At 42.6% G+C, this 108,576-nt stretch overlaps 2 protein-coding genes across 2 annotated transcripts; both read right to left on the bottom strand.

Moving 5' to 3' along the window:
- Positions 1-5,607: 5,607 nt before the first annotated feature.
- Positions 5,608-26,664, bottom strand: HAL (histidine ammonia-lyase; the record flags this gene model as incomplete). Its single annotated transcript, XM_079937061.1, has 20 exons — positions 5,608-5,748; positions 7,981-8,050; positions 8,151-8,259; positions 12,022-12,156; positions 14,676-14,841; positions 14,918-14,983; positions 17,397-17,477; positions 18,345-18,403; positions 18,501-18,596; positions 19,360-19,507; positions 20,159-20,206; positions 22,115-22,254; positions 23,306-23,431; positions 24,270-24,307; positions 24,600-24,666; positions 24,759-24,831; positions 24,924-24,998; positions 25,340-25,367; positions 25,474-25,534; positions 26,418-26,664. 20 exons carry the CDS (start codon positions 26,662-26,664, stop codon positions 5,608-5,610), a joined length of 1,974 nt encoding a protein of 657 aa, XP_079793187.1.
- Positions 26,665-30,775: 4,111 nt separating this feature from the next.
- LTA4H (leukotriene A4 hydrolase) lies at positions 30,776-59,545 on the bottom strand. Its single transcript, XM_079937008.1, has 19 exons — positions 59,334-59,545; positions 54,820-54,950; positions 53,267-53,387; positions 50,895-50,963; positions 48,507-48,611; positions 46,789-46,841; positions 44,036-44,108; positions 43,625-43,765; positions 42,517-42,540; positions 41,952-42,022; positions 41,389-41,500; positions 40,596-40,740; positions 39,532-39,635; positions 39,032-39,102; positions 36,980-37,034; positions 34,852-34,947; positions 32,495-32,577; positions 31,737-31,841; positions 30,776-31,069 (listed from the first exon to the last, which is right to left on the bottom strand). Exons 1-19 carry the CDS (start codon positions 59,490-59,492, stop codon positions 30,952-30,954), a joined length of 1,836 nt encoding a protein of 611 aa, XP_079793134.1. The 5' UTR covers positions 59,493-59,545; the 3' UTR covers positions 30,776-30,951.
- Positions 59,546-108,576: the final 49,031 nt, after the last annotated feature.

Below are 108,576 nucleotides of genomic sequence, written 5' to 3'. Positions count from 1 at the left end.
GGCTAGTAGCGTGGGGTACCTGGAGCTCTGCCCCTCACATGCTTGGTGAAGAAGCCGCGAGGGGGTGTGGGAAGCACGAGTTGCTGTGGGAGACGCCTCCCCTATGACCGGTTTCCTAGTCGATGGTGGGAGTTTGGGATGCAGGAGATACATATAAAGGCCAAAACTAAAGATTAGGTCTGTCCTGGAACTCAAGCCACGTAGAAGTATATCCTTATAACTACGGAATAAAAAGGTGAAGCACTTCCTATTTTCTTTCTAGGAGATATTCACTCTACACAAGGAGTGTTCATGTCTTTTTTGAATGAAAGGAGAAGATACCCACCTGGAACTGCTTTAGTCCTCCCAGGCCAGTGTCCTGTAAGCTCTTGCAACTCATAGGAGCTGGCTGGAAATGCAGAACTTCAGTTCTACTCCAGACCTGCTGAAACAGAATCTGGTCTTGGCAAGCCCACAGGTATTTGTATGCCCGTTCAAGTCTGAGAAGGGCTGTGGTCTAGACCCTAGCCACGTGGACTTTCACACTGTGCCTCAAAATCGCCATTTGTTTTTGCTGCTCCAGGCCTTGCAGCACTGTTCCCTCTGCCTGGCTGGAGTGCTTGCCCTCTCTTCTCTAAGTGGGAAGTCAGAGCTAGCCACTGCCCCCCACACCAAGCTCCCATCCCTCTATGATAGCCTCTATAGCATTGCAGTCAAACTGTCTTTCCCTTTAGATTGTGTGTTAGTAGAGGGCAGGGGCCTGGTCATGTCCCCAGGATCTAGTGTAGTGACTGGTTCATAGTAGGCGATCAGTGAATGAATTAATGAATGGCTGCACAAGCATACAGACAGTCCTAGGGAAAACTGCTTATTAAAACACACTCAGCAGGCCAACCCAGGAATGCAGTGTTAAGGAAAATACTTGTTATGTATATTGGAAAAAGCATATGAATTCCGGAATATAATGGATGATGCTTACGGGGGAGTAAAGTGGAAAAGTGAAACCCAGCGAGAAACAATTCCATGGCTGGGTGGAAAAGGGCATGGCCATCCTCAGCTTGAGAGATTGGAAAGATTTTGATGTGAGGGAAAGGCTCCGGAGATGGAGCATCATGGGGTGTTCAGAAGGGGGGGATGCCTGAGTCTTCCTAGAGTGGAGGGTTCAGTGGGGGCGGGGAAGGTCAGATCGACTCAGGTTGGGTCTTAGTTGCTGCACGCGGGCTTTCTCTAGTTGCGGCGAGCGGGGACTACTCTTTGTTGTGGTGCACGGGCTTCTCATTGCGGTGGCTTCTTTTGTTTCAGAGCACGGGCTGTAGGCACGCGGGCTTCAGTAGTTGTGGCTCGTGGGCTCCAGAGCACAGGCTCAGTAGTTGTGGCGCATGGCCTTAGTTGCTCTGCGGCATGTGGGATCTTCCCAGACCAGGGCTCGAACCCGTGTCCCCCGCGCTGGCAGGCGAATTCTTAACCACTGTGCCACCAGGGAAGTCCTGGAACTTCATTCTTAAAGTCAGGGGAAGCCACTGCAAGTTTCTGAACAGGTTAGGCCCAGTACAAGAGTGTTGTGGCAGAAAGATTAATCTGGTTTTAGTGAACAGAGTACGCACTCAGGTATGTGCTGTGTGAGTGGACTCTGGCAAGACACCTTAACCAAGTCCTTTGGTGGAGACAGTAGGAGGTATCAGGTGCTAGAAATCTGGGTGGAAAGCTCTGGAAATGGCACAGTGAGATGTGAATGCACTGACTAAAATTGGTTTGAAAAATAAGGAAGTTCCTCTATGACATACATCACAGCAAGACCCTTTTTGACCAGCCTCCTAGAGAAATGGAAACAAAAACAAAGACAAACAAATGGGACCTAATGAAACTTAAAAGCTTTTGCACAGCAAAGGAAAACATAAACAAGATGAAAAGACAGCCCTCAAAATCCGAGAAAATATTTGCAAACGAAGCAAGTGACAAAGGATTAGTCTCCAGAATTTACAAGCAGCTCATGCAGCTCAATATCAAAAAAACAAACAACCCAATCCAAAAATGGGCAGAAGACCTAAATAGACATTTCTCCAAAGAAGATATACAGATTGCCAACAAACACATGAAAGGATGCTCAACATCACTAATCATTAGAGAAATGCAAATCAAAACTACAATGAGGTATCACCTCACAGCGGTCAGAATGGCCATCATCAAAAATTCTACAAACAATAAACGCTGGAGAGGGTGTGGAGAAAAGGGAACCCTCTTGCACTGTTGGTGGGAATGTAAATTGATACAGCCACTATGGAGAACAGTATGGAGGTTCCTTAAGAAACTAAACATAAAACTACCATATGACCCAGCAATCCCACTACTGGGCTTACACCCTGAGAAAATCATCATTCAAAAAGAGTCATGTACCACAATGTTCATTGCAGCTCTATTTACAATAGCCAGGACATGGAAGCAACCTAAGTGTCCATTGACAGATGAATGGATAAAGAAGATGTGGCACATATATACAATGGAATATTCCTCAGCCATAAAACGGAACGAAACTGAATTATTTGTAGTGAGGTGGATGGACCTAGAGTCTGTCATACAGAGTGAAGTAAATATTCTCAGAAAGAGAAGAACAAATACCGTATGCTAACGCGTATATATGGAATCTAAAAAAAGAAGATGGTTCTGAAGAACCTAGGGGCAGGACAGGAATAAAGATGCAGACATAGAGAATGGACTTGAGGACATGGGGAGGGGGAAAGGTAAGATGGGACGAAGTGAGAGAGAGGCATGGACATATATACACTACCAAATGTAAACTAGATGGCTAGTGGGAAGCAGCCGCATAGCACAGGGAGATCAGCTCGGTGCTCTGGTGCTTTGTGACCACCTAGAGGGGTGGGATAGGGAGGGTGAGAGGGAGATGCAAGAGGGAGGGGATATGAGGATATATGTATATGTATAGCTGATTCACTTTGTTATACAGCAGAAACTAACACACCATTGTAAAGCAATTATACTCCAATAAAGATGTTAAAAAAAAAAATAAGGAAGCTCATTAGCTCCCCCTCGGAATTTCACAGGAAGGACAGGCTTCAGGAGTGGTTTACCCAGCCGCTCAGTAACCCTGAAGACCCAGATCCCTTCCCTCCCTCTGTTCTGTCCTCCAGTGTTGGCGGCGTCCCCAAGGCCAGGTTCCCCCAGGTGTGGCTGACTCGCAGCAACCAGAGGGGCTTTGTGCTTTCTCACTGGGGTCAAGCAGAAGAGGGAGAAAGCCTGGCTGTCACGGCTCTCAGGAGAGAAAGCGTTTTCTCAAGCCTGCAGTAAAATTCTTCTGTCTCATTGGCCCAAATTGCAACCTCTGCTGTCTCTTGAACTAATCACCCAGTAAAGGGAATGGGACCCCCTTGAGACGAACCAGGCCTGTGCCCTGAGCTGAAATGAATTTCCTCCAACTCTTTTTGTGGTTTTGTTTTTTGGTATAATTTCAGTGTTTCCATTTAATAAGTTAATACCTTCAACCAAAGTAAACCCCCAAATGCAAAATGATCATGCTATTCATGAGATAATTAGAAGGTTTAATAAAAAAACTAATCATCCAGGGACCAGATTCAGAAAGGAGACACAAGTTTAAAGTAGTAATGAGAAGTAGCTTCCCGGGAAGTTTTCAGGTTATGTGTGGAATTTCATGTATGTGGCAGACTGTGACAGTTACAGCCCCCAAACCACACGCCCACGCCCTTGCGTGTTACTCTCCCAAACTCACTTGGGCTTGATGCGTGACTTGCTTTGGGCAACAGGACATTAGCAAATGTGGCACAAAAGAAGCTTGAAAATCCCTTGCGCTTTGGGGTTTGCTCTGTGGCTGCCCCGAGAGAACAGGTGAAGAAGCCCAGGTGAGCTCACGGGGGCAGAAATCGTGATGCCTCCAGCTCTTCTGGGCTGCTCAGTGGGGAAGAGAGAGAATGTATACCGAAGCAATCACATTTTCTAAAGACACTTTGTACCGTGTGAACATTCACTGACGAAATCTTTCAGAAATGTAATTAACTGCAGTTAGAATAACCTTTCCCTGACAAGGTGTTACACTTTGTTATAAAAAAATCTAAGAATATAGCAATGACATAAGACAGTTGAGACTTAGTTTATTCCACATTTACCTGGAAACTCCCTTGATGGCATAGTACAGAGCTGTGTAGAAAACTCAATGACAGAGGGCCCCGGAGGACCGCGCGGGCCTGTGGGAAACCAACCCGCCCCGTACCAGTGACGAACAGCCATCAAACCGCTGGGTTTACTGGCTCCACTGCAGCTCGTGGATAAGAATGAATAAACTTCATTTGTGTGTTTACATTTCAGCAAAGAACAGCATGAAGAACCACCTTTCGGCGAACAGGTTCCTCAGCACATTTTGCTTCACCGAATTTTGGTTTGCACTCCTGTCTCTACCTTTCCTGTGGACAGGCTGCAACCTAAGAGAAGACTCTACCGTGAAAAGGCTGTAATCGGGTAGGCAAGCTGGCAGGTGTGCCTGTCCTTTCCTTGACCAGCTGCCGTTGTTAGAGCCGTGGGGTCACATTCTTGCACTTGGAAACGCCTTGCTTATGTTTGCACAGAAGGGTGCAAAGTCACAGCTTCGGGAAGCCAAGAAGTCATGTGACCCATCCTTCATCGGGACAATCACACTTAAGCCTTTCCAGCAGGTTCTTTATCTTCTTTGCGGGGAGGGGAGGGAACAGATTGGGTAACATCCTAGGGCGCATCTGACCTTTGTCAACGGGGCCTTGTTTTAATGATTACTCTTATAGAGAGGGGATTGGTTAACTTCTGAACATCAGATTCCTTAGCTGTGAAATGAGGAGGCGTCTTAAGCTGGGTTATTACAAGAATGTGAATAGAGTACTAACATGTGGTAAATTTAGTAGCAATAACACTAACCTCCTACTCCAGTTTAAGCATCTGAATCCTTTTTCTGATATGTGCGGTGACATCTGATAAATATGAAATGCACGATTCATTGAGAACCACTCCCACGGCAATCTTTATATTCATTCCTTAACTCCTTTACACAGAATCTCTTGTTGACCTATTGACTATTCTTCAGTATGATTCCATGAATGAAAGAAAAAGCAGCTTAAGAACTAATTATGACTTAAAAAGTGTTGTTTACAAAGACATATTAGGGAACATTCATCATAGCATGGCACAGTACCATCAGCCAAAGTTAACTAGTGGAGAGTTTGACAAAGCACAAAAAAAAAACCTAACAAACCCAAAACAACAAAAAAAAGATTCACAAAAGTCTAACGTTTTTGGAAAACAATGCCATCAATCTGTCTCAAGATTTGAGTTCATCTAATATTGAGTCAAAGGTCCATGCAGTTGTGGTTAGCCTTCTCACCCTTAGAGTGAGCGGCCTGTAGATTTCATTAAGAAACAAGAAAACTCCTGTAATCTGGAAACACCAGCTGCATCTGTAACCAGTGCTAGATTTAGTAAATGCAATACTGTCACCAGCCTAACCAGAGCAGGTATTAGAACCGAACTAGATAATTGATTGATCCACCTGAGAAAGTTCTCAGGTCTCTCCTTCAGCATAATACTGTTTGCTGTTAAACTAGCATCTGATCTGCTAATTCGTGACAAAAAGCATTAAACATCCTCAGACTCTGGGATTTTGGTCGATTTCCTGTGCAGAAATTCCAATGAAAATGCTGTTGGAGAAACAGGTCTTGATTCCGGAATATGCTCCATTCTGTATTTTTCGATGTACGGTGCAGCTACTTCCCAAACCTGAAATGCAAGGACAAAACAAAGTCAAAGTGTTGACAACATTGTTTTCACATGCCATTAAACATCAGCTTCATGTGAAGTCAAAACATTATCTCTGACTAGATAACACAGCAGCTGTTTGCTTGCTTTTATTATAAGCCATTTGACACATGATCTGTCAATGAGCCTTTGGTTGCTTTAACAGCTTTAAAAATACAAAGTCCAAAATGTTTCTAAAGTTACCGTGAAGGTTTTCAGCTGCTTTACTCTTCTAAAGCAAAACAAGCCAGGAAACAAACGAAGCCTAGAGAATTCAGTGTGGATGGAATTAAGGAAAGTCGCTCAAGGATGGGACTGTGTGTTTTCTAAGGCAAGCCTTAAATGATACGAGGCAGTGGATTTTCTCTTTGCTCTCTTTCCATGCCACACGCCCTCTGTTCTTTGGACCCTTGCTACTCAGAACGTGGCCCCTGGACCAGCAGCGTCAGCATCGCTTGGGACAAGTCAGAATGTCAGCCCCACTGCAGACCTACTGAGTCCGAGCCTGCACTTTAACAAGATCCCCTAGAAATTCACATGCACTTTACAGTTTGAAAAGCACAGTTTCACAGCCTTGTTTAGTGTTTACCTCCACCCACGAACCTATTTCCTTTCAAGCATAACATCTTCTCAAACTAAAGTCCGGCTTTTCGTTTATATTATAGCTGCTTTTTATCTGGTTGGCCGCTGACAGGGAAGGAGCATTTCCTATTCTTTTGTATTACCTTAGAAAATGTATTCTTTCAAAAGCTAGCCTCCTTGAAAAGATATCTGCACCCCCAGGTTCACTGCACTATTTACAATAGCCAAGGCACGGAAGAAACCTAAGTGTCCATCAATGGATGAATGATACAGAAATTGTGAGACACACACACACACACACACACACACACACACACACACACACACTGGAATTTTATTCAGCCCTAAAAAAAGAAGGAACTCTTGCCATTTGCAACAACATGGATGGATCTTGAGGGCATCATGTTAGGTGAAATAAGTCAGACAGAGAAAGACAAATATCGTACGATCTCACTTATATGTGGAATCTAAAAAAAAAAAAAAAAAAGAGCTCATAGATGCAGAGAACAGATCGGTGGTTGCCAGAGGCGGGGTTTTGGGGGAGTGGGTGGACGGGGTCAAAAGGTACAAAATTCCACTTATAAAGTAAACAAATACTGGAGTTGTCATGTACAGCTTGGTGACTATAGTTAATAATACTGCACTGTATATTTGAAAGTTGCTAAGAGAATAGATCTTAAAAGTTCTTACCATGAGAAGAAAATGGTAACTATGTGTGGTAGTGCATGGTAACTAGACGTACTGTGGTGACCATTTTGCAATATATGCAAATGTCAAATCATTATATTGCAAACTAATATAATGATATATGTCAATCATATTTCAATTAAAAAAAAGGCTGAGCTCTCACACACCTCTCTTCTAGCACCAAAGTTGGCAGCAAGCAAGGGAATTCCCCTCAAAGGGTACAGGGAACACTTTTTGAAATGACAGGGGTGAAGGTCAAAGGAAAACAATTGTTCCCCAAGAGCAGTGCAGTGGTTCCCGGGGAAAATCAAGCCATTCTAGGGAACATGATACCTACAAATGAAAGGCCTAAAGAACTTTAAAACTACATTTTAAAAATAAGTCTGCATTCTATGCATCTGTCCCTATCAGATGCGTCTGCAGTCAATGTAGCCAGAGGGAAGAAGCAATAAAGAGACCCTGTATCTCACCCAGTGTGATGGGGCAGGACACACCAGTTCACTAGACACATCCAGATCCCTTTGAATAAAAACTCGGGAAATTTGTTTTCTCTTCAGGTCTATGCAGTCACTGAACCAGGTGGTGGTGGTGGCGATAGCATTACAGAAAGAGAATGTATTTTTAATAAGAGAGAACCTTCTTGATGGGGAGGAATCCATGAACCTTTCATCTCATTTTCTCCCCACAAATACTTGTCCCCAAATTCCATTTAAAATTAATTCCAGCTTCTAATCCTTAGATAGTCCATGTTTGGGTGCAACATGGGACACTTAAGAGTGTATCGAATAGTTTCTTAGTGACCTTGAAAGTTGCATGAGTACTTTTGGTTCACTTCCAAGGAACAGCCAGGAAGCAAAAGAATATGAATGTTTTTCCACTCTCCACTCCCACTTTGCTTTCCCATAACGACCCCAAACTAAGAACTAAGCCAAGTAGCCAATTTACCTTCTGCTCTACGAGCAGTCTGTGCGCTGCCTCAATGTCTGGGGCCATGAAGCGATCTTTTATCCAGGGCCTGCAGAGACAGCACATCAAACCGTGAGCCAACGTTAACTGCTGCCAGGGTTCAAAGTTCTAAAACAGTGTCACTTTCCAGGAATCTGTTCTGATTTTACCTTACAACTGAGCGCACCAGGTCATAGACCTTCTCCAGTGGAGTGGTAGTTTTCAAAGGACGTAGAAACTCTATCCCTTGGCAGGCTGCAAGAAGCTCGATGGCCAGCACTGAAACAAGGAAGGACGAGGGGACGGCTGATTAGAGTCTGACTTCATGCTTGAGGGATACAAATCCCATGCAAGCTGACGGCCATCGCCAGCCAGCTAACAGATGGTTGGCTCTCCCAGTCTATGGGTAGAATGAAGATCCCTTGGTATTTGGTTACCATCTTAAATGTGCTTTTCTAACCCCCTGGCTGCACCTTTAATGGTGAGAAAGGTAGGACCATCCAGGTACATCAGCTTTCCCCTTCTCCCCTGAGCTGATCAAGATGGATGGCCTGTTTCCTATTTCCACCTTTGTGTAAATTTTCATTTGTTTTCAGTCTTACTGTTCCCTACGGCCTGAAATACCTGGCAGATAGACTTTCATCAAAGGATTGAAGGAGCCAGTGAATGAGCAGATGAGTCTTTGGTTGCCCTGGAACTAATTCTCCAGTGTCTGTTTCAAACCTTCAAACTTAAAGGCTCCCAAATCCACTAAAACTGAAATTCTAGCCATTGGCATCTTGCCAACTTTAAGTTTCTTGATAAAACAGTCTCTACACTGTTTTTTCCTAGCTATGAACGCTTGTGGGATGTACCATACCTTGAGATCCACTCTGAATATTGAAATCTAAACCTCTCTACATTTGATATAGTCTAATGAAGAATTTTTTATAGAAATATAATTCAAAATTAAACCACTTTGGGTTCTGTTATTTGCCAAGAAGTTAATTTAGAAGCTTAGCGGCCACTTAAGTGGTCTCTTGATCAGGCCACTTAAGTGGTTAACCAAAATGGAGTATTAAAAACATTTGACTTCTTGTCTTAAAATTTATAAAGCACATTCCAAACTCTGGTGAGTACAGACAGGTCACGATGGGAGAGGATGAAGTTACAGAATCTATTAGGACCTGGAAGAAACTTCACATCTTCTAGTCCAGCCCCCTCACTTTACACGTAAGGAACTGGAAACTTTGCGAAGTAAAGCATCTTATTAAATAAGTGCTTATGCTTATTTCATGGAGCTGGAGCTCAAGATCAGAACTGGCTAACCTTCCTGATTCGCCCTCACCCACTTGACACAAACCTGGCCTCTTGGTTGGAGACATGTGAGTAGGAAAATGGCAGATTTTGCTAGTGCATATAACAGACAGCTTCTTAGATGGGTTTGCAAGATAAACGTGATACATGTCAGGAAAACCTTGAGTAACCATCTCTCAGCATTCTGTGAACTGCTCTTCGTTGCTATTCACAACCATAAGTTCTCCCTGATGCCATCAGATGGGATTTAAAAACCACACACTTCATTGATACAGATGCAAAGGGTTCAGTGTATCTTGATTTACCTGGATTTTTAAAAATACGATTCTCGTTTATTTTGACAGAAGCTGATATTCAGTGGCCTAATAACCACCTTCGCCCTTCCCTTCCAAAAATTTAAATACACTTAATATATCCTAAGAATCCTGGAGATACCTTCTAGTTTCCCATGAATATTTTCTTCACCTTAACAGAGTATGAGTCACATGAACTAAAACCATCCTGAGCAAATAAGTAGTAGTTCTACTTAGATATATTGCAAGGACTTTCTTAAAGTTTTCAAAACTGACGCTATTCATTTTATCGACATCTGAGGCTAATCTATACCTGTGTCCCTTTCACTAAGAAAACACTACTTCTCCTGACCTTACATCCCCTTCCTTCCCACCTCCCCACCATCCCCTGGCCTTAACTGATGTCCGTGCTTGGGCTTCAGACTCTCTCTCACTCCTGATCTTTTTTGGACCGCCGCAGGGCATGTGGATCTTAGCTCCCCAGCCAGGGGGATGAGCCCATGCGCCCTGCAGTGGAAGCGCCCAGTCTTAACCCCTGGACCGCCAGGGAAGTCCCCACACTGGGTCTTTTAAGCTCCTCCCTTTGAAAAGTTTTCCCTCCTTCCTCCAGTGGGCTGGTAACATTTCAGGTCTTCTTTTCCCCTGAGTGCAACCGCCTCTCTGTTCCTGGTATTCTTCTCACCTGACCTCCTGCAGCCGTCAGCTGCCTCCACGTAGAGAACTGCCCTTCATCATCCATCCCAGTTCTTTCCTGAGTGTGGGCATCTGTACATCATTGTGACGCATCCCAGAACAATTTATTTTGTGCACACACATCCCCTTTCCTTATTAAATACTGCTCCCCTCTTCCCAGTTTGCTGGCCCTATTCGTTTCAGGTCTTCATCTTAAATACTCCTTTGGAAATGCCTTTTCTCATCCCTTCAAACTAGGTCAGGTTCAGTTACAGCCTCCTATAACTCAATTCTTTAGTCAGGATTTTGTTAAGTGCTACAAAGAGTTGCCAAGTTGTTGTTCAATGTCTTCCTCTTTAGGTAGACTCTAATTCCCAAGAGGGCAGAGAATACCTCATTCACCACTTAATCCACTGTGCTCAGTGATGCATGCCTTTCCACCCGAACCAGGCCAGACAGGGAGGAGAAGGGAGTGATAGTAAAGGGTACAAGGTTTCTTTCTGGGTTGATGAACATGTTCTAGAGTTGATTGTGGTGTTGACTCACAACTCTGATATATTCACAACGCTACTAAAACCCACTGAATTGTACAATTTAGATGGGTGAATTGTATGGTATATGAATTATTATGTCAACAGAGCTGTTACCAAAAAAAGAATACTCAACTCTTTCACACTTATCTTAAAATAGTGGTATTCTTTTGTCAGCCAATTGCTTCCAATACAGTTGCAAAAATTTAGGAATTTAGAGAACAATGCCTAAAGGAAGGCAGTTTCCCTTTAAGAAACCAAACAAGCAGCGATTAAGAAGTCTGGAAGGGGTTGACTTAACAGGGCTCCACCTGTGAACTCTCTTTGCTGAGAAGGCTCAGCGGCCATGGCTCACGGGCCCAGCCGCTCCGCGGCATGTGGGATCTTCCCGGACTGGGGCACAAATCCGTGTCCCCTGTTTCGGCAGGCGGACTCTCAGCCACTGCGCCACCAGGGAAGCCCTCGTCAAGTCTTTAGGACCAACTGCAACACACAAGAAATGATGGGACAGAGAACAAAAGTACCACCACGAGGAAGCTCACAGGTAAATCCAGAATGTCAGTCTCTGTCAGAAAACTGACGTGGTTTTTTAACTACTCAATGGCATGAATTTAAAAAAAGGGAGAGGGGACTGTTGTAAATGAAAAGAAGCTTAAAACCTTGGCCACCAAATTTAAAAGGTGGGTCTTGAATCCTGATTTGAACAAACTGTAAAGACGTTGAGGTAATTTGGGAAAATTTGATACCAAGACTTATTGTTGATTTTTGTCGGATGTGATAATGGCATCATGGTGGATAAGGAGGTTTGTATTTGAGAGAGAAAGTATGCAGGAAGAAAACATGACAACACGGATTTGCTTGAAAATAATTTGGGAAAAGTAAAAAAAAGAAAAAAAAATGAAGCAAATGTGTTAACTGTTGAATTAGAGTGAGGCATATGAAGGTTCCTGGTACTAATCTCTCCACTTCTGAATACGTTTTAAAATTTTCATATTAAAAAAAGAAGCCAGCTGATGAACTGGCTTCACCAGCAGGTGTGGTTCTTAATCTTCACCGAGCATTAGAACCACCTGGAGGGCTTGCTAAACCCAGCTTGTTCTGCTGTCTTTCCTAGGGTCTCTGATTCAGCAGGTCTGGGACAGGCCCTGAGTTCCCAGGTGATGCTGATCCTGCCGGTGGGGATCCCACTCTGAGGACCACTGGCGTATAGTTTATGAGGGAGGCCTGCGTCCCGGCCTGGCTGGGGTTACCTTGCTCCACGTGCTCAATGACCCTGAGGGCTTTCCTTGCTGCCCATCCTCCCATGGAGACATGGTCCTCCGTGGCGGCACTGGTGGAGAGAGAGTCCACGGACGAGGGGTGGCATAGGGCCTTGTTCTCAGAAACTGCAAGAGGCCAGAGAAGTTAAGTTAGGGACATACTTACGTATGTTCCTAATAGAAAAATTGCCAAAATGACACATGGCTTCCCAAAGTGCTCCTCTGCGTGGGATACCCTCTCCAGGAGCTCTTGGTCGTTAGCAAAGCACCAGATGGTCCAAAGTTACTTTGGGAAAAGGAAGAAGGTTGGGTTTTTTTTTTTTTTTTTCCCCAAAGTGAGAAGGACTCTAAAACTCTAGTGAGTTCTGAGATAAGACCGGGATGGGAACCCTCATATTACAAAGCCAAGTTGAAAACACTAGAAGCATTTAGCATGACAGGGAGACTCGGGATAAAAAAGGTGATGGTCATTTCCAGGTATTGGAGGACAATCTGATTATGTTACCAGAGGAGGTGGGATCAGAATTCAGGTGTGGCGTTTGGGGATTGAGGCTGGACCCACAGATCTTGAGCGAGAAGATTTACAGTTGAGACTGTTCAATGATGACATAAGTGGATGTACTGGGTTTAAGCAAGGGCTTGATGACTGCGGGGATGTCTTGGGGAGGTGGGGGGAAGTCTAGAGTTGGCCTAGGTTGCTGTCTCTCAAACTTTATCGTGCAAATGAATCACTGGGTCTTGTTAAAAGTGCAAATGTTGAGTTTTAGATGGGGGCTGATATTCTGCTGTTCTAACAGATTGCCGGTGATGGCTGTATTTTGGGCTAGAGGACCACACCTTAAGTAGCAAGAACCTAGATCACAGAGTTCCTTCTCCCCAGCTTCAGAAGCTGGGAAAGGTCAAACGCAAAGAGTCTTTTCCCCTCTTTTTTGAACTTTGAGAGCAGCTCTGAGTGAAGCTGCAGTTCTTTTCTATGCTATAGGGGATCCTGAGATAATATACTATAAACTATGGTGATCCACTCATCCTGGTTTGCCCAGAACTTTCAGGTTTCAGCACTGCAAGTCCTGGGCCCCTGAACCTGCTATGTGGATCACCTGGTTTGGTGGGGCTTGTTCAGAAACGTAGCTTACAAGTGGCCAGTAAAAGAAAACCACCAGTTTTATTACAATGAAAGCAAGCCGACCAACTTCAGATGACAGCTAGGGCAGCTAAACACATCCAAAGGAGGCTTCCCAAATTCATAACGCTTCTCTGAAAATCAGTTACCACCCCCCATGTTAATGTGAGAAGTTGCTGCCCCTTAGAGGGATATTTTAGTAAGGAGGTAAGTGAGTAAAGAGAAAATACTGGACAGAAAATGAACTCAGTGGCTCTTTGTTGGCTGTGTTGAGTCTTAGTGTGAGACTTAACTGAGGAAGGGGTGAGTAGTAATAGTAACAACAACTAATATTAATTTAGTGCTCATGACACTCTAGGCACAGTTCTAAGGTATTCCACACATTCATTAATTTAATCCTCAAAACAGCCCCGTTGGGTAAACTTATCACCCTCATTTGACACAGGAGTAAACTGAGGGTCAACAGGATTAAAAGACTTGCTCCATATCACGCTGCTGGTAAATGGGCAGAGCTGGGATTCGGACCCAGAGTCTATGCTCTTATGAGCCACTATGCTATCCGGCCTCTTGGGTACGTTTGCCAGAAAAAATACCGGATGCCCAGTTAAATTCGAATTTCAGATTAAAAAAACAAATAATTTTTTAGTACCAGATAATATGCTGAATAATTCAAATTTAACTGGGCAGCCTGCATTTCTATTTGTTAAATTTGGCAACCATATTTTAGGATTAAGTATTGATTAAAAAGAAATCCTCATTAATTGAAGTGAGAGCACAGATTTGCAAGCCAAAATGCCTGGGTCTGAATTCTGCTTTACTTCTCACTAGCTGTGCAGTATTGAGTAGGTCACTTAACTTCTTGGATCTTCAAGTATTCATCTTTGAAGTGGAGGAAATCATAGTACCTGCCTCTTGGTATTGTTTGACGATTGAGTAAATATAAGTGAAGCCCTTTGCATTTCCTTTGTGCCAGTCTCTATTCCGATGTTACTTCTCTGTCCCTTACAGTCTCGAGTCAGAAATCTGCTACATTAAAGCTCAATTCTCATAGAGGGCATCTTGCTTCTTATAAGCATTTTTGCATGTTGTAATCACATCCTTACATTTTTAGTGGTTGGTATGTCTTACGGAATGTATCCAAACTTTAATCATTTGGATCAGTTCAAGTTTCACCAGTAGCTATAAACATCTTTTGCTTTTTTCCTTCTGATAATCTTCAAATTGAGATTAGTGAAAAAACTACATAGATGAAGTTCACATGTGAAGTCACATTGCTTCCTACAGAGAAATCGTGGAAACCTCCTTATTTACAACCTCATTAGTGTGTTATTATGTTTCAGTATAATGTTGCCTAGGTTTTATTTTATATTTTTTTTCTCTAAACCTGCTGCATTTGTATTGAGGATGCACGTGATGAAGGTGGTGAAAACGTTAGATCTCAAAGACAAAATGTGACACTTTAGGTAAAATGGAAAGGCCTTTAGGTGACTAGGCTTGCATTCTGGGCAAAGTGCAGTGTCCTTACCCAGGGCTGCAGCCGTGCAGTGGGCTATCATGAATCCAGAGTTGAGACCACCTTCAGCCACCAGGAAGGCAGGCAGCTCGCTGAGGGAGGGGTTGCAGAGCCTTTCAATTCTTCTTTCACTAATTGCAGCAAGTTCATGGACGCCAATGGCCAAATAGTCCAGGGCCTGAAAGAGTGTCTCGATTCAGTCGGCCTGTATTAGAATATGCTTTCAGGGTCAGGAGCAATTCTAAATAGCTTACTTTGGCTGGATATTCACCATGGAAGTTTCCTCCAGAAACAGTCTCTCGCCTGCTGGCAAAGACCATCTTTCAAAATAGGTTAAGGCTTTCACATAACACTTGGTGATCACTTCAAGTATAACTCTTTCCCCAGTTGCTCGTTTCTAACATTGAGGTGGTAGCCCTTGTACAAAGGTAGGGTGGAGAGAAGGAGGAGAGTCTTTCCACAGGCAGGTGTTGACATGAAGGGGTACAAAGGTAAACAGAACAAAACAAAAACCTTAAAGATGATTGTGTTCACCCAACTGGGGGCCAAAGAAACATGAAGCATGAAATGATGTTTTCTCTTGGGATGAGAGATCCTCAAACACCATAACATTACTAATCTGGTGGTCTGTACTTGCCCTCAAAAAGTTTATAACCTGAAACTAAGAACAGAGATCAGGACCCCAGTTTAAAAGCAAATTCTGTTTCCTCAATGGGCACTGCGAGCTTGTGCTCCATCGAAGAGCCTGCTGAATGGAAGATTTTGCTGACGAGCAACCACCAAATCGTTGGAACAATCAATTCTGAGAAAACTTTCAAACCTTCTACTCACTGATCCTGTGCCAGTGTTCACAGCAAATGGCGGCCAAGAGGTCATTGCAAACCCACTGAAGTCAGTGGCAACTTTGGACTCACCAAACATTAAGACTCTCAGGGATCATTCCACTCCATCGTGTATTTTACTTAAGTCAACAGGAACCTGACAGAGGCAGCAAAAGACTTTCCAAAGAGCTAATTTTCACCTACTGGACTAAAGACTATTCACAATCTACTAACTAGGAACTCACTCTGTGTAGGACAGGTTCTGACTTCCAAAGAGGTAGAGGTGCATGTGTAACTTAACAAGTTTGGAATTACCCTTTTCTGTGCATATGACTGTGAGCCTCTTAGACCTAGCTCCTGCCCTTTTCCATGGACCCGCCCCCAACGACAGGCCTTGGTTTTCTCTGAATCCTCAGAGCAAGTGATCTCTGCACCAATTTACAACTTAAGCAACATCTATTGTTCTCTAGTTGTTCCAAATTTGTTTGTTGGCTACTAGGTTATAGCAATTAGAAGTTAACTCCTATAAACTATGTAATAGATGGTCTACATATGCAACAGAAGATTGAGAAAGATATTCTTTTGGGTAACACCAGTATTGCTGGAGAACTCCCAAATATTAGCCAACTGGAAATTCATCAACAATTAAGAATCTTTCACTGAGAAAGTAAAGGACTTTTGGCTGAAATTTCTGCTGAGGCAAGTGGTGGGGGAAGAATTTAGCAGGGAATGATCCTCCCTCCCTTGGCCAGTAATTTAATGGTATTTTTGTTTATTTGTTTTGCTTTTTATTACTCTGTAAGATACCCTTTCAAGTCTAAATTATGTAAGTGTAGAATGGATACCTCTGCTCTACAGTGCAAGAAATAAGAGATGAGAGAAGAATGCACGGAGTTCATGAAAACTACTTCTCCATTTGGGGGTGGATGGAGTTGAGGAGGGTTAATGAGTTGAGGGGTATTTAGCTTGGGTCTGACTTAACCGTAAAACAACCTGAGAGGACATAAAACGCACCTCCTGAAGTAAGCTTGTCAGAGAAGCCACATGGAAAAGGTCTAGTGAGAAACCTTATACAGCTGCTCTCTGCCAGCCCGGGCTGTGCAAGGCTTTCAGGGCTTACTTTCTCCAATGTTAAGAACTGAGGCAGATGTGGGGTAGGAGAAATAGATTCCTAAGGGGTTGGATGGTCTTCAAAGGAAGTATTGTCTCTGTGAAGACTTTGCCTGTGTGCCTCCTGACCGACCACATTGACTTCTGGGGGAACTAAGCCATCACAGGACCTTCCATAGCAAAAACAAGATGACGCTGAGATACCCACACCGTGAAGGGAAAGAAGGGCTCCATCCTTGAGAGACGGAAGCATTGTTACTCTTCTTTGTACAAATATGGGAACAACGCTGATTTGAATAAACTCCATGTCAGAAATAAACTCAGGATGAGGAAAGCCATAACTCTTTGATCAATACTTAGGTAAGTGTTAAAAGGTTGCCTCTGTTTAGTGCACCATGGTATCACTCGCCCTAGGAAGGCTCACATAAATGCCATCCTACCCAGGGTCTCTACAATCACACTTGTGATGTAGATCTTCATCCTTCTACCAACAACCTCAGCAGCGGGTTTTAGGGCAGAGGTCTTCGTGAAACTCTGCAGCCAATGTTGGAAATACCCCCTTTAATCTTTCATCTGTCAGTTTTGGAAGCACAGCACGTTAGACTCCGAACCTGAGACTAGCGTCACAGATCTGCCTCTGACACTTACCAGCTCGGCTCTAGAGCAAGGCATTTAACCTCGGAGCCCAAGTACGTAGTCTATGAAACGGAGCAACAGAGAGCCTACACAAAACGATCACTTAGATCTTAAACTGACCAGCTGGAGTTCTATAATCACAGCTTAGTAAACCATCAAAAGATACAGGATTATCTGTTGCACTGTTAATTTCCGTGGTAATGATGTTCTTCACAAATGCTATTGTGTCGTTCACCACACCGTGGATCTAGAAGACAAGATCAAATGAGCTAATACATGGAAGACACTGATAATGGTCCCTGTCACATAGTCTGATATTCTTATTAGAATAGCAAGAACATTTAAACTGGGAATTCTTCTTACTGTGGAGCTAATTTGGCAATTCTTCCCCATAGACATTTTAAATCTAAGCTAGAACAGAACTTGCTAAGAACAAGGAAAAGAGGGTATTTATGCTAGGGAGGACTCTTTAGTACCCTACAGATTGGAACTTGGTACAACCTGAAATATTGTTTCACTCTTGAGATGCATGTTAGTCTGTCACTTAACTGCCATTTGCAAATGAGTTGGAACATCTGCAGTGTAGGTTGCCTCATGCCAACCCAGGTCATCTGCATTTTATATTTAAAGTTATGACTCACAGATTCATTTATAATGGTTTATGTCTGCCTATTAAATGCAGATAAGATCTAACCATGGATATGCCCTTGAATTGTGGTTAGATTTTCCCATGAACGTTCCTGGCAGACTGGTTCTAGTTCTGTCTAACAGGTAGAGCCAGTAAAACTCCATTAACTGGTTAGGATGATGCTATTACTAAGAATTTTTTAAAGTTAGGGCACTAAACCAAAACAACAAGCTGTCCGTCGGACTTCTCTACACGGGGGTTGAGCAAAGTAATTCAAAGGGAAACAAGCAGCTTACCATATAGAACAGAAACTTTACGATAATTGGAAAGTCGAATTATTACACAGACATCATTTTTAATAGAGGCAGTAATGAAATCTGGACTACCATTGACCATTACATGACTTTCTAACACCTTCCTCTCTTTCTATTCCCCACCCCGACAAACTGGGGGAAAGAATAGAAACTTGTTAGCTTTTTTGTTTACCTGTGGACAGCAGCGCAAGGTGTAAGCGTCCTGAACACGATCACAGAACCTGTGACTTTCTGTGGAAAAGATACGGGGATGGCAGGGGGCATGTTAGCAGTTCTTTCCAATAATTTCCAAAAGCAAATAAGCTCACTCACATAGGCACGCCCAGACCTGCTATTTCAGATGGGTGGTGATCTGAGTCCAAGAGGGACCGAAACCGAAAAGCGACTTCAACTTGCCCACGATGAGGGCGAACAGCGTGAATGTCTAGAATTGATGAAAGAGGAAAAGTCTGAGCAATTCTTATATTGAATGAACTACCATCGCTGGAACAGAACCATCCACTGTGCTGACACAGCCCTCAAAAGTCCAGGGGTCCTTAACCATCACTCAGGATTAGAAACTTAACTCCAAAGCAAGATTTTCCTTATGGACTTTATTCTTTCTACTTTAAATATCTGAATGCAAACTATGTGTTGAGATCTCTGGGAATTCAACTCAAGACACTGGGCCTACCCTGAAAGGATTTAGGCTCATAATGGAAGGGAGCTCAATAGTGGCCTAATTTAACTAAGTCATTTTTAGATAGTTTTTTTGGTCCTACTACATATAAGAGTAGGGAGTCTTTCCAAGTCATTATTTTCTAGAAAAGCTACCACTTCTACAGTTTTTCTCTCCCGATTTTCAAGTGGGGATCAGTGCTAATCCTACTCTAGCTCTCAAATCCTGCCCATAGATTCTTAAGACAACATGTAGTTTGATGGGAGTCAGAGCTGGTGATCTGGGGCAGGTCACTTAACCCTCTGGGTCAGCATTTGTCTGTGAAACACGGTCGTTTCAAGGGTCAAGCGTGGCGTAACTTAGATGAAGCTGCAGCAGTCCTACGAAGGCACAGGCACTTGGATTTTCTTCTTCCCTACCACCTACCCCCACCACTCCCGCGTCTGAACACCTTGACCAGCCTCCCCTCCCCTCCTGCACCCGAGCTCTGCCTGAATGAATAGCAAACCAACGGAAGAGCCATGCTGACCAGTATCGAAGGCTTTGGTGGTGCCCTTCAACACCTCGAGGGTCAAGGACGCCACTATGTCAGCCTGCCGAGCAATGGCGCTGGCCCTCTCCACAGCTTCACAGCCCAGGGAGGTGATCATCTGCGTCCCGTTGATGAGCGCCAGACCCTTGTAGAAGGGGAGAGAAGTGTCCAGACGCTGTTTGTTGTAACAGGTGTATGTGCAAGTTGATTTCCTATCTTTTGCTTTCATAAGAGAAAAGTTAGCCTGTCGGTTGAATGACGTTGATCCATGGTTTCTAAAGTGCAGGGCAGTAATGCTTATTGAAGGATGCAAGGATGAAGTGCTAACATATGTGAAATCATTAGTGTAAATCTAGCAAATGGAATAGCTGTTAAGTGTCCCCGTCATTAAGGCAGCAGTGGTGCTCCAATGTAGATGGCATATCAAATCTTTAGCTCTTAATTATGCTGCATTTCTTCTTCAACTTCTCATCATTATAGACAAGACACCTTGAACAATTTCTGGTCCGAGACTCTTGGCTTAGAGCATCCCAAGGGACGCTGGCTTACAGCATCTCTTAGGGGTCCTTAGAGATCCTGATTTGAAGTTTAAGTTCTTCTGTAAAAGAACCCCTAGGCATCTGTGGCCTGAAGAGTCTTTTCAGTGCTTATGGCAGAGCCCTTTCTTCAGTGCCCAACTTAAGCAAACATGGGAGCTATGTTTATTTTAAGATACCAGTGAGGCTGATATTAAGACTGAAAATAGCTATTAAGTAAAGATTTGTTAAAGCGAACAAATTTTCCTTAGTCTCCTTACCTCTTTTGGCTTCAAAACAATTGGTTTCAATCCATGAGCTGCCAGGACCTGTAGAATGATTTAAAAGGTAAAAATGGGTATCAAATGAAACATCAGCATATTTCTAATTTCATGTGGAATCCAATAAAAGGCTTTTTAAGCCCAAAGGTCTGTTTTATAAAAGATTAGACCTACGTGAATTGGTTCTGTTTATCTTCGCTGGTCTATCCTCTAGTTCCGTTCTTTAGTCTGCAAGCAGACCTAGCTTTCGAGTAATTTTTGTACCTACATCAGGGGCTAGTGTCTACAAAATCAACCCTGAATGTTGGTTTCTAGGTCCTTTGCTTTCAGTTTCCACTTTAGTGATTCACTTTTTTTTTTTTACTGCTGCTTCCTGAGCAGATGCACATCCAGATGCATGTGCGCTAAGGCTGAGCTCCAAACTCTGTCCACGTTCCCTGGCCTCCAGGGCTTGACCTAAAAAGTCCTCCACCCTCGTCCTACTTGTCTGAACACTAGCAGAGCCTCAGAGCAGGGCTTCTCACTTGTATGGCAAATGTGTGAGCACCAGTGAAGAGGGACTTATGGGCCCAAGAGATGGACACAGAATCCTGAGGGGAAATGGGCAGAATGATCTTCCCCTGAAATAAAAGAAGTGAAAGCAATCACTAGGTTCAGGTCCCTCTAGGGGAGAAGGAAGACACAGAGGCAGGACCACTGACTCCGTCAACTTCACAAGCTTATTAGAATATCTAACACATGACTAACTCTGTCCCAGGAGTGGGGCTGAGGGTAGGAAAAATGGAGACAGACAAGCTCAAGGGCAAACACAGTCATAGTATGTTAAGTGTAACTGGAGGTAGGAAGTGGGTAGGGTTCCGTGGAAAATAATCACATAAGATGCTGGGAGGGCACAAAGGAGGGGCAAAAGGGACTTGACGGGGTGGGCCTATAGGGCAAAGAACCAGAAGAGCAGAGAGGGAAGTTTCTCAGAGGACTTATCAGAAGCAGGAAGAGAAGAAGGGACATGGCTCGTCCCTCTGCCTAGGACACAGGGCACTCCAGCCGCAGGCCACCTCTCGCTTCTGTGATGTACAATGTTGCTGGGGGAGGATTTGGCTGGGGCGTGTGGATATGACAAGCAAGACTCTTGTAAGCCACTTTAATTTTAGACATCACCCTGAGGGCAGTGAGAAGCATTGCACGTTTTGGCCAGGACACGTTTGGATTGGCTGAGTGAAGGTGGTTGTGGGAACACTGTACATAGAGAAGTAATGAAGACCAGTCTGCATAGAAGGAAGGTGATCTAGAACCCAAACCCCCGAAGGACTATCTGTTCCCTTAACTTCTTCCTCCTTGGTCCTCTGCCCCTTCAGTTACTGTTAGGGGACCTCCCAGCAACAGATCAGAGACGACGCTTCAAACAATTCTTTGGGCTGCTCTGATGAATTTGGAGATGAATGAAGAAAACGTTAAAGCTTTATCAAAAACAAGCCTTTCCGATTGGCCACCAGATGAGCGCTTGGGCGGGGAGGGGGGAGTGGAGCCTCCTTTCCAGAGGTTATAAGTCAGTGCTATGATCCGCAGCTCTGTACCTATTAGACCAGCAAGTAAATAAACCTGCAACAACATGTGACCTCCTGGCCAGGCACTGGAAATGTTTTAGATGCAGAATAAATTCCCACAATTAACACTGGCCGCTGTACCTTTTTACCAAGGTGATCACCAAGTCCAGAAGGTTGACAGTTGCACATGGAAGCTAAGAGCCTTGCCTAGTTTGACATCTGTACTGCGCTAAGGCTGGGCTCCTGGCTCTGTCCACACATCTAAGCTTCGGTTGTCACAGCCATAGTATAGGGATAACGCTGGCTCCCTTGTCGGGCTGCTGTAAGGATGGAGTGCTAGAAAGCATGCAAGTACACCTGGTGTCCAGCCTCGGGAAATTACTGCAGGTGGAAGCTGTTATTAAAATCTTACGTATTTAGCGTCAGCCCAGCCACTCTTCGGAGACCACATCTTCCCTTCCCCAATTAGCCCGAGAGCAAGATGAGAGAGTGGGGCCAGGTCTCCACTGGCACCAACAGTTCCTTTCTCTGGAACATAGGGCAGGCAGGAGGCTGGGAGAGAAAGAGGCACCGGTTACTTCAAGAGTACTTCATTCTGGCCATCCTCGCTTTAGGGAAAGACAATTCCTCAAGCGCAACTAATGCTTAAGGGACCTGGCTGAACTGCTATAGAAAGAAAAAGGAGAGGGGGAGAAAGAGAGAAAGAAAGGCAGGGAAGAGAGAAAGAAAGGGGGGAAGGAAGGAGGACCCTCCCGGGAGCAAAGCTTTCTCTGGAAGCCACTTTAAGTTTAGACTTTATCCTAAGGACAGCGGGAAGCGTTACAGGTTTTAGCCAGGACATGCTTGGATATGCTGTGTGAAGGGGTTGGGAGAACACTGTACATAAAGAATTAAGATCAGACTGCATGGAGGAAAGGTGATCTGGAGCCCGAACCCCCATAATGACTACCTCTGCCCTTAACTTCTTCCTTCTCCTTGGTCCTCTGCCCCTTTGTTTACTGTTACTGTGCATGTTCTAATCTGACCTAGAAATTTCTAGAAATTCTAGCAATGTATCTTAAAGATGTGATCAGGAGCTAGCTGTTATTCTTTGCTGCCTTCTTTCTAAGAACATAAAGTTTAAAATGATCCAAATAGGAATTAAGAGACTTTCACAGGACTGATTGGTGTATGCAGCCATTAAAAACTATTGGAGGGCTTCCCTGGTGGCGCAGTGGTTGAGAGTCCGCCTGCTGATGCGGGGGACACGGGTTCGTGCCCCGGTCTGGGAAGATCCCACATGCCGCGGAGCGGCTGGGCCCGTGAGCCTCCAGCCCTGAACTTAAGGCCAGACTTAAGGGGCTTATTCTAGTCTTAAAGATGCCAAATGCGAAGTGAAGGCTGATAGAGAATGGGCGAAAGTCCACAGGAGAAAGAGTCTCTGCCTCACTCCTACCTTGCACCCCCATCTAGCTAACCTCCTTCTTGCCAAGCTCATTTCCCACTCATCTGCATCAGTTTATGTCTTCTTTTCTCACCAATTTCTCACCACCCCATCAATCAAGTCTACCTGTGGTACACACACAGCCTCATTGGAGGGTCAGTTGGGTATCTGTTGCCTTACCATTAAATACTTCGATAACTTGTTTGAGAGTCTCCAGGGAAATGCCACTGTATCCTTTGGCTAAGACATTGATCCTTAAAGCCAAGAGCATCCGACATCTCTCAGGGATTAGTGGCTTCCCAACACCTACAAAACAGAATTGATGTTTTCTCCAAGAAAAACGAAATTTTTTCCTTCTCCCAGCTGTCTCCATCTCAGATTTCTCGCCACGTCTTGGCTCAGATACTTGCACTACTTTCTCTCCTGATTCTCTTGCTTCTTCAAGTCTCATCTTCCAGACAGATATGAGAATCCAGTTCTGCCTTCTCACTTGCCCTTCTTGGAAGCGGCAGTGAACGCCCCGCCCTCCTCAATACCCTTAGAATAGCGTCTGGACTCCTCAGCACAAGCTGTCTTGCAGTCTGATGGGATTCTTGACAGACTTTCCCGTCTCACCTCGTCCCGAACAACCCCTCCCTGAGTTCCAGCCTTAATTTCGTCCCCTGACTGCATCACTCTCTTGGCACGACGGTATCCACGCTCCCATGCCAACCCCATCCTTCCACCTGGCCCATTCCTTTTTCTGAGATTCAACTGGAAGGTGGTCTTGTGTGATGCTTTCTGCTTCCCCTCTCTCTGCCCCACCCCGGCAGCAGAATTGGCACCTACTCCTTGGAATCCGCTAGCTTCTGGACGCTGTTAAAGGATGCCTGGCACTGCGCTACGCAGTCGTCCGGGTATTGGTTCCAGGGCCCCCAACCCAACCCCCCTGCAGATACCAAAATCCCCGGATGTTCAAGTCCCTTATGTAAAGTGATGTAGTACAGTCGGCCCTCAGGATCTCCGGGTTCCTAATCTGTGGATTCAGCCAACATCCCAGGCTGGTTGAATCTGGGAATGCAGAACCTGGAGATACCGAGGACCGACTGCACTTCATTCAAATCAAACAAGATCTAGGAGGCACTGAATGTTTGGAGTGAGTTACCTGAAGAATGTGAACGTACTAGGTTGACCTGGAGCTCCCTGGAAGAGAAAGAGAAAAAACCCTCTTAGATACCTCACCGTGAAAATGTTCCCTCAGCTGGGAACATAGTTAAGTCTTTGGAGGGACAGAATAGGCATGATGGGGCACTGGAAGAAACCCGCAAGTCTGTGTTTTCTGTATCAACTCATGTGTGAGTTAATCCGAGCCTCACCCTCCTTATCTGTAAATTGGGGCAAATGTTAATTATTTCTGTTGTTTAAAGAAATCTCCAAAATGAGAATAAGTGGCATGTGACTGTGTGTGTGTTTGGTGGGGAGGAATCAAACTTACTCTAGTTTACTGACAGGAATTACAGTTCTGGCAAATTTCCCAAAACCTGTAGTAATGCCGTAAACAACTAGAATAAAAACCAGACGTTATACAGTTAGACACAGGCGGCATCTTTTAAGCCTATAAAAAGAACTGCGTAATACAAAGAGAAAAGGATACCGGTTTTTTCTTTCACGATGCTTTCTATGACTTCCCTGGAGTTTTGCACCTTCTTTTCAGCAGTGGGGGTGAGCTAGGAAAACATTGGTCAGAGCTGAACATGTCAAAGATTTACACGTGCCGCGGAAAAGGTCAGAGGATGTCCTTCCCCTCCCTCCAGCATACCTTGATTTTGTAGCGTCCCTTGCCCAAGTTGACCAGATCCTCTGTGGTCAGGCTGTCCCCATCTAAGGCAATGTACTGCACAAAAGAAGGGAATCTCCGTGAGTGGAAACAGCTTAGTCGCTCAAACAAAAGAGTAGGGAAGCCTGAAGCAGAATTAAGCTCTGACCCGTCAGAGATTTTATCACTGCTGTCAAACACTCATGTGCTAGTTACAAAGACAGCTTGCTGAAGAGGAGGTTGAGGAGGGAAAATTAGAAGTGGAAAAGCGTAATGCCTTTCCCTATTACACAGAGCTGGATAAAGCCCTGTCCTCACTGATGGTGCTTGGTCATAAATTTTGCTAGCCCTCCCCCTCCTTAAATGAGGGGTGGGGGGACTTCATTTTCTTAAAAAAAAGGAAGTGGTTTGAAACTTACCTTTTCGGGTTCCCGGTATTTGCTGTATCTGTAGCCAGGTAAAGGAAAATGCTGGGTAGTGTGGAAAAGCCCCAGCCCCATCATTGGTAGCAGTAGCCCCCAGAGCAGACCAACAAGCCTGCAGGAAAGGATACAGGTAAACTCCTTCTGGTTGCGATGGAATGAAGTCGGAAGACATGGCATCCCCTTCTATAACTGAAACAAGAATGCAAGAGAGACCCCTTAGGGATCACAGTGGAGAGCCACTTTTGGCGTTACTGCTAAACCAAGCAAAGGGCTCTTCAACTGCCTTCGGAATTCTACAGAAATGGCTGCTTTAAAACGACTTCTCATGCTTTAAAATTTACAAAGGAGGAGAGCAAAAGGCAGAGATGTAGGCGCCAGGCATGCATGAAAGGGTTTAAATGAAAGTTCAAGATCCAGCCCCACCTCCATCCCCATCACTGGCTTTATTTTGTTTTAAATCTATTGTTTTAATATTTAAAATATATTTAATATTTAAATCTATGGGGTTTTGTTTGTTTTGCGGTATGCGGGCCTCTCAGTGTTGTGGCCTCTCCCGTTGCGGAGCACAGGCTCCGGACGCGCAGGCCCAGCAGCCATGGCTCACGGGCCCAGCCGCTCCGCGGCATGTGGGATCCTCCCGGACAGGGGCACGAAGCCGTGTCCCCTGCATCGGCAGGCGGACTCTCAACCACTGCGCCACCATGGAAGCTATCAAACTTTTGTTTGATAGTTTCATTAAACAAAATAGATTTAATTTTGTTTTAAATCTATGCTACTGGTCTCCAGTCTGGTGAGGTTCTTTTGAAGGGCAAAGGGATTTTCAAAATGATTCGGTAACTGCAAAAGGCTTCAGCCCTGCGGTCTTGAGTTCAAATCTAGTCTTTGCTACTAGTAAGAAGTCTCCTCCTTTCCGAGTCGGCTGCCTCGTTGTAAAAGGTGGATAAGACTCCTGCCTTCCTCGCAGGGGTGTGCGAGAATCCCTTCCCCGTCCCCGCCCCCCCAACAATTGGGGAGGACAAGGGACCGTCCCTCCCGGCCGAGTGATTCGCACCCCTTCCCTCCGTCCACTCACCCACTTCCACGAACTCGTTGTCCTCCAGGGCCACCTCCAGCGGGTCCTCGTGGTCCAGCAGGCCCAGGCCCTTGCAGCGGCGCACGAGGAAGCTCACATTGTCCACCGAGGCGAAGCCACCATTGTCTGGCTTGTTCTTGATGTACCTCCGCACGGCCTCCCGGCCCAGCCAGCCCACCGTGAGCTGCGCATCCTGGCAGGGCACCGCCAGCCACTCTCCGCGCACGTGCACCGTATACCTGGGCATGGTCGTCCGCTGGCGACAGTCACTGGGAGGGGAGAGTTTTATCCGGGAATGACTACCGAGGTGTGGTTGATAGGGAGAAGTGGGATGGGCTTTCAAAACACGCCCCCTCCTTTGCCTTTACTCATTCACGCGGACAAATATTTATTGAGCGCCCCATGGTGTCCCTTTGATTTTTTTGCAGCTGAGCGTGGGGCAGGAGAGTGGGATGCAGGCCGCTTTTCCACCTGCCCTCCAGGTCTGCTGCCAGCAAGGCCTGGGTTCTCCCGCCCTCGGGTCCTAGAGCCTGCCGACCCTGCTGCTGGCCCTGTCTCCGCAGGGGCCCTGATTCCTCCCTCCCCTGGTTTCTGTCTGCGTTCTCCTCCATTAAGGGCAGCTTATAAACACCATGTTCCTGTCTTTATCTGGAATTACTCAACCGTAAAATGCTCTTCACTGGCCAACTGTGACACCAGGGAGTGTGGCAATCTTCATGCATTTGTTTATTCCCAAATACGTGTTGAGCAACTCCGCCCTTACCACTATGAAGGTTTTCTGAAGCTGTCCCTCCACAAAGGGAGAGGGCAAGGCCAGAGATCATTTTCACAACTAAAGGTCACCATTTTGGTGAGAGCCACCGCGCTTGGACGCCAGCTCCACTGCTTATTAGCCTGGAGCAGTAAGTTATTGATTAGCCTCTGTTTCCTCATCAAAAGGCAAAGGGGCTAATTTCCTCACTGCAGTGTTTGCAGTATCTACCTGGGATCAGATCCTGGTCCTGCCATTTCCCAGCTGTGTGACATTTGGGCAAGTTACTTGACTTCTCTGGGCCTCTGTTTCTTCACCTACAAAATGGGGATGATAATAGTACCTATTTCAAAGGGCTTTTGGGAGGATTAAGGAGTTCGTATATGTAAAGCCCTTAGAGCAGCACCTGGTGCAATGGAAATGCTATGGAAGGGTTTGTGATGACTGTTGTTTGGACTTTAATATATACCTATATTGCTTTATAAATGTTCTTTCATCACGGTATCCCGAATGGATATCCCTAATCCAAGTAAGCTTCTTCAACACAGATTACTGCTCCCTGCACCCGATTCATTATAGTAGTATTAAGGAACTCTGAAAAGCATGAAAAGGGAATCAAGGAAGTGTTGGCACTGTTTTAACTAGGCAGCATTTTGGCAGTAAGCCAGTGTCTAGAGATTGGATTATTCCAGTGGAAAAATCCTGAAAAGTCTGTTTCCACTGAAACAGACTTCTGTTGGGAATAGAGACACAGTTGTGATATCACAGAAAACACCCACACCCAGAATGTCCTTCTCTGAAACCCTCCCGGGGAAGTAAGTGTACAAAGAAAGAGCTGCCCCTCCTTGAGCTTCATTAAAACTTGCACTTCAGCCACCTACACCCTGACCACACTCTGGAATTCGTCACCACCTGAATTTCATCCACATAAGAAATCTTAAATTCCGGTACCCCACCTTCTGACCACAGCCTCCTCGCCTTCCCGTTCTCCCCTTACATCAGTCATCTCCGACCTTGAACCTGGCTTCCGGTCAGTGCCTTCTTCTCTGCACTTCCCACTGGCTTTCTCCCTTACTTTCCTTGGAAGCTGGTCCCCTAGTTACTCACCTGCACCACTTTCTTCAGCACTTTGAAATTCCTTTATAACCCTAACCCTATTCCTACACTCTGAATAAACCGCCACCCATCCCCCACCCCCGGGGTTATCACAACAAACTTCCATCTGTGTTCACCCGGAGAGGCAGGCTCTGCTACAGAAAGTCTTGTGATGGGTAGATGGTGGCCCTGCCTCCTAATGCCCCTCCCCCTTAGAGAGTTCCCCAAACAGTCATCCCCCTCCTCAAGGACCTTCTCAATAGCTACCTCCTCTAATTCTCAGAGGAAGCCCTTACCAACTACGTCTCCGAAAACTGAGGCCCTTAGATGTGAAGCACCTTAACTTTCTGTCCTCCTCCGTTACCTCATCCAACACATAATTCTTGAATGCCTGTTACGTCCCAAGCACTATGCTAGGTGCCGGGAATGAAACAAATAAGATACATCTTCCACCTTCATGGTGCTTACTCTCTGGTGATGAATGCAGATGTATAAAGATTAGTAAGAAGTCCAACTATCCCCTGTGCTATGAGAAAACCCAAACTACTTGGGCACGCCAGTTGCTGGCCCCAGCTGAGCCCAGTTTGAGTAATCCCAGGCCAGACATCAGACATGGGAGGGAAGAAGCCACCTGATCATACCAGCCCCCAGCAATTTGAGTCATGCCCAGCTGTTTGAGGATTCCCAGCTCCGGCCCTAGACACCGTGGAGCAGAGACAAGCTATTTCCACTGGCTCTGTCCAAATTCATGACACAAAAAACCCATAAGTCAATACCTTTACTTATGTTATTCTTTCTTCATCCAGATGGAACACACTTCCAACTTTCTTTGCTTGGCTAGATATTTCTTATTCCTTAAGACTCAGTTTAGGCCTTCTCTTCTCCAGGAAGCATTCCCTAAATGCTTCAGTTGGGGTAAGTGGCCCTTCTCTGGGGTGCTTTTTCTTTAGCATTATGTATAAATTACTTATTTTTGTTCACCCAGAAATTATGTGTATATCCAGCTTGGTACAAAGACATTCAACATATGCTCCTTAGCTGAAGTAAGTGTAGACTCTAGTGGCCCCCAGGTGAATTCCTACAAACATTTGTCTGTAGCGCCTTCCTCCTCCTTCACAGCGTCCTTCAAGACCACCCTCAAGCATCCCTTGCCCCAATTCACTTTCAGTATCACTAATCAGTGTAACTGAAAAATGACATTAGCTTGGAGTATGGGGTAAACTTATGGGGGGGGGAAGCCTCCAAAAGCATCATCTGGGTCCATGGATTTGCTAAAGCCTAGTCACTTCGACTGTGATTATATACCAGGGATTTGAGCTGCACTCTCTCCTCTGATATTCCTGGCATGGAGACAAGTGAGAGCAGAGCCTGAGAAATAGAAGCACACTGCAGTGTAGAAACATGTCCAAAAGGAGAGAAGCATATGGGAGAGTGAGAACAGGGGAGAAGTCAGGATTACAGGAAGGCCAGAGTGTTTCCTCCTATTTAAGACTTTTTTTTTTTTTTTTAAATACTACATTAGCACTTCTGGAGGGTATTTAGCGATGATATGCCCCCACCCACATTTACGCTCTAAGACACTATTTCTCTTTGCTAGAGTTTATTTGGCCAGGGGTGGACCAAAGCTAGGTCAGAGCCTCACCTTTGGGAGTTTGGAATTGAGACAGTCTCTCCATGTGGTAAGAACTATTGGCAGCAGTAAAGCTGGGGTAGCCAGACTATACAATGTAGACCAGAGAGACAGAAATGGGAGATAAGAGTATGGATGTCTCTGCTGTCCTGGTGTCAGTTCCCTTCTGTTTGTCCCTGATCCTGGTAACCTCCCCCTCCCCTGTATCCTTAGTATAATCCTCCTTTTCCCTTTCTGACTTCTAGTCATTGGGGTTGCTGTCACTTACAATCAAAGAATCCTAACTAATACAACAGTGGTTCCCAAACTGTGTGCTGGGGCACTGCGTTACACTCATAGGGGTTCTTTGTTACTCTCTCACTTGGATAAAGTTGTTGTTATTTTTAACTCTTTCTTTCTCTGTGCTGTATGCTGTTTATGGATGGAGAAAGTTTGCTGACCACTAAGGAGATGAGGCTGGTTGAATAGACTGTCAGGTATAACTGAGGGGAGAAGCAGTGGTATTCAGGTTGGCCATCTGACCCTAACGGTCAGGAAAACAGGACAGCAGGTGGATCCGGGTATGAGAAGCAGAGCGCTCCCACTAGTTTATACATTTTGGTAAGGGAATTCATCCTATGTCCACCAGCTGGGTGATGAGCAAATCTAACCAAGTATTTATCTTTAAGGTTATTTAAAAAGCAAAATCCTAATTATGTTGAATTTTTGGTGTGCAACGGATGCAAATTAAAGAGCTTAAAATAAGAGGTAAATAATATGTTGACATATCTTGTGACCATAGTGGGAGAAAATGAATATGAAATTAATGAAAAAATCAACATTTATAAATCAAAAGGTTAAAGTTTGCTAAAATTCTCTTTACAAAGAACATGCCACCAGGGGTGGGAGGGGAGATAGATCAGCTTTATTTATGAAAAAAAAAAAAAAATCACTGACCAAACAATAAAAAGCCAAAACTAAAAAGACATTTTTAGTTACAATGTGAGCTGAAATTTTGTATTTCTTTATGAATTCAATTTTAAAAAGAGAAATGTCTGAAATCAGCAATGGACAGGTCCTTAATCCACTTTTAAATCTTTCCCCACAAGCATGGCAGTCACGGGGTGCATACACGCCTTGTGCTCTTGGTAGGTACGGATGGCTTGATCGTGGGATTTGTCAAAGGCAGCAAGGTCCCTGCATTAAAAAAAAAAAAAAAGAAAGATGGATAATGACTTATTTCGGCAAATTTTATTATACTTGCAAACAGATTAATAATAGATATTTATGTCTTGGTTATATTTTTTTCAGAATTCCTGCCAAATTCATAGTCAAAACAACTTCACTGAGATATTCTTAAATTGTATCTTGTTGCCAAGATACAACTTTTTTCACTTTTATCAAGCATTCCTTTAATATATGTCAAGCAACCTAGTCTACCTTATTGCAACATTTGAATCAAAAAGGTTTGGCTTTACCTGTTTGATCCTTCTTTCATTTAACTTCAGACACTTTTTTCTTATCCTTCCCTACTCATCTTCTACTTGCTTTTAAAGATCTTTTTGTGTATATAAGATTATCTTTGATTTATTTCCTTTTCACCAGGGTCTAACCCTATTTGGCCCATAATAGGTAATCCATATATAATCCTTCTAAAAAACTAATGAAATCATCTCAAACTTTAAATATTTAGAAGTGTTAATTCCTATTCTAAAATTGTATCTATAATCCTTAACAAATTTAAAAATATTATTTTTAGTTTGCATTTTTTCAAAGTATTTTAGCAACATCAAAAACATCTGTTTAAGATTTTTCTTCCCCATTCCTTATATAAAGTCAAAGCATAGTGAGACTTGGTTCTTACTTGAATAAAGGTCGTGTAAACTTCATTCTTCCTTGTTCAGTCGCCATTTTTAGAGCCAAAGGAATTGCTTCCTCCCATTTCGATTGAATGCAGAGTCGTAACCATCTAAAAGGAGGGTTTTTAGGGGGTATGGGGTAGGAAATGAGGAGAAAGAAGCAGGATATGACAGGTATATCTGAAAATTACTTTTGTAATGATGAATAATCCCATTATACTTACACTGTACACCACTTTATGTTATGTCTTTATTCTGAGAATCTCAAATCCTTATACATACCATTCAATAATTGGAGAAGAGAAAGAAGAATAGTTGGTTCTTGAAAAAGATCATACGTTTTCAAGGGTTTGGATTATGTAGGTGCCTATAGACCTTACATATGCAATTTCGGAAGGAATAAAACTTTGATTTAAGCTCACGCTACAAATTTGAATTAAAAAAGATGAACAGAATCAAAGATTTCTAACTATTCCCATTTCAGAGCCCAAGAGGAAGAATGCCTATTTACCAATGAATCTTTAATTCTAATTTTTTTAAAGGCAAGAGAAGCTTAGAATAAATTCTAACAAAAAAATTAGTACTATCATCTTACAGATATTGCAACTACTCCTTAAAGACCATTATAATTATGTATATAGATGCAGTAAATTTGAAAAGGATTTTTCAAGACTCATGTATGTCTCATACGCTGCTTTCCCTTTCTCCACTTTTGAAACTAGTTTTCCACTTTCTTCCACAGAGACAAGTTAAAATGATGTACCTGAATCGTATTTCAGAATTGTTAATGGCATTGAAGTTGTACACCTCTTGCATTCGCTTTATGTGCCCCAATGGAAGAGGTGCCTAGAGCAAAATAAAGAAGTATAACGTATCATTTCAACAGGATTCCTTGGAAGAAAGGAGCTGGAGAGAAATTCTTAGCCAGATTAAAATCCTCAATATTTTATAAAATAGAAATAAGTTAGATAAAAATAAAAGAAACAAATGCACACTAAAATAAATTTTGTGCAAATTTATTCTGAATAAGGATATTCTACTAGGAGCCAAGGGATAATTTAATTTGCGAGGTACGTGGAGAGGTAAATGAGAAGTACTCTCTTCAGACTTTCTGGTATATGTAAGCACTAACTTTCCGAACCTCTCCAGAGTCTTTCAAGTTCTTCCTTATACCTGAAATATCTTAAATTTATTCTGTTCTCCAGATTCAATCACAGTTAATTTTTTCCCTCACTGATTCCCCCCAGCTTTATCTTTGTATGTTTCCTCCGAAATCCCTTTTGAATGATCTATACCCCTACAAAATAGCAGTTTTTAAACTTTTATATTACAGACCCTTTTCAGAATCTGATGACTGATACGGACCCTTTCCTGAGGCGGGTGGGATACATTTACCGTATAAACACCAAGTTGTATGTACAGTTTCGGGGGGTTCATAAACTCCCGTGCCCAGGTTGACCCGCGCTAAAGGGAGCACAAGCTTGGGTGAAGGAGAGAAAGCAGCGCTCAGTTTGGGCAGGCGAAGCGTCGGCGGTGCCCGCGGGATGCAGGCGGAGGAATCGGCGGTAGATGGAAACCTCCCGCTCCAGCCGCTTCCGCGTCTTCCAGGACGCTCACCCACACTCGGCTCTCACTGACTGCTTGGACCCTTCCCAGATTGTTTCGTTTCAACCAATCTCCAAGTCCAGCCGGGTAGGCCGGCTGGTTAAGGTCACCTCCTAGGTCACCTCGTTACTTGCCCCTGTTTGCTGTGCCTGCTCGCCAGTCGGCGCATCACGCTTTCTCTCTTCGTGGCTCCAGGCCACACGGCAGGCGGGGCTACAGAGATGTGTGAAACCGCGGAGGTGGCTTCATGCACTAATGGGTTCTCTAAGCCTCCCGTTGCTTTAAATTCCTGTTTCTCATTTTGCATCAGTTCCATAGGAAATTCTGTTCAAAGTCTTCTTCCATCCCTGTCAAGGTCTTTAGACCTAAGAGCTCCCTGTCATGTAATAGTAAAGACCCCATCACTATCTCCCTCTCAACATACAGCATCTCCTCTCAGCTTCGCATGTTCTTTTAGTCACCTGGCTTTGAAACCTTCAAATCTGCTTGGACTCCTTCCTGTTAACCCCCAACCCAGTCAGTCCCCAAACCCCATGCTCCATCCTATGTGTTCTCCCTCTCACTGTCCTGCTCTTTCCCTTCCCGCCAGCTCCCTCCAGCCTGTCCTGTACTCCTCTGAGTCTCCCAACTAACTTCACCCCCAGCGTTCCTCATGTCAATCCAGCCTCCGCAACACCAGAGGAATGGTCTTCATAATCCACCATTTCATCAGATGACTCTCTTTTTTTTTTTTTTTTTTTTCCGGTATGTGGGCCTCTCACTGTTGTGGCCTCTCCCATTGTGGAGCACAAGCTCTAGACATGCAGGCCCAGCGGCCATGGCTCATGGGCCCAGCTGCTCCAGGGCATGTGGGATCCTCCCAGACCGGAGCACGAACCCGTGTCCCCTGCATCGGCAGGCGGACTCTCAACCACTGCGCCACCAGGGAAGCCCAGATGACTCTCTTTTTAAAAATGTTAAATCCTCTGCGACTGCCTGGAATCAAATCTAACATTCTTAGCTTGGCATTCAAGACACAGCACATCAGATCCCAGCAGTGTTTCTAGCGTTCTCTTCATTAACCTCTTTCCCAGGGCCACGATTTCCTCCTCCTGCCACGCTCTGTCACTTGCTGCTCCTTCTATCTCCCTGCTGACTCTGCTCTTCTCAAATCAAGCCCCACTCCTCCGAAATTCTTCCTGATTACCCCAGTTGCAAGGGAGTCCTTCTTCGCTTTTTTCTCAAATGACACCTAAAATCCCTCCTTTTAGTGCTAAATTTTGCACTTGAGACCTTTCCTACTAGATTATAAACTTTTTGAGGACCCGGCATATTTCTTTCTTACGTATTTTTATATTCAGCACAATGCTAAACATAGCAGGCATTCAACAAATGTTTTTAAACGAATGGATTTTACCAAACCATTTTTTCTGTTAGTTTCCACATGGATATTTTTTCCATGAACCATGTGGTTCAACCATGAATGCTGTGCCTTTATGCCCATTTTAATTTCTAATATTTTGAGCTAGTACTTACTTTCTGGAGCATCTGTGCTAAAAATTCATTCACCTGATGAGAAGAGAAGTCTTTTAGGTCTGCTGAGCTGAACGAATTTAAATCATCTTCTTTGCCCTGAAATAAATGTTGCCTGATTACTGCCATTCGTGTACGATTCAATAGTATGTATTGGTTTATCTGACATAAAAGTAAAAGTTAAGAAAGAGAAATACAAGGATGTATAAGATTATAAAAAATAAATTTGAACATTAGCTATTTTAATCATTCTGAGATGGCATAACTATAACTTAAAGAGCTGATATGACTCCTAAATCTATATTACTTAAGACAAATTAGACGATTAATAGTAACAGTGGAGGAAGCTTTAGCCAACGTCTGTACAATTCACGATATATAGATTTCCAAAGCAAAGAAATGCTACAAAAAAACATGTCAACTGTTTATAGGCCAATTTGAAAATGTGGGTAAATAATCAAATTGCATATTCTTTTAAATATCACACTAATGAACTCGTAAGGCCACAAACAGATCTTTCCCTTCATCTTCACACATTCTATTTTCCCCACTTAATCTTGGAAATCATTTAAGGAAAAAGAAAAGTGGGTCTGTACTTTTCAATTTAGGATTCATTGCAAATTATCTTTGAGGAAATGATTGAGGAACATTAAAAAAAGCTTATCAAAATAAGCATTTTAAAAATCTTTTAAAATAGTTTTAAACTAGGGTTTCTTTTAACTTTAAAAGAAATATATGCAAAGGTTAAAAAAAAATCAAATAGGACCAAATGAAAAATTCCTTTGCTTTTGCTCCCTGTCTCCAAGTCCCACTCCTCAGGAACCTATATTAATATGTATATCCTTCCAGAAAATTTAATGTATGCATATACATCCTTGTAAAGAATCATTATTTTACATCTTCCTCCCCCTTCAAAACACCCTTAATATCAGAACTTTCTCCCTCTTAAGAACCTCACCTAAATATTAAAACTTACAGATCTCATTCTCTGCTCAAAAACATGCATATTTAAACTACCTATTGAGGATATATTTATTAGTGGTAAAAACAAAGAGCAGGGGAATGATAAACCAAAATTCATGGTCATGGTTACATGGCAGGGCAAGGTGGGTAGAGAGGATGAGGTGGGGAGGGCAAAGTATTGACAGAGGAGGTACATATGTGTACAACCAGCCTACTGCTCTGATAAGAAGTTGTTAGAATTTTTAGATGTTGGGGGTAGGAGTTTATTAATTTATTAATTTATTTTTGCTGTGTTGGGTCTTCGTTTCTGTGCGAGGGCTTTCTCTAGTTGTGGCAAGCGGGGGCCGCTCTTCATCGCGGTGCGCGGGCCTCTCACTATCGTGGCCTCTCTTGTTGCGGAGCACAGGCTCCAGACGCGCAGGCTCAGTAGTTGTGACTCACGGGCCTAGTTGCTCCGCGGCATGTGGGATCCTCCCAGACCAGGGTTCGAACCCGTGTCCCCTGCATTAGCAGGCAGATTCTCAACCGCTGCGCCACCAGGGAAGCCCAGAAGTTGTTAGATTTTATATTTGCTTACAAAAAAGTCTTGAACTTAGATCTAAAAAGTCAGTAATGCTCTAACTTTGTTATGATGTTATGAGAATCTCCAAAAAGATGTTTATATTTTATTTAAAATTAGGGTATTTTTTGCCATGGTTTCTTGTTCCATTTTCCCAATTTGCCTTACTCGTGAGTTGGTTTCTCTTCCTTCCTCTGACCCTTAATGGGTCTCCCAATACCTGGAGCTTTCTACTCCTCTCTCTTATTCTCCACACCCAGACAAACTTTGGTGCAAACTATCATACCTCCCTATCTATTCTTCGAAGAGCCCATTCATCTTTCTTAAGAATCACTTACTCTCCTCTAAGAGGCCTATATTCCTCCACCCCTTTCCCTTTTAAGAGCAAGAAAAATCAGAACTAATACCATCAACATCCATTTGTTTTCCCCCTCAAACTTAACTTTGCACGTTGAGGGCTGGTATAATATCATTTTGGATAAACTTGACTTAGGAATAGTAACTCCAAATACATGAGTTCATAAGTAAAGCACCACTCCCCCACTTCATTGAGTAGAGACACATTTGTACAATTCAAAAAGGAGTCAAAAATCATACATTACTACTCACAGTAATCCATCTTTGACTTAAGGCAATACAAGCATTTGTCAGAGTCATATCATAACTGCAAAGATTCAGAATATTAGAGGTTACATTTTATAGAAGCACATGCTTTTGCATCAATGCCATTTTGAACTTACAGAACATACTTAAATTTCAAAGTTCTTTGAAAATAAAGATCAACAACTCCAGAGTGATGGAAATAGGAAATCTTCTACCTGACTTAAAGATTACTGGTCTCCTCTAAAAACACAGAAATCCAACTGGATATCAAATTAATGAAACCCTGGATTATTCTTTGGAGAGAATGCCGAAACATCTCAGCAGAGACCATCACATGCTTCTGCAGTGTATGCTGAAGGGGCTGGGGCTGAGTTGAGCGTATTGTTTCCCGGATGGTAGGAACAGTTCCAGGCACTCAGGACAACGTGGTAAACACCACAAAGTCCTTGCTCTCGTGCCTTTTCCTTTCTGTCGTTCCAACCATCTAAACATCCAACAGATCTGTGAGCAACTGCTGTGTGACAGGCACTGTTCTAGACAATGGGGAAATAACGGTGACACCCTTGGGAGACTCCGAAATCATGTGATTTTGATCCTCTCTTTTCAGAAGAAAGCAGAATTCACGAACTCTGACCATTAAGCAAAGCAAGCTGTGCTAAGGTTTATGTGTTCTCAACTTGGAAAACAAGTCATACATTTTGCAGCAATGCAGGAGACCATGTAATGTGTGCAAAATTCTTGTAAAACATCCTTCTTTGTCCATAAGTCATGCTTACTTGCTGTGAAACGTTACTGTTAGAGAACAGAGGGGTACCTGCCCTGCAGGGCCTAAATGAGGTAAGTTTTGATTAGAAGTGACCACTGAACTTGCTTTCAGAGAGTTTGTGCCCTGGAGGAGATAATAAAGGGGTCAAAGCAGTGACCTTCTTTGAATCAGCTTCCAGTTTATCTTCATGAAGTGGGCTGTGGACAGTAGGCAAGCCCTTTTGTTTGCCCTCAAGACCAAGTGGGACCAGAGGTCCTTGACTGTGCAGGCAGTTCCTCACCTTCAGTTAGAACATGACAGCGCTGATCTCATAAGGAACACCAGGAGAGTAAAAAAAAGACCTTTGGCTGGTCTGTTTCTTCATGCCTGAAACTTCCTTCTCATTGTAATGAAAACAATTAAATAAGGATTAGCCCAGGGAAGGGGAAGCAACCCTTACTTAGGGCAGGGTCCTAAGAAAAGTTATGAGTGAATCAGGTATGAGCCCTGTTTCTCATAGTGCTTCAATGTAGTGAAGGAGAAAGACTTAATACTCACTCACACAAATCTCAGATTACAACTGTGGAGCTGTGAAGAGGCGACACACAGCACCGAGAAACCCGAAACGGGAGACTTGGCCTAGTTAGAGAGGTCAAGGAATGCTTTCGTGAGGAAGTGGTTCTTGAGTTGTGATTGGAATTAAGTGGGTAAAGAGTACTCAGGGTGGAGGGAACAGCAAGTCCCTGGCTGCAACATGGAGTAGTTAGCATCTCCTAATATGATTCTTGGAAGACCAGGGTTCAGGTCCCTGATTTGAGGAAGGTGTTTCGTTTAAAAGACAGTGTAATGGAGCGCTTACGATGACGAGGATTTGAATCTCAACTCTCATGACTTGCTGCGCAGCGTTCAGCAAGACACGTTACCCTAGCTAAGCCTCATGTGCCTCCTCTGGAAGTGAGGGTGGTAACTTATGACACTGTTGTAATGAGGGACATGATGCTTCTATGTTATTTTTCTTACTGCAAACGTTTTCAAGGAAAGGGCAATATCTTTTTCTTTTCTGTATCTCTCACCATCCTTGTGCAGAAAGGAGGCACTCAATAATTACCTGCAATGAACTGAACTAATTTATATTTATAATATCATGGAAATGACTTTTTGGACCTCAGCGTTAAGGTTCTAACTCCTATGAACTCAACTCTCATCACAAACTAGTAATAGCTTAAGGAAGGCATAAAACCCTTTCAGGTATTTTGAGGAGCTCTAGGATTTAGGAGAATGAGAAGGAAAAGCATTAGTAGGCAAGTACTGACTTGGGCTTCACAGGGGGCAGTCCAGGAGAGTACAGCCAGGCATTCCAATCAACTTGATTTAGAATATCAACCTGAGAACAGAAGGAACACCCAGTTTGCTACAGAACAATCTTTTCTCTTGAAAAAAAAAAAAATCTAAAACTGACTTTTAGGACCTCAAATCTATAACTTTGTCTACACTGACATGTCAAGATAATTTCTAAGTCTCTTTTCTAAAATAAATTTATGTTAATCAGTAATGTTCTTTTAAATAAAATAGGAAAATTAAGTACACACACAAATTTCTGAAACATACCACTGTAGATTGTTCTGAAATAGGAAAATTCTACACATTAGTTCATACTGGTGAGATCACATTTAAACAGGAAAACACTGAATGAAAGATTGAATCTTAAATTCTAAACTAATACTACTATTAAGTAATTCAAATCAACCTAACAAATAGCCATTAAATAAAGATATATTGAACATGCACAATAAGAAAGGTTTTAGAATCCAACCTTATCCTTAAAGTGGGAATACAGGAAATCCTTCCAGTCATCAGTGGTTATGCTCTTGTAGGAAAATTTCTCAACATAAGCCTTTAAGAATCCTAGGAAAACCTCTAAGAGTTTTTCAAAAAGAAGAAAAGAAAAAAGAAGTCAATTAATAGAAAGGTAATTAACACATTTTTTGGTGCCTTGCATTGTACCAAACCACGGAGAACAGAGAACATTCAGAAAATAGGGAAACCAATGAGGACTTTAAGAGTAAAAGAATGTTCAAAAACAGAGGTAGGACTTAAGTTGTACCTTGAAGAACATACGTAATTTGTTGGAAGGCAGAAGAGAAATCCTAATTAGAGGTAAGGGGATGACACAAGACACAAAAAAGGAATACACAACACAAGTTCCAAGACCAACGATCTTTGCATAACTTGAAAAGAGGAAAATAAGATTGGGCAGACAGAATGGATCCAGACGAGGGAGGGCATTCAAAGTCCATTGACTAAGGAGAGTACTTTTAAATGCCCATCAATGGGGAAGGTTACGTAAACTCAGCACACATATATAATGAAATACTATGATGGCATTAAAAAGCACAAGATAGATTTGTAAGTTCTGACATGGAAGGATGTATGTAAAATATTGTTGAATTAAAAAATAAATGTAGAAGAAATATATAGTATGATCCATTTTCTGTAATTAAAGTAACTATATGTATATATATCTATATATGTCTGTCCACTTCCACTTTGAAAAAGATCTGGAGCCATACACACCAAACTGAAGGACTCTCACTTATGACTCTTACAAATTTCTGTACCACACAAAATTTTTTGCAATGAGCACATACTAGTTTCCTAATTTTTAAAATACTGACGAGCTTTTTATAAGTCAAGCAGCATAATTTAGAATGCAGAGGTTAGTCAAGGTTTTAAGTAGAGAGGCGACATTAGAAAACGATACAGATTTCTTTAGCAGCTACATAAAAAATGAACGGGAAGAATAAAATGGAGCAAAAGCAACAGTTAAATTCTTTGTTACCCTCAAAACAAAAAAATCAGAAAATGCCAACTGCTTGCCTGGTCCTCCAAGAAGCTGTTCAAGGTAAAAGAGTAAAGCAAAGCCCTTCTCATAGGGAACTGAAGAATAAGCCACATCAGGGTCTACGTTCGTCAGATCAACCACAAGTTTGGTGAAAGGATGTGTCTCTCCAAAAGTCTTTATCTGTGAGACGCAAAATTAGAGGAATGTTCAAATATGAAGTCTGGTTACCACCATGTACACAAGCTACTAAGAAGTGTTACTACACTCCCTGGCATAACTTTAGGGGAATTGAGAACTTAAACTAGATATGTAGTATACATTTACAAACTAGTATGTAGTATACTACATACTAGATATGTAGTATACATGTAGTATGTAGTGTGTAGTATGTATATACTACACACTACATATGTAGGATATGTTAGTATACATTTCTGGAAGTCTATTAATGGAATGCCTACTAGCGCAAGGTTCCGTGATATTTCTTGCTCAATAAAAGACTAGAAAAATGTTCTAATGCCTGGTTAGCAAATTCAGCTCTCAGGAGAGAGCATTTAAAAATGACGTGAATACACCAAATAAAATTCAAACAGAGTCACCAACTATATTATTGCAAAGCCCCAGTGAGGTCCTACTGGTCATGAACATGACCTTACACAGGATAATGACTAACAGGTAACAAGAGAACATCATACCAGTATCTGCTTGATTTCCCACACGGGGAAAAATGACTTTCTTACTGCTACTTAGTAAAGCTGCTTTACAAACTGAATTTTTGAACACCTACACAACTTGGGATGAATGCTTTTAAAAGTATGACTCATTTACCGAATTCTGGAGTTCTCCCCATCCTCCCAGAGCATGAAAATGTCTGAACTTTTCACCAAACAACCGTCCACAAATGTGGCGTTCCAAGTATACAGTATGTCCTTCATTTAACCTGAAAATAATTGAAAAATAAAAACACTGACACAGCTGAGAGAAAAAGGCACTGCAATCAACAAGATATTTTCTTTTTGGTGTTTCTACAGAGCAAAGCAATTGTAAAGTATGAATACTCAAGTCTAAGCAGACTGCTCTGCGTGGCTTCCTTGCATTCAGTTCAGAACAATGGGAAGCCCAGCCCAGAAGATGGAAGCAGGGCAAATGAAGCCAGGGCTCTGGTTTTATGTGTCCATGTATTAAAATGTGACCATACCAGGAACTAAACAGCATCAACTGAAAACCTCTATTCTACCTGACATTGTGATAAGTATTACAGAATTTTTTAAAAATCCCTGTCTACCAAAGAGATGATAACAAAGGTATACAAACAAAACAATTCAAGGTGGTGGAAGGCAGGGAAAGAAATCAATAACAAGAACCAATAAAGAAATAATAATAAATCTTACCAAAAGTGATCCCAAGTTTTGTTGGTCACTAGATTTCCTGTCCAACTATGAGATATTTCATGTGCAATAACCTAAAGGAAATAGAAGTGATTAATGGTGAAATTGATTATCTTAACCTAAAATAACTCATTATGTAAGCATTCTAGTTCTTCCAATTCCACGTTGTTCAATTTATTTTTTTCCACATTGTTCAAGTTTTTTTAACATTAGCTGAGATATTCAAGGAATTATTCAGTTCAGCAAAAAAAAAAAAAAAAAATCACAATTTAGCCAAAGATAAAAAAAAAGTATAGTATAGTTTACAAAATTAGAAACAAAATATTATTTAGAAAATAATAAATGGATACATCATTAAAAAATACTTCATAAACATATGAAGAGATCAAACCATAAAATGTTCTTAAATCTGTTAAATCCTACTGATTATGTAGTAATGTCTTGCAACTAGAATCCCCAAGTTATCTTTTATAATCATGTCTTCAATATAATGACACAATGGATATTTTAAAATCACTTGACTTAATACTTCTTGAGGATAAGACCATGATAATAAATTTTAACTTACGTTGGAGAGTGACTTGTCACCTGCCTAAAAAAGAAGAAGATTACCTTAATATTTCAGAAATCAAATTACAGACTATATCTAAAAGACTGCCTATGTCAAGACATAGTATTCCAGCATTTATGGTCCACTGTACTTCTGCTGTGGCACTCCAAAGAGTTCAAAAGCAACATGTACTGAAGAAATTTTTTAAAATGCAGGATTAAAACATAGCATTATTCTTTCTCTCCCTAATCTTGGGAATTTTTCCAATACCACAGGAGCCAGTATACCTGTCTCTAATTAACTTGCAGGAAACATTTCTTCTCTTCTTTTTTTTTTTTTTTTTTTTTTTTTTGCGGTACGCGGGCCTCTCAGTGTTGTGGCCTCTCCCGTTGCGGAGCACAAGCTCCAGATGCGCAGGCTCAGCGGCCATGGCTCACGGGGCCCAGCCGCTCTGCGGCATGTGGGATCTTCCCGGAGCGGGGCACGAACCCGTGTCACCTGCATCGGCAGGCGGACTCTCAACCACTGCGCCACCAGGGAAGCCCTCCTCTTCTACTTTTTTATATCCGCTCTTATTCATTCTTAGGTACCTTCATTCACTCCTTATTACCTGCAGTATATTTAAGAAAAGTCTGTAGTGTCCTATAGTGTGTTTTACTTATTTAGTTGCTAATCCATTACTCACTTGGTTCTAGGAAGGGTTTAAAGTAGCGAACAAAGGCATATAAAATATAGCTATATACTGTGGGCTAATTCTTTCCTAGTTATGGTAAACTGAGTTTTGCTTTGTTTTTTAACCAGTACCTATATGCCAAGTGTAAATGGTATAGTTTCTTTGGACACACAATTCATCAATAGACTGTTGTTACATAGCCCTCCTCCCCCAGCATCCTAAAGCACCTTGAACACTATGTTCTTTTCTCCCAAATGGCCAAATTATTTTCTTTAGAAAGTTGAGGTGATGATAATAACCACAACAAGCGTCAAATAAGAAACAAGGGTTACATAAATAAAAGACTTTTATTATTTAAAAAAGTCTTTTTATTATTAGGAGCCTAAGGCTCTTCATATCTAGGTTTATGTTTGAGGAAAAGTCAACTTCAAATGAAGAAAACTGTACACTTACCAGCAGAGTAGGAGTTACAAAAGTGAGGCAAGGATGTTCCATGCCGCCATAAGGGAAGGATGGCGGCAGGACCAATAGGTCATACTGCCCCCAAATATATGGGCCTCCCAGATCTTCTGCAATTTTAAGCATAGATTCAGTCTGGAAAATTAATGTATATATATTTGTATGTCTTACAAATTGCCATAATAAATTTCTTTAAAGTGTACATTGCTTTCTGTGAAGGCTATGAATTAATGATGCTTATTTTAAATGAAACTGATACCCAAAAATGCATCAACTGCAAACACCTAAAATAAGATATACTATTTGATTCTTTTACCACATTACTTAAAAGCACCGCATTTCATACTCAAAATCTTAAATCTACCATCTACCACAGTTATTAAAAAGGGTAACTTTATGACGAACCTCAGAAAATTCGTAAGCAGACTTTTCCACCTGCTCTTTCTCAGACCACACCAATGTCCTTGGGCCAATCTGCCTGCAAAATGGAAAAGCTTAATAAAAATGAAATTCAAAGCAAATTACTCACCTGGTTCTAGGAACGATTTAAACTGTTGTACACAAATCCTTACAGAAGCAGTGTGATGTACTACGTGCTTATGGGGAGGAGGTGAGGCTAAGCGGCTTCTCTGAGGTGCAAACCTCCTGTTGTAAATGAGGTAATAAGTCTGCATGTCTATAAGGGGGTGTAGTCTGGGCCACATGAAAACTTGACGTGAAGCGCCCCCAAAGGTTAGCTTACTGGCTCTGGTAAGACCTGTAGGGATCTAGTTTCTTCCCTCAATCTTACAACTATAGAAACCCAGTCACGGCTCAGTAAGACATTATTCCAGAAGGGGGTGGATGTAAACTCTGTTATGCACTTAAAGGTTGAACACTTTTAAATAAGAAGAAACAAACAGAGAGAGACGGAAATCCTGTCACATGCTGTAACATGGAAGAAACTTAAGGACATTATGCTAAGTGAAATAAGGCAGTTACAGAAGAACAAGTACTCTACGATTCCACTTACGAGGTACATAAAGTAGTCAAACCCAGAGAGACAGAAAATAGAACAATGGTTACCAGGGACTGGAGGGAGGTGGAAATGGGAGTTGTTGTTTAAAGGGTACAGAGTTTCAGTTTTCCAGGATGAAAAAGTTCTGGAGATCTGTTTCACAACAACATGAATATACTTAACACTAGTGACTACTGAACTATACATTTAAAACTGGTTGAGACAGTAAATTTTGTGGGGTTTTTTTAACCACAATAAAAAAAGAAGAAACAAATAGAACTATATATCACTTGTATAGGACTAGAACGCAAAAATATTTTTTTCATGTAAATTTCATCTTAAAACTGTTACGCAGTGCCAAACCCCAAACAATAAGTCTTTGCCTTGATATCCTGGCCCAGAGAGGCAGTGGATTCTAGGGCAGGGCCTCTCAGACTTCAGTGTGCATACAAACTATCTGGGGAGGTTGTTCAGATACAAATTTTGATTCAGTAGGTCTGGGGTAGGACCCAAGGACTTTCATTTCTAACCAGCTCCCAGGTGATGCCAAAGCTATTGGTTTGTAGACCACAGTGAGTAGCAGTGGTAGCCAGTGCTAGCCAATATAAATGAATGAGAGCCACAGATGTGAGCCACGTGTGTAATTATAAATTGTCCAGTAGCCACATTTTTTAAAAAAGGCGAAGTGCAGCAGATGAAATTAATTTTAATAATATATTTTGTTTAAACCAATATATCCAAAATAGTATCATTTTGACATGTAATCAGCATGCAAGATTATTAATGCAATATTTTGCATTCTTTTTTTTCATATGAAGTCTTTAGAAATCCGGTGTGTATTTCACACTTCCAGCACATCTCAAGCCTCATGTGGTTAGTGGCTGCCACTCCAGACAGTAGAGTGCTATGCTGCATGGGCTCTAAAGTCAGATGGTCTAGGACGGGTCCCGGCTCTGACATTTCCTAGCTCTGTGACTCTGAGCCAGCTATTTAAACTCACCACACATCAGTTTCTTTATTGGTAAAATGAGAAAGAGTAATTGTATCCATTCTACAGAGTTGTGAGAATTCAAGGGCATAATGCCTTGGAGTTGGTACCTAATGAGACCTGATAACTGTCAGCTGCTGTGACAATGATTATAATTATCATTTCTGAGTGCCTCCTATAGGCCAGGACCTTTACATATGTTAGGTCTGTTAATCCTCACAAAAATCCCTTGAAGTAAACATGATTATTTCCAGTTTTTAGGCGAAGAAGGTTAAACTCAGAGAGGTGAGTTGCCCAAGGATGTAGATAGTTAACTGCTACAGCTGGAACTGGAATCTATATCTATCTATCTATCTATCTATCTACATATATATATATATATATTTTTTTTTTTTTTTTTTTTTTTTTGCGGTACACGGGCCTCTCACTGTTGTGGCCTCTCCCGTTGCGGAGCACAGGCTCCGGATGCGCAGGCTCAGCGGCATGGCTCACGGGCCCAGCCGCTCCGTGGCATGTAGGATCTTCCCGGACCGGGGCATGAACCCGTGTCCCCTGCATCAGCAGGTGGACTCTCAACCACTGCGCCACCAGGGAAGCCCTGGAATCTATATTTGCCTGATTTGTCCACTGTGTCCACATCCCTGGCAATTTAAAGAATGTGATTACTATAGCCATTCTTAATTTTCAGTTGTTTAGAAATAAGAACAAACAAGAAATTAAGAAAGAAGGGCACTCTAGCTGCTGGTAAAATTTTAACAAAATATCTTATATTTCTGTGATATTTATAGGTTTCCAAGTGCTTTAAAATAATTTATCTCATTTGTTGCACATAACCACCCAATGAAGTAGGAAAGGGGATATTATTATTTTAAGGATGAGGAAATGGAGGTTATGAGAAGTGACTTGTTCAAACTTAGATTCCAGATCTATAAAGGTAGGTAAGACCATGCTCATTCTATAATACTTGGAAATCTAAGGGGTGAGTGGTAAAGATTTTTTTGATTTAAAATTAATTTGTTGCTTACATTTCATGATTAGATTTGAATGTTTCTAGAGCTGTTGGCTTGATATCTTGAGAAATACAAAAATGATCTACCAATTAATCCTGACAGAGGTTCAAGACACCTAAGGTTTAATCTTTTCATAAACTTCAAAATGTGTTCAGAGGCTCACCTGCTTTCTAAAGCTCCAACAACCAAAGCGATCAAGTAGCAGGGGATCGGAACCTAAAGGTGGCAAAAAAACACACCAAATGCTCGAATTAGTGTTTAAAAATATTACAGAATAAGACAGTTCGTATTCAGAAGTCAGTAAATTTCCTTTCAAATCTCCAAACATTAGTGTGGATTACTTTCCTTTTGTACTTCTCAAATTTTTGAGGGGGTCAAATAGTTCAAAACTGCGATGTAAAGACATTTCAAAACGTCTATTTCCCTTTTATCCCATTAGCAAGGGAAGACTCTGAAATGTGAAAAACATGATTGCACATAGTATTACAAGGTACATTTTAAGCATTTCACAAAAATTAACATATAAAAAGGCAACTATGCTTTTAAGTTTCTTGTCATTTTCTCTTGAATTAAAAAACTTTGTTTTAAATTCCTTCTTAAAACCACTCCTGGTATATTTGAGAGACATACAAAGCAATCCAGCAATGAGAGGGTGCTGAAGGCTTTGGAATCCCAGAAGCTGGGATAGGGGCAAAATTGTCCACTGTGGCTTAGTTACCTGTTCTGCTAAGGAAGACGAAAGAAAACCATAATTCAAGAAGAGTCATGCACCCCAATGTTCACCGCAGCTCTATTTACAATAGCCAGGACATGGAAGCAACCTAGATGTCCATCAACAGATGAATGGATAAAGAAGATGTGGCACATATATACAATGGAATATTACTCAGCCATAGAACGGAATGAAATTAAGTTATTTGTAGTGAGGTGGATGGACCTAGAGTCTGTCATACAGAGTAAAGTAAGTCAGAAAGAGAAAAACAAATACGGTATGCTAACACATATATATGGAATCTAAAAAAAAAAAAAAAAAAAGGTCCTGAAGAACCTAGGGGCAAGATTGGAATAAAGATGCAGACCTACTAGAGAATGGACTTGAGGACACGGGGAGGGGGAAGTGTAAGCTGGGACAAAGTGAGAGAGTAGCACTGACATATAAACACTACCAAATGTCAAATAGCTAGTGGGAAGCAGCTACATGGCACAGGGAGATCAGCTCGATGCTTTGTGATGACCTAGAGGGGTGGGATAGGGAGGGTGTGAGGAACGCTCAAGAGGGAGGTGATATGGGGATATATGTATACATATAGCTGATTCACTTTGTTGTACAGTAGAAACTAACACAACATTGTAAAGCAATTACACTCCAATAAAAATATATAAAAAAATAAAAAGCATCAATAAACACACACACACACACACACACACACACACACACACACTTCATTAAAGGTCAAAGATACAAGTCAAACTACCAGCTACTTAGAAATTTTAACTTAAAAGTACTGTAACAGAGTGCTTTCTGGTCTAAGACAACTCTTCCATCTGTAAACAATACACCACCACACGCCCGAGCTCTGGTACCAGGGCAGGTCAAAGTGTAACTTAGAAACAGGAAACCTGCTACTGACTGGGATGTAGGGAAATGGGATCAGGCACGCCTCCTGCCGTGCCTATCCAGCACCCTCCTACTTCAGTACAACGCTGCGAGCAGAACCAAATATTTTGAAAGCACAAAAGAAAAAGAAATGAAGAAAACAAAAAGCAGGAGCTGCTTTCTAAATTCTGAAATATTTCAAAAGCCATTTTGCTCTCTGGATGGGTAAAAGCTATTTGTAGTTCACCACCAACTAAAACAAAATCTAGACCCTAAGATCTTACTTTTTGGCTGAATCTGTATATCTTCCTGCTCGCGTCTTCTGGGTCAGGTGCTTCTCCATCACGAATGGCACTCATAAGTGCAACCAGTTCTTTAGGGACAGACACCTAATTGAGAAGGAAAAGATATAAATAAAGATATACATGAAAAGTTCTATGTAAAATAACCTTTCCCCCCGCTTTTTGACTATCGATACCATAGACTATGAACCCAATACATTCCTCTGTAACACTTTTATAAATAGAATTGGCAATATGTAAAACTGGCTTCTTTAAAAATGTTGGTGACATATCTACCTATCCATTCATCCATCCATATTAAGAGCATTTGGTAGAAACTAGGTTAAAATCCCAGCTCTGCACTTACTAACTTCATGCACTTGGGCAAATAACTTCCCCGAGCCTCAGTTTCCCCCATCAAATGAGGCTAATACTTCATAGGACTGTTGCAAGGAATAAATAATATAAATGAAGAGCTCAGCACCATGCCTGGCAATGGTAGCCACCGGCCCTGCTCCCCTCCACACCCTCAGAAGAGATTCAGAAGGATGCTATACTCACTTTAGATCAGAGAATACAATTCTGAAAAATTTAATATTTAAAACATAAACTTGGAGTTACAAATTCTACTTTTTAAGGGTCATGAGTGTGAGAAGCTTTTAAACTTATTGCTGAGAAATGAGAAATAATTTTCTCTGGAAGTTTGTATGGAAAACGTCCTTACGGGGCAAACTGTATGGTCACTTAAGTGTGTACCGTATCTCCATGATTCTCCAAGTCTTACGTCTAATGAATGCCAGAATAAAGGACCATCACCTGAGTATTAATGATCTAGCAAACATCCATTCCAACAAGGCTAGGCTTTCATGTTCTTCCTGCATGGCCCAGTCCTCAAGGCTATTACTGAGGCAGGCACAGAATCAGGACCTCCAGAATCAGTGCTGCAACAACCATAGATCCTAGAGCTAAAAACTATTCAGGAACTTGGTTCTGCTTCCTCCCTTCATTTAGGCAGTGATAGGTTACACAGATGAGACAACTGAGGTTGTGAGGTCATAAGACTTGCCCAAGGTCATGCAGTTATTAAGTGGTTGAGAAGAGTCCAGGGATTCTTTTTTAAAAAAAATTTTTTAACGTCTTTATTGGCGTATAATTGCTTTACAATGGTGTGTTAGTTTCTGCTCTATAACAAAGTGAATCAGCTATACATATACATATATCCCCATATCCCCTCCCTCTTGCGTCTCCCTCCCACCCTCCCTATCCCACCCCTCTAGGTGGTCACAAAACACCAGAGTCCAGGGATTCTTGGCCTCCAAGTAAAGCTTTCTGCAGCTAGGGGTGGTTTGGTTGTGGAACGATTATGGGAATCAAGAAGGCCCCATAAATACAGGTTGGTCCTCAATTCTATTTGCCTGGTCTAAGTAAGTCTAGCCTCTGGGATAGTATTTATTTATTAATTATAGTCTACCTTTTCCTAAAAGGATTAGCAGTACCTACAACAAGAATAAGTTGGAAATGTATACAGATAAGTCTGCAATATATGCCCATTAGGATACCTAGATAGACATTTACAAGGCTGTAAAGTACATTTATAGAAACTTTAATCCTACAAATGTCAATTTTTTTAAGTTAAAAAGAGTTGCTCCCAAATTCTTGTTCTTAGGTCCAGAATTCTGAATTCCTTTTAAAATCAGAATGATTTATTTTACTTCATTTCATTTTTTGGCTGCACTATACACCATGTGGGATCTCAGTTCCCCGACCAGGGATCAAACCTGCACCCCCGGCTGTGGAGTCCTAACCATTGGACCGCCAGGGAAGTCCCTGACACCCCTTTTTTTTATACTTATGTTTGCAACTGCCTTTAAAACAGAGATTCAAAATGGGATCCATAGCCTTTTTCTAACATATTTCAGGTAGAATTTAATTAAGTAAAGTATTTCTAGCTATAAAAATTCAATTCTGGGCTTCCCTGGTGGCACAGTGGTTGAGAGTCTGACTGCCGATGCAAGGGACACGGGTTCGTGCCCTGGTCCGGGAAGATCCCACATGCCGCAGAGCGGCTGGGCCCGTGAGCCATGGCCGCTGAGCCTGCGCGTCCGAAGCCTGTGTTCCACAACGGGAGAGGCCACAACAGTGAGAGGCCCGCGTACCGCAAAAAGAAAAAAAAAAAAAAAAAAAAAAATTCAATTCTTATCTCTGCTTATCATTTATACCACATTTACTTACGTGGATCATTTTGGAAAGATATCCCGTGTTCATGGATTGGAAGAATTAATATTGTTAAAATGTCCATACTACCCAAAGAAATCCACAGATTTAATGTAATCCCTATTAAAATAATTGTATGGATCATTTAATTCAGTGAATAATTTCAGTGATGTTTACCTCTGAACTGTAGGTTAATTTCACAGAAGGAGTGTCCTGGCAGGGAAGAACTGCTCTACAATGGATTGCCTGGGAGAGGGAGGGAAAAAAAGAAACAGCTATTTCCCTGTCTCATAAATCAAGTCATTAAGAAATCATTACAATTGCAGCATTGTTCTTAGACACATTTTTTTAAAGATCAAAATGTCTCACATTTCCTCAGCTCTTTTAAAGTAGCAAAAGTAGATCTGTGGATTAAAAAAATCTGGTTTTCCCTTTTAATGTAACGGTCAACCTTCACGTTTCAGCTGACGCATGAAGCAATGTTAGGCAGTGATTCCTGAGTAATAGTAGTGCCCAGTGAGAAGCTGTTAGGAACCCTGACAAAAAAGGGCTCTTCGGTGAAGTAAATTTGAGAACCATGGCATATTGCACGCCTGGGAGAGTCACTAGGAACATTAGCCTCCTGAAGGTTCTGAAAAGACCGATAATAAGGAAACCTGTTCGAATTCTCATACTTATTTCAACACAAAACCCATTTTCCTCTGGTTAATTATTAACGTCTAATGGGGCGCCAGTGTTGTAAGGAACTCTGCTTGGGAAATGTGGTTAGAGTCTTGACATTTTGATCTTGCAGCAAACTTTGAAAGTAAACACTAGGAAGACAAGGAAGGAGAAAGAAAAGTCTCTTTCGATACCATCTAGACATATTCATTCACATAATATGTAGAGTGTTTCTTTGCTTCCGTATCAATCTGTCATAAAGATCAGTTCCATTAAGAATGACCAGAGTACCTATGATTTTATACCCTGGCCTGTTTACAGATAAGTCTGCATCTATTGCTGGTGAGTAAAGGAATCCCAGCCTCACTGAGATGGTCTACTGAGCTTAAAGGAACACTGATACTAACATCTCTCTCTGAAGTTGTTATAAATCCCAGACCTACTTCACGCCTCTGCAAACTTCCTTCTATCCTCAAACTCCAGCCCTTTTCACTTCAAATCTAATAGATTCTTTATAGATAGGAAATCCCAAATGACCTCTAGCTGGATTAAGTAGAACTAGAAGAACCACCTGGTTCTCTCTCCCAAAATAAGTTTCCAAGACCATATGCCTTTAGGGTTCCTTAAAGGTCCCTGGTTATGTGGCTCAGCAATGCTAGGGGTGGGGTTTATATGTATTTCACTCGATAAGACCGAACCCAGAAAAATATGCATAGAGAACGGCTGTAAGCAAACTCATCACACAAAATCATGTCTACCTGCTTCCTATCAACTATAGTAATTTCTTCATTTAACTGAAATCTCTTTTCTCTGTTTCAAAAACTGTGTCCAACAAGAAATGGAATAGTATGTTCAAAATTCGCATTCTTCTGACTCACAAATCTTGCATTTCTTGCCAACGGACATTCCATACGAATTACTGATGAAAATCAGGTACGAGACAGAGACTACATAATTGGTACATTCTTGCCTAGAACATGATATCTCTTCCAGATTAGTGAACTATGAGTTTCTTAGAAAAAAAAAAATTTCAATTGGCAATAGAAAGTAAACACGTCTATACAGGTGTCAACATTGCTTCCTTTTTGATAGACTTGTTTTCAAATGTGAGCCTACCATAGTATCTATCACAGAGGAATATTAAAAGGATTAAATATGTGAAGTACCTTATACAGTGCTTGGAAATACAGTCAACGTTTAATGAAGCGAGTTCCTTTAATTGTAAACTATTTGATTACTAAAAGAATTAGTCTTTTTTTTCAGAAGAAAGTTTGATACTTATTATCCTTGTGACAGATTGTCTGTATGTGGTTCTTTATTCTTAGTTGTTAAACAGAAAACAGATGTAGTCTAAATCATATCATATTTTAAAGGTACATTCAATATATTTACACAATATGTACACTTGTAAATGTATAAGAAAAATCTGGAAAGGCTACACGCCAACTCAATGGTTACCTCTGGGCAATGGTGATTGGAGAGGAATGGGAAATCTGATCTTTCCCTTTCCCCTTCTTTATTGTTAGCAATTTTCATAACCGGTACCTACTTTGTTTAACAGTGTTTTCCTTTCATTTTATGACCATTTATTGAGTTCTCACTCTATGCCAAGTTCTATGCTAGGTGCTGAGGATGTGAATATAAATATGACCTAGATGGTCCAATCTAGGTAGACATGTTTTCAAATTTGAAGGAAGTTTCTTTTTAAAAGTAATATATGAATGTGTCAATAATGACAGGTATAAATGAAAATATATGTAGTTTTAATAATATAAGATAAAATAAAGTACTATCTTAGGTAAGACCCATGTATCCATAAGACCACTGTCTACTTTGCTTCATTCAACTGCATGAACTGGGGATAATAAATCATTCCACGTCCTTTTTACCTGGCACTGACTAAAGAGATAGGGGTGCTCCTTCCCAGAAGTTTGTTCAGGAGTGAGCCACTGAAGAGCAGAAGATTTTGGAGATGTCTCAAAAGAAATTTCTATAACAATTTCTTGATTTCTGTATGAAAGGAACAAATACATTAGTAGAGTACAATTCAATCTAACTAAAATTTGAATTCATAGTACATAAGTAACACAAATAATATAAATAATATTTTATGAGGTCTCATCACTGATTGAGAGTAAGTTTTAGGAATGTTTGCCTCACATATTCCTACCTGAATGCCAGCCTGTGGGTTCTTTTCTCTACATGGTAACTGCTTATGAAGATGTAACAGGAACTAATATTAGTTGAATACCCCAACTTTTTTTCTGTGATATCATGTAATCTTTTATAGTGGCGGGAAGGTAGAAGAAATAATTTTGGAACTTCAGCTACCACCGTGGTGGGTGCCAGAGCATAACATAGGGCAGTGCTAGTCTGAAAACTGTTACTGGACAAGTTAAGTCAAGAACTTGAGAATAAATCCTTATGTCTGTTGAACTTATAGTAAGATGTATGTGTTTGTATTTAATCTCTTCTTCCTAGGAATTCATTCTTATTGCATTTCACAAAAGTATCAGCCTGTGGCGGACTGGAACTAACAAAAACTGGTCCTTCACCCCAGATAGATTGGGCGGCACTGTTAACGAGGAAACAGCAAGAGCCCTGGAGGGGCTGTGCCTGTGCTTGAATCTACCACTAACTGGTGCTGTGAATTTAGACAAATTATTTGACCTCCCTATGCGGTAGTTGCTTCATCTGTACAATATGGTTAATGATAGATCTCACAAATTATGTGTGAGAGTTTCCTTTCTTTTTCTTAAATGGGAAGAGAATGCATGAAAACACTGACCGCTGAAAGATGGGGTAGATTGACCTTGTTCTAGGCCAATGGTTTCCCACCCTTTTCTCCCTCCCCAGTATATCTTGGAGTGGGATATACTCCCAATATGACAGCTCTGGCTACCACTTTCTTAAATAAGTTACCTTCTCTCTCTGAGGTTCCCTTTCCCCGTCTATAAAATGCAGATCATACCACAAAGGGTTACTATAAGGATTAGATGAAAGAATACATTTCCAGCACTTTTTAAGTACATAGAAATGGTTCTATGTTTGCCACTGTTGTTATTCCACTAATAAAAGTGGCTGGCCTCTGGGAGAAGGTGAAAAGCGTGCAGCTTGTCAAGCTTCCCAGGTGACCCTGAAATGCCTCCTTAGGTGGCATGCTCCCACCATCACTCTAGGTATCACTAAAATGATGAGTAAAGAAGTTAACAGTTATCAAAAGTCCTATTCTGGAGTATCTTATACGATGAATTTCTTTAATATCTTAAGAACATATAATTTTCACTATAAGCTTCAATCAGAACAGCAGATTGGTAGGAGTGGTGTATCAGTTACTACATACACACAAACTGAAAATAGGAAATGAAAAAACATCTAAATTCAATAAAAATATGTATCCCCCTTATTTAGCTATAAAAGAGAAAGATGAGAACATTCGTACTTGCACAGAGCAATAGGAAGAGAGATTTCCATTGGTGATCCTTTGTAACTTTGTCTTTCTCCAAGAGCATATTTGACTTCTTGTCCATTGATGACCACTTTTTCTATTGTAAGGTCCTTTGTATCCAGAGTCTAGAATTAAATTAATATTTTTATATGATAAGAATATAGTTTTAGGCACCAGAGAAAACTAATATAGCATATAGGCTAATGCAATGACTACAGAGTAGAACTAGTTGCTTAGGGAGAGTAAGATAGTGAAAGACAGGAAATTAAAGGAGTTGAAAGTTAGCATAGGTCCCAATTCATGGGACTTTAAACTTCCTTAAAGTTTTGGGAGGCTCTAAGATTTGCATATATATCGTTAGGTAATTCTGGGACAGTCACACATTTCCAGCTTTAAGTAAAAGTCAGATCTAAATTAAAACGCCTTTGCTTCTGTCTCCTAAAACTTAACTTCTCTACTAGGAAAAAATCCATCTATAACTTGTTTCTTTCATCATGACTCCTCAATATACCTTACCATATATTTCTACCTGGAATTCATATAGTCCTACTGCTCTGTACTACTTTCATATATCCCCAAATTAAAACAAACGTTGGAACCTGTTAGGCAAATAAGTAGACTGTACCTCACTGCTGTTGTGTATCTAGAAAAAGCCCAACTTGGTATGGCAACTCTAACCAAATGACCCTATAGAGGAGTGGGAGAGCATATCTACTTGCTATGGCCGATTAAAGACAACTGCTCTGGGCAGGAAGGGAGGGTCAGCAAGTGTCTGAGGATTTTCCATCCCAATAATCCTCTATCTGTGCCCTAGAAACCATACCCTTTCATTATCTCTCAACTACTTTTCTAGAATCTTCAATCTTCCTACACCACAAGACTGTTTCCAATCAACCTAAACCAGCCTTCCACCTTATTTTTAAAACTTCACTCAATCCTTCTGTCACTCTAATTATTCTATTTTTCTCCTTCCTTTCTTAATCTTCAAGGGCAATCTATGGTTGCTACTTCCAATTCCTCATCAATCTCTCCTCCCTTCCCCCTCTTCAATCTGTCTTCTAGCTCCTCTGCCACAGAAAGGGAAGTCCTCCTGAACAACAGGTCTTTTCTGTTCAGTAACCTTGACCTCTGCCGCTCATAGCCCTAATGGACCGCAGCATCTGTTTGAAGCACTCTCCTTGGCTGCTTTGACTTTACACATCAATGGTTCTCCTCCTTGTCTAATGCTTTTTCCCTCCCCCTCCTTTCTAACTCCTAAATATGGATACGTCCCTATGCGCTAGCCTTGGCCTTTTGGTTTTCTTACCGACCGTATTCTTCATTCCCTAGTTCTCACTCATGCCCACATCTTCACCTAGAACCTCTGTGCAGATGACTACCCATCTATTTCATAGCTTCATCCCCTGCCCAGGACTTCAGCAGATATCTCTAACTGCCTGCTTGACATTTCCATGGGAAATGTCATCTCATATTCAATAGGCTTCTAGAAATTCTAAAAACAAAGCCACCACTGTGTCCCCTAAGTTTGCTCTCTCTGCTGATTTCTCTATTTTGTTGATGGAACTCCTCAACTTACCTGAGGTTTGAAACATTCAACTAATCCACAACTGATCCCACTTCCCAATCTTGCATAGCCAGTTAACAAGTTTTTTACACTGTCCTCATGCTTTTTCTTTTCTTCTATCACCACCCCAGGTCAGGCCCGGACTATTAGAACTGCTCACTAACCTTCCTACCTCTGGCATCTTTCCCTTGAAATCTGGCCTGGAATAGCATGAGGAGTTAGACTGCCAAGAAACAGCCACTTTCCAGTCACCTTTCTTTTGTATCCGTTAACTGTGGCGATAAGCTCAGGAAATTTTAACAATTTTATTATCTCTCTAGAGGCAACAATTTTTGGTTGGGAAGAAATTTCCATCCTGCTTGTATTATTCTTTCCCTTTCTTTTTTTTAAGAGCAGCCAAATTTGTTATGAGTATCATCTGTTTCCCTCCCAATGGGCAATTATTTCTTTTGGGGTACTCTCTTTTTTGGGGGTCCCTCAACTGTTGCCCTTACTCTACATTAGACTGATATATCTTCCTGCATTTGCATATTCAGAAATATTAGATTTTATAGCTTAAGAATAAGTTACTCCTTTGTTATATTTTGGCACCTATTTCTGAATATCTGATTTGTTGTAAAAACTTGGAGTATCTTATGTATATAAACTACTTACGTTTATACTACTCATAACCATAAGGGTGAATTATTTGGGTCATTTCCCAGTGGAACACATCCTATTTTCTGTATTTCCTAAACTTTTAAAATCTGTTCTGAATCAGAAGACTACTATACCTATTTTTTGTGAAACCATTTTCATATTCTCTGTGTTTGTTATAGCAGTTGGCCCGACCCTCTCCAGTAGCACTTACTGTACCACATTATAATGATTTATTTCTCCATTAGACTGAGGGTTCTTAAAAAGTTACTTAAAAAGTTACTTAGGCTTGCATTCCCAGGGTTTAACACAGTGCCGGAGAAACAGCACGTGCCAAGTAATGCATGAAGCAAGTCCTGGACCCAGAGAAAATAGAAGATGCAATGTTTAAGCTGTATATCTCAAGTCCTGACCTCAGCTATCACTCCCAAATTACTTAAGAAATTTCCCTTCAAATTTCACTGATAAATGTTATTAAGCAATTGATCAATAATAGTAATAAGAAAGAAAAACAAAGGAAACTGGATAGTTGACAAGTTGGAATTAGTAATTTAAAAATCTTCTCTTGAGATTTGGGGAATGCAAAAACAGGCAGGTTTTTAGACTGGGACACTGAAGGGACATTCTTTTCAAAATTTAAGCGCCCTGACCCTTGCTTACTCATGGAACAGAGGTAAAGGTTTTACTTTTATAAATAAGTGAGAGTGCAAGGTCATATTAAGCAGTGATAAGCTATCAAAATTCACTTTCTTGTAATAAAAAGAAATATTGCATTGAAACAGGACTTCAGTCCAGCTGATCCTGCCTGGGCAAAGCTGTCTGCAATAAACGATAGCCTGGCACTTGAAGCAGACCAAAGTACAGCCTATAGGGAAATAGTTATCATCTTGCTTATAATGCTTTAATTATTTATTTTCCTTATAGTACTTGTGGTGACTGCAAATCAATACATAGAGGAGTCAACCTATTTTTCAAATCATAATTAGTCTAGCAAATTGCTAAATCACAAAGTAAGAAAGTTCACATGCTATATTAGTTCATATTAATGAACTCAAAATACAGGCCTATTACTCAAGCAGGAATAAATCATGAAAACCACCAGCTCTTATCTAAACTTATTACGCCCAATTAACTGACTCTATTCATTTCCCTCCATCAAGTCTACAACATACCTTATCTGATTGCTTATTGCTGGGCTTTGGTAGCTATCGCCATACTACTCTATGCAAAATACACTGTGACTGGCCTTTTCTTGTTCCTCTTATTTCTAAAATACTTATCTATGAAATTCTTCAGGTGATAGGTACAATCCAAATACTATCAGACAATTTGAGTAAGAACACTGAAAACAGGTTATGTTGTACAGATAAAATAATTTAATAACATTCCACAAATCTAAACAAGTCTTTCGTCATTCAAGTGGCTAGAGAGCTTGTAGAAGTCATTTTCTAAGAAGCGCAATATTATTTGCTTCTGGGAACCAACTATTAATAAATTGTATTGAGACATCCTTAGGAAGCTTGAAGAGCTTAAATTATTAGAAGAGAAGAGTGATAAGAATCAAAGGTAGGAAGGACCATGAACCCGGAGAGAGGTGCATCTGGAGTTAGAAAGTAGAGACTGCAAGTATCAAAGCAGGGCTGGGAATTCTCTAGGGCGGTTGAGAACTGGCAGGGAGACGGTGATCGGTCGTATCCGGCAGACCTGAGGGTTGAAATAAAGGGGCCTGGGAGGGAAAGGTGGGACTGAGAATCGGCAGGATATAGGGCCCGAGACTTAGCTGAGACTGTGGACTGAGGAAGGTGCACTGGGGACTGGAAGAATTCTGGGGCCTGAGGAGGGAGTTCTGGGCTGCAGGCCGAGGATATGGGGAGACCACAGGGGGCATTAGCGCTGGGAACTAGGATTAGCGGGGGAAGAGGGATTCGTGCTAAAATGAAACTTGAGCGCTGGGTGAGAAGCGGGGCGTGGAATGGGCCCTGGGATGTGTCCAGGGACTGGGAAGGAGGCTTTGGGGGAAGGGGTGGAGGAGAAGGCAGGTATACGTAGTGGGTGAGGAAGGACTGCAGAGACTCAAGTTGGGTTGGGAGGGATCGATATGGGGTGCGTGGGGGCTGAAGAAGGGGACGCTGAGAAATGAGTGTGGGCTGAAGAGGAGGTGCAGAACATGGGTTGCGGGCTGCGGAGGAGCACCGAGGGATGCGCAAAGCAGGCGGGGGTGTGGGACCGGGAAGGGGCCGAAGCGGGGTGAGAGACGAGAGGCAGGTGGCCGGGGAGAGGCGGGCACTGGGAGCCTGTCCCACCGTACCAGGCTGCGCAGATTGTCCTCCTGGGACTGGACGGTGAGTGCGGCGGTCCCGGTCAGTACCCGGCGAGTAAAATCGACGCTGCAGCGCAGGTGCAGGTGCTTGGTCCGGCAGACGGACGCCGGGGAGGCCAAGGAGCACGTATCCACTACCTCGGGCATGGCTGTGCGGAGTCCCGCTGCACGCGATCAGCACCCCAACACTCAGCTGCCAGACTGACTACTCGACTGAGAGCGAGAGAAGGCGGGAGGGAGGTAAAGCAGCGGCGGCGCCCGCCGGGAAAGGAAGTTCCTTAAAGTCGGAGGAGAGTGCGGTACGGCATGGATGGAACTACAAGTCCCGTGGTGCAGCGCGACAAGGCGTGCGCTTTGTTCTCTGGGAGTGTGTGTGTTGAGGGGTGCAGAGGTGGGTTGATATTGCTCCCGAAGGGGGAGGAAGAGGAGGGGGAGGAAAAGGAAGGGAGTAGAAGTTAGAGGAAGGGTAAGCCGATGGAATTAAGTGCGGCGGGGAGATCAAACTGAACGCTTCCATTTTAGTTCCATTCAACTTCTCTGGAAATTGCAATAGCAATAGAAGAATATCAGGCCTACTGGTAGTTGCAAATGGCAAGGAAGGGGCGGGGTGAAAAGAGATAAGAGGCCTCCCAGAAAACCAGCGTTCGTGCAGTTCCTCGTTAGTATAGTGGTGAGTATCCCCGCCTGTCACGCGGGAGACCGGGGTTCGATTCCCCGACGGGGAGGCACGGGAGTGTTTTTTCTTTTTCCCCCTCGCTAATAAAACGAAAATGTTCATACAAACATTTCAAAAGCAATTGTGAAAGAAAGAGTCAACGTCAAGATTTAGATTTTAAAGCTGTTTTGTTACTGCTTCCATGTTGGCAACCCAGTACAAGTGAGCTCAGTTCTGTCATTCAACAAGTATTTATTTAGTGCTCATTATGTACATTTCCAGGCCCTGGAGATCTAAAATGGAAATCAGCCACATTCCCGCCTTAGAAACTTAGAAGGATTACCTCAGCATACTGTAATGAGAGAATTCTATGATATGAGTGTGCAGTGGCCGCAAGGGGAGTGCAGAGCTGGGACATCCTGGAAGTGAGGAAGGGTTGAAGGACGACTTGCCTAAAACATGGGACCTCAGAGTTGAAACTGGCAAAATTGGAAAAGCACGCGTGTCAAAGGACCTTAAACCGCTGGACCTTTAATCTTGAATGCATGAATGGGGGACTCATTGAAGAATTTTAAGCAGGGGAGTGACGTGGTCAGATTCATGTTATCAAAGGAACAGTGGTAGTGTTCAGAGAATGGGTATGCGGTATCAAAACCAGAGACAGGAGAGTTTGGGAAACCACTGTTAAAATAGTCCAGGAAGAAGATGCTGAAGGGGGCCTGACATAGGTAATATGTAATATGTAATAAGTACAGATAGAGAGGAAGGAATGGAGGGAATACTTAAGAGATAAGTGATTTCACATTAAGAAGGAGCCTAAGATGATTTCTCAGATTCTTGGCTTCAGTGGCTGGATAATCATTAAACAAAGGAAGAGACTACGTGAAGAGGACAGATTTAGGTGGGAAAGCTCTAAGTTTAATTTGGGACAAATGGAGTTTGAGAATGTATGGGAGTCAGAGTGGAGATGTCCTCGAGACACTTGGGTATTTAAGTCAGTAGCTCTGGGGAAGTTTCAGGTAGATATGAGAGTATCACATAATGTGGTGGGTGAAACTATGACAGTGGGTAAACTCAGCCCAAGGACAGTGTGTAAAAAGAGCAGTGAAAACAGGTGGGAAGCTGGGAGAACACCAGAATTTAAGAAAAAAAGGCTAGAGGATGGGAAAAATCCTTTCACAATGTATACGTATAACAAGTCACCACGACGCGCACTTTAAATATCTTAACATTTTATTTGTCATTTATACCGCAATAAAGCTGAAATTTTATTTAAAAGGGGGGTGGGTGGTGCTAGAGTAAGAGGAACTCATGAAATAAACTAGAAAGAACCAAGCAGCAATGTCAAATACAGCCTAGAGGGCTATTACAATAAGAAGTAAAAAGTCTTCCTTGGATTTGGCAGTGGGATGGAGGTGGGAAGATGGTGGTTTTGTTGACTTTTGTGGTTGAGTTGAAGGTGGGCGCCACAGAACAGTGACTGAGCAATAAAAGAGCAGAGAGGAAATAGGGCAGAGGCTGTTCTCTCAAGACGTGTGGCCAGTGTGAGAAGGGAAGAAAAAAAGAGGAATAGGGAGGAGTATGGTGCTGAGAAAGCATTTTTTATGTTTTTAGGGAGAGGGAAACTTGAACATGTTTAGAGGTGAAAGATTTCTAGAGAAGATGAATTGAGCAGTTGGAAAGTGCTGCGTCACTCCATTCTATATAAAAGTGATCTAACAATTAAATTTGACCTCAGCAACAGAAAGAGAGGCTATACATTTGGGTATCCTTGTGGTGGCCCCTGTAAGCCAGAGGAAAACAAAATAAAAACATCCAAAATTATGACATGGAATACCTTACACGTGCATAAATCCTAATTCCATAGGACCTAAGAATCCGTGGCATGATTGACGTTAGCAAACACTTTTTGAGGCCTAAAAGTGTTCCTGGTGTCACCAAATCTAGGGTGACAAATATGCAGTAGAATTGATTTAGTAGAAGAATACACAATCAAATTATCTTCCTACTGGAGAAAGTATAGTTTGTTTGTTTTAATAAAAGAATGTCAATATCATCATCTTCCATTATTGATTACCAGTAACCAACAGAGTTTACGCCTCTGTGTTCCAGAAGAGATATCCACAGACAACCACAAATGAATTCCTCAAACTGATTAATAGATGAATCAAAAGATAGATATGCAATAGGAATTGTTTTCTAAGATGCCACTGACTCCCAAATATAGAGGGTACAAAATTGACAATTCACACACAACAGGAGGGTTATTCATATCCAATGGTGGGTTGAGTTTTTAAAATGAAGCTTTCCATGCTTCTATAAAATAAAGATAATATCAGGGTGTATTTACAAAAGGAGATTTTAACTTTATAGAAGTATAGTTGATTTACAATGTTGTGTTAATTTCTTCTGTACAGCAAAGTGACTTAGTTTTCTATATATATTCTTTTTCATATTCTTTTCCATTACGGTTTGTCACAGGATACTGAATATAGTTCCCTGTGCTATACAGTAGGACTTTGTTGTTTGTCCATCCTGTATATAGTAGTTTGCCTCTGCTAATCCCAAACTCCCATCAAAAGGAGATTTTATTAAGGATGAAAAAGATGAGTTACATAAAGTTTTATGAAAAGAAATGCACATGTATTTACAGAGCCATATGAGCAGGAGGTATTTCAGCTCTATTGCCCTGCGACTCTACCTTGAAAAGTTACTTAATCCCTCTAGGCCTCAGTCCCCTCAGGACAATTGAGATACCTCTGCCTTATGGGGTTGTTGAAAGGATGAAATGAGATCATGTCTGTGAAATGCTCAGCACTGTGCTTGGCCTAGAATAATCCTTTGTTTTGTGTTAGCTAGTACCATTATTTCGGCTGGCTTTTATTTTGTCTATTTTGATAATTTTAATACGTATTTTCCCCTTGTTTTGTTAGCATGAGTTTTTAGGAAGACCTGGGAAATGAGAAGCAAATCACACTAAATTAGGCCTCTAAAAAGAGTCTGCAACATTAGCAATGATCATATGTTTTGAAATGCATTTACATTCAGGAAATTCAGGGAATTGCAATTGGTGCATTAACACGTTCCTTAAAAGGGTATAAAGACTTCTCATTTCTTTTCCCCCTTACTTCACATAGACCTTTCCCTTCTTTAAATAGTCAGTACAGTTTGCAGATATTAAGTGTGTTCTACTACACTGGGTTACCTAGAATAGAGTGAGGGGAGTTTCTGTCCTACCTGCTGGATAATTTACACTCTGTTATAAGCTATGCCAATGACCTAAGATAGCATGATGTTGAGATGAAGGCCAAGGCCCAAGGAGAACTATAAATGAAGTTCTAGAGGGACAGGTTCTTTCCCTTTAGGGAAGGTCAAGAATAACAACATGGATGGTGTAGCATTTGAGATGAGGCTTGAAGGACAAGCAGGATTTTAATAGGAAAAGTGGTAAGGGCTGTAGGATTGAGCATGGGGAATGGGAGGTGGGCAGCTTTCCAGGTAGAAATAGTAGCAAGAATCAAGGCATGGCCCTCGCGCCTCAACTACCGAAGCCCACACTCTTAGAGCCCGCGCTCCGCAACAAGGGGAGACACGGCAATGAGAAGCCCACGCACCGCAACGAAGAATAGCCCCCTCTCGCCGCAACTAGAGAAAGCCCGCACGCAACAACGAAGACCCAACGCAGCCAAAAATTAATTAATTAATTAATTTAAAAAAAGAATCAAGTCATGGGGCAAAAAGCAGAGATGTGTTTGGGAAAGAACAGTTCTGGGGGTAGAGAATCTAAAATCCAGGTAATACATCTGACATGATAGAGACCATTAGCTGTTCCCCAATGGATATATTTCTTTTCATTTTTAGTAGTAAAACCTTCAATGTTTAGCTGGATACGTGGCCTCCCAGAAGACTACGTTTCCCAGACTTCTTTGAAGTTATGGCCATATAACTAAGTTCTGGCCAATGGAAGGTAGGCAGAATTGTCAGTTATGACTTCTAGGAAGTGTCCTTAACAGGGATTTCTTTAATAAATGCTTTGCCTATTCTGCTATCTGGAATGCGGACTTGATGGCTAAAGCTCTAACTATCACGTTGTATCATGAGGTTGGAACCATTGCGAGGATGGTGAAGTAGCAGCATAGAAGGAGCTATGGGCTGGAGGTAGCCAGGTCTCTGGTGATTGTGGAAGGCCCCTGTGGACTGGATTTCCTCTCCTTAAGAGAGAAATAACTTCCACTCGGTTTAAGACAGTTATTTTGGGTTTTCTATCATCTCCTGGGAACTCAGTCTTTACCAGGACACCTGGTCTCTCTGTTGGATGGGTTTATCAGTTTTGCCCGAGATACTTACTTTTGTCCATCCATTTGTCACCACTTTATTGTGGACTATTGCATAAATTTGGAAAAAGTTATCAGATTGGCTTTCTTCCCCCTCTCTTGTGTTTTCTGCTAGAGCATTCTTTCTAATCTAATCTGCACTAGATATTCTCTACCTTTTGGGTAGACGTGGCTGCCTAGGGGTGGTTTAGTGAAGCGTGGCAAGGTGCAGACACCAGAGGTGTGAGAGACCATGAAGAGGTAGAGGCAGCGGATTAGAGTTCCTGGCGGGCCAGAGGACGGTTGGAATCAGGGTCCATAACTGGAAAGATAAGGGCTTGTGTGTGGTCAGGGAGTCCGACAGAATAAGATTATGGATGACTGCCTATTTTTATATAAAAGGGAGAAGGAGAATATATGTAAAGTTTGCTCATACCTATGTAAAATATTCCGGAAGGAAACTCAAAAAACTCATGGTATGGTTTGCCTGTGGGGAGGGGAAGTGACGTGGCTAAGAAGCAGAGGTGAGTGGGAGATATTTCAACCAAGTAACCTGTTAAGCCTTTTGAATTGTGATGTATGTGAACATATTACCTATTCAAAAAAAGTGATTTGTGGATATTTAAAAAAAATAATGTCACCAGACCCAAAACCTGCAAGCAGAACCCAAAACAGCCATCTGTGACTTCTTATTTACGTGAAGCTCCCTGGCTCTGGAGCCCTGCGGTCAGCTCCACCTGCCGCGCTTCAGCCGTGCTGAACACAACTTGCCCGAGATCTCCGCTCTCCCTTGCTCTCCCTTGATCTGGAAGCCTCTTCACGCTGCCCGGCACCCCGCTGCTCCACAGCAGGGCCCTCCCCTGCCTTCTCAGGACGATTCCTCCCTTCCCTCCAGCCTGGGTCTGGGTGGGAGTCTAGTAGGATCTCTTTCCCTAATGGAATGAGGTATATGTGATGCCCTTCACAACCTCCTTCCAGTGGGTGAGAAAACAGAAGGTTTCAGCCACCTCTTTTTATATTTAGCTCCCCAAAGGGTTGAGGCAGCCCTGACTCGTTTCTGCATTTTTCTGTCAAATCTGGTTTTGCTTGCTCAGCCTTCTGTAAGAATTTTAGATTTACATTCACATCTCCAGTCTGTTCTTCCTGTCAAGAAAAGGTTTGGGCAGCTGGGGAGGCAGAAATGAAAGGAACACGAGACAAAGTCCTTCCAGTTTCGTAAAACACCTGCCCCTCCACCTGCCCCCTCTCCTTGCACCGCCTCTCTCTCTGTCCCTCACACGGTTGGAAGCAGGCAGGGTCAGGAGAGCCTCATCAGTTACCTGGTCTCCCACCACGGCCTGTCTTGTTTCTCTGTCTGTGCCCTCGGGAGAGACCAGCCTGAACAAGAGAGATTGTCAAGCTCTCCTGGGTTCGAGCCCAAGAATCACTCTGGTCACGTGACAGTCTCTGGTAACCCACACAGAGTGGTTCCAACACCAGCAGCTGTCAGCCCCGCCCCCATCCCAGACCTAGGGGATCACAGTCTGCATTCTAACAAGATCCCCAGGTGATTCATGGGCACATTAAACTAAACCACGGCCTTATAGGCTCAAAGGATACTTTGGAAGTTGGAGGAAATTCAGTTCCAGAGTTAATCAGACTTGGCAGGACTCCTTCTCTTGGAGTTCACAGCCCTGGACCCTCAAATCAGTACGCCCATAACACCTTAATGCCATCCCCAGCACAGCACTCCACCGCACTGTGCACAACTGTCAGTAAATATAAGTCCCAGACGTATATTTTCTCTCTCACAGCATGTTTGTAGTATGAATGAACAAATGTGTAAATGAATGAATGAGATTTCATATGAGGTTCCAGGCTTCCTTCTACTTGGTGCGTTGCTCTGTGTTGACTATGGGGCAGAGAGAAAACTACCCTCTGAGCACTTCCTTGTCCTCTGATGTCACCAGGCAATACGTTTGCTTGCAACAGGGAATGCGCTTACCACCCTCTTGCTAATGGTATACACTTTAAAAACATTTTTCTTGAAGCAAACTATCCATTCATAAAATTGCACCTAACATAAGTGTATAACTCTCTGAACTTTATGAATTGAACACACCGGTGCAAGCAGTAGCCAGATGAGACACAGAACATGACCACCACCCCAGTAGATGCCCCGTCAAATTCCCTTCCAGTCTCTATAAATCTCACTCCCTAGGGGTAACTGCTGCCTGACTTGCAGTAACTTATTACTTCTACCTGTCCTGCTCTTTATATTTCCTTTATATAAATGGAAACGTGCAGGAGGTCCACTCGTGCCTGACTTCTTTAGCTCGTGACGTCTGTGGACCCTCCATACTGTTGTGTGCAGTTCCAGGTTGTGCATTCTCATTGCTGTGTAGTATGACACGTGTGGACAGACCACAATTTATTTATCCATTCTACTGTGGATGGACATCAGAGTGATTTTCAGTTCTGGGAATAACACTGCTATGGACATTCCAGAACATGTCTTTGGTGAACATATTGTAGCCAGGTTTTGATGTGCTGCTTTGAAGTTTGGACAGCGTTTTTCCAGGAAATTTCCCGTGGGACCCCTGCACCAAGCAAAAAATCAGTCACTGGGGTAACACAGGATCTCTAGTCATGGACGCAAACCCAACAACCCTCCAACTTGTGAAGGTGGATCAGGCAGGGAGGGAAGTTGTTTTCAAGTTATAAGAATAGAATTCTTCGCAAGTACTGGTTTAGATCATACTTTATTTCCCCCTCAGTCACTTGTTTCTTTTCTAGGTGCGACTGATTTCAAGGTTTAGCTCTACCGGGTTTTTTTCCTGACTCAGAGATTCCAGCTCTACTTACATTTTTCCTACAAAGAGGCCAGTGGTACTTCATCAGAACAGGTACTTTCACCTTTTGTTCTAAAGCATGAGTTGGATTTGACAAGTGTCTACAAGGTTGCGTTTTCAAAAGCAAAATTTCTGTCTGACATTGGATGGCTTTGAGCCCAATTTCTCTTGTTTTGCCAACAGAACCTGTTATTACTACTTGCTGGTGAAATATGTTTTCAGCAAAGACCCCCCCGCCCCAATGGCTTTCCTCCTAAACAGTCTTCCCATCTACAAATCCGTGTTTGAGGAACTAACTATTATTCTGTCATTTCTTATCAAAGGCCCCTCTTACTTAGTATTTGGAGTTGAGCAACTCGTGTAAGAAGCTCACAATTTTGACAGTCTTCACCTTCTCCCGCAGACGTGTCTCGGTATTTCTCAAGCTGAGGCACATTCTTCCTCTTCCACCTGGTTCCCACCACCCTTCCAAGCTGCTTCCTCTTGGCTCCCAAGCGCAGCCAACTTCTCCAGTCAAACCCCACTTCCTTTCCCACAGACACACCTCACCGTGCTCAGCTGTACTCGTCCAGGTCCCTGCTAGAAGACCCCCTTCTCTCACCTCTGCTCACCGCCCCCTTTCTCCATGAATATTTTCCTAATGTATTTTCCTTTCCCTTTGGGTCCTTAAATTTTCTCAGTGCAAATGTTACACACACACACACACACACACACACACACACACACATGTCAACCCTCATTGGTCGCAGACTTCGTATTTGTGAGTTTGCCTACTTGCTAAAATTTCTTTTCTGCCCCCAAATCAATACTTGCGGTCATCTGTGCACACAAACAGAGCTGTAAAAATTTCGACTTGCACAGCTGAGGTTGAGCTCAGCTTTCTTGTTTCTGCTTCTTATACTGTGAATACTTGTCATTTTTGTGGTTTATTTAGTCTCACGTTTTTCACATTTTCGCGCTTATTGTGGGTGATTTCGCTTTTTAAAATATCCTCCAAGCCAATGCTGGAGTGCTGTCTCGTGTTCCTAAGCGCGAGAAGGCTGTGATGTGCCCCATGGGGGACGCACGTGTGTTATAGATGAACTTTGTTCAGGTGTGAGTTCAAGTGCTGTTGGCCGTGAGTTCAATGTTAATGAATCAACTGTATAGTAGTGACTTTAGACAGAAACACACATGAAACAAGGGTATATATTCACTGGCTGATGAAAATGTTATGATCAGAGGCTCTCAGGAACCTGCTGTATTTCCCCAGGGAGCCATGGTTCAGAATTCACTAATCCAGTGTTCAAGGTGACTTTATGAAACATAATTGCTACAGATAAGGAGAATCAATCAGCTGTATATACTTCTCGTAGTTCAGTTAGTTTGTATTTGTTTTGTTTTGTTTTGTTTTTGCGGTGCGCGGGCCTCTCACTGCTGTGGTTTTTCCCGTTGCGGAGCAGAGGCTCCAGACGCGCAGGCTCAGCGGCCATGGCTCACGGGCCCAGCTGCTCCGCGGCATGTGGGATCCTCCCGGACCGGGGCACGAACCCGTGTTCCTCGCATCGGCAGGCTGACTCTCAACCACTGCGCCACCAGGGAAGCCCTAGTTTGCATTTGTTTGTTTCAACTTCTCTTCCTCTGTTCCCAGAGGGGTTAGCTGGTAGGCTTCTTCCAAGTCTACCTTAACTGTCTCACAGCACCCAGCTCAGTACAAACAACGTGGTGGGTCCTCAGTGGATGTGGAAGGAGAAACAGAAGGGAGGGGAGGGGGGGAGGAACAAAGGAAGGAGAAGGACAGAAAGAAAAGCCCTAATCAAGGAAGCTGAAGTTATTGCTTTGTCTAAGACGCTTTGGGTCCCCAGAATTTCTCAGTCTCTCAGTCCTCAAATGCTTCCTCTTTATTTCTGAGCAGAGTCATTAAACTAGAATAATATAAAATTGGAAATTAAGTGATATTTTGTGATAGATTTGACTTTTATTTCTGTTCTTGAAGGAATCAAACAGAGCAAATCTTCCAGATTCTTTTGAGTTTTTCTATTTTCCTTCTCCTCACCTCCCTGCCCCCCCGCGCCGCCCCCCAACCTTGGTCTTCACTTGGAGAGAGAGAACCACAGAACTTCCAAACTTAGGTATTCACGGCAGGCATAACCACAACTTGGCAGCAACATAAGACACCTTTCGTGGGCACCAAGCAGCATGGATGCCTGCTTGTCCCTGGGAAGTTCATAAACCTATTGGGAAAATGGAGACCATGAAGTGAAACTGCTAAAGATCAGCGTGGGAGACTGAATAATTAACGGGCATGCAGGTGGACCAGTCTGCAAATGCTGTAGGAATTCAACAGAGAGATCAGTGGGCATCTTCCTGGAAGCAGTGAGGCTTGCATTGAACCATAACGCAGGGGTCTCTAAATTTTTTAATTGATAACTAATATCAGTAAAAATTTGGGGCACACCCTCAATACATGTTTCTCATTTATAACTTCTCTACATGGGTTAATATAATTAATGACTAAGGCACAAAATACACTGAGGGCAAAGTTCATTGTCAGGGATCATGAATATCAACATTTATTTTAAATAACCATCTTGATTTGGCAGGGGGGGTTGGATACCTTCTTGTCAGATCTGATTTTGATCATCATTGTTTTGTTTTGTTCCTTAAGTCAATGTGCCTACTTCATCTTGGAGTAGGAGAATCTTTAGTTCTGTCATTTTCTTGTGGCTCATTTATGCTACATTCTATCTTCTGCTTTGAGTCTGCAATTTGTGAAACATGACCTTAGAACTTTGAGTGACCTGAGTATCCAGAAGAGTCAGGTCAGGAGTCTGCAGGAGGTTTTAACCAGAGGCAGGGGAGACATTACCCACTGAGAGAAGTTAAAGAAACAGTAGAAGAACAGAATGTTGTTGCATATGATTACATCTCAGAAGTCATGCTTATGAAACAGAGCAGAGACATAAATAATATTAGAGATTTAATATTTTCTGCCCACACCCAAATGATTGCCGTGTGTATGTGTTCAGCCCACTCTGGAAACCCTTTCTGGATGAATGTGTAAAGTTTGGATGGGTAATTGAAAGGGAAAGTACTCCCAGTAAGGTTGATGATTAAGAGGAAAGTCAGATACCAAAGGCAAATTCAGAAAAATAACACACTTCTTCAACCTCCAGATGTATTTCCAAAGGATAGCTCCACTGCATTTTACACGAGATGACTATGTGCCCTGGGACTGTCCACTCCACCCTGTCTTGGTGATCAGGGCAGGGATTCATTGAGGTTTCCTGTGTCCTAGAAGAGGAGAAGTTAGCGGCCACTGGAAAGCTATCTTTCCCGCTTTAAGCTAGCATCGTTGAGCCTTGAAAGTGACATACCACCACTTTGCAATGTTCTGTTGGTCACATAGAAAACCCCTGATACAATAGGAAGGAACTACAGAAAGCCACAAATACTAGGAGGTGGGGATTGTTGCGGGCCTTTTTGGGGGCTGGCTACTACCATGAGGTTGGCATTATTACCACCCTCAGTTTATGGAGGAGGAAACCGAGGCTCTGATAAATAATTTGCTCGAGTCACTCAGTTTGCAACAGGCAGAGCTGGGGTTCAAACCCAGGCAGTGTGACCCCAGAGCACATCCTTGTTTGAGCACAACCCAATACTCTGGCCTCACCACAAGCCTTTTTCTAACTTCCTTTCTTTCCCCCACTGCATCAAACCTTGGGAATAAGGTATATTTCCTTTTGCTTAGACCATTTTGAAAGTCATTGTTTCTTCAGGGTGGAGGTTGGAGGGTTTCCAAAGAATGAAATATAATGAAAACATCTGGCCAAAGTCACTAATGTGTACACATTTATTAATTAATTAAGAAGATGTAACACACAGACGACAAATAACAAGATCATTGGCCCAATTTCAGACCCTATCATTTACAAAACGTATACAGGCAGAAAGTCGGTTGTGTGTACATTCTGTTAAACTCCTTTTCTTCATGGTTGTTTGGGTTACATTGTTGTCTCATGTGGCTGGGTGGGCTCAACTGAGCAACATTTTGCTTAAAAAAGTCTGTAAGATTAGACCTTAGGAAACAAAAGCCGGAAAGAGAAACTACATTTCCTATAAAATGCGGAACCGTGGGATAACAGCTTTGACAAACAGTATGACTGGATAGAGGCCAATTCTTATATGAGAAGGAATGGGATTATATACAATATATAATGTCACCTGTATAAATGATCACGTGAAAGCTAAAGTTTTGTCGTTCTTTTGTTGTGATCTTTTTTAAACCAAATTTGTGCTGCATTACACATTCCCACCGTAAGCCTGAGGCTGCTGGCCGCCTTCTTGTCATCATGCTGTGCTTGAGAATGACACCAAAATAAATACAGCGAGAAAGAAATGAGAGAGTGGGAGTCTACTGAGCCAGTGAATTCCCCTTTTCAGCTTATGCCAGTTGGAGTTTTCTGTCATTTGCAACCAAAGGAATACTAACCAACAGATATATTCCACGATATATATATATGTCCATATTTATTTCATTATATCAATATGTCTCCCTACTTGACCATAATTCTTTGAGGGCAGTAGATGCTCAATGAGTATTTGTTGAATGAATTTAGTTGAAGAGTGTTTTGAAGGGGACTGAGCCTAGAGCAGGGACATCTTTTTTTCTTTTAAGTGGAGTGTAGTTGATTTACAATGTTTCAGGTGTACAGCAAAGTGATTCAATTATATACATATAACTGAATATATATATTCTTTTTCAGATTCCTTTCCGTTATAGGCTCTTACAAGATATTGAATATAGTTCTAGAGCAGGGACATTGTTTTTTAAAAAAATAATTAATTAATCGATTTTTGGCTATATTGGGTCTTTGTTGCTGCGTGCGGGCTTTCTCTAGTTGCGGCGAGCGGGGGCTACTCTTCACTGCAGTGTGCGGACTTCTCATTGCGTTGGCTTCTCTTGTTGTGGAGCGCGGGCTTAGTTGCTCCACGGCATATGGGATCTTCCCAGCTCAGGGCTCTAACCCGTGTCCCCTGCACTGGCAGGCGTATTCTTAACGACTACGCCACCAGGGAAGCCCAAGAGCATGGACGTCTTTAGGGAGGATAAGGAAGTTGGTGCAAGATGTGATCAAGGGACTCAGTCAGGTTGGAGTGGGATTGAAAGGGAAGGGACAGATACTAGATAAGGAATTCTCAAGGCAATGATACAGAGTGGGGTGGAACAATAGTTAGCTTAGGTGCTACCCCATTTGGTGTGTTTGTGTCTGTGTTGTTTTAGTAAGCTTTTTTCTGGCCTAAATTAACATTGAGTTTTACTAGCCTGTCTAAAGCACGCATCTCTGCCAGTTTATCGCAAGTGGAAAAATAAATGTTGGAGAATCAGAGGCTCGCTTATGAGCAAATAAACCTGATGGTCACAAAAAAAGAGCTTTTACTAAACAGACACCTTCAGGTCTTCATAAAGGCAGGGCCAGGAGCTCAGAGGCCTGCAGAACTCAGCTTGCAGTGACAGGCAGCTCCTGGACAATTTAATGGAGCATCAACTACAAGCAAAGGCCCTGAGTGAAATGGAGATTGGGAGGTGAGGTTGCCCTTGCTTTCTCTATCCACCAGCCAAGAAGGAGACCCATGAAAGCTATGAATAACAACACCCTCCAACCACCTCCAGGATCCAGTGGAAAGGAGGAACAAGGCCCCTCTTTCTTCTATCCCATCTCCTTAAAAAGGAGCTGAATACACCCTGAGAAAACCATAATTCAAAAAGATACATGTACTGCAATGTTCATTGCAGCACTATTTACAATAGCCAGGACATGGAAGCAACCTAAATGTCCATCAACAGATGAATGGATAAAGAAGATGTGGCACATATATACAATGGAATCTTACTCAGCCATAAAAAGGAATGAAACTGAGTTACTTGTAATGAGGTGGATGGACCTAGAGTCTGTCATACAGAGTGAAGTAGTCAGAAAGAGAAAAACATACCGTATGCTAATGTACATATATGGAATCTAAAAAAACAGTACTGATAAATGTAGCGGCAGGGCAGGAATAAAGATGCAGACATAGAGAACGGACTTGAGGACACAGGGGTGGGGGGAGAGGAAGCTGGGACGAAGGGAGAGAGTAGCATTGACATATATACACTACCAAATGTAAAATGGATGGCTAGTGGGAAGCCGCTGCATAGCACCGGGAGATCAGCTCGGTGTTTTGTGACCACCTAGAGGGGTGGGATAGGGAAGGTGGGAGGGAGGCTCAAGAGGGAGGAGATATGGGGATATATGTGTACATATAGCTGATTCACTTTGTTATACAGCAGAAACTAATACACCATAGTGAAGCAATTATACTCCAATAAAGATATTGGGGGAAAAAAAAAAGGGATCCGAATCCTGTTGAGACTCAACATCTTCACTTTCAGCCCAACCCTGGGACAGGTCAGCAGGATGCAGAGGCACTGTCTGTTTTGCTTTGGGATTATTGCACTTCTGCTCTCCGACTTTGTCACTGATCTGCAGACTCCCAGCTGCAGATCAGTGAGGTCTTTCTGTGACCCATGCATGGATCGGCCATGGGGAAGACCCCACTTTCCAGGACAAGGGAGCTACAGCAGAACTGTCCAATGGGAACTTTCTGTGATGATGGAAATGCTCTATATTTATGCAGTTCTTTATGGCAGCGTCAGCCACATGTGTCTACTGAGCACCTGAGACGTGATTAGTGCAGGTGAAGAACTGAATTTTTAATTCAGTCTAATTTAATTAGTTAAAATTTAAGCAGTGACTAGTGGCTGCCCTGTTGGATAATTCAGCTCTCTAGTTTCTTTCTCTCTCTCTCTCTCCCTTCTACTTATATTCCGGCCCATCCGTCTCCCTCTTGCTAAAATAGCTCCTGTGGAATGTGGACTTTCTATTTTTTAAAACCCTTCCAGTCTGGGCCAGTGCCCTAAACCAGTGGATGTACAATGAGTCAGTTGAATGTCACCTCTTTTAGTGAAGAGGATTCTTTTTTTTTTATTTATTTATTTTAGTGAAGAGGATTCTTGATGGTGAATCAAAAACAGAATCTGTAATAAAACAATATGCTGACATTTTAAATTATTAGTATATTACACAACTCCTTTAAACTGGTTGTTTATCTCTTACTAAGAAGAAACTGTACAGGCAGAGAACACGTCTGTAAAGAGTTCTGGAGCCAGACTCCCTTGTTCAAGATGACTGTCTCACTTATTAGCTGTAGGTTCTTGGGCAAGTTACCGAATTTCTCAGTACTTCAGTTTCCTCCTCTGTGAAACAGAGATAACAATACCCTGAGGGTTGTAATGAAGTTTAAATCATTTTTCTGTGTAAAGCAATGAGACAGAGCTTGGCACATAGTAGGTGTTAATCAGTATTTACTAATATTCCCTTTGCTTATCACCCTTCCTTGCACGGAGCAGGTGTTCAATAGACATTTGCTGAGTGAATGAATGACTGGATTAAGTATGTTGCCACCAGGTGGCAGTAGTACCTCACTAATAGGGATTGAACCAAAACCCAGGGACTGTGCTTGGAGAGATTTCATTGAAACTCCCTTCGGAAGTCCCAGATGCACAGTATGAAGAAAAGAACTGAACTTCTTCTTTCTCCTGCCCCTCCTTTTTCTCTAATCTCTGCTCTCTCTCTACTGTGATGAACCTTTTCTCTTTTTCCTACTGTATTACTCCGCTCGGGCTACCATAACAAAAGACTAGGTAGCTTAAGTGACAGACGTCTATTTTCTCATGGTTCTAGAGGATACAAGTTCAAGATCGAGGTGTCTACAGGGTTGGTTTCCAGTGGGGCCTCCTTCTTGACTTGTAGATGGTCTCTTCTCTGTGCGTGCACACAGGGAGAGATCCTTGGTATCTTTCCTCTTCTTATAAAGTCACCAGTCATATTAGATTTGGCCCCTACCTTTATGACCTGATTTAACTTTAATTACCTCCCTAAGGGCCATATCTCCTTATGTCCCCAAATACAGTCAACATGTGAATTTTGAGGGGGACACAGTTCAGTCCATAACATCATGTTTATTTCTAATCTCTATTTTTGTACTTCTTACCAATGTGACTTTTCTTTCTTATTTCCTATCCTCATCCCCATCCCTCAACCTTTGTATGGCTTTTCTAGGACTGGTTGTACAGGTTGTAAACTGAACAACTCTGGGGGGCACCATTCATATCATACTCAGCATATATTCGTATATTATGACCGTGCTGAGACAAATGGCAGTAACATGTCTTGACAAAGGGAAGTCTTTTTCTTTTTCTTTTTTTTTTTTTGCGGTACACGGGCCTCTCACTGTTGTGGCCTCTCCCGTTGCGGAACACAGGCTCCAGACGTGCAGGCTCAGCGGCCATGGCTCACGGGCCCAGCCGCTCCGCGACATGTAGGATCTTCCCGGACTGGGGCACGAACCCGCGTCCACTGCATCGGCAGGCGGACTTTCAACCACTGAGCCACCAGGGAAGCCCGGGAAGTCTTTTTCTAATTCACATGAAGTGTTGGCCTCCCTCATTTCCCTCCATTGTCTTCCTTCCCTTCCTCCCCATCACTTTCTTTCTTTGGCTTCTCTCCTCCTTTACTCTCCTCTTTGGGCTGAACCTGCTCCATGTTCATAAAGAGATTATGTAATTCATGACACCATATGTTGGCTCAGTACCTTGGGGGAGCCAGGCTCTGTGTGAGCGCCAGAGGGTGCACCCTATCCTTGCATCTTTAAACCAGCCAGTCCTTCCACATCCAAGAGACCGATACCCAATGGAATGAGCCTCCAACATCCTTGGATCATTCATGGTCTACACTTACCTTGGAGCAGACATTAGAACCCAAGCATGGAAGGGGAGAAGGGAGGTGTATAGTATTACGATATAAGCTAGCATTTACTAAACACCTACTATGTGCTGCACACAGTTCTAGACCCTCTCTAGACCCTACATTTACTCATTAAAACCACGCTCTCATTTTGTAGTTGAGAAAACTAAGCTGCAGAGAATGTGGGAGAGACTCCTAACTGTTACCTAATTTTCATTTTCTCTTCCTTTCTTTAAATAATAGAAGCCCATGAATTTCGACCAGGTCCAGGGTTGCCCAAGAATAGTCACATTTCTCAGCCTCCCTTGCAGTTTGATGTGGCCACGTGACTAAATTCTGGCCAATTGGATGTGAGTAGAAATGACATTTACGAGTTTAGGGTTCCATTCTTCAAAGGAAGCTGGTTGCTCTCTGCGTCCTCTTTTCTTTGTCCCCAGGCTTGGACAAGGATGGGGCAGTAGTGAGCCAGCTTTGCCCATGAGAGCAAGGCTGGGAAGAGCATAAAAGGAACCTGGTCCCTGGGTGAGTTTATGGGACAAAGCCACATGCCTACCCTAAAGCTACCTTTAGATCATTATGTGAATGAGAAATAACCTTCTATCTTACTTGAACCAATGTATTTGGGGTGTCTTCGTTACAGCAGCTTAGCCTATATTGTTACTAATATGGAGAGGTTAAGAAACATGCCCAACACCACACAGCTAGTAAGTGGCAATAAAAGGATTTAAACTCAGGTAGGATTTGAATCCAGAGTCCAAACTCCTAAGCAGTAACTGGACAATAATGTCATATGCCTGCAAAAGTTCATAATCTCCAGGAAGACAACATCCTATGTTGGGCTTTGAAGGAGAGTCAAGTGGGCTCTAAAACACCATTTGTATAATCTCCTCGCTGACTACCTGAAAGCCCCATTATTGTTCTCTTCATTGAGGCATTAAGACTCGGGACAGATAAAATTTGGTGGAATGCTGTGAGGGAGCTAGGTAAAATAGAGTATGGGGGAACAGATTACTGGGAAAGAAAACAGAGAGAACCTTTGCCTTGAAGGAAGATGTGGTAGATAGAATCATATTGCTCCCACCTCAAAGATGGCAATGTCCTAATCCCCAGACTGTGAATATGTTACTTGACATGACAAAAGGGACTTTGCGGATTAAGGATCTTGAGATGGGGTGACTATCCTGGATTATTTGGACAGACTCAACCTAATCTCAGGGAGACTTATTGTTACCAGCAGAACTGCGATTCCTTGGTTCTTGTCCTCTCAAAGAGAAAGAATTCAGTAGAGAGACATAGAGCAGTTTTAAGTAGCGAGAGTTTTATTAAGCAGAGCAAAAGTACACTCCTGAGAAAGGATGAGAGTGAGCTGTCTGGAAACCAGAAGTAGCCCTGCAATGGGGTAGAGTTGGGTTTTTCAGAGTGGTGGTCCCTCCCTGTATCCTGCGTCATTTGACTGACAAGTTGATTGACAGCTTTAAGTTACGTAACTTTTCTCCTAGTGCACAGGCGCTCACCCATAAGCATCCAAGTGAAACCCACGGGGGTGGGAGGCACATAACTGCAATGCTAATTTATTATAATTATGGCATAATGAACCCCGGGTCACTCTGAGTCACGTTTTAGGTCTTGATGCGCCTGCACCAGCCTGTGCTGGCGGTTTTATCTTGCTTGGTGCTGATACGGCTGGAAACCTAGCGGTGGTCCTTGACCATGAGAGGGAGGATCTCTGGGCATGTTCTGATCACCAGTGTCCAGGTGGGGGAGGGAAAGATGACCCCATCCAGGATGGGGCGGGCAGCACACGCACATGTCGGACTAGCTACGTAACATTATAAGGGAAAGAGGAAAGCAAAAGAATGGGAGTCAGGGAAGGCAATATGACAACAGAGGCAGACGTCAAGAGAGAGAGGGAGAGAGATTTGAAGATGCTACACTGCTGTTTGAAAAGGGAGGAAAGGGCCGTGAGGTGAGGATGTGGGCAGTCTCTGGAAGCTGGAAAAGGCAAGGAAATAGATTCTCCCTTAGATCCTCCAGAGGAATAAAACACCTTGATTTTAACCCAGTCAAACCCATTTTGGACTTATGACCTCCAGAACTGTAAGATAATAAATACCACCACCTTTATGGTTGTGATATTGAGATTTACAAGAAAAATGTATATTTGGTCATTCAGATCAGCAAAATATATTTCTCACATACTTGTGGTCTTCCTCCACAGTTCCTGGCTCACAGCTCCCCAAACCCTAGGAATTGCCCAAGTGTTGCGATAAAGGTGTCTTTTGTTGTGTTAATGAGCGGCTTTCTACCTGTGGATGAGCCAGTGGTGCCAATCCTGTGATCAGAGGGTGAGAACTTTCAGTCCCACCCTACCTCTGGGGAGGGGAGAGGAGCTGGAGGGTGAATGGATCACCAACAGCAAATGGTTTAATCAATCACAACTATGTAATGAAGCCTCCATAAAAATAAAAATCCAAAAGGGTGTGATTCAGAGAGCTTCTGGGTTGGTGAACACGTGGGAGACTGGGGAGGGCAGTGTGCTTGCAGAGGGCATGGAAGTTCCACACCCTTTCCCCATGCCTGACCCCATGCATCTCTTCCATCTAGCTTTTCCTATGTTATATCTTTTTATAATAAACCTGTGATGTAGTAAGAAAAATGTTTCTCTGAGTTCTGTGAGCCTCTCTAGCAAATTAATCAAATCCAAGAAGGGAGCCGTTGGAATCTCTAATTTGTAGCCGGTGGGTCAGAAGCACAGGTGATAACCTGAGCTTGCCACTGGTATCTGAAGAGGGGTGGTCAGTATTGTGGGACTGAGCCCTTAACCTGTGGGACCTGATTCTATTTCTGGGTAGATAGTGTCAGAATTGAGTTGAATTGTAGGACCCCCAGCAGGTGTCTGGAGAATGGCTTGTTGGTGTGGGAGAATGACCCTCCCTCCGGTATACACACATTGAAATTGGGTCCAGGAACCCAAAAGAGTGGGAATTTGTTAGAACATCAGTAGGAAATACTACAAGGAATGTGGTTGTCAGAGTCCCTGCTGGAAACAAGTGGCATACATGTAGGGCTTAAGTAACAAAAGTTTAAAGATTATATTTTATGTTGGTATGGGCAGGGGTAAGAGCACAAAAAAGGGATGAGGACGCTTGAAGGGATTAATAATAGCAGGAAGCTGGTACCATCGTGAGGCCTGAAGGACAAGGTGTCACTGGAGACCACTGAGAGCTGGGGTCACAAAGAGGCCGCCCAACAGAAGCTGTGGCCACAAAGGTGGGGCTATGGGTGGCAAATCCTCCAAAGGTTTCTGTTATATATAATAATCTCTGATGGTGAAGAATTCCTCATAAAAGACTTCTGTCCCAGAGATTCACAATGAATTCCTAACTCATCCTCTGAGGCCCAACCAGATAATGTTAACAGTTGACTTAATGAGGAAGGAACTCCATTAGACTTGTTCATTTGTGTGACTTTAACCCTTGATCTAGCTTTTACTTTGTTTTGAATATGTAAAAAACTCTTAGTGATTACGATTTATGCTTCTTCTTTCAACAGATCTTTTTAATGGAATAAAAAACATATAAATGGAGCATAGGGCAAAAAAAGAAATGCAGTTATCCATGCATGCAAAAACCCATCTAATTGGCAGAAGCTATAAACTGAGCACTGCCGTACACCTCGGGACAGTGACCCATATTTCAGGCAAAGTAGCAAGGGGAAAATTCAAAGTTCCTCTAGTTTTAATATAGTAGTGGTTACCCTAATCTCACAAATCATACCCAGAATCAACTGGGAGAATGTGCAAGGGGGAATGGGTGCTTTGATCTTTTCGTAGTTTCCTTCTCGGTAAATAAACTTACATTTTCAAGCCAAATCTCATCTTGCAATTTCCTGCCAACTTTAGTTCTCTGTATAGCTTACCTTTGCTTTTTCCACTTCTGGCCTTGGGCATTCAACAACACTTTACTTTTTTATTTTCCCAGATTTAAATTAAACATTTTAGAGAAACAAGGCATGTGATAATAGTCCCTGCAGCCCTCCCCTACAGCATGACATTAATTTGGGCCTCTGTTTTCTCTCAAACTTTCAATTGCCCCCTGATTTATATTAAATGCAGCTACATTTGAAGATTTAGAGGTAACTTAAGTGGAAACAGCTTGATTCTCTAAAAAAAATATATAGTAAAAGTCAGAATAACATAATTACAAGGAAATTGGGAGAACAGACTCAATTTTGTCACCAATAATTTTTAGAATTTGTTAGACTGTCATTTGTTATTACTCTGCTTCCACTTTTTCAGCCAAAACAAGTTCTAACAAATTTGACTCTGTTTTTGTAGATGAAATCAATGAATTTAACATAACTTTAAAGAAATTTAAAACACAGAAAAATTACCTAGTGGAATCCTGTTCATTTGGAGCCTACCTATATCTGCCATGATTTGGATATTAATTGGTTCAAAGTTTTCTTTTCCAGTCCATGGGGGAATGAGTTTAGTAGGAAAATAATGTAAATAAGATTTCAATCTATTTAAGAAGTCAAACGGCATCCAAGCACTTGAAGAAACTTTGATAGTGTTAATTTGCATATAAAGCAATTATTTTGATAATGACAAATGATTAGCAGTGTTCCTGACTTCACTGACATTTACATAGGATTTTGTAGTTCAAAACATTTTTGTGAGTCAAAATTTTTATTCTCACTATATAGAGACATTCATTCAACAAATATTTTATTGAGCATCTACTATGTGCCAGGCATCGATCCAAAAGCTGAAAAGAAAACTGTAGGCTTAAACCAGGACTTGTACCCAGGTTATATTCATCTTCCCACTCCCCCCCACTGCACCCCAGGGCCACCCCTTTGAACTTGTCCCTTTAAGGACAGAGTGTATGTCTTAGTTATCTGACTCTCCAGAATGCCCAGTATCTAGAACTGAGCTTGGCACATAGTATATGCGCAACGAATGTTTCTTGAATGAAAAACTTCTGACTCGCTGTCCAGCGCTTTTTGCTGTAACACAGCTAACACTTATTTAGAGACAATTATGTGTTTGGTGCGTAGCTAAGGAGTATACCTCATTTAATCCTCAAAATAACCCTAAGAGGTGGATAGTATTAATAGCTTCACTTAATAGATAAGAAAAACGAAACTCAGAGGGTTGAAAGTAACTTGCCCAGGGTTACATACGTAATAAGTGGCATAACAAGAATTTGGGTCATCCCAGATTAGAGGGTGCCCACACAGCGTCTAAAACTAGTTATTTCCATTTACTTTGCTGCCACTAAAGCCTCACCCATAGCCCTTCATTTGCACTGCCTGGACACTCCCTGAAGCCATTAAGTTTATACTAACAGGTTTGCGAGGTGGGCAAACTCCTTAGATGATCTTGAAAGGAGAGCAAAGGCTGTTCCCTGGAGGGGAAGGCAAATCCCTTTGCTCCCCTCTGGACAGATGATTTAGAGAAAGGCCTCTGCTCTCTCCCCAGGGGTTCTGCTTTTCACCATCTGTGCACCAACCACTGAAGGGCAAGTGCGGAGGTGAAGTTCCATTCACTTCCTGCCAGCTGCTGGCTCCTCCTTTTGGACTCATGTCGAATTGTTTGCCAGACCAGCCAATTAGTCTCCTCACCCTTCCTGAAACTTTTCAGGGAAGCAATGTCACAACCAGTGACCCCCTCATTATCCCACTTCTTCTAAACTCTGTGATTCTAAGTGCCCGCCTGGGGGAGAAACTAATTTGCACATGACTCTTTAACCCTTCCTTGAAAGACTTCCATTACACACACACACACACACACACACACACACACACACACACACACTCACTCATACACACACACCCCATTTACAACCTGATCCAAGAGAGGAAACAAGGTGAGAGGATGCAGTATTCAAGAATGCACTTAAAAGTGAGACATAATTTCAGATGGATTCTAATTTAAAGAGAACACAATTCTATTTAAGTACAGCGTGAAAGGAAAAACACAGTACCTATATTTCCTGATCCTCACTGCAGGACACAATAAAGACTTTTTTATAATTTATGGATTTGTTAGGATGAAAGAAATCTCATGAGCATAAAATCAAATTGTTAAGTTAACCAATTGTTAATTTAACAAATTATTTTATTAGAAAGGAGTATAATTACATTGTGAGATCCTTCATCCCCCAAACCCAGGATGAATGATTACCTTCAGGCTGGGCCAGTTCTGTTTATGGAAACACAACCTTGTGATTTGTACTAGGGTTTTTCACCTTTACATCTGCCTGATGGCTGAAGTAGATGTATTTGTTCAGGATATCCATTTGAATGCTGTGTCTTCTCTGATACCCTGAGCAAAATGTCCATAGCATAGGCTGGGCCGAGTGGACAGATGCTCCAACTCCGTGGACCCTGTGGGCAATGGAGAGGTGTTTGGAGGGTGAAGGTTTCTGTGGGGCGGGCTCTGTGCACAGAGCGGTGAGTGTATTTGTGTTCCACCACTTCTCTGCTGTCACGACCACAACTTCTTTGCATTCTATGATTAGTGTTTATGGGGAAGAGTGAAGGGAGGTTGAATTCCCCTTGATGGTTATGTTACCGAGCAGAGCAGCGGCTCGTGTGCCGAGGCTCAGAAAGCCAAACTCTGACGGCGGGTGTTTGCAGCAAAGTTAAGGTTCATTTGCAGGGCACCAAACGGAGAACAGGCAGCTCATGCTTAAAAGACCTGAACTTCTTGATGGCTTTCAGGCAAGGGTTTTTAAAGACAGTTTTAGGATGAGTGATCAATTCGTGGACCTTCTTCTGATGGGGTGGTGGGGAGGTAACAGGGTGATGTTTCCGGGAATCTCAATCATCAACCTTCTGGTTCCAACCAGTCTGGGGTCTACAGGCTTGTGGTCAGCATGTCGTCACCATCCTCCACCTGAGGGGCGGTGGTGGTGGGGGGGTCTTAGTTTCTGCAGAACAACTCAGAGATGTGCGTCCAATTGTCATCTATATCCCTGCAGGAGGAATTAGGAGTCCCGTGACTCTATTGTCCTAATCATTAACTGCTTGAACCTGCTCTTTGCAACTCAGGCAAGGCCTAGGAGACTAAAGCCTTTTTTTTTCTGAAAACAAGAAATGGGGAACACGGAGGTGCTTTTGTACCCAGGAAGGCCCCATAGGGTCCTGTTGGGTTTCAAACCCCCGTTTTCTTTGATACTTCTCAATCCTGAGGGGAACAGGGGTGGGGCAAGAAAGGGAATAAAGTTTGGGATGGAGAGATTAATCATAAACTCAGTAAGGGAACTTGGTTCTGGGGGGACTCGGCTTCAGTTGGGGTGGTGGATTAGACCTGGACCCAGGATGAACCACACTGTAGACAAGTCCACCCTGAGGCAAGCCCATTTTCACACAAATAAAATCTCAGGACTGTTGTACTTCAGTGAGTTAGTAAAAGTGAGGCCATTAAAACAGTGCCTGGTACATAGGATGCGACGCCCAAAGCGCAGCGGTTACCACCTGCATTCTAGTGCAGTGCCTCCTTGCAAACACGCACTCAACGCACATTTGCTGAATGAGTGACTGTTAAACTCTGTGCCACCCTGGCAGCTCCAACAGTCTCAGGAGGATCTTCCTCTTATTCATTCTTTTTCTTGCGTCCTTTACTGTAAGGGGCATTAGCTCAACACCTGACCCCCAAATCTTGAACAAAGGGGCCAACCCTCCCACCTCTGTTCAAAGCTGGGAAGCTTCTAGTTTAGCGGTGAGCTGGGGACCCCTGTTGGCAGCAAAAGAATAAAGGAAGCGGGAACCAGCTGGAAAATAAAACTGCCGCAAGTCACTGCAGGAAATAGCAGCTGTCTCCAAAAATGCAGTTGCACCAGATTTTCTAAACAATAAAGAGGGTCAGCCCCTCTAGAGAGGAGAGTCAAGGGTTCCTTTGAGAAGGAACTAACTCCCTCTGTAAATCAGGAAACCTCAAAGCAGTCACTGGCCAAGGGGAGGCCCAGTACCTCCCCAGAGTGATTTATTTGCTCCCACTGAACCCGGAAGGTGGGCACCTTCCTGGGAGGCCTTCCCTTCCCCTTCTCCCCAAGAAGCACGTCTACACCTTTCGCAAGACACCCTTTGGTGCCCGGTGACTCCTTTCCCGATTGATTCACAGCCTGGCAGCTCCTGCCTGCTACCTGGTGAGCCCTGGCCTAATGTGCAGCCTCTTCCATCACCTGGAGACACATTCATCCTCACACCTGTCTCTCTAGAGCCCTTTAATTGTGAAGCCTTCCATTGCGCAAGCCAATTAAAAGCGTGCGAGGAGGCTCGTAAGCCGGTTCTGTGCGCGGCGCTCGCATTTCCCTCCTTCCCCTCACCCAAGCCTCACGGGGGAAGCGCACCATTTTTGAAGAGACCAAAAGTAAGTTGCCAAGGTTGTTTAATGGGTTTGGGGTTTTCTTTGGGGGTGATGAAAATGCTTTGGAACCAGATAGAGGTGGTGGTTGCAGAGTATTGTGAATATACTAAATACCACTGAGTTGTACACTTTAAAAAGACTAGTTTTATGTTACGTGAATTTCACCTCAGTAAAAAATTAAATTGCTTTTCCCACCAAATATTGGCCCAGATTCTCAGGCAAACAGGTTCAGGGAAATACTGTAAATGGAGGAACGGGGAGCTAGAGGGGCTTGCCCTTCTCAGGCTCCAAGGCAGAGGCTAAGAGGGCAAGGAAAGCAGAGAAAACACAGCCGGCCGCCTGCCAGGCATACGTACAGCCCCGTGGTGTAGAAAGGACTGGGCTGGGCTGCGTGTTTCACCACTCAGGCGTCAGCTTGCTGTTGAGATAATGCTACCTGAAGGTTTCGTCATTATAGAATGACAACAGCATTTCTTTTTTGTGAAGAGTCCCTTTGGGTTGGTGATAACCAGCCATTAGGGTTCCCTGCATTAAATCGTTCATCCCATAAACAAACACTTCTGGAGTCTGAGAACCAGCCCCTAGAAGAGTTTAAAGGCTGCTTATCAAATAAGAAGGCAGAATTCGCAGAGGATTGCCTTCCACTTCTGCCTTCCGTGGAAGCTTCTGGAGGTATCCTGCATCTGGTTCAAGTTGCCAGAGAAGATGCAGGGTGTCCGTCAAATTTGAATTTCAGGTCAAGAAAAAATACTTTTTAAGTGTAAGTATCTCCAGTTCAGTATTTGGGACATAATTATACTAAAAAAAAAAAAAAAGGTGCTCATTATTTATTTGAATTTCAAATTTAATGGGACGTTCTGCAGTTTTATTTGCTAAATCTGCTAAATCCAACTGATGGGATTACAGACGACCCAGGCTGTGTGTTCAGAAAATGGACAGTCTCCTCCAGGGACACGCAATCTCCCCGCCAGCTCAGGCTCCCCAGTGATTATGCAGCTTCAAGTACCACAAGCCTCAAATTTGTAACAAATGGCTGGCAGCAATAGCCCCTACGATTTGCACCAGGTGGAAGCCGCCTGCAGCAACGAACCTTCCAAACGGAAATAAGCTGTGATCAGGTGGGACGTGAAGGGGGTCAAGCTCAACCCACTTCTAAGCAGCAGCGCAGCTCCTAAGAAGAGCTCTGTGGTAGCCCAACCAGTTTCTGGTGGAAAACTTCCCAGAAAGTTGCTGCAACTTGGGCACCCTGGATTTTGACACTCTCCTCCTGCTTTTGTCCTCCTTGGTTATGCTTAGGCCATGAGTGCTAGGTGATGTCAGGAAGAAGTCTAACCGCGCTGGAAAGTTCTTTTAAATAGTTAGGAACTCAGCACAGCCTGGTGACGCTCCCCTGACTGCAAGCTGGACGGACAGCCATTATGAAGGCCCAGTGACCTCGGCTCAGACCTAGACCCCAGTACCAGACACTAGCAAGAGAAGAAATCTCTGTCGGCTTCTAACCCCTGCAAATGGCTGGCAAGACTGGTAATAAACAGCACCCTCCCACTTCATCAAGTCCACCATTCAGCCCCGGTGCTTCATTTGCTTGAAGATTGAAGGAGAAAAAAAAAAAAAAGGCTTGGTTCTCATGATGGAGCTCACACCCGTGCCCAGCCTCCCCTGCGAAGTTCAAGCAGCAGCCTGGGGCAGCAGTCTTGTCATGGATGTCTCCCTCATGGAGGCAGTTGGCCAGACCCCCTGAAACACACAATGCTTTGGCCCTGGCTCAAAAAAAACCCACCAACATTCGCTGCCGACAATCTCCCCACCTACCACCCGTCCCCACCCGCCCCTTCCTGGAAAGTGTGACGCAGGAGGGGTGGTGGGCGAACTCCAACACCACCTGGGCCTCAGGAGCAGACCTGGACGCTGGCCCGGAAGCGGCCCCGGCCAGGTGCACAGACAGCTCCTCCGGTCCGTGCACGGGGGCGGCCCAGCCTTACGCTCACAGCTTTCGCTTCCTGTGAGGCTGTGCAGTCATGTCTGTTGGCTGGGGTCTCTCTGACCTCAGATGATATGGAAAACGGGGGCCAGTGGGTGAAATTGGGAGGCCGAGTTGTGATATGCCACCATCCGGCTTAGGGTGGGACACTTTGTCCCCAAAGAGGGAGGGTGACTTCCCACCACACCCAGGCCCAGCACAGCATTTCCAGGGCCAACGGCCGTGCCTTCTCTCCACGTAGCTCTGAAAATACAGGCCACAGACTGTGACCCAGTCGCCGTCGTAGGTAATCCGAACCTGGCCTAGCGGTTCCTAACACTCAATGCTTTGTCTCCTGCTTCAGGAAGTCTTAACTCCCTTTAGGATAGCTGAGTTTTGGAGACTTTTGAGGGGGGTGGTGGGAAGTATAAAAGCATACTTTCAGAGGTTTGCTCACAGAACGGTGTTATGCTGAAAACTCACAGTGATTCCAACAGCAGCGACTGAAATCCTACTCTTGCATCGATTTCCACTAAGCCAGAAATCTCTTCAATACAACATGTTTTTCTCAAATGTTTCAAACTGGAAGTGACTCTATCACATCTGCCCAGTCAGACACAACACCCGTCGGCCTCAGCCAGATCCCGAGGGGAGAAGAGTGTAAGTGAAATTTGACTCACTCAACATGGTCCTTAAAACGACTACACAAAACAACCCCTTAAATAGTAGGAGAACCTGATGATAAGACAGACCTTCCTTCTTTCAGAGGCTCCGCTGGACTAACTGAATTTCCTACTCAACACAATTCAGATTTCTGAAGTGATACAAGAGAGACTATTTCTTCTCAGGTTTTCTCTAGCCAGCCTTTGTGGAGGGTGTTTTATGTGCCTCTTGTCAAGTTTCTCCTCAGCCTGGGGCTCCCTATCTGTCATTCCCCTGCCCAGGAAGGCTCCAGCCTGGAGGATTTTCAGGCTTCAGTTTAAGTGTTCCTTCCTCAGAAATTTTTGCTGACCACCTCCTTCAACCTTAGCTCAGCTTCTCCTGTTAGAATTTCTTTTTTTTTCTTAGGAGTTGATTTCTTTCTTTAAAATTAATTAATTAATTAATTATTTATTTATTCTCGGCTGCATTGGGTCTTCCTTACTGCACGTAGGCTGTCTCTGGTTGCGGCGAGCGGGGGCTGCTCTTCCTTGCAGTGCAGGGGCTTCTCAGTGTGGTGGCTTCTCTTGTTGTGGAGCACAGGCTCTAGGCGCGCCGGCTTCAGTAGTTGTGGCACGTGGACTCAGTAGTTGTGGCTCACGGGCTCTAGAGTGCAGGTTCAGTAGTTGTGACACACGGGCTTAGTTGCTCCGTGGCATGTGGGATCTTCCCGGACCAGGGCTCGAACCTGCGTCCCCTGCATTGGCAGGCGGATTCTTAACCACTGCGCCACCAGGGAAGCCCTAGAATTTCTTATTCTTCTTGTTACCATTAGAATATTTACCACAAATGGTATTTTCATACTTAATTGTATGATGATACATTTACCATACAGCTCCTGCCTAAGCGATAATCTCCATAAAAGCAATGTTATGGGTTGAATTGTGTTGTTGTTGTTGTTATTTTTATGGGTTGAGCGATGGCCCCCCAAATATGTTCCATCTGAATTCTTTTTTTAAGATATTTATTTATTTAACATCTTTATTGGAGTATAATTGCTTTACAATGGTGTATTAGTTTCTGCTTTATAACAAAGTGAATCAGCTATACATATACTTATATCCCCATATCTCCTCCCTCTTGCATCTCCCTCTCACCCTCCCTATCCCACCCCTCTAGGTGGTCACAAAGCACCGGGCTGATCTCCCTGTGCTATGCGGCTGCTTCCCACTAGCTTTCTGTTTTACATTTGGTAGTGTATATATGTCCATGCCACTCCCTCACTTAACCCCAGCTTACCCTTACCCCTCCCCATGTCCTCAAGTCCATTCTCTATGTCTGAGTCTTTATTCCTGTCCTCCCTCTAGGTTCTTCAGAACCTTTTTTTTTTTTTAGATTCCATATATATGTGTTAGCATATGGTATTTGTTTTTCTCTTTCTGACTTACTTCACTTTGTATGACAGACTCTAGGTCCATCCACCTCACTACAAATAACTCAGTTTTGTTTCTTGTTATGGCTGAGTAATATTCTATTGTATATATGTGCCACATCTTCTTTATCCATTCATCTGTCAGTGGACACTTAGGTTGCTTCCATGTCCTAGCTATTGTAAATAGACCTGCAATGAACATTGTGGTACATGACTCTTCTTGAATTATGGTTTTCTCTGGGTATATGCCCAGTAGTGGGATTGCTGGGTCATATGGTAGTTCTATTTTTAGTTTTTTAAGGAATCTCCCTACTGTTCTCCATAGTGGCTGTATCAATTTACATTCCCACCAGCAGTGCAGGAGGGTTCCCTTTTCTCCACACCTTCTCCAGCATTTATTGTTTGTAGATTTTTTGATGATGGCCATTCTGACCGCTGTGAGGTGATACCTCATTGTAGTTCTGATTTGTATTTCTCCAATGATTAGTGATGTTGAGCATCCTTTCATGTGTTTGTTGGCAATCTGTATATCTTCTTTGGAGAAATGTCTATTTAGGTCTTCTGGCCATTTTTGGATTGGGTTGTTTGTTTTTTGTTGTTTGTTTGTTTTTTTGACATTGAGCTGCATGAGCTGCTTATAAATTTTGGAGATTAATCCTTTGTCAGTTGCTTCATTTGCAAATATTTTCTCCCATTGTGAGGATTGTCTTTTCATCTTGTTTATGGTTTCCTTTGCTGTGCAAAAGCTTTTAAGTTTTGTTAGGTCCCATTTGTTTATTTTTTATTTTATTTCCATTACACTAGGAGATGGGTCAAAAAGGATCTTTCTGTGATGTATGTCATAGAGTGTTCTGCCTATGTTTTCCTCTAAGAGTTTTATAGTGTCTGGCCTATAAAACTTTAATTTTAGGTCTTTAATCCATTTTGAGTTTATTTTTGTGTATGGTGTTAGGGAGTGTTCTAATTTCATTCTTTTACGTGTAGCTGTCCAGTTTTCCCAGCACCACTTACTGAAGAGGGTATCTTTTCTCCATTGTATATTCTTTCCTCCTTTATCAAAAATAAGGTGACCATATGTGTGTGGGTTTACCTCTGGGCTTTCTATCCTATTCCATTGATCTATATTTCTGTTTTTGTGCCAGTACCATCCTGTCTTGATTACTATAGCTTTGTAGTACAGTCTGAAGTCAGGGAGGCTGATTCCTCCAGCTCTGTTTTTTTCCTCAAGATTGCTTTGGCTATTCAGGGTCTTTTGTGTTTCCATACAAATTGTGAAAATTTTTGTTGTAGTTCTGTGAAAAATGCCATTGGCAGTTTGATAGGGATTGCATTGAATATGTAGATTACTTTGGGTAGTATAGTCATTTTCACAATGTTGATTCTTCCAATCCAAGAACATAGTATATCTCTCCATCTGTTTGTATCTTTAATTTCTTTCATCAGTGTCTTATAGCTTTCTGCATACAGGTCTTTTGTCTCCTTACGGAGGTTTATTCCTAGGTATTTTATTCTTTTTGTTGCAGTGGTAAATGGGAGTGTTTCCTTAATTTCTCTTTCAGATATTCATCATTAATGTATAGGAATGCAAGAGATTTCTGTGCATTAATTTTGTATCCTGCTACTTTACCAAATCATTGATTAGCTCTAGTAGTTTTCTGGTAGCATCTTTAGGATTCTCTATGTATGGTATCATGTCATTTGTAAACAGTGACTGCTTTACTTCTTCTTTTCTGATTTGGATTCCTTTTATTTCTTTTTCTTCTCTGATTGCCGTGGCTAAAACTTCCAAAACTATGTTGAATAATAATGGTGAGAGTGGGCAACCTTGTCTTGTTCCTGATCTTAGTGGAAATGGTTTCAGTTTTTCACCATTGAAAACAATGTTGGCTGTGGGTTTGTCATATATGGTCTTTATTATGCTGAGGTAAGTTCCCTCTATGCCTACCTTCTGCAGGGTTTTTATCATAAATGGGTGTTGAATTTTGTCAAAAGCTTTTTCTGCATCTACTGAGATGATCATATGGCCATCTGAATTCTTGCAGCATGTGAGCACTACATGGCAAAAGGGACTTTGCAGGTGTGATTAAGGTCTTACAATGAGGACATTTTCCTGGATTATCCAGTTTGGCTCAGTGTTATCATAAGGGTTCATATAAGTGAAAGAGGGAAGCAGAGGCAGAGGCAGATGTGATGATGGAAACAGAGGTTGGAATACCGGGATCACTGGCTTTGAAGGTGGAGAAAAGGGCCATGAGCCAGGGAATGCAGGCGACCTCTAGACACTGGAAAAGGACAGGCAAGAGATTCTCCTCTGGAGCCTCCAGAGGGAACAGAGCCCCATTAAACCTTTATTTTAGCCCAGTGAGACTCGTGTCTGATTTCTGACCTACAGTACTGCAAGAGAATAAATCTGGGTTGTTTTACACCACTAATTTGACGTATATGGTACTTTGTTATGGCTGCAATAGGAGACCAATACAGTTATTATTATTATTTAATATTTGTATGTTGTCGATTGCAAAACTCGACCTGAGGAGGTTGCAGACTCCATCAGTCTTGTCTGCCCACCCAACTTCATCACCTGACCTTTTCCTTTCACTTACTTTGGGTCTTCTTTCTTCCTTAAACTTCTTCAGGCTTTTGATTTGCCGTTCCCTCTGCCCGAAATGCACTTTGCCCCACTCTTCACATAGCCAGCTTATCTGAAGCATTTGGGTCTTGGCATAAATGTTACCTCCTTAGAGATTTTCTTGGACCATCCTTCTAAAGTCGCCCTCCTACCCTCCTCTCTCCCATTACCTTATTTTATTTACGTATAGCCTTTATTACTTTAAAAGAAAACTTTATTTTTTAGGATAGTTTTAGATTTACAGAAAAATTCCAAAGATAGTACAAAGAGTTCCCCTTACTCCTGCTCCTGTCCCCAATTTCCCATATTATTAACATCTTTCATGTAGAACATTTGTCATGATAAATGGACCAGTATTGATACATCTTAAACTAATGTCCTTTTTCTGTTCCAGGATTCAGTCCAGGATACCACAGTACACTTAGTTCTCTTCTTGGCTGTGAGAATGTTTTTGATGACCTTGACAGTTGTTTTTTTTTGTTCTGTTTTTTTACCTTGACAGTTTTGAGGAGTACACATCAGGTATTATGCAGAATGTTCCTCAATTGAGATTTGTCTGGTGTTTTTCTCATCATTCTGGGGTTCTGGATTTTGGGGAGAAAGACCATGGAGGTAAGTGTCATTTTCATCACATTATGACTTATGATCTGATTTGATTTATGAATGTGGATGTTGACTTTGATCACCTGCCTGAGGTAGTGCTTGTCAGGTTCTCTGTAAAATTACTCGTTTCCCCTCATTTTGATAGGAATGGAAGGAAGTCATCGTGCACAGCCCACACTTAAGGAGTGGGACGTCATGCCCTTGTTGTTTTTTAAGTTGTTGTATTTATTTATTCAATTTTGCATTTTGGATGACACCATTCTGGGCTATCCCACAGCCACTCTCAGCCTCTTTCTTACTTGCTGCTTCCAGGCAGATGCAGGAATGTCAGAGGCCTATTTTCCTGTCTCCCTCCTAGCAATGAAACAGAAGGAAGTCTGGTATGTTTGGGGGAAGGCATTTGCTTTCCTCACAAGAGAGATAGACACTGTTGTTCTATTGTTTCCTTCTTCTTTCTACCTTGAAAGTGGAATCCTGGAGCTGCTGTGGCCTCTCGTGACTATGAGTGACAAGCACGGTATTAAAAAGTCAATATGCTAAAGATGCCAGAGCAGAAAAACAGAAAGAGCTTGGGTTCTTGGTGGCAACTGGTGCCAACAACTGCCTGTCTTTGGACTTCCTGTCATGTGAGAAGAGCTTAAGCCATACCTAGTGGGGTTTCCAGTGCTTGCAGCTCAAAATATTCTTAACTGATAAGGTAATTCTTTCATATCTTCTTCTAAAGATGATTTTCTATAAGGACAGAGACCTTGTCTGTCTTGTTCATGATTATGTTTCCAGGGGTTGAATACTGTGTAGATACTCAGTATGTTCTTATTGTATGAAGAGATGGAGGATAGTTTAAGGGAGAGGTAGGATCTCAGGGGGATTTTTTTAAGAATTAGGGACACTAGAGAATAGTTGTAGGATAACGAGACGGCACCAGAAGAAAGAAAGAGGGTATAAAGGGGAGAGAGAGGAGAGAGAGAAGATAATTCATGAAGGATGGTTTCAGAAAAGGGAGAGGGGATGAGATGCCATGGCCTGGTGGAAGTGTGTGTTGGATTATGAAAGGTGAAAAAATCAAATAGAGGCTCTTAATCTCTTCAATCTGGGTGCGTCTGAGAATCAGCCAGGAAGCTATGGAGACTCTCCCCAGAAAAAAGCATGTAGCTACACAACCATCATTTTACATTTAGTTTCATGAGGTTCACAGATACTGACCCCCTGTATTCATCCATGGCTCCCTAACTTTTGAATTTCAGTACCAGTGCAATTAAAAATAGAATGGAAAGAATTGACATCAGGTTATCAACTTTTAATTGTCCTAACTAAAGATATTAAAAGATGAAAGTTACTATTTATAATCTCCATCTTTTCATTAAAGAATGGTTATTTTAATCTCAAAAAGGCAGGAAGGAGCTGATCTCAAATAGTATAGTACTTATTATTTATATTGAATAAGTTTAGTAATCACAGATATCTCACTGCATCTTCCTTCATACAACAATAATGCAGGTTTTAGGGTCAAACAATCTGAGCTTAGCTCTGCCTCTTACATGCTGTGTGATCTTGGGGAAGTTTCTAAACCTCTCTTTGGTTTCCTTAACAGCAAAAGAGGAGAACATAGAACCTAGCTCATAGAGTTGTAGTGAGAATTAAATAAGGTAATATCAATGAGCCTATCCTAACACCCAAGGATAACCAGTTAACTTTTGGGGAACATCCTTCTAAATATGGATATGAAGATTATTAACCTATAGCTAGAAACACACACACAATCACACATACAAAGCAGACACTTATGTGCATCTCTTTTTACTCTGCTTTCTCCCTCTCTTAGTAATGTACCATGAACACCTTTCTGGTCACTGCGTGTTCTACTACAACATTATTCTGAGTGGTTGCATGGTAGTCTGTAAAATGACGTAGCTTCATTTATTTATTTGATTTTGTTGGACATTTAATTTAGAGGGATACCTTGTTTTATTGTGCTTTGTTTCATTGAGCTTCACAGATACTTCTTTTTTTATTTTTACAAATTAATAGTTTTTGGCAACCCTGCATCAAACAAGTTTATCAATGTCATTTGCTCATGTCTCGTCTCTGTGTCACATTTTGGTAATTCTCACAATATTTCAAACTTTTTCATTATTGTATTTGTTATGGTCATCTGTGATCAGTGATCTTTGATATTACTATTGCAAGAAGATTATAACTCGCTAAAGGCTCAGATGATGGTTAGAATTTTTTAGCAATAAAGTATTTTTTAATTAAGGTATGTACATTTTTAAAAACAGTGCTGTTGCATACATAATAGACTACAATATAGTGTAAACATAACTTTTATATGCACTGAGAAACCAAAAAATTCATGTGACTCACTTTATTGCGATATTTGCTTTATTGTGGTGGTCTGGAACTGAACCTGCAGTATTTCTGAGGTGTACCTATATTTCCAACTTTTAACAAAGATAAACAACTCTGCAATAACCCTCTTTCTAACTAAAGTTTTCTCATAGCCATGACTGTTCCCTAGAAAAAAATTCTTAGGTGAAGAAAAGTTATGTCATAGACATGTGCTATTTAAATTCATTTGCTTTATATAGCCACGCTGACCTCTAAAAATTTTGTGCTGATTTATATTTCTTCTGCAATCTATAGAAGTGCCCATTTCTGAACTCCCTCATAGTACTATATACTTTCCTCTTCTAAATTTTTTCTTTTTGAGAGGAGAAAGATCATATCTGTTATTTTAACTTTAATGATTACCAGTAAAGGCAATTTTTTTCAAATGTTTATTCACTAATTGTGTTAATTGTTTTGTGAATTTGCTGTTTGGGTCTTTTACATATTTTAGGAATATTTTCATTTTCTTATTGATTAGTAGGAATTCTTTAGTAAGGCTAGTAATCTTTTGTCATTCAATTATGTTACAAAGGACTAGGTCATTTATATTTCTGAAACCTAAACAGGAGAAGAGGGCAGTGAATGACTTTGACTGTCACTTGAATTGGGAAGGGGAGTGTGGTAGGAAGTCAAGGGGTCATGATGTTTTGAAGTGGTGCTCATCTCTGACCTTGAAATCCTAACTGGAAAGGGCAGTAAATAAACCAGATCAGAGCTGATGGCTGGGTGAATTGGGAGAGGTTGTCCAAAGGCCTACAGAAGGCCTTGGATGCTGACAGTAGTCTTGTCCTTTCATAGAACTGGAGTCTTTAAGTTAATACCTTGGGGTCTGATTATTCAAATAATTTTAGATCCACAAATAGCTGTCATTGGTTGATAAGACCACAGGACTTTAACATTGTTCTTGTTTCTTATGCCAGTAGTTTCTTTTGTAATGGTTCCCTTTCTGCTTATTCACATGGTACAACATTCCTTATAGCACTTGTAAGCATATTGTATATTAAAAACAATATATTCTGTAATTATCATGACATTTTGCAGAAATGCATAAGAACAGCCATGCGCATACTAGGCCCTTAATAAGTAAGTATCTGTCAAACTGAATGAAATGAAACTTCTCAAAATATCACAAAGCTACAAATTCTGATATGAAATAGCAAGTTTTACCTTAAAAACTTGTTTCAGAATGTAAGCAAAATGTGTCAATAATTGACTTTCCTTTTAGAATGTGTTCAAAATAATTATAGCACGCCTTACCTTCTTTCTTAGATTGGTAAGGGACCAAACTCAGCAAGTTCGGCAGCTACAGGTAGAAATGGATTTCCATTTTCTGCTGCAGTGGCAGGCAGTATTGAAAGTGTTCACCCTTCTTTTAGTTCTATGAAGTTAAGTGCTTTAACTTACCTGTATATTTGCATAACACACATTGTCCTGGGTTTGTTTGAGGGATTCTAAAGTAAACAGTTTTTTGGCTTTCAAACTTACATGGCACTACAGGAGTGGAAATTAGGGTTGACTCAGGAGATGGATTAGACTAGGTATTATAAATACCCGAATGTGCCCCCAGATTAGGGTCTGGCTCTCGTAGACTCCAGGACTTTCCACTTAAAGCTGGAATACTATGCTGAATTAGGTTGCTTTCCATTGCTGCTGCTGCTGTTTGCCAAGCCATAGTCCATGACAAATGTTCGCCTGTTCTCAAGTGAATGAGAGTAGCCAAGACCTATATAGCACCCTTTTTCATATGTTTGGCACCAGGCACCATTTTTCATATTAACTCACTCAATCCTGATAACAAATCTGTAAGTTGTATGAGGACAATGATAGTTTCTGTAACAAAGAAACCCTAACATGTTACTTGCTTAATCCAAGAGATGGTTATTTCTCCTCCCATATAACTCCTCTGCAGGTGTTTGGTAGGAGGTTCAGGGACCCAAACTCCTTTCATCTTGCAGCTTTCCGATACCCTAGGAGCCCCAAAGTCCTTCTCTTCCAGCCAGCGACTGGAAAACAAAAAAAGGAGGATTTTCCACTTTCCGTTGGTGAGGCTGGAAAGCAGTGCACATCTTCTGCCATGACATTTGGCAGAATTCAGACACATGGCCTCATCTAACTGCAAGTGTTTAAGAAATACGGTCTGGCTGTATTTCCAGGTAAAACAGGAAATAGTTTTGGTGAACTGTATATCTGCCACAGTTTGCCCTTCGGTTACCAAATAACCTCACTCACCTAACCCTTCTTCCCGCAAAGATGAAACACTCATCCCCTCCCCAAAGGAGACAACCCAATGTCCTTTACAGTTATCACATTCAGCTAAAAATCCAGGATTTCTGGGCGATACGGGGCTTTTTCCATCAAGATTGGGGTGTTCGTCTCATTGTCCACTGACCTCTGAACTGAAAGGACAAGCTGCCATCTCTACTCCATTCATACCCAATATAAGGTATTGGGCGAGGATGGGATAAAGTGATTCACACGCCCATTCGGAAAGGGAAGAATGGAGACACACAGCACACACACCTGGCCGATGGTGGAGTCCTGATGGGACGACGTTACGTGATGACCCTGTCCTAGGAGTAGGAGTAAGTTCCTCCGCTGCACCCTTCTTATTGCGCCCTGATTTGTCCCTCCAGGAAGAGCTTCCTGTCCTTTACTGTCTGTGGTCCACCTCTGCACTCTGGAAGGCTCTTCCTTAACTGTTATCCTCCGTGACCACCTATGAGCCTGTGGGGGCACTGGGGAGCCCGTTCTCTTAGAAGGCTGCACGGCTTTTGAAGCCCGCTTCCTCCTTGAGTAAGTCTGGAGACTCAAGGTTTGGTTCCAGGTTCTAACTGTCAAAGGCCTTTAAATCTAGGCTCATGTTTTCTTTGGCAATATAATTCCCTAAAAACTTAGAAAGCTCTACTCTTTGCTTCTCAGCAATTCCATGAGCAGAGGTTCATCCCCAAAGCTGTTTCCTACACATAGTTTTCAAGTTTCGTCTGTTTATTTGCTTTCTCATGCATGCCTCTCTCGTGATTGCCTGTCTCGAGAGCATCTGAAATAATAGGCAAATGGGAAAATCACATTCTTACTCAGATCTTCGTTAGCAGGTCTGAGTCATAAAGGGCCTTTGCCTCTCAAATAATCTTACCATGTGGGACCCAGGAGTAGTCGTAGGCTTTTATAACCCTCGCGATCCTGTGTTTCTGGACTCTCGAGCCTCTTTTACTTCTTTTGAAAACCAGCCAGTATTTTCTGAACTCACCTCTTCCCCGTCATTCCTTGCTGAGAGCAGAGTCGTGCAAGTAGCTGCCTCCTTCATCTTGGGCCTCAGGTGCCTCCCTCAGCTCACCCCAGTCCCCACCCTGGGAAGGGTCGACACACCCTATTGCTCTGACTCTTCCTAACAGCCTCCCCTGAAACTAAAGGCTCAGTGGGCATGCTGTCTGCCACTGAAGACAACAGTTTTACCAGATGTTTTGCCACTTTATAGAAACAAGTCTCCTTCTTCCCAGCAGTTTATTAGCACTTTCCTCACCAATGCCGTATTATTTTCGGGTTTTGTTATGGCAGTATGCCACTTATAGGTGCCAATTGTGCATTGGTTGGCGTAACTAGATGCTATAACAAACCCTGGAATTTCAGTAGCTTAATCCAATGAAAGTTATTTCTTCTCACAGTCAAGCCAGTGTAGGCACCCTCTACATGATGCTTCAGGCTCTCAGGCTAATGCCACTTGGAGGCCTGCCATGCCCTGGGGGCATGGAGTCCTTTGCTTCCAGTCAGTAGATCAGTAAAGACACAGAGGATAGGAGGGTTTTAATGGCCAGTCCTGGAAGTGACACTCATCACTTCTGTTCACATTCCATTGGACATAGCTCAGTCACGTCCACATCTAACACAGAGGTGGCTGAGGGATATAATCTAGCCATGGGCTCAGTGAGAAGGACCGGGCTTTGGTGAACACATGACCGCCTCTTTGACGAACACATACAACACCAAGAAAACTGAGCCACAAACCAGGAAGTCCTTTGCATCTTCATAGCATGATAGTCTCCATAAGGTACAGACGTGTCCTTACAGAGGTCTAAGTGCTTGATCACACCTGAGAGTGAGAGTAAGGTGTTTTTTTTGGGTTTTTTTAATTTTATTTTTTTTATGGTAGGTCACTGCAACCATTTCCTGGGGACAATTTCTATAAGGATAGAGGCAAACCTGGGGTAAACTCGACATGTACCTCCTGCCTCCACTTTTCGTCTCTGCAGATAACCCAAGGATTCCTTGCTCCCACCCCCCGCCCATCGTTGTGTCTGGCGCCAGGGAGCTGGTGCTGATAGACCACAGGGAAGGAGTGTCAGGATGCGAGGCGTTTCCGGCTTTGTCAGACTAAGGGGCTGGGCAGCCATTCCTTCAGAAACGTTGAGTGGCGGTGGTTTCCCCCATAGCAGGACTTGAGGGCATATGTAGCTTTGGGGGAGTGATCCAGGAGGCACACTGAAGGAAGTAGGGGAGGTAGGTCAGAGAAGAGAGAAAACCCAGAAGTAGGTTCCTGTCAGGGGCAGCTTAATCCCAGTGGGGACCTTCTGAGAAACAAGGTGGAACATGCTTCAGAACTGTCCCTCTGGAAGTCAAGGAGGCTGGGGCGTCTCCCCAACAACCCCCATCTGTGTTGGTTGATGGTTGGCCCCAGGAGCATCAAGCACCCTCTCCCCAACCTATGGGCTGTATTTACATATAGCCTAGCAAGCTCCTGTTGACAGGCATAGAAGAAGACATCTGTAGGCACTTGAGATGGGAAGCTGTCAGCTGGCCCAGGAGCTGTCCACAGCCGCCGGGGAACTCGGGTGACCCAGGGAAGCTGGGGTACCTGCTACAGGTGGGAAGAGGCACAAGGAGTGAGAAATAAGGACCCAGACATATCACAGCCTCTCAAAACCCACCTAGTGGACCTCAAATATCGTATCTCTCCTCTGGGTGGGACCAAACTCTGCCTTCCTCATGTACAGACTAGTATTAGCAGCCAGCATTGACTGAACATTCATCCTGTGCCAGGAACTGTAATAAGGGCTTGACATAAATTATCTCACTGAATATTCATTGACCGTCTACCATGTTCCATGGGAGAAGCAAGAGGCAAGTAAGACTTACTCCCTGCCCTTAATTTAAACTCTGGCAGGAAGGATAAGGTGAATCCAAGATTTTACACAGCACAGGCTATAATGGGGGCAGAAGGGTTACAAATAATGATGAGGTCTCTGGAACATGAAACTAACTTCTGAATGGTGGAAGTTGGAAGGAAGGTGGAGCTTCCTTGAGGAAGAAGGAGGCATTTGAACCTACTCTGGAAGGATGGGCATATTAAGGGAAGTACATTTGTGGACAGAGCTATGGAGTGTTTGGGAAGGTGGAGGGGAGGGAGACAGGACAGAAGGTGAAAGGAGGACAAGATGGGCGTTGCCAGGAAGCTGTCACAATATGATCATACCCAGGAGTGAGACAAATCCGTAACCCAGATGTGATGCCAAGGTTGAAGGAAGCCAGATCAAGCATTAAACTGACGGATGGAGAAAGTACCCAGTGGAAAGCATGTGGGAGAGGAGAAGTTTGGGGGAGGGGTGAGATACAGGGGCGTGGAGGCCAGTCATTCATCCAGGAACAGTGCCGTGATTGCTAAGAGTCTAGCAATCCATTCAACTGCTCAATGTATACCCCTCATTCATTGTTTTCATGCCTTCAGCAAATATTTATTAAACACCCACGATGTTTCAGATACCCATTTATATAATGGGGAGATAGTAGAGTAATAATCTCTGACGTCATGGAGAAGACACAGACAATATCATATAAGTAAAATACCTAGTATGTCAGATGATAAGTGGTATGGAGAAAACTACGTGGCGGGGAGGGGGCGGACAGGAGTGCTGTGTGGGGAGAGAGGTTGGTATTTGAAAGAGGGTGGTCAGGGATGGTCTCCATTGAGAGAGAGACCCTTGAGCAAAGACCTGAAGGAGTGAGGGAGTGAGCCACGAGGCTCCCTGAAGAAAGAGTCCAATGGCAAAGACCTCAGTTGGAAACATGGCTTGCACGGTCTGGAAACAGTAGGGAGAACAAGCATGGCTGGAGCAGAGCGAGTGAAGTGCGTGCTAGTTGGTGCTGAGGTCAGAGACCAGATGGTGAAGGTCACTGGTTTTCAGTGGGGTGGTACCATCTCATAGTGAATGGTTTTTGGAATTCATGGAGATGTTTTTGACTTCCACTGTAGTTGTGCCTGAATGTTAAAATACATATTTTCTTATGGATTACCTTCTCTTAGTTTGTACCTTATTTATTTATATTGAGATATAGTTGACCTACAATATTATGTTAGTTTCAGGTGTACTACTTGGTGATTAGATATTTGCATACATTATGAAATGCTCTCTATGATAAGTCTAGTAACCATACGAAGTCTAGTAACCCCATACAAAGCTGTTATAATATTATTGACCATATTCCTTATGCTGTATATTACATTCTCAAGGCTTATTTATTTTATAACTGGAGGTTTGTACCGCTTAATCCCCTTTACCTATTTAGCTCTCACTCCTTTCCTCTGGCAACCACCAATTTTTTCTCTGTATCTATGAGTCTGTTTTTGTTTTGTTTAGTTTTTTAGATTCCGCTTATAAGTGAGACCATATGGTATTTGTCTTTTTCTGGCTGCCTTATTTCACTTAGCGTAATACCCTCTAGTTACATCCATGTTATTGCAAATGGCAAGATTTTTTTATGTCTGAGTAATATTTCATTCTGTGTGTGTGTGTGTAAAATGTCAAGTCAAATGGAATAAAAATTCATCCTTAGGTGTAACCATAACATTATTAGAATAACTGTTCTGAGTTTAGGCAGGGGTTTCTTTTAGTCCACCCTAAATATTCTTATAAGACTGTAGCATCTCCAGGCCAAACAGTATGTATGTTTAATCTCTGTATATATAGAACCTAACATCTAGGAGGTATTTGTAGAATGAATATTTGTTAAATGAATACATTTTACTGTATTTGTTTAGAATATTCTTTATTTGGTATATTTTTATGGTGGTATAATCACATTATCCATTTCATTTACTTCCTAATTTTTACTTTTTTATAATAATTATATATATATTCTTCATTAACTATCATTTTTATGACTGCATAATAATCGATTATATGGATGAACCATAGTTCCATTATCTATTTCCTCAGTATTCAACATTTAAGATTCTTTCAGTCTATCAAAATAATAAATAAGACATCAATGAACATTTTTTCTTAATGTGGCTCTTTAACTGTTTTAGATTATTCCAGTAGGGTGGTAAGATTTCTTGATCAAAAGTTATGGTAGATATTAATAATATTTACCAATATCTGTTTCTCTTCTCCTTTTGGGCATGTGGGAAACTTCATTTCTTAGCCTCCTTGCTGTTGGGTAGGGCTGTGTGACTAGTTTTGGCCAATGAAATGTGAAGGGAAGTGACATGTAAATACTACCTCTCTCCCAATCTGGGGTAGGTTTGTTGAGTGGGCAAGATGTCAAATTTGTTATGGTAATCTACTAGGATTGCAGAGTTAATTTGTTACCACAGCTAACCTAGTTTATCCTGACCAATACATAGACTTTGAACCTTATTATGGATTAGAGTATATATTGGAAAATTGCACAATGGTTGGTATATAGTAGGTACCCAATAAAAATCTTGTAAATAAATCAGAGAGGCTGGTTGCTAATAATACATGAAAATACCAGTTGCTTTATCAACAGCAGTGAATTTATTATTTGATTGTTCTTGCCAATTTAATAGGCAAAAATATTATCTTGGCCAACAAGAAATTGGCCAATTTCTTTGCTTATTGGAAAGGTTGAACATTTTTTCATCTGTTGTTAGCCGTTTCCTCTTTTCTGCCTTATTTGTTCAAAATCTTTCACTCATTTTCAATAACTATTCATTGAATGCCTTCACTGTTCTAGATATTGGGGCTATCATGGTGAATAACCTTGCTATCATAGAACTTTTATTCTAGGAGGGGAGAAAAATGACATGTAAACATATGCTTAAATATTTTAGATAATGGTAAGTGCTATGAAAAATAAAGCAAGGTCAGTGGCTTAAAGAGAGGCTAGGTATGTTTTCACACAGGGTGGTCATATAGCACCTTTCTGATAATATCACTTTTGAACAAAGGGAATGAACTAAGAAGATACTGGGAAGAGGGATGTCGCAGCCTTTGGGAATAGCACATACAAAAGCCTTAAGGCAGGGGCATACCTGTTATTTTGAGGACGCAGCAAGAAGCCAGTCTGGCTGAAGCCGAGTGAGCAAAGGGAGAGTAGTAGGAGATGAGGTTGAAGAGGTAACAGGCTGGAACATGTAGGGTCACCCAGGCAATTGTTAAGCCTTTTGACTTCTCTTTGGAGTGATATGGGAACCAGTGGAGGGTTTTGAGCTGAGGAGTGACATGATAGGACTTACTATTTAAAAAAGATTGCTGTAGCTTCTCTGTGGATGAGGTGGTGGGGGCAGGGGCAAGTAAGAGGAAACCGAGTAGGAGGCCATTGCAATATTTTCATGGAAGATGATGATAACTTAGCCTGGGGTAACACCGTGGATAAAGTGAGAAGGGGTCAGATTCCAGATATATTTTGTAGTAGAGCTAATAGGGTTTGATATTTGATTGGAAATGGGTCTGGGTGAGGGAAATGAAGGAGTCAAGAATGATTCCAAGGTTCTGACTTGAGCAGATAGAAGAATGCAGTTGCCACTTACTTTATTGCTCTCATGAACCATATTTGGTATTTTTAATGACTTCAGAAAAAGTCATGTCAGAAATTAAAGGAACAGTGTCCTGGGGTGGGATGTGGTGCTTGCTTCCCAGATGCAGGGGTAGGTTGATTGAAAGCAATCATGGTCTGAGTTGGATGTCTGCAGCAGTGCAGGGGCTCTCACCTTCTCTGGCTCACCTTGCCGCGTCCTTCTCCCTTCTGGAAACATGACCTCCCACGTGGCTGTCTCTGATGGTGGCATCAGGGATTCAGTGCCATGCAGGTGCGCAAGCTGCTAAGGTGAAGAACTGCAAGAAGGTGGTGCTCTTCTGCCTGAGTGAGGACAGGAAGATCCTCTGGGAGGAGGGCCAGGCTGACGATGACCCCTTGCCAACTTCGTCAGGGCACCACCGGAGAAGGACTGCCGCTATGCCCTCTATGACGTAAACTAGGAGACCGAGGAGAGTGAAAGGAGGACCTGGTACTGATCTTCTGGACCCCTGAGTCTGTACTCCTTAAGAGCAGAATGAGCTATGCCAGCTCCAAGGTCCCCATCAAGAAGAAGCTGAAGGGTATCGAGTATGAATACAAGCACACTGGTAGCAGGAAGTCAAGGACCGCTGTGCCCTGGCGGAGAAGCAGCGGGGTTGGGGGTGGAGGGACGGTACTGCTTCTCCCTGGAGGACAGCCTTTGTGAGAACCCCGGCCCCCTGCCTGGAGCATCTGGCAGCCCCAGACCTACCCACTGGGGTTTCAGGCTACCCCCTTCCTGACCCGAGGGATTTGGGGGATTCCAGCAGGGGGAGGGCAGTCTCTTCACTCAGCTGCAAACGGCCCCGCACCCCATGGACCTTCCTCCTCCCTCCATCCCTGGTGATCTGGCCATCCTAAACCACTTCTGATCTTCTGATTCCTCTTGAGTTGAAGCAAACCAAATGCCTCCGCAGCACTGCAGTTCAGGGAGGGTCTGTATTTTTTCAGCGACACCCCCGACTCCCCACTTGTTCCTCCCCCTTCCCATACTGCAAACCTCTAACCACAGTAGTGATGCTGTGCTTGTCTGTTTAGTTCTGTGTATAAAGGGAAAGTTGAAGAGATGATCCCTCCCCCTTTCCCATGTTTGCAGCCTCTCCTGGAAGCAGGACCTGCAAGGGACCTTCAACTAAAATACACACGGGTGCACAAGCGGGCACACACACACACACACACACACACACACACACACACACACACACACACACACACACACACACACACACACACACACACACGCAACAGTTTTTCAAAAGATCACGGTCTGCTTATTGCCCATGGCCACAGTGATTGGTTCAGTGTTGGGCATATGACCTTAGATGATCCAATCAGAGGCCCAGGGCTTTCATTTAATAATTTGGGACAGCTGTTCCTGCTAGAAATGAACAAGGAAGCAACTTGGCTCCCTGAGGCTTCCAGTAGTCCTCTTGTTCCTTTGATAGGAACCAGCCTTAGAATGAACTTGACATCATGGAAAGCAGAGAAGAGAGATAAAAAGAAAGCTGGGTTTTTTTCCTGTTACTTGTTTGAGCCACTATATCCATCCTCACCTGAAATCTTTCCAGAGATGTTCAGTTACACAAGCCAACAAACTCCCCTTTCTTGTGTACATCATTTTGGGCCACCAAGCACCTCCTGACTGACACGAGCCGCTTTCCATGTAAACGCTGTCCACAGTTCTCAGGCAGAATGCTCTCACCACCTGGGATCTCAGAACACAGGAAATAGTCACCCCAGAAAATCTGCAAACCATTTGAGGCTTAGGGTCGGAGAGTTACATCATGTTCTGAGGAGGAGAGGCCACCTTCAGAGCATACGCTGTCCAAAATCCTGGAGGAATGGATCCCAGGAACTGTCAGAGCAGTCAACATCACCTGGCATCCGATGACCTCAGCTCCTCCCTGAGCGGTGGGGGCCGGGCGTTCCTCCTGAAACAGAGGGTCTTTGGCAGCTTGCTTCTGGATAGTGATGTGTTTACGGTCATATTCACCAATTGCCGGAAGCAGTGGGTGGAAACTGATTCTGAATGGGGAGTCTCCATGAATACCAACATCCTGCTTCAACATTTGTTTCTGAAAATCTTTTACCAATTTGTGCTCCTTTCAATACAGTTTAGATTCACGATGAGCAGGACAGGCTGTGGAGTGAGGCTACCTGGGCTGCCCTCCTTGCTTCCCCAGGGCTGGTGAACCCAAAAGGGGTCTCAAGGCTGAGCTCAGCTGGCAGATAGGGGCCCCACTTTCCAGTCTCAGTAAATCCTCTGCACAGGGTATTAGCTTGAGATCTCAGAGGACTGCTGTATGGTGGGCTTCCTGGAATCTGTTCCCCCCAATTGTCTTGTTCGTCATCAAGTTTGAAAGGAATTCTAGTGTAGTGACCGAAAGCATCAAGAGCCTTTAGCCAGACTGCTGGAGTTTGCATCTTAGATCCACCGCGAAAGACTGCAAATTACTTAACCTCTCCATGCCTCAGCTTCCTCCTCTGTAAAATGGAGATAATAAAAAACTATCTCTGGGACTTCCCTGGTGGTCCAGTGGTTAAGACTCTGCGCTCCCAGAGCAGGGGGCACAGGTTCGATCCTTGGTCAGGGAACTAAGATACCGCATGCTGCACGGCGTGGCCTAAAAAAACCCAAAAAACAAACAAACAAAAACCCAACTATATCTCCTAGAGTTACTTGGAGGAGAAATTAGTTATTACAGGCAGTCTTAGAACAGTGCCTGGCATCCACGAATAATAGCTATTAGGTTGCTTGTAACTTGCTAGTAAGTAATGATGCAGAGACACCAAAGCAAAATGAGTTGGGAGAGAAGACACAGAAATGCATGTAGGAAGCAGAGAGTACCGCTGAATGTCTGACAAAAAAGAGAGTGGCTGGCGTGCCTTTCGACAAGGTTCAATCTTCCCTCTCCAGCCAGGGTGGAGTTTCTGGGCTGGAACCAACAAGACGGAAGGGGAAGCCCAGCCACCTCCTTCCTGTTGCCGCTATAGACTTTGCGGCCAGCAGCCTGTGTGGCTTTTCTTTTATGCTGCGTTAATCCTCCTCCTAATCATAACTACATTCCTCACTTTAAAGTTTGCAGAGCCCTTCCAAAATGATGCTCAAAACAGAATCAGGTAGAGTCTATTGTTTTCCCATTTCACAGATGGGGAGAACAGGGCTTGGGCTCGCCTTCCAGCTTCAATAATATTTAAAACATGCAAATATCGTGGATTCTCCCCCCCATATATATATGTATAGTATATATATATATACCATATATATAGTCTCAGGGCCCCTTTATTGTGTGTGTGTGTGTATTTTTTTTTTCTTTCTAATTACTGCCCTAGAGTTTCCTAGGGCATGGTTTGCAAACTACACACCTACCTGATTTCTCTAGGGGCTGGCTTTTCTGCCCTGATTCTCAGAGGGTCAACGTAAACATATTTGGTGGATGCCCCCATTGACCTAGAACCTGGGAAATTTATGAAACTTAGTTAGAGGTATACTTTGTATCAAAGTCACAGTCAAATAAAAACAAAAGTACTAAACCTCATATCTTAGACCCTAAAAATATTTGTAACAGTAAACTGGATAAATGGATACCTGTTAGCTGCTCCCCAGCCAGGTTCCCGGAGTACAGGCCTCTGCACACACGCTCATCCTAAGTATCACAAGTATCTATTTCTGCCAGTGTTTCTTACTCTCAAGTATTCCATTGTTTTATTTTTAAAATTTTCTATAATTAAAAGCTGTATTGCTATTCTTTCCTTATGTCTTAATAATAATGGGTAACTCATACTGAACATCACATGTGCCAGGTGCTGTCTTTATATGTAGTTCTTAAGAACTGTATTAAATCATTTACTTCTCACAGCAATCCAGTTAGGTAGCTACTATTATTTTTCTCCTTTTGCAGATGACATCACTGAGGCACAGTGACCTGCCTCCATTCGGTTTAAATTCAGGTAGTTTTGTTTCAGAACGAACACACTTTACTACGCTAGTCTACATGTTCGAGGTAGAATTTTAATAACACCAGCAAAGCAAAAAGGTGAAAAAAATGTTTAAGTATAATCCTAACACTCAGATATACCTACTTTAACATTTGGTGTATATTAATGATTATAAATCAGGCAGAGGGTGGGGTGGAAGGGAGGGGCATATATCAGAATTATTTGGAGAGCTTTTAAAAAAACGCATATGCTTGAAGTATTCTACCCAAGGGGGAGGGGCAAGCATGAAGATCTGGTGGAAAAAATTAGGTGATACTGAAATAAACAGCCTCCCCTCTTCCCTTCCATGTTCCAAATGTTCCACCTCCATTCCAACTGAAAGCCACTACTGTGTCTTTCCAATCTTTTTTCTATGCATAGCTACATATGTATACACATAAATACACACTTATAAATGACAAATCAAAAACAAATGGTTGTAAAAAACAAATACCAGGGCAAGCAAGAGATGCCGGCACATAATATGATAAAATTCCTAATTACCCTGGATTCTTACTGTACCTTCAGGGCACATCAGTGAGACAGTTTCCAGGTTGGAACCTGGTAGGCTTTTCAGCATCAATCGCTCTTGCTGTGAATTTGTTGCTTTGTGATTTGGTGGGTGGAAGTGGCCAAGTTGTTTTTCTGCCCAGGTTCTCCCAGTGGCCTTGTACCCTGAGCTGATTTGTGCGTTACCGTCTTCCAGATGCAGCCCCGTGCCAGGGCGCTGGATGGCTGCCTGGGCTCATAGTATTCCCCGTTCAGGCAAGCTCGAGAGCCTGGGGAGAAGGGGACAGGCAAACCCAGCAGGATGCCTAGCGTGTCCAGGAAGGAGTGAGAACCTGAGCCCTGGAGGGGAGAGCCAGAATGAGGCGCTTCTGGTCTCTGCTCCCATTAACAGCCCACCGTGACCCTCCTCCCAGGTATTGATTTACTTTCCTGTCCCCCTCAGTGGACTGGGTGCTCCTCATGGGCTGGAGACTGGTCTGATTATTTTGTCTTTCTTCCTCTTTGTATCCTGATTGCCTGGAATGGTGCCTGGAGCAGAGTAGGAACAGCAGCTTCTTGCTGGGATGAATTATAGGCATAACAACAGCCAACAGTGAGGGGCGGCTCTGTGCCTCAAAGGCAGATTAACAAAACAGTTTCCAATCTTCACAACAACTCCTTAGGGGAGAGTCTAGATTCTATTATTCCCCCTATTGTAGAGATGAGGAAATTAGGCAGAAGGAGTTTGAGTAACTTGCCCCAGGTCACGCAGATAAGTGGTTGGCTGCAGTCAAACCCAGGAGGCTCAGCTCCAGAGTTCAAATTCTTAATCCCTACCCTGTGCTACTTCTCCTATCCCTCCCTCTCCTTCAGTTCATTGGCCAGAGTGATTGCCTCAGGTTTCACTGGACCCTGTCACTCCCCTGATCAAGAACCTTCAAGGCCAGACTCCTCAGCATGGTATACAGACTGTCTACAGTTGTCCCCAGTCACCTGACCACTGCAGAGGCAGTAGGAGTTTGATCCCAACTCTAATAACATGCTGTGTAACCTTGGACACGCCCCTTGACCTCTCCCCATCTCATGCTCCTCAACTGCACAGCGAGAGCAGTAATAGTACCGACTTCATGTCGCACTTACAAGGGCTTAATAATCACCTAGTGTGGGAACTGCTTAGGACACAGGTTTGCAAACTTTTTCTACAAAGGGCCAGATGGTAAATGTTTTCGGCTTTGTGGGCCATACAGTCTGTCACAACTACTCAGCTCTGACACTCTTGTGAAAAGCAGCCACAGACAATAGGAAAAAGAGTGTGGCTG

Source organism: Stenella coeruleoalba, assembly GCF_951394435.1.
Source record: "Stenella coeruleoalba genome assembly, chromosome: 11".
NCBI lineage: Eukaryota > Metazoa > Chordata > Mammalia > Artiodactyla > Delphinidae > Stenella > Stenella coeruleoalba.
Note: the sequence above shows the minus strand (reverse complement) of the source record. Positions and strands in the feature narration are given on the sequence as shown.

Bases quoted from the DNA above. Each gene is read 5' to 3' on its own strand.
- LTA4H (XM_079937008.1), bottom strand. From the start codon at position 59,492: ATGCCCGAGGTAGTGGATACGTGCTCCTTGGCCTCCCCGGCGTCCGTC. The intron at 53,388-54,819 runs GTACGAATGTTC...CCTTTCATACAG, and splicing joins CTTCCTATTGCTCTGTGCAA to AAATCAAGAAATTGTTATAG. The intron at 43,766-44,035 runs GTTCGTCATAAA...TTAATTTTCCAG, and splicing joins CTGCTTACGAATTTTCTGAG to ACTGAATCTATGCTTAAAAT.